Consider the following 137,344-nt stretch of genomic DNA (forward strand, 5'->3'; position numbering starts at 1 on the left):
GCCTGAATCTACACCAAGCCTAGCATGCCTGCCCGTTACTTGATCTAGGCAATGAACAAGGAGCCAAATTGGGTCTATATCCGGGCCTGCTACGGATCTGCCACTCCTGTTGTGCTAGCATGGATAGACCTGGTAGTAGTACGAAGTAAGTTGATGGGGTGACCGGGTATTCGTGCCTTGACGATACTAACTTGCAGGCCTTGTCCAGCATGTGCGCGTGCCTGGGACGATGCAAACTGCTGACTCTGGAGTCATAGGAAGTTTGGCGGGTAATCGGAGGCATGGCTTAGCGGCCGAGAGGCTTCTCTCGTGGCTCCATGACACGCTTGAGAGTGTGAAGAGCATTGACGCGACAGAATGTCACTTCCAAGCCAGGTTTGACGGAGCACTCTTGTCAGTCTACGGCACGTCAAGGTGCGCTCTATGAATGTTGACACAAATAAGCTGCATACCCCTCGACCCCTGCTACGATCACGCTAGAATCTCTATAGACTGACCTCGAATTTGTGTCACCTGCTGCCCGCCTTGCCTGGCCATCATCGACAAGAAACATGCAAGTTGTTTCTTTCAGCTTGCCCGCACATCCAGTCCCGGTGGACGTCTGACAAGAGCCGATGGAGCTTGGAACCCGACGCACGGCATTTACGGTGGGACAAGCCCGTTTGCTTTCTATCTATAATCGACACTCTTGGACATGACTTGATGGGCCATTTCACGAAGGGCGGGATTGGGAGATGAAGAAAAGAAACACAATGTGGTGACGGTGTTTGCTCGGCATCTGCTACATCCTCCTATTTGCATCCTTCGCAAGCAAAACCCGCATTAGAAAAGCCCAGGATTCCCTTGTCTTGACCCCGAGAGAGGGAACCTAGCAAGAAGCTTTTCTCTTTCATCTTGGTGCGCTTGTATTGGATGAAGAAGAATCCCTCCCCTCTCTTATTCTCCCGCCAGTTCCACCCCCACCCCCCCCCCCCCCCCTTTGGCTTGAAAAGACCCCCTCCTGGCTCGAAATCCGGCGCTTGACCCTTTGCAGCGTGTTTGGGATGCCATTGCAGCAGGATCCCCTGTAACCTTTCTCTACTGCTGCTCTACACGATAGTCAATGTATTCACACTGGGTAACACGAGGACTGATGGAGAGAGGTATACTTGTACGGACGACACTCTCATCTCACTTCTGGCTGGTCTGGGGGTGGGGAAGAGGTGACAAAATGCACGTAGATTTGCGCCAGGTCAGTGCTCAGTACTATCTTTCGAATCTATCATGTGCATATGCAGACATGCCTCCTCCTCTACACCAATTGTCGGGCTGAATTTGAATCATGCTGACTTGGTTTAGATGCCCTGTACTTCGTATTTTAAAGAAGGAATCGGTGTGCATTGGTAGTCAACGCAGGTGAGCTATCAGTCTCAACGAGCAAGCTGGAATACCTGTTTGTCCCTACAGAGATGGCCCTTTATGGTGTGGTGGTGACGCGAAGGGCCAGGGGGTGTGTGTAACAAGTCTGCTCTCACTGTATTGGCTGCGAATAGCCGACAAACGCCAGGCGCTGGGGATACGATGACAAGGAACGGTGCCTGGCCAGGGATGAATGATGGAAGGATTGCTCTCGGTATTATAATGAGATTGTTTTTGTTAGGCGTTGGTATTATACTACAGACATGATCTGTGAGACTGTGTCATGGATACTAGATAGCCTGACTTGGTAGGTACCTGTTTCGGGGACCCGGACAAGCGTGGGTATTGTAAGTTGTGAAGCACCGGTGAGATGGGGGGGTAACCTTGGGCAAACGAGATTGTGGAACATGAGGACTAATATCTCCTTGGGAGTTTTGGAGTTCAGCTCCGACCAGATACTCGAGAATGAAGCAAGGAAGAAGAAAAAGCCACTTGGATTTACCCCACGATGCAAAACCTGTAGGTAGGGTAAGTCATGCAAGGAGACTCCCAGGAAAAGTCTCCGTGTAAGTTTCCGTGGTGCGGCGCATGTCTCAACCATCGCATCACGGGTACCAGCAGCAGCATCAAAAGCACCAAAAACAGCAAAGCAAGCAAAGCAAGCAAGCAAGTAGCAAAGAAAGGGGGGGGGAATTGGGGGTTAGGGAAGCAGACCCTCGATTTTGCCGCTTTAGGAGAAATAGAAACAGAAACAGAAACAAGGCATGCTATTTTTTTTTCGACAATTTGGGGGTCAAGAGGGATGGCATGGGCATGGGCATGGGCATGTTCTGCGTTTGCATTTTGTCCAGTGATGGTGTTTTGATTGGTTGTTTTACGAACGCCACATCCTGGTGTTTTTGCGCGAACCAACATGAAGAAAAGAAGGCTACAAGTACATACACCCTCAAAAAAGGGGGGGAGGGAGTTCGCACGGTGATGGGGTTTGAGCATTCTTGGCGGGTTTGTTGTCTAGATGGTGAGGAGAGGGGGGCATGATGCTGTTGGGGGAGGAGATGAAGATGACGATGATGATGATGACGATGATGATGTTGATGATGATGATGATGATGTTGATGATGGAGAGGACGCATGGGGCAGGGGAAGAGGGGCGGTGGCACGAATGGGGGTTGTTCCTGGGGAAACAGAGAGAGAGGGGGGGGATTGCGTAGGGGAGGGAAGGGGAGGCAAGGCAAGGCAAGGCACCGAGATGTGTGGTTGAACAGGTTTTGGGGGCTTTTTCTGCTGCCTTTGTGACAGGTGGTTCCTGGATATAGGCACTACAGCATGTTCCTATGATGCTATTCCTAGTCTTTCTACGCTCATCTGTGCTACATCGTATGCTTCATGCTGATAACTCTCGTTTGTCGGTCTGTACTGTACTAGCCATTATTATGCCTACGAATAAGATACATACATCCCGATGACACGCACGATTGCCTCACACCTCACACCCCTTTTTCTTTTTAGCCGAGCCGAACAAAAGACACGGAGAGCGGCAGTTCTCAAAAACTCAATCAAGGCAAGCACTCTGTTGATCCATCATTCAGGACGACGGAGCCACGAGGCAGACGGCAGAGGATGAGGGTGTGAAAGCCACGAGGGCCCCCTTCCCTCCTTTTGCAATTTGCGATTGCCGAAGCGTTGTTGTCGTCCTGTTACTTTTTTTGCTGTTGGCCGTTGGGAGAGGGCAGGTCAGAAAACCTTTAGCAGACGGCAGCGGTTCCCACAGGGCTGAGTGAGATTTAGGGGGGGCGGGGAGAGGGCTTGGCTGGTTTTGAGGGGATGTAATGTTACATGTTTCTCTTGTTGATTGTGATGCTTTACCTATGGAGAAAGTGTGATGGATGTATCTAGGCTGTAACGGCTCGGACGATATGATGTGTTTCTTGAGAGGAGTGTGTCCAGCAAGCGGCTTGTTCTTTCTGATGGGGATTGACAAAAGGGCAATGGTCCGGATGGGACTGGGAGTCAGGGACGGGGGGTCGTCAAAAACCGTCGTAGATCATGGGCCGAGAGAACATTGGGATCATTGTCCGGCGGATTTGAATGTGTCCCTGTATGCCCAGGCACTGATGAAGGGGGGGGGGGGGGGGGGGGGGGGGAGGTCCTCAGAAAGGCATCAGAAGCAAGTTCTAGCAGCACAGAGAAAGAGAGAGAGAGACAGGTTCGCTCTCACCAGCTGAGGATCTTCTTCCGAGTCCTCCGCCTCTTTGCGTGAAAAGCACTTGGCTTCCCATAGCGTAACGCGTAGTTACGAAGCCATCGATGGCGCTCTAGCGGGAGAGTTCCGTCGTCACTGCGCTAAAAGGGGGGGCGTGGTCAAAACAGCTAGTTCTGGCGGGTTTGATGGCTTAATGGCTCCTATGAATGGAGGAATGAATGAGATTGAGATGATCATGAGATGAGAATGGCCCAAAGGCAACAGCCACCGTCGCGGATGGGGGGGAGGAGAAGAAGAAGAAGCCCTCGGTGACTTTGCTGGCTTGGAGCTGAGTCGTTCTACTCGGAGCTGTTGCGTTGTGGCGGCTTCGTTTTTTTTTTCCTCTCACAAAGAGGCCACGTGGGGTTAAAGGGAGAGGGAGAGAGAGCCGAAAGGCTGAGGGTGGCTATACTAGTATCCGGACACATGAATTGCTTCTTTGTCCCCCCCCCCCCCCCACGCGAGAAAGACGCAATCTTCAATAACCTGAGACAAAGGAGGAGGCCGATCACCCACGAACTTTGTCAAGATGGCTGGGCAAATACGATCTTCTCTTCACCGGTTTCCCCTCTTCTCCCCCCCCTTTTTTTTTGGAGGTGAGAAAAATTCGCAAGGGGCGTGAGACATGTCTTAGCGTCTCTGTTTCTCCGTTGCCTTCTCTGAGTCGATCTCGATTGTCTTGTCAAAATTTTGGGGATGCTCTATGACGCCTTGAGCAGCGCTGATGAGACACTTCCAAGACACAAAATCAATGACATTGGCTCTTGTATTTTTTTTCTCTTCCCCTCCTTTGTCTCTCGATTCTCCGAGACTTATTTTGACGTCAAGAATGCAAGGGTTCTCGGTCTAGATGATCTTCTTCCCAACGTACTACAGACATGTAAAACTTGCGAGAAAGGCCCAACAACCTGAGATATCTACGGCATGCTTTCGATCTCAGTCTCACTGTCAGGAGAAGCAGCAGCAGCAACTAACAAAGACATTGGTGATTCTGTAAAAACAAATATCGGGCATTGGGCCAACAGTCCAACGGGTCTGAAGCCGCCGTCGAGCCCCCTTCTCGCGCTGGTCTTTTCATTTAGCGCCTACTATACAGCCATACGGGCCCTGCCTTGAGCCGCCGGGCTAGGTATTGTCCATCACCCGCGCGTCAAGGCCGTCTCTACAACGGCGTCGGCCAAGGGGGGGCTTTCTAGTCGGTCATTGTTGGTGAGTTCTTGTGTTATTCATACTACTAGTAGGTAGGTAGGTAGGTAGGGTGGGCGTCTGGCCAAGTGGTTCGCTTGACGGAGTTCCTTTCATGTTCGTCGTGCGTAAAGCCACTCAATACCTGCAGAGCTGCGGCGCCTTCTCTTCGGCCTTGTGCCTAGTATTTCCCTGGTGGGCTTGCAGTAGCTCGGTTCCTTTCAAGGCGCAGCTCGGTCGTCGGACTCGGTGTAATTAATTAAAAGGCACGCGGGAGTTGCTGCTGCTTTGCATGCGGCCATGTTGCTCGATGGGCGATTCGCATGGCCAGGGACCAGATGCCGCTCATGACTCAATGCCGCTTTCATCAGACCTGTGGCTTCGGGAAGACGAGCATCCGCTCGAGCCCTAAAGCAAGCGAGGAACATCATTAAATGGAAGGGGAGGGGTGTGTGTATGTGTGTGGAAGTCGAGAAGCTCATCGCTCAAGAACGGGTTTCGCTCAACCATGAACAGAGAAGGCGACCAAGGCTAAGCGGAAGCCCTTCCGGCTCTGCTACCATGCCCCCCCCCCCCTAACTTACTGCTATCTCCACAAAGATGATCACCGAAATCACCCCCATAGAAACCAGGGCCTTCTTCTCCCCCCATCTGTCAAGGGGCTTTTGTCCGTGATCTGCTGCTAATAGAGCCTAGGCCCTTGTCTGTCACCGGCCGAGCTTGATTTGCACGGGGATAAAGCCTCCACGAACGCGGGTGGACAGACTCCGTTTGCGCCTGGAATTTGTCATTGGAACCGGTGCCTCTGTATGTCCGTTATCATTTCGACTCTTTTGATTCATCCACCAATGTCATTGGGTTCCTGGAGCAGGCGGGCGGCTCCGATCGAGAATAAGTCCCCTTGCTCGGCGCGGCAATTCAGGACTTGGGCTGCGGTGCTGCATGACAATAGCAACACAATACAGGACACGAGTTCCATCCATGTATGTACTACGAGTACTGTATGCAGTTCTGTGTGCATTTCACGGCCCTTTTCGTCATCCACTTTGCGGGTCATGGGCGATACATGTACTATGCCCTTGCAGTCCATACGGGGTATGGAAGCTCATCTTGCAGTCCAATACATGTAGTACTAGATTCTGGACCACCAGTTATTACAGGACACGAACCCTCACATCCCCTACTCAGTAGTTGTATGTCTGTGTATGTCTGTGTATGTCTGAATGTATGTACGCGTAGTTAGGAAGTGAGGAGGGTAAGACAGGGCGTGTGATGGGAAGAGGGTTCCATTCAGCCTTGACAGGCTTCCAGGGCGTGGGCGCTACGATGATCCGGGATTTTTTGAATGTGGCCTCCATCACACAATCTTCTCGTTGCGTTTTCCTCTCAACCCATGTCTTCTCCACCACCCCCTTTGAGACGGCTACATGGCCTATCAGCCATGTGATCTGGAGCCGCCCCCCGAACGTCGGTCCCTGTCGGCTTTCCTCTGCCAGATCCACAGCCCAGGACAGACGCATCGGCGATTGCCAAAGAGGGAGGGAGGTCCATGTATGTAGTATGTATGTATGTGTGTATAGTATACGATATGCATGTGTATAGCGTTCATGTTCTTTGTTCAATTGTGCCACATACAATGGACGGGCGTGTCGTTACCGGTGCAGGCGAGGGAAGCGAATGAAGTTGCGAGAGTGGAAGGGGGTGGTTAGCGACAACAACAACTGACCTTGTCTCTTTGATATCACCCGGCCGAAAGCAGGCCAAGAGGAAGCGCATGTTCACGGAGTATCGGTAATACCACTCCCTGGTCGACCACGAGAAGAGATGGGGAGAGAACCGATATGTAACGAGGAGGGAAGAGAAGGGTACAAACAGAGTGCTGATGAGTGAGATGATGCGAGCTGGCAGGGGGAGTGGAAGCAACGGGGACGTTGTCCGTGGCAGGCGGGCTCTCCTCGATCGGTCGACGTACAGATTACAGATCCATTCCAAGGCAGGCATCCCATCGCTTGTGCGAATGATGGAAGCTCAGTCGCGGAACAAGGCCTGAATACGAACATGGGAACAGCGCCTCTGCGAGGAGGGGACAAGGGGAGAGAGGTGCCTAGCCTCCTCGCCTTGATGAATGCCATGCCATGCCTTCATTCTCATTGATTTAGCCTCGGAAGGGAACAGCTAGGAGATGCGCCGTTCGAGTACTACTACTAGCCATACGCCTCGCTGCTTGCTTGAATGGAACCCGGAGTAGCACAGCAAGGGGCCCCGTACGAGGACGATCAGCCTTTTGACGCTGGAGCACATACAAGGCCTGTACTGTACACACACGCCCCCCTCCCCTTCCCCTGCTGGTGAGATGAGACTTGCATCCCCTGACAGCAATCAACCAGCTAGCCCAAAGAGAGACCATCAAGACAACCCATGCCTCTCATGTACTCACAGTACGGATCGCAAGCCCCGTGGACTGTAGCGCTAATCTCATTCTTCCTTGTCGCGCCGGGCACAAAAGAATGGAACGAGAGGAGAGAGTGAGAGAGAGAGAGAGAGAGAAGATTGGAGGTGAGGGGAGAAGCGATGGCGCGACGATTTGCGACAGGCTGGCTGTTAGCAGTTGTTTAGTGCGAGATTGAGATGCTAGCCAGCGAGATTAATCTCCTAGCCACCCTGTCTAACAAAAGCTGGAGTTTGCTGCTAGTAGTAGTACTATGTAGTAGAGGAGATCAATGGATGCGTGGAAGCTCTTGTGAAGGGGACCGGCTGGGAACTATCTGGTAGGGCGGACGGGGAGGCTTTCCGGTCTTTGTTAGCTTCAATGTTGGAGAGGCGGCATCGTGCAAGCTGCTGCGGATCCTCCTCTCATGCTGGTTTCAAGTCTTCCTTGGGCAAGCTAACTCGTCTGTGTTTCTCTGTAGTACGTACTAATAACCATGACGATACGCAAGTCACAGAACACTGGAGAAGAATCCTGTCAGCCGTCGACTTACATGCTGCGCCATCGTGCCCGTGCTTCAGCCTGACGATGGATCTCGATGGCAGTGTAATCGCATCGCCAGGCCCGTTCCTGCGACCCTTTGATCCGCACCCAACTGTTACCAGGGACACACATGTACTAGTATCACCAGTTGCAAGAATCCTTTACGGCCCTTGACAGGTTCCAGAAGCCGCTTGCTGACAGCACCAGCTTCGGCCGCCGCTTAGGCCCGTATATGCGGTCTTACACGGGAGAAGCTTCTCAACGAAGATGCTCCTCCTTCGCACTTCGGATCAACTACGATGCCTCGTAGGGGCCATTAGTAAACAGGCCGAAGTCCGCGTGGCCACCGCGTGTTCTGCCTCCTGTGCGACTGGGTTTGCTTCCTCTATTACTGATTACCCATTCTTCTGGCGCAAGTGGAGAAGCTTGATGCCGGGGACGAGGAATACTACTACTAGTAGTAGCGGATTTGCCCATGGCTGGAGTCTACGAACCAGGGTTATCAGATTAGACTGGGAGAGTAGGAAACTGAGGATCGAGGCACGGACAAAGATGCCGCTGCCACGCCCATCTGACAGGGCATCAGAATGGATCCAGAAACGGCAGCCGTCCCAAGAGCCGTTCGGCTACAGCTGGACTTAACGCTGAGCCTCAGCAACTAAGCGACAGACAAGAGATGTCGCAAAACCCCGGCGACGTCCCCGGTCTTGGAGAGTTTCTGGGGCTTGCTTCGAGGGCCAGAGGCGGGCAAACGTGCCATGACGGAAGATGAGGACATCGCCCCGAAATGCAGGCGCTGCTCGGTACAGTCCACTTGCGGCGGATGTGCCTTGCTTTCAGACAAGGTCTTTGTTCCCAGCCTCGGCTTCAGGCCGAGTTGAAGGCTATGGACACGCCCGTGATGCCTGTCATACTTCATTTCGTTGTAGCCAGGCTTCTGGATACCTACCCGGACTGACGAGCGACTCCTGGAGATCCCCGTACCAGGTTGCTCCTCTGCTGCCTCTCCTTGGAAGTCTAGTACCAAGTCGCGGACTCGACACACAAAGTCTCAAAGGTCCACGCAACTCCCGGACAAGTTGTCAGTTACTTGCTGGGATAAAGTCGTCTATCAAGCCGCTTCCTGCGGATGTACCACAGATGCCTGCCATTGTTTGAAGCTGTCAACCCGGGTCTTGAGCGGCTACACGGCATGCTCTCAGACTCATCTCAATGTCGATGGAGCGGGCATGTTCCGAGTTATCGTCGGATATAGACCCCCAAAGGTGGATTCCTGCTGAACGCGGCTATCATAGCGAGGGCCGATCGTTCAGCCTCTCGTCTACCCCATGATGTGAGGGCGAGCGGTTGAGATAGACGCCCGTGGATGGCTGGCTTAGCCGCTCGTGTTACACGCTCTGCATCCCACAAACTCCAGCGCCAAATCCACAACTCCACCCCAAGCATCAACCAAAAACTGGCTGTGGGATAGGAAGCGCCGACTTCACACCCTTCCGTCCCTGCGGTTTGTACAACACAGACCCAGCCTCGCCACGAAGCCCAAGCGATAAGCGCGCTGAGGGCGTGCGGAACACAAGTCGAGAAACGATGCCCATCCCCATGCAACGAGGCGAGCCCTGCCAGGGCCCTTCGTTCCTGGAACGCCTTGGTGACTCAGTGCTTCATGCTCTCCCATGAGTATCGATATCCTGTAACCTGTTCAAGACAGAGTCGTATTCCGCACGCTTCTCGCCTAAACCCTGCTCGATATGCCCTTATCGCCGGTCGGCTGATATGCCGGGGAAGCGTGCCGGTGACCTGAAGCTCGCATGGGATAGATTTTGGCAATAAGACGGAGACGAAACATCTTCAGCCAAAAAAAAAGGTCGAGAGAAGTTGGAATGAAAGAACTGGGATCGTTTGATTGGTAAGCAGAGAGCGGTCCGCACGAGGATTAGTGCGTTGGTCAGCAGCTTGCAGAAAGTGAAAGTCGCACCAGCCACAGCTCGATCGCGTCCTCAGCCACGCCTCTGCTCAACCCGGGTTCGACTTGTGGCGCTGCGCAAAGATGACAGACAAGCACGACGATGATGACTCTGGAAGCTGGTGATCGCAACGGCCAGCGTCGTTGACGGCTATCCGCCATACCGAAACAGCCTCACGCAAGCCAGACAAGGAGGCTCCTCTCCTTTGCAACCGCGGCTTCTATGCTGCTGGACTTCCTCGACCGTCTCGCTCCTCCAATGCCTCGCCTGGCACGTGCCAGCTCCTCCGAATGGTTCTGCAGCAGCCGCGTCAACGCCCTTCGAAGCGCTCCGACACGACGATGGTGATGCTGGTGGCGATCGCGCTCGCATGGCTGGGATGCTCGCTGCTGCGGCCGGTAGATGCCATGCGCGCAGACTATCTGGCCCAGCTGCGGCAGGAGACGGTGGACATGTTCTATCACGGATATAGCAACTACATGGAGCATGCGTTTCCCGAAGACGAGGTGGGTTCCGCTGCGATAGAAGATTGTTGTTGGGGCTGCTGCTATGTTCCAGCTCCCGGGGGGTCGGATTCTCTCATATAGAACTAGACAGCTAACGACTTGTGCCTTTTCCATATGCTTAGCTGCGTCCCATATCGTGCACTCCCCTGACGCGAGATCGAGACAATCCGGGGCGCATCAGCCTCAACGATGCCCTCGGCAACTACTCTCTGACCCTCATAGACAGCCTGTCTACCCTTGCCATCCTGGCCGGCGGCCCGCAGAACGGCCCTTACACGGGACCGCAGGCTCTGAGCGACTTCCAGGATGGCGTGGCCGAGTTTGTGCGACACTACGGAGACGGGCGATCGGGGCCCTCCGGCGCTGGGATACGTGCCAGAGGCTTTGATCTCGACAGCAAAGTTCAGGTCTTTGAGACCGTCATCCGGGGCGTGGGCGGTCTCCTTAGCGCGCACCTGTTCGCCATTGGGGAGCTGCCGATTACCGGATACGTGCCCAGGCCGGAGGGAGTCGCAGGCGATGATCCTCTGGAGCTGGCCCCTATTCCGTGGCCCAATGGGTTCAGGTACGATGGCCAGCTGCTGAGGCTCGCGCTCGACCTCTCCGAGAGGCTGCTTCCCGCCTTCTACACGCCGACGGGCATTCCGTATCCTCGTGTCAATCTCCGCAGCGGCATCCCCTTTTACGTCAACTCGCCTCTCCACCAAAACCTGGGCGAGGCAGTGGAGGAGCAGAGTGGCCGTCCTGAAATTACCGAGACCTGCAGCGCCGGGGCGGGAAGCCTGGTTCTCGAATTTACCGTCTTGAGCAGGCTCACGGGAGACGCCAGGTTTGAACAAGCCGCCAAGCGAGCATTCTGGGAGGTCTGGCATCGCAGGAGCGAAATTGGCTTGATCGGGAACGGCATCGACGCCGAGCGCGGGCTGTGGATCGGCCCTCACGCGGGCATTGGCGCGGGCATGGACAGCTTCTTTGAATATGCGCTCAAGAGCCATATCCTCCTCTCGGGCCTCGGTATGCCCAACGCCTCCACGTCGCGCCGACAGAGCACAACCAGCTGGCTGGATCCAAACTCCCTGCACCCGCCGCTGCCACCAGAGATGCACACGTCAGATGCCTTCCTCCAGGCATGGCATCAGGCGCACGCCTCGGTCAAGCGGTACCTGTACACCGACCGGAGCCACTTCCCTTATTACTCCAACAACCACCGTGCCACGGGCCAGCCCTATGCCATGTGGATCGACAGCCTGGGCGCCTTCTATCCGGGGCTCCTCGCCCTGGCCGGTGAGGTGGAAGAGGCCATTGAGGCGAACCTCGTCTACACAGCCTTGTGGACGCGGTACTCTGCGCTGCCCGAACGCTGGTCCGTCCGCGAAGGCAACGTCGAGGCAGGCATCGGCTGGTGGCCCGGGAGGCCCGAGTTCATCGAGTCGACGTACCACATCTACCGTGCAACCCGCGACCCGTGGTATCTGCACGTTGGCGAGATGGTCCTCCGCGACATTCGGCGTCGGTGCTATGCGGAGTGCGGCTGGGCCGGGCTTCAGGACGTGCAGACGGGCGAGAAGCAGGACCGCATGGAGAGCTTCTTCTTGGGAGAGACGGCAAAATACATGTACCTGCTGTTCGACCCAGACCATCCACTCAACAAGCTGGATGCCGCCTACGTCTTCACCACAGAAGGCCATCCGCTTATCATACCAAAGAGCAAAAGGGGTAGCGGCTCTCACAACAGACAGGACCGCGCTCGCAAAGCCAAGAAGAGCCGAGACGTCGCAGTCTACACCTACTACGATGAAAGCTTCACAAACTCTTGTCCGGCCCCTCGGCCGCCTTCAGAGCATCACCTGATAGGCTCGGCCACGGCGGCCAGGCCAGACTTGTTCTCCGTCTCTCGCTTCACAGACCTGTACAGAACGCCCAACGTACACGGGCCCCTGGAGAAGGTGGAGATGCGAGACAAGAAGAAGGGCCGGGTGGTTCGATACAGGGCCACCTCAAACCACACCATCTTCCCCTGGACTCTTCCCCCAGCCATGCTGCCGGAGAATGGCACCTGCGCTGCTCCCCCGGAACGCATCATATCCTTGATTGAGTTCCCGGCCAACGACATCACCAGTGGAATCACGTCGCGGTTCGGCAACCATCTATCGTGGCAGACGCATCTGGGGCCAACGGTCAACATTCTAGAGGGACTGAGGCTCCAGCTCGAGCAGGTGTCGGACCCTGCCACGGGAGAAGACAAGTGGAGGATCACACACATTGGCAACACGCAGCTGGGGCGCCACGAGACAGTCTTCTTCCACGCGGAACACGTAAGGCATCTCAAGGACGAGGTGTTTTCCTGCCGCAGAAGGAGGGACGCCGTGGAAATCGAGCTCCTGGTCGACAAGCCGAGCGATACCAACAACAACAACACGCTTGCCTCGTCCGATGACGATGTAGTGGTAGATGCAAAAGCAGAAGAGCAAGACGGCATGCTAGCCGACGACGACGGCGACACACTCAACGCAGAAACACTCTCCTCCAACTCCCTCTTCCAGTCCCTCCTCCGCGCCGTCTCCTCCGTCTTCGAGCCCGTCTACACCGCCATCCCCGAGTCCGACCCCAGCGCCGGCACCGCCAAGGTCTACAGTTTCGACGCCTACACGTCCACCGGCCCCGGCGCGTACCCCATGCCGTCCATCTCGGACACGCCCATCCCCGGCAACCCCTTTTACAACTTCCGCAACCCGGCCTCCAACTTCCCCTGGTCGACCGTCTTCCTCGCCGGCCAGGCCTGCGAGGGCCCGCTCCCCGCGTCCGCGCCGCGCGAGCACCAGGTCATTGTCATGCTCCGCGGCGGCTGCTCCTTCAGCCGCAAGCTGGACAACATCCCCAGCTTCTCGCCCCACGACAGGGCGCTGCAGCTCGTCGTTGTCCTCGACGAACCGCCGCCGCCGCCGCCGCCGCCGCCAGCCAGTCAGAACAGCGGCGGCGATGACGACGATGAAGATGACGAAGACGACCACGACGCCGTCAACGACAACGAAGACGACAGGCGCGACGTGACGCGGCCACTGCTCGACACGGAGCAGACCACGCCCAAGGGCATGAAGCGCCTGCACGGCATCCCAATGGTCCTCGTCCGAGCCGCGCGGGGCGACTACGAGCTTTTCGGGCATGCCATTGGCGTGGGCATGAGGCGCAAGTATCGGGTTGAAAGCCAGGGGCTTGTCGTGGAGAATGCGGTTGTGCTGTGAGATGAAAAGCAAAACAACCAGTATAACGGGTCCCTAAATATATATATATATATATATATTTTTTTTTTTTTTTAATCAAGTATGTACTATATCCTATAGCATTTTTACATATCGCGCTTGCATATGAACATATAGCCTCTGTAACGTCTGCATCGATTGGGGTTGGAGGAAATTGGATATCCCTGGAGATTGCATAGATAGATTTTGTTTCCTGGTTGGAAGAGAGGAATGGAGCATACTCGTACTGCGTGTGGTGTCTAGGTAATTCAAGGTGTTGAGCATTGAATCAGACATGTGAGAGAGCAACTTTGGACCTAGAAACGAGCTAGATAGAGACAAATCCTCAATTGTAAGAGCAAGCCGTGAATCATCAAGGACTGAGCTCCAGCCTCCCTGAGCTATTGGTGCGAAAAGCCTGCCAATCGGGAATTGGTCCTTGTTGGCGAGGGAGAACATCATGTTACGCTCGCCCATACCGAGTGTTGTTTCGAACGTCTGTAACATCGAAATCACAGGTCGGAATCTGAGAGATTGAGATAAATATTCAATTGTAAGAAGACCAAGCCCCTAGCTGTATCATTAAATATCCATCCCTAACCCAACACTTTTCCATCCCAACATGTTTTGTTTTTGATCCCCAAACCCATGGCGCGCTCCCGTTATTTTCGACATCTTGCTCCATTTTGTGTTATCGCCTGCTCCGCCCGATCCTCTAGCAACAAGGGCGGGGGGCAATCTATATGAGTGTATATGTAACGTGTAAAGAGAAAAGCAGGGATGAGAGCTGTCGTGAAACAGACAAGACAAAGGCACTGCAACCCCCCTCCCCAGTTCCCGGTGAGAAGAACGCTTCTTTCCATAGTCTATTGGTTATTTGATTGTAAAATTGCACAAGAAGCCCCCATGATGAAGTTGAATAGGAAATCGAAACCAGACATGTGAGATGAGTTTTGGAATCCAAAAGGAAAAGCCCCAACAAACAACTTTTGATGTGTATGAAGCGTGCCGAGCAAGGCAGAGCAGAGAACTCTAGGATTCACGGCGCCAGCTGAGAAGTCGTCCGTCTTGGCGCCTCGAGTCTATTCGAGCATCTAGGAATAGCAATGCTGTCGTCCGAGTTGTAGGCGCTTGTAATGAGATAAGGCCAGCGGCCCGTGAGAGAATTGATATCCAATCGTGCCGTCTCTGTGCTGAATGGCGCCGCTTATCGAGAGAATGGGAACATGAGGCCCGCTTCTCCGTCCCTGGGAGAACTTAGGGGTTCTCAAGGAGGATAGTAGTAGGGGCGCCTCCGAGCTTCTCACGGCCATTGAGGCCGGGAATCTCGAGAATGAAAAGGTAACCAACGACCTGACCCTTGAGCTGGTGAACAAGATCTGCTGCCGCCGCCGCCGAACCACCTGTAGAGTTTTATAGTCAGCCCCCTTAAGTCCGTTCAAAACTGTGATACGGCATAGCCGTGGGCCACGGAAAGAGACTCACCCGTCGCAATGATATCGTCAACAATCAGGACCTTCTGCCCCTCGCGGATGGCATCCTGCTGCATCTGGAACAGGTCCTTGCCGTACTCCTTGATGTACTCGGCAGTGACGCACGGGCCCGGCAGCTTGCCCTTCTTGCGGACGGCAGCAAAGCCGACGCCGAGGCGCAGGGCCAGGCCGGGGCCGAAGAGGAAGCCGCGGGCGTCGAGGCCGACAATGATATCGGGCTTGTTGGCGCCGAAGGACTCAGAGATTTGCAGCTCGAGAGCGGACAGCAGCGTGGCGTGGGCGTCCGGGTTGGCGAAGAGGGGCATGATGTCGACGAAGTCAATCCCCGGGATGGGGAAGTCGGGGAACTGGCGCAGCGTCTTGCGCAGGCTTATCTGTGCACTGGCGAGTTGGGCGGCGGAGGAGGAGGCGGCGGAGGGCTGTCGTCCCGAGGCATCTTGGCTGGTGGTGGTGGTTGAGGAAGAGGGATTGTCCTGGGGCTCTGTGGAGGAGGACATTGTGAGGAGAGGAAAAGGGGAAAAAGAAGAGAAGGAGAGAAGAAGGAAGAAGGAAGAAAAGAGGAGGTGAGCGAGCGAGCGCGAGAGTCAGAGGAGGTTAGGCAGACAGGATGCAGAGAGCAATAGGAGCAAGACTTTCTGTCTGGGGTGGTGTGAATTTTTTGTTTTGGGGTGGCGGGATAAGCCGAGATAGCACGAAGCGGGAATTGGCCCTTTTTTTTTCTAGGTCTCTTTTTTTTTTTTAGGTATCATTATTTTTCTCGGTTTTATTTTGGCGGGCAGTAACGACCACCGCGCGAGCGGAAGGTGTGTTACTGCCTACAGATTATACTTTTTTTCATTGTATGGGTCTTTCTTTCCTTCATGGGTAGATCTACCGTATACCTCTGTCTGTAACGTATACTAAGTACCTCTTGCTCTTTACCTTGATGCGCTCGTCTTCCAGCCTGTGTCTCTCCTTCCACAAGCCTCATCAATGGTGGGGGGAAAGCCGAAAAGTTCACAAGCTGGCAGTCGCAGCCCAGCGCAAACGGAGGGGGTGCACACAGCACAGCACAGCACAGCACACCGGAGCGCAGAGGGGGAAGGCACGATGCGATACGATACGATGGTCACTGCAGCTTGTGTATCAGAAACATTAGCCCAGCCTGCCCGATTACCCCGGCGGTACCTGGCCAGCGCTCCGGGGTCCTCGCTCCAGACAGACATCAGCGGATGGCCATCAAGTCGCGGACTGGTATCCAAGCGCTGGGCGCTGCTCTCGAACCCCGGCCGAAACCAGAAATATGGAGTATCGAGTACAGGTACGTCGTACATGGACAAGCACGAGCCCTGTCACTTGCAAGTTCTGGTCTTGAAGTAGGTACAAATTGCACCAAGCACAGGGCAAGGAAGGCGCAACGTGGCCATCACAAGCAAAATGGCCAGCGACTCGCACATGCCGCGATGCTGCCGCTGCAGCCAAGCATGAGGTACCTGTACTGTCATTCCGGGGCAGTGGAGGTGGCGATACGGCGTACAGGTACTCCGGACGTACCTGCCTAGGGAACAGGGAACAAACACCGAGCAGAGCAGAGCCCAACAATTGAACCCGAGCATGAACCTGCTTCAGATGTGTCTGCTCCTGTCTGACAGCTCAATCTCACTTCCAAGGTTGTGTCTCCAAATATCAAGGTATGTACCTTTTAACTGTCGGTGAGTCAGTACGAGTACTTAGTACGAGTATATCGTCTGTTGCTTGCTGTTGACATCAAATTATCTGCTCCGTCCTCGCTTTGGCTCCCCTTTGGCTCAATGCTAGTAGTAGTAGTAGCAACGAATAACCTGGGCTCAGCCGCCCGGATAAAATCACTCAAGGTTCCATCTGGTAACCAAGCATCGGGACTACTGTGCGCACTCCTCCCCAAGCCGGCAAAGGGTGCGTGCGCGATAATCACCCTCGTACCTGGTGGTATCAGCAGCAGCAGCAGCAGCAGCAGCAGCAGCAAACCGAGGGCCAGCCTGGCTTGTTTTCTTTGGCTTGGTCTGTCGTCTCGCTCTTCTCGTAGTACCTGCTCTCCTGGCTTTAGCACTCCTCTCATTACTCGTAGCGATGCATTGGGGCGAGACACTGACACATCTTAGCACCAGCGTCCTTGTCCCTGTGGGGGAAGAAGCACGCAAGCAAGCAAACGGCTCCAGGTCTAGTTGGCGACAGCATGAAAGCTGGTCCTTGCCGAGCCGGGCCGTTTCTCTGTTGCAGCCCGATCGATAATGGGTAGGATGAGCATCAATGCCCGGGTGCTCCGTGTGCCCAGAGCAACCAGCAGCTGTTCATGCTACTACCAACTGAACCATGCTGTTATTGTTGTTGCTTCCTACTAGGTAGGTATCAGACGAGCTACCTATGCTAGCAAAGCTACGACTCACGAAGAACAAATGGATAGGCTCATTCGTACCGGACCGGCCTTTGGGGGGTGAACTCATGGTGATTTAACGACTCGCCCCGTCGACAAACACGTCGGGTCCGTATCTGCCCTCGTCCCATCGGACCAGGTTCAGACGGCCGCTACGATCCATCGGCCTCGCAGGCAGCAAATGGATGGCCAAGTCGCTGCCCAGGCGTGAGATCCATTGGCCGCAGAGGCACGGAGCGAAATAATATGCATGTGCGCTCTTGAGGGGCCTCCTCTTGCCCCCTCTATCGGCCTGCCTTTTGATCGATAGCTGGGCCGTCCTGGAGGAGCCAGACAAGTCTCCAGTCGCTCTCTTTTCTCACGCTCTCACCTCGCTTCGCCCTTCTGGTGTCGACCCTGGGTGCGTCCAATCACCGATTTCTCGCCGGTGCGCCGCAGGTAAAGGGTTGCATTGGACCATCTTTCTCGGCTTGAGAGGGCTGAGCACCCAACCCACATGTCGTGGGATCCACGAAGCATCAAGTACGAGTAGCTTGCAGCTGCAGTGGTGATGGATGGGTGAGGTGTGTGCGTGCCTCGTACGCGATACCGTCATTTCTCATTCAGACTCGCATGCATTCATTCAGCCACAGCAAAGGCCACTGCTACCGTGTCGGTCTGCAACTGGGCATGAAGCTTGTCCTGCATCTCGCACTCACGCACTCACGCACCCCTTCGCCGCTGATACCCTCCATACCGACAGTAGCATGTATACATACATACATACATACATACATACATACATACGTGCGCGGAGGAGCTGCTCCAATATCAAGATAAGGCTGGATGGCTGGCACATCTGTGTGAAAAGCTTACCCACCTCCACAAACGCAAAGCAATCCGTGTCACCACAAGCCTTCCGTCTTCCCGTCCTCCCCGATCACAGACCAAGACCAAAGATGGCTGGCCACTGGCCAAAAAGCTTGATACAGAGAGCCCACAGAGAACAAGAGGATTGAAACACACCCACAACGCCTTCTTGTCTTCCCGTCATCCGTTTCCCCTTCCCCTCCCCCCTGTGGCACGTTCCTGTCGTAACCGCCGTGCGCCTATTACACAATCGATGGCGTGAGGGCCCCATGCCGTGGCCTATACTGCCGGTCTGGCTGGCTGGACCACCCACGACCAGCGATCACGATCCATGCTTGAGGTAGACCACTGTATGGACAACTACCTTATAATGATACAGGTACAGGCATGGTAGGCTCAACAAGACCAGCTGCATTCGTTCAGGATGTAACAAGCCACGCCAAGCCCATACTCTTTACCCTGTATCGACCGCTCATTCGTCCTTCTGCTCATTAGCCATCCATCTTATGCCTCGTCAATGGTGTGTCTTCATTGCCAAGGTGGTCGACACCCACAGAAGCAGCACGCTCCCACTCCAGCCTATTGTGTGTTACCGACCCATCTGAGGGAATCTTATGTATCTCCCCTATTATCTACACGAATGTTCTTCGGTTTTTCGTCCCTTTTTTATTGTGACTGCCTGTTGCTTAATGTATAGCATATCTTAAGGTAGGCAGAATTTGTTCGAGTCCGCCTGAGCGCCTTTTCAGACTACCTGAGCAACGAAATCGATGATACCTATCTGGACAGCTTTCGCACGCCCCCACCAGATGTATTAGCTGGTCAGCGCAACGGATAAGCCTCCTGTCAGCTCATTGCCTGGAGTACCCATCTGCGGCCAAATTATCCATACAAATTTGATATCATGATGAACTTTAGCACAGGCAAGGGAGAGCCATCCGCCCGGTAATCATTAAGCACGGTAATACTGCGTCAAACCACGCCTGTGTAAAGAGAAGGATGGGATGCGCACGCATCTCAGCCATAGCCTTATCGATAGCACATTATGTAATCTCGAGTCCTGCCGGCCAAGGGAAATTTTGCCTCCTCTTACCAAACCTCAAATTGCAATCTCCCAAAAAAAGCTGTGACGACATCAACCTCTAATTCAAAAGAGAAAATCAATTCTTCAAGAACACGCCCCTCGACACCGCTCACCTCAAATCTCTCATTCTTAACAAAAAAAGCAAAAACACACACACACAAACTCATACATATACGTCAATCATGTCTTTCCTGGGAATCGGTCGTCCTCAGCCCACCTCGGAGCAAAAGATTGCTGCCGTCGAGGGCGAGATGCGCATGATGGCTGATACATACAACCGGTATGGAAAATAAAAAAACCCTCGCAGAGCCCCTCACTTCAAGATAAGAGATAGTCATATATACTGACCTTTCCCCCCGCGGAACAGCCTGCAAAAGACGTGCCAGAAGAAGTGCGTCCCGACCGACTACCGCGAGGGCGAGCTCAACAAGGGCGAGTCCGTCTGCCTCGACCGATGCACGGCAAAGTTCCTCGACACTTCCATGAAGATTAGCGAGATCATGCAGCAGCAGGGTCAGGCCATGGGCGGAGGCCCTCAGGCCGGTGGCATGTTCTAGGTGGTCTTTTTCTTCTCTTGTTGTTGTTGTTGTTGGGGTACTTGCGACGATGCGGAGTTGGAGATTTCCCACATTGGCGTGTTCTCTCGTTTGATTATGATCACCGCCTTCGAGGGCTTGTGTGAATGGGACGTCATACGGAGGTCGGTTGTACGATTATATGGGGTGGGGATAGGAGGGAGGAGGAGTATGCAGAATGCATGCGGTTTAAACGGGCTTTGATATTATGGGATCACGGATATACACGATACCATGTCAAAGATGTATAAAGCTACCAAACAGATAATCGCCCGTTATGATGACGAGGCTGCAATCAAACATCCTCTCTGCCAATTGGTATCTATCCTCTTGCAAGAAAGACAAAAAAGTATGACAGAGAAGACTAGGTATAAAACGCCGGTTCCCGTGTATCCCCATATGTATGAATCAGGTGTTTTTCCAACTCCAGCCCAGTTTTTTCTCAGAAGATGACGATTAAAGTTGATAGAGCAACAGAGGAAGCATCGACAGACGGGGGTTAAAGCATACAGACTTCTCACGCGCGTCATCGTGATTCAGCGGACCGGGTGATGTGAGGGCCGGTGCCCACGCCAGTCAGAGTCCTCACAAACCAATGCAGCCAACTCTCCGTTTCAAGCTGCTTTTTCAATTCCTCTGCTCGCCTCTCGACGTCTTCGACCTGCCTTTCAAAGTTCTGGATGCCGTCTTCCACGTCGTTGATTTTCTGGACCAGCGCATTGATCTCGTAATCGAGGCGTGCCACGAGGATTTCAATCTCCTTGACGCTTTCAGTCAGGCTGGCACGCTCCTCGGCTAGCATCTCGTCTGAGCTGTACTTGACTCGGTGATATATCTCGCTGAATTGATGATGCAGGTTTTGTATTTCTGCCTTGTCTCTGCCGTATTTGTCGTCAAGAAGCTGCAGAAGCTTAATCTTTTCCTTGACCCAGGGCTCGATGCCTTGCACGATGCCTTCGATGTATTGTGCGAGGCGGCGAGCGCTCACCGCTCGAGCTTCAGCCTCGTCTTCATCCTCTGTTTCGTCCATAAGGTCGACGAGTTCGTCCCATGACAGCACGGCTTCTTCGGCGTCGCCAAATGACATACGGCGCGCCCACCGGTTTTCGTTGAGCTCCCGCTTCGTGCACACCTCTGCTACGTCACAGCTGTGACGTCTTGATAGCGCCAGCTGCCGCGGATCGGACCTTTCCCTGATCTGGGGGCAGATCGCTTCCACGTCGCTCTCAGCAATGGACGGCACGGCCGAAGTCGTTCTCTGGTGGGACAGTTTGTGCACGTCGGGGCCGAGAACATCCAGAGATCTGTCCGAATCTCTCGGCCGCCTCTCGTATGCACCTTTGAGGTCCGCTGTAGACGAAGGCGAGGACACCGCTGCAAACCCAGGTAGAGCGTCAGGATCTCCCCGTCTGATAGCCGATAAATACTCCTCCGGCTTCGTTTTCCAGGTAAACGCCCGGCTGACCGCGGCAGCGGGGCTTGGCGGGATGCTCAAGTTCTGATATCCGTTGGCGTTCCCGTTCTCCAGAACATCCTCCTTGGTCGAAATGGACAGGCGCGTGCCATGGCCTCTTCCTCTGGCCCCAACTGCCTCTTTGAAGCGTCCAAAGCCTGATCGAGCGTCGCTCATTTTTCCGGCAACGCTCTTGAAGACAGTCTTGTGCAAAGCATCTCTCTCTACCGGGCCCTCCATCATGCTCATGGTAGGGCGTATAGCGTTTCCAGCATCTGGGGAGAGCAGTTCGTCCTTCCGCTTCATCTCCAAGTCGTCCTCTACTGGTAAGGAATGGGTCCGCTTTCCAGGCTGGTTGGCTGCCTCCGCCTTTGATGGTGGTGAAGCCGCGTCTTGATCTTCCTGCTCAGGCTGGCCTACCGGAGTCCGGCGCGGCTTGCCATGCCAAAGCCACCTTGGCCGCTCGCCGTATACCAAGCTGGCAAACTTGTCAATGTCGACGGTTTCGATGTCAGCAAGGCCAGCCTTGTCTTTTCCAGACACCATGTCGATGACAATCTCTCCGCGTTTGCCTCCAATTTCCGTGACTGTCGACTTGATGGCCTTTTGTACACCCCAGTCCTCCTTGACCGCCGCCTTGGTGGTTGCTGTGTGCAGCTTGAAAAGCGTCTGCTGGTCTAGCCGTCGTGTTCTTTCCAGCTTCAGGGCCTTCTGAAAGTAGGAAATGCCGCGCTTGGTACCCTCGAGGTCGAAGACATCCTTTGGAACGGGAGCGCCTTGCCAGTGCAGTCGGTTTCGCGCCCCCATCAGCATTCCCAGCAGGGCTGCGACGGTCGATGGCCCGAGAATCCCATCTGTCGGCTCGTAGTTGTAGTGCTCGGCCCCGACCTCGGTCCACCAGTTACTAATCGCCCTTTCGGTAACATCGCAGAGCAGGCCGTCGATATAGGCGTGGTCCAGCTTGTCGAACATGTACAGGGCGACCTGGCAAAGCTTGACAAGCTCCACCACCGCCTCTTTCAAGGGCACGCGATCGTTAATTCGGTAAAGCTGCTGAAACTTGGACTGAGTCGCTTCAGTGGGTTCCGTAAGCGTGAGGCCAGATCGCCCAGAGCATCCTAGACGCTTCAAGTCTTCGTTCACGATGAACAGGTTCCGGTATTGTCGGAGATCGCCCTCGGGCACTGCAATGACGGTGAGCGAAGACGGGAAACTGCTGAGATTCGTGACCATGAGCTCGCCGAGCTCGGTATTCTTCGGTCGCGCATGGTTCTGCTCCGTCTTTTTCAGATACAGTCGGACCTCCTCGGACAATAAGCTCTCGTCTGCCGGCACCGCCAGCACCCCGACGACGATGGAGTCCTTTTCGTTGCCGGTGTAGGTAGCAATGACCAAAGTCGGGGGCCGCCGCGAGCAGGCCCACTGTTCGACGAGATACAGGTCATAGCCGCGGAGGACGCTTCGTCGGTGTACCACTTCCACGCATGGGTCGTTCTCGAGAAACCTGTTGTCAGAAGAGGGTCAGTGTTTGGCGCTGCTGTCTGCAATGCTGATCTCTAGCCGATGTAAACCTACTTGAAGGCGATGGGATCCGGGAAGACGAGGTGCCGCTGCGGCAGTTTGGCGCTGGACTCCGCGCGATGTGCCGTGTCGACCATGTGCATCTCGGGGAGGTTCAAGGTCCCATCGGAGGGAAGAGGTCGAGAGGTTCGTCGGTCCAGCTTGGCCAGGCCAGAGTGGTCTTCGTCTCGATAGAGCCTCCCGTCCTGGGAGAAGGACGGCATGAAGGACATTGTGGAGATCGCCAGCCCCTGGAGGCGTTCAAGGCCGGGCCGGGCTAAACAAGGAGCATCTTCGAGGGCAGAAGCAGCCGGGATCTTGGCCTGGCGATGCTGGGATCCGGGGGTGCCTGCGCACTGCACTGCACACGGCCGCTGTCTGATGGCTGCTGCGCATGTGCTGCTGCAACGGCAGTCCTGAGATCAGTAGGCAGTCAAGGTATGTATTAGCGGCAGAGCAGCAGCCTCAGAGTCAATACCGGGTCGACGCCTCAAAGCTGGGAGAGAGCCCGCATGTGATGGATGCAATGTGGCAGCGCGCTATCAACCGCTACTCCAGACTCGTCGTCGGTGCCTTTTCTTTGGTTGATGCATCCACGCATCTTGGACCTGCAGCTAGACTTGCTTCCGGCTCCAGAGCGGGGCGGGCCTGCTGCTCCTTAACGGGGTTCACCGCTGATCCGAGGCTGCTAGTGAGGCCTCTCAATCACGGCAAGCAGGGAGTAAAAGTAGCTAAGTAAAACACATGGCATGGCATGGCATGCCCGTCATTTCGGGTTGATGCCGAGTTCCTAGGAGTTTTGTCTTGGTGATTCAGGCTGTCAGCGCATACTAGGTATACTGCAGAGGCGAGGTTGAGCGATGCACTGGATAGGATAAGGTAATACAGGTAAGTAGTTCCTACTGCCGAGAATGAAAGCTGCATGTTTCGCTTGATGCATCACAGGGGCGTGAGTTCAGGAGCGTTACGTAATGCAGGCATCCGACGCAACAAGGAGCGATTGACTCGGCCCATACTAGGCACAAGTACCTAAGTAAAGATTCTTACCTTATGCATACTAGGTAAGTAATGACACACTGTCATGCTTATCTGCATAATTCCTGCCAGGGCCGAGACTCCCCATTCTCGCCATCCGCGACGCCGGCAGCTGTCCTATCGATAAGCGGCTGCCCGTGGTACTTCGTCCGGTACCTCTGCTTGGATGACAACCTCCAGCCGCTGCCGGCAATCCTCCCACCTGAACCCAACAGACCTTCTTGGAGAACCCATTCGCAGGGCCGAGATTCCCCTCGTTCGCATCCAGATGCTCCATCTTACCAGCCTCATGCGCGGCTTCACTCGATAAACACCTTACATCGCTCCACAACCTCCACGCTCCACCTGCGACCATGGCTGGGCTGGGCCAGGACATTGTCTCGCCTTTTGGCCCGCTGCAGGCTGAACTCGCCCGCATGCGCAAGTCGAACCTCACGGCCGCCATCCAAGATGTCGACAAGATTATAGATTACCTTATGGCCGCCAGGGAGCAGGTTGCTGCCGGTATGCGATCTGCACAGCCCTTGGACCTTTGGAGTATTGACTAACATATGTTCCCCGTGTAGCTGATGCCGACTCCCATCGTATCAGCATGGCCATGACAACTCTTCAGAATCCGGTCAAGGACCGCCTCGACGCCATCACAAATGACCTCAAAGACGTGACCAAGGCGCAACGGAGCTACGGGAAGGCTCTGGACAAGGTACGCCTTCAGATTCCGCCTCTCCGCCTTTCCGCCTCTTCAAGGCCTGCTTGTTAGACAACTTGCTGACCTTTTGGTTCCTTTTCAGGCTCTACCGCAAAAGGAACTACCGATGGAAACAGACGCGATGGCCGACCACACCGCTCTCATAAATCGCGCCATCGCGATGCACCTCGTCCGCGAGGGCCAATTCTCCGTTGCATCGACTTTTGTACGCGAGTCACGAGACCCGCCCCTCAGTTCATCAGACGCCCTGTCGCCTCGAACGGCGCGGACGGACGAAGACGGCGATGACGACATGATACAAGAGTACGAAGAGGACGAGAGGGACTATGGTCACGGAGCAAATGATTATCCCGAGGACCTGCAAGGGCAATTCGCAGAAATGTACAATCTCCTCTCGGAGCTGAAGAACAGGAACCTTGGCCCAGCTATCAGGTGGGCGCGCCAAAACAACAGCAGATTGGAGGCGGCAGGAAGCAACCTCGAGTTTGAGTTGTGTAAGCTGCAGTTCATCTGGCTGTTCAAGGGTCCGAAAGTCAACAAACTTCCGGACGACGAGAGAAATGGCCAGATGGGCGCGCTGAGATATGCCAGAGACCACTTTGCACGCTTCCAGACGAGGCATCTCAGAGACATCCAACAGCTGTGCGGCGCGATGGTCTTCGCACCCAACATTGAGGCGTCCCCCTACCGGCACATCTTCCAGATTGATTCGGCTTTTGAGGACGTGGCAACCTCCTTCACCCGGGAGTTTTGCTCTCTGCTGGGCCTTTCGGCGGAGTCACCGCTGTACGTGGCTGTGACGGCGGGCTCCATTGCGCTGCCCCGGCTCATCAAGTACACCACGTATATGAAGGAGAAGAAGACGGAGTGGACGACGGAGAATGAGCTGGCCTTTGAGACCCCGCTGCCGCCGTCCATGATTTACCACTCCATCTTTGTGTGCCCCGTGAGCAAGGAACAAACTACGGAGCAGAATCCCGCAATGATGCTGCCGTGCGGCCATGTCATTTGCAGAGAGAGCTTGCACAACATGGCCAAGGGATCCAGGTACAAGTGTCCCTACTGCCCGACAGAGGGCCATTTGAAGGATGCCATCAAGATTACTCTTTGAATAATGAACAGTATATGTGAGGCGTCTATTATCTCTTTTCCTCCAGTTTCCCCTTTTGCATCTCCACCCTTCTCATCTCCTCCCTTCTTATTCTGCCGGGACATTATTACAGGTTTTGCAACAGTCATGTCGCGCAACGAACTGGGCTTCGGAGGGTGCTTAGCAAAGACATTTCCCGCAAATTCGTTATTGCACAATCGGCTTCCTTCGAATTCCCTTCCATCTCTTTTTATTTTTCTTGGTCTACGAAAGCGCAGGGTTATACGTTCTTTGGGAGTAAATCGGGCTTCTCTTCTTTATCTTTTTTTTTTCCTTTCTTTTTCTCGCGATGAGTTGGTGTTATATCATTTCTCTCTCTTTCGTTGGCTGTGAATAGCATGTCCACAAGTTGGATCAGCAGCATAGGAATATTAACCCCCCCATATATTCTCAATATGACTCTATAGTGTATCAACCCTATCTGGACAGTGAAAGAAAAGAAAAATGAATAAAAAAAAAAAGTCAAGGCGAGCAAAAGAGGCAATCGAAAGAAGAAGAAAAAAGACCTATGGGAACAGAATGACAACGTACTAACATCACAGTAGCACCCCGAAAGCCTTCATCTCGCAACCCTCACTTTCCGCGACGCAAGTATTTCCTCATGACAGTTTCAAGTCAATTTTTTTTTTTTTTTTTTTTTTTTTTTTTTTTGGCTTCGTGTTCTGTTTGAGGGCGTCAGTTTTGAATCACACACACCCATAGAAGAGAGTCAGGAGAAGGAGAAAGAGACAGAGAAAGAAGTGAGAGAAAAAAAAAGCAGGCGTGAGAAAGCTATAGAGGAAGACTCGGGACTTCATCGATTCAATGTCTGTGAAAATGCAAAAGTTATGTTGTTTTCTGGTAAAAAAAAAAAAAGAGTGACATAGGGAAAAAGAGAGAAGAAATAAAACGCAGGCAAGAATACTGATAGTACTCAGAAAAAGAGTGACAACAGGTCATCTATGAAGTCACCCTTTATTTCCAATATCCTTCGATATCAAACAAATCACGGGTATCCAGACACAAAACTCCCGGCTGTCGTCCAGGGAGGGAATGCGAAGCACAAGATCCAACGCCCCTTCATTGCTGAGCCTACTTGATGAATAGAACAGAGACAAAAGAAAATGGTGTAAAAGAGACAAAAGTTCCGACAAAGCAAATAATGATGAAAAAAAAAATTGGTATCCATTTAGTTTACGGGATGTTATTAATATCCCCTCTTCCAGCATAGCCCTTCCGAGTTTTGCCTTTGGTGCTGAGCCTGTATGAGGCGGCTCATGTGTGTATAAAAAGGGGCCAACCCATTCCCTTTCGTAAATTCGTTTCTTTGTACATTCCCATCTCTCCGCAACCCTGATACATTTTTTTGTTTTCACTCTCCAATATGGGGTGGAGGCGGCTCCCTTAGTCGATCGTCATGCGGTTCTGCATGGGGGACTTGACGTCGGTCATGCCGAATGAATTGGCGTCCGTCTTCTCCTCATCCCTGCGAGGCGCCATCAGGTGAGCCTTGAGACCTGCGCCAAAGTTGTGCATGCAGATGATGGCGTTGATAATGGTCATGATGATGAGCAGAATGGTGATGACGGCGAAGGCAGTGAGGGATCTGCGAACAGCCATGTAGAACTGGGCGTGGCTGGGTTCGTAGATGCGGAAGAGCTTGAAGATGAAGTATGACAGGCCGCCAAAGTAGAGAATGATGACGACGACCATGCCGGGCTTGTTTTCCCGCTGAGTGAAGAAAGCGGCGGCAATCAGAATGGCAATCGTGATCGGAATGGTTGCAATGGTGAGGGCGAATTCGGGATCGGTCTTTTGGGCGACAACGACGACAAACTGAATGATGAAGCCGAGGAAGAAGAAGAAATCGAACTTGAGCAAGGCGATGTAGATCTAGCAAACATGTCAGTTGGATCCGTGTCGATGCGAGCCGCAGGCATGCATCCGTACCTGATAGTGAAGGAATCGCTTCTTCATGCGATAATCAGCACCGATATTCTTGAGAATGTCCCAGGCAAACTGCTGGTACAGCTTCCAGGCAACGTAGACCATGGCGATGGTAGTGACGGCAATGATGACGGGACTGGCAATCAGGTAGGCCTTGATGTCACTCCAGAGCATAGCTGAGGTGGTGCCCGGTTCCAGCGCGCCATTGACCTCAAGGATTCCCAAGGCGACCTGAATCTGCTCAATCTGGAGGGCCGCATAGACCAAGAGCGCCAGGTTGGCGATGCAGACACCAATAATTTGAATGGTGTTCTTCATGCGCAGGGCATCCAAGACGATGATGAGCTCGTAAAGAAAGCCGAAAATGAAGAGCGTCAAAAAGGTAGGGATCGTTTTGTACTGAGATTGAACCTGGGGGTCCGTGATGTAGGCGCCCAAGCTCAGCTGGAACTTCCCAAACACATAGCTGCAACAAATCTTAGCACCCGCCACATTACCCTAGGATGTAAAATGAAGAGGTTCAAGAAAAGGGGGTTACCCGATGTTGGTTGACATACGCTTCAAACGCCAGGTTGATGAGAGCCTGAATACCGGTAATGGCCAAGAATGCCGTAGGCCATCTGCCCTTGAGGAAAGCGAGCTTGCGTCCGCTAGTGCCGCCAGCAGCACCAGCTGTTTCTGCCTCTTGGTTCAGGCTCGCGTGCTCGGCGTAGGTAGGCTGAGCATAAGCTGTCTGAGTGAGAGATGCCTGGGGATAGGCCTGGCCGTATTCCGTGCCGTAGTCGCCGCTCTGGCTGACGGAGCGGTGGTGGTACTGCGCGCCATTCTGGTCGAAAGCCGGGTCGCCTCGAAGCAGGGAGTTTTGCGCGTCGATTGTGGCCGCCACGATGGGCAACTGGTCGACCCCTACCGGGAGTCTGCGGGAAGCGATGGAACGGATGGGCGAAGCGTGTGCTGGGTGCTCCAAGAACCGGAGCCGACTAAATCATTCCCAGCCTCGGAGACGGTTTGCGCGCGCGCTGCCTCGGTAGCGATGGATGGCCGGGCGATGAAAGGGTGATGGAGCGACGACGGTCGGTGGACGGAGACGGAGACGGAGACGAAGAAAATGTCGACAAGAGACAGAGAGAGAGAGAGTCGAGAAGGGGTCAAGATGAATAGACGAAGTAGTACTGAGTAAGATGCGAGAAGGCGGAAGGAAAAGACACTCTATCTTTCTGATAGGAATCACTGTAGTCGTTTGACAAGAGAGCCAACAAAGGGCCAAACGGAAACTTGGGACAAACGAGAGACGGGAACAAAGACGCAGGCAAGGCAAAGGCAAGATTTGATGGAAAATGAAAAAGGGAAAAAGGCGCGGAAAGCGGAGGCAGCGAGTCGAAGAACCGGGCTGGCCAGGTACAAGTGAAAAGGTAAGGAAAGGTACGGAATACGGTACGAAATACTTGTTGATTACGGCGGGAAGAACCCCGAAAAGTGGCTGTCGAGGATTTCTGGGTTTCTGGGAAGCCGCAGCCAGGGGGCGCCTTCTGTCTTGGTTGGGAGCGAGGGTTTGGATGGGTCAAGGTGAAACGCACTTTCGCGAGGCAGGGGCGACTTGGCCGCGATACTTGTACTTTGCGCTTGGCGGGGGGCTTTACTTGTACTTTTGGAAGGTTTCGGCGACGGCAAGAGGCTGTTTGCTCAGCAGCCTCGACTTTAGCCTCGTGCATTGTGTGCCTCGCTACTATCAAGCCACCACCTTATGATTCGACGTCGAGATGCAGACCAGGACGACGCACGAGGCCACTCTGGGTACCTAACCATGAAAGTCCCGTCCTGCTAATGCATGTACACACATACGCTACAGATACGACAGGCAGGTGCTGTACTGTACTGTACTGCGAGCAGAGACAGGGGCACCTCAAGGGACCATCATTTCGAATGGAGAGCAAAGCAAAACACAGCACCAGCACCGGCACAGCAACGCACGCAAGCAGGCAATCAAGCAGCAGCCAAGGGAGCAAGGGAGCAAAGATGCAAGGGGGGGGGCTGCCTCTTCTCCCGGGGGGGCTTGCATGCCTAGGCTGGGCTGACTGGGCGGAGCATGCGAGCTGCCTTAGCTGTTGGGTGCAATTGGGTGCCCTCTGCCGTGATCAGCGCTGGAGCCAGGTGATTAGCATGGTGAGACATTGTTTAATACGGGAGTACGAAGAGCCGTCAAATTTTACGCGTGTGAGAGTGCTCTGCGCCGAGGAGACAGACATGCGTTGAAGGTACGGAGAAGGTACTTGAATGTTGACTGGACGCTGACTGAGGGTTTAATCGCAACGAATACCTAGAGTCGTCACAAACGAGAGGGCCATCGACAGCGACGATGCGATGGAGCAACCCTCCTCTTTCTCGATCAGCAGAGTGGGCCCCGTGAGCACGATGCATCTTGTTTGCATCGCATCCGCCTCCATGTCCTTCCTGTGGGAGCCGGACTGGAGCGCAGAGTGCCATTCGTGGACGCGAGGCTGTGCTTGTTGGTAGGGAGCAACCGCCACAGCGCGGAACACTCCGTGCTGCGGCATCGTATTTTAAATGATGATGATCGCTTCGAATATAAAAAGCGCGCCAACGGAAAGGGGAGGAAAACAAAATAAGGACGTAACCGTGCAAGACCATTTGCTGTTTCTCCTCAGTCCATCAGCACGGGTAGCAATCGTGGCGTCAGCCGACCGCCGCCACTTGGGCGATGATATTTTTGGCATCTACTACTACCTGCAGTCAGCTAGTATCGAGCACTGACTTGACGTTCTCCATACTAGTAGACGCATGTCTAGTGTGTCAAAAGGCTATTTTAATCCGAAGAACTCGGGGGCATTTCCTTGGCTTGAGGCTCTGCAGGTCCATAGGTACGATGTGCTACATTTCCTCTGACCGCGGCCACAAGCTCAAGAGCTCAAACGCAAGATCCTGCGCACTACTACAGAGTCGAGCAACGACCCAAGAGATTGCGCCAGTCCGCCTACGAAGTATTACGTGCAGCCTCGTTCGGATAAAGAGGCCGATTGGAACACTGTTCATATCATCGTATGTTTGAAAGTGCCGTCCTTGCCTGGGGTGACTTGTATCTCCCGAGTCCGACCGCAGCACCACCAGATACTTGTATTACGAGGACCGCCAGCTTTATGAATCGGGTCGTTGTTAGTGGTCTGGTATCTTGCCGTACTGCTCGTCCTTGCACCCGCGGACGCGGTACGGTGGGGCACAACGGCAGCATCGGGGGGGCCCATCGCGAGATGACGAGTGCCGCAATCCTGCCTTTGTTCCCCCGTTTTCTCTCTTTGTTGAGAAGGGAACCCTTGCCCGGCTCGGCGAGACGAGCTTTTTCTAGCGACTTGCCGATTCGGGGTGTATCTTGCAAGTTCTCTCATGTCTACCTACGGCTATGAACCGGCTTGAGCGCCCCCGTATTCCGTACGTCGAGATGTGCAAGTACTATCTAATATGCCGAGGTTTGGACACGGGGCTTAGTACAGTACGCACACGAAGAGGCCTGGCCCGACACCAAAAGCTTCTTGGGGAATCAAAGCAAATCTGAAGATGACTGAGCCTGATAAGGGAAGGGAAAATGTGAAGACACGTCCGGACAAGGGCGACCAGACTGGCCGCCTCTGGTTCGTCTCAGCGCCACCCCGAAACACGCGCAGAACCCCAAACTGCAGTGTGCAGCATGAGTTTCCCCGGAAGGGTTGCATCCAGCTGCGCGTTTGCAGAAGCGATCAGAGGCAAGAAACAGGCTGGGTATTGCCCACACATACAAGTGGTTGGCTGGTCTTGGCTGTCTCGGCATTCTTTCTGGGTGGTGTTAAGGTGGCCATTCCCGTCTCAAGCCGCCCAATGGAATGCTTACAAGTCATTCAAAGGGTCTCTTGTTTTCAAGCCTTGATTCGGAGGGGGGCGCCTGGAGGAGGGTTGATTTGCCCGTGCACATGCTGGATGTTGTGCGAATAGCATTGGGACTGATTTGATCTTCATTCTTGGATAGAGGCAAGGCATAGATAGTTGTGACAGCGGTTTCAAGCTGTGCAGATTGGTGGCTGGCTGCTGGGTGAGTGAAGCCAGTTGAGGATGCGAATAAGGGGGGGAGGGAATCTGGTTGGTGTCGCAGAAGTGAGTGAGACTGCGTTTCAAAGGCGAGAGAGAGGATAAGCTTTCGTTCGTCTCTTGGCCTTGGTTGATCAATTGGAAGACGTACATACTACGGGTAGATGCATCCTGAGTCAACACTGCAAAGGATTTGTTCGCATGCATAGCTGCACGCATGCAAGTCTAGCATCAGGTTTGAAGATACTACTAACACGGAGTGCCTCAGCCCGAGGGACTCATGAATTGATCATCTCGCTCGCAGCCGAGTTCCCAGACCATAATCAAGAGCCTCCACCGAAAACGTGGCTGTACAGGGCTAGAAGCACTGAGAAATGGAAATAAAGGCCGCCAAGCTTTTTCCATGGCTTGTTCAAAGACCCTCCCCAGCCGCACACCGGGACATTGCGATCTTAGTAGGTTGGTGCTAAGTCATGGTTCATGGGTTCATGGTCCAGGGTAGTTGAGTAGTAGTAATAAGGTAGGTAGGTAGGTAGATACCTAAGGTAGGCTACAATTTGGGCAGACCAGGTGGTACCAAGTAATAAGTCGGATTGTCTGCATGAATCTGCGTTTAATGAAGTTGCGTGGTGAGAGGGATTGGATCGGGCTGAGCTTGGTTCATACTTGTAGGTTCCCTAACGAGGTACGAAGGTACTACTACGTACTACTACTATTCGTATACATGCACCATGTCGGTGATTGCACGCATCAATGTTACGCGTCACCCTCTCTGGATCGCTGTGGGTAACAAGACCCGGGAGCAGCACGGAGTCTCCGTATGTACTGTGCAGTACTGTAGGTACGAGAGACGACATGGGAAGACGGCTCTCCTGAAGGGGGTCTGATGACATAATCTCAAGGCTGCTGCTGTTGGCTCAGGGCTCATGGAAGCTCAGGACAGCTGAGAAGCTCCCATCCAATGCCTCTCTCTACGAGATGCAGTTGATAGACACTCAAAGTCTCAAACCGCTCACACAGACAATGGTCTTCACGCTGTCTACATGTACCTACCTCTATGAGCAAGCATGCACACCCCGCAGTCGAAAGGGGGCCATTGGACCCCTCTCGCTGCGGCACCGTCCGCACAGTAATAGCGCTTCTAATAGCTCAGTCGTTCAGCTGTACCAGGTCCTCTGCATTTGATGCATCCAGCTGTCTGTGGTCGCGCAGCTTATACGGCGGGGTAGCTTCGTCGGCTTGCAGAGGGGGGGTCTCTTACGTAGTGCCGTAATAGCCCATCTGTATATATTGAACTCAATCGATTCCACCACCATCATCGTCGTCGTCCCACTCAACCGTCAACCAGCGTCTTTCTGTGCCTCAATTCCCCTCTTGTTGCAGCACATATTCTCCCATTCCTCGAGCTTATAGACAGCATCGCAACATGGACAACTTTGTCAAGATTGGCAAGGAGTTCCTCGAGCAGCAGGTCTCCGGCTCTGGCTCCGGCTCCGGCTCCGGCTACAACTCCCAAGGTATGTGCCGCATCCCTCCTATTTCCCGTCCCCCATCATCTTCAACCAGCCGTATCTGTCAAGCGCGCGGAAGCAATTACGCTGCCCTATATATAACAACAGCCTGATCCAATGCTGACTTGTCAACCAACAAACAGAAAACAGCCACCTCCCTCCCGGAAACAGTCAGTCCCGTCCCCTCTCCCCTCCCCGCATCGCGCAACCCTTCCTCCCCCTTTCTCCTTTACTCTAAGCCCACGAACCTAGGTATATCTGACTCGTGAGAAACCGCTCCGCGATTTGAACAGAGGCATACGGAGGCAATTATCCCGCCGGCGGCGACTTCCACCACGAAGACGAGGAGCTCCGCACCGCCCACCAGCAGGCCCAGCAGTACGCCGGCTCGTCTGGCAGCAGCGAGCTCTTTTCCCAAATCATCAACACCATCAGCCAGAAGAAGAACCGGCTGGCCGAGGACGACATTGACGAGCAGGGTGAGAGCCTATCTCTATCGAAACACATAAAACATCTCCTCTTGGGAGACACGATGGTCAGGACGGACGTGCTGACAATGGGTGGATTTTTTCCTTAGATGCCATCCGCAAGCACAAGCAGACCTACGAACAAGACGCCGACAACCTAGACTCGGGCAGCCTCGGCTCCGCCGCCGCTCTGCAGGCGCTCAAGAAGTTTACACAGGGCGAGACGGGCGGGAACCAGAGCCAGGGCGCCTTCTTGGGCCTGGCCATGTCTGAAGCCAGCAAGGTAAGAAAGAAGAGATGGCCTTTTTTTTTTCCCCCAATGTGAAAGCATATTGAACCGAAAATCCATTTGGTATTAAACCCGGGAGGAATATATATAATGTGATGCTGACAATTTTGTCGTGAATAACAGCTCTTCGACTCAAAGGCCGCCAACGGCAAAGTTTCCTCCGAGGCGAGCAAGGAGTCTGCGATTCAGCAGGCGGGCGAGTTGGCGTTGAAGATGTACTTCAAGAGTCAGGGCGGAGGTCAGCAGGGTCCTTCTGGGTTGATGGGGCTTGCTTCCAAATTTCTCTGAATGAGATTGGGTGGGTTGCGGTTTTCATGGTTGTGTACGTGTACAACGTGATATGCTAGTCGTTTGGTTCTCCTATTCAGAGGAGGGCTTTATCAATGAGCTTACGACAATTTTGATGCCCAACGCTGACAACCAGTCTCAACGTCTGGTGTGTTGCTGTTCTGTTCCTCTACGTGAATATAGACAGACAAGCTGCATCGATTCATGCGAACCCCGTTCAATTATCCCCCCCGAGCCAACGCAAACACGTCCGCCCACGCCTCAGGCCGTCTCCGTCCCTCGGGATACGTCTCGTGAAGATACTCCTCCGCCTCTCTCGCCCACGCCAGCAGCTGCTCCTCGCTCCCCCACTCCCCCGTCGCGAGCAGGCTGACGGGCAGCTTCCCCTCGCCCTGCTCGGGATCGACATACCCGACCGGCGCCGAGACGGAGGGGTTGCCGGCCATGTTGGCGAGAAAGACGTACGACATGTTGCGCAGGGTGACGTTTGCGTCGCTCATGCCGTGGGCGTCGTCCCCCGCAGCCCGCGGCCACCCGACGATGGGCGTCGCGGGCGTCATGATGAGCAGGCCCGGGTGCTGCTGGAAGAGGTGGGCGAGGTGGCGCATGAGGACGGTGCGCAGGGCGTTGATCTTGAGATAGTCGCCCGCGGACACCTGGGCGCCCACGGAGAGGAGGATCTTGTTGGCGCTGCCGACGAGGGAGAGGTGGTCTGCTGCGTTGTCGGGGGTCCTGCGGCGGGCCTTTTCGGCCATTTCGGCGATGCAGAGGCCCGCGTGGGCGACTTGCGCCTCGGGCAGGAAGGGGATGCTGATGTCGACGATCTGGTAGCCGCGCTCCGAAGCGAAGTAGTCGAGGGCCTTGTCGCACAGGTCTCGCACGGGAGGGTCGGCCCTGTTGTACCAGTCCCGGAAGACGCCCATGACGCGGCTCCCCCCCGCGGACGGCGGCGGCAGGGAGAGGGCGAAGCGGGCCTGCGTGGGACACGAGGCGTCGGGCTGGGCCATGACGCGGTAGGCAATGGTCAGGTCGGCGGCGGTGGCGGCGAGGGGCCCCGTGACGCAGACGGTGCCCTCCATGGCCATGGTGCGGTGGTGGCTCGGCTTGAGGCCGTAGATGCCGTTGAAGTTGGCCGGGATGCGGATGCTGCCGCCGGCGTCGGTGCCGACGCAGATGGGCACGATGCCGGCCGAGATGGAGGATCCGGCGCCGTTGGAGGAGCCGCCGGGGTAGTAGGCGTTGTTGAGGTGGTTTGTGGGCGTTCCTTGGACGACCTGTTTGCGTTTTCATCGGGTCAGTTGTGATTTGATATCCAAAGGTAGGTATGTGTCGTGAGGAGAGAAACCCACGTTGAGGCCGCTCGTATCTGTATAGGCATGATTGTCAGCTCACGATCCATATAACGAACATATTCAATATGGGAGGGCTTCTTCTTCAACTGTACCTGATCCCAGCTCATGCATCTTATTCTTCCCCAGCACAATCGCCCCAGCCTCCTGCAGCTTCCTCACCGGCCACGCCGTCTCCTCGCGCGCCGCAAACGCCGGCAGCGCGCCATTGTACTTCATGCCGTAGTGGTTCACGTACCCCTTGACGTCCGTGTCGTCCTTGACGCCCACCGGCACGCCGTCCAGCACGCCCAGGGGCGTCCCCGCGGCCCAGCGCTCCGTCGACGCCCTGGCCGCCTCGACGGCGAGCTTCTCGGCGCCGTGGGCGTCCGCCCAGGCGTCGCTGTACTTGCTGCCTCCGCCCGTGGTCAGGCCCAGCAGCGTCTCGATCACCTGGAGCGGGGTGAGGGCGCCGCTCTTGTACATGGCGTGGTAGTCGCTGGCGGAGTAGTAGCGGGACTTGGAAGAGGAGGAGGCGTGCTTGGGGGTGAGAAGCTCTGGCTCGAAGGCGAGCATGGGGCCTGTTGGGCCGAGAGGCGTCACCGTGGGCTGTGCCAGAGACTCGTCAGCCAGGTATTTCTCATTTCATAATCTGATGTGCTATCAATTTTGTCACACAATCTTCCGTCTCTCATTTGTGACAAATTGAAGATTGGTGAGAAGGGATAAGCGGAGGCAGGCATTGATTACATGGAAAGTAGGCGTGACATGGTCCAGCTCTGGCATGTCCTTGATCTTGGTGATGCCAGAGTTGTTGAGAAAGAATCGTGAGATGATGCCGCTTCGGGAGATGCTGTAATAGTGAGATGACGAAGTTGTCAGTCAGCCACACACATCTCATTACAAGTTTTAAAACCCCCATCGAAGAGATCACATACATTTCAGCGCCCACGGCGAGAGGCAAGCCCCGAAGCACCGGGTTGTGGTCGACCCGCTGATCATATCCAGTGTCCGGGCCCTGGACGACATCAGGATAGTTGGCAAAGTTGTCCGGAGGAGCCATGGCTGCTCAAGGGAACGACGACTGGGAGGGAGTGACGGGTTGAATTGGAATTGTGAGTGTTGAAAAGTATGTGTCAGAATGTCTCGGAAAAGAAGATTGGGGGTGAGGTCTGGTGTGGTTCAGCCGAGGTCTCTTGGAGGAAGTGAGTGTCTAGCGTTTCGATTCCCTCGAATCAGTTCTGATTGTTTTGAATCCGATCCTGCACGAATCCGGGATCGATCCTAGTGTCATTTAGTAGGTATGTACATAGGCGGGGAGAAACATAGCAGCAAGCAAGCAACCTACCTCAACGATAGGACTGTCGGTCTCTGGTCAAGTATTTCGTCTTGGTGAGTCGAGATAGTCTTGCAATTGAAAAGTGAGATATGATAGTCTTTATTTGGGATTCAAGCTCGATTCAATTCGATTCGCCTAGACGTGCAGATGATGAGTTAATGTAGGTTAGGTAGCGGATAGACTACCTACCTAGTATGTATGTAGGTAGGTATGTCACTGAGATGAGGGGCTGAAGAGACACTTGGAACAAGATCTTACATGGCGGCTCGACTTGAACCAAGCCACGCAGGATTGAGAACCAAAACATTCCTACAAGGCGGGGCTTTTTCAAGTTTAGCTCATCCGCGGCATTGAACTCGAGAGAATTCGTATTACACGAGGCATCCAATTGAATGAGTGGCCATCTGCTTCATGTTGACTTGAATGTGTATTTGTCAGCGGGTGAGAGTCGGTCCCTTATTTCTCATCCACAAGGTTCCTCCTTCATGGGCATCTTTGCTCGCTGTCTGCTTGCCTACCAGGGGAGACATGCAAACATGGCAGCCAAGCATACATCACTTGTATTGTACCCAGAATTTCAGCAAAAGTCATGGAAAGCTCATAAACATATAATTCCTGATCTATTCGTGTGTTTCCAAAGCAGAAAAAAAAAACGTGGTACATTCGCCACGTACATCCGTGTCCGTCTAGTATTTCTGCTTCAAATGCTGCCTGCCGAAGGGGTATCATAATCGTGTACAGATGCCCGTGTCAAAGATTCGGAGAAGATGGATTTGAAAAAGGTGAAAAAGAAGATGAATAGATGTGACAAAGAAAAAAGAAAAAGTAATGATGAAAGAAGAGGTAGTGATAGTGATGAAAGAAGATGGAAGGGAAAGGAAGGATGAAGAAGAGAAGGGTCGCCAATCGTCCGTCCCCGAGCAAAAGAATCGACAGCAACAATGGTTTGAGAATAACTAGGCAAGTCCCTGTCGCCAGTGATGAATGCATCTTTAAAGCCAAACCCACAACTCCGTGTACCAGGATTCCGTCGTTAAATAAGCAGTTGAGCGCAAAGTTCCGGTCCGGCCGCGTTTACATGGCTAATTCCTGTCCCTTGTAGCCGTGTGGCCGAATTGCTTTCTTTCTCCGCCATGTCGTCAGCCCGCGACGGGCTTGGCCAGGGGCGTGCCGACGCTGTTGCGCTTCTTCTCCTTCTTGGCCCAGCGTAGTCCGCAGGCGTTGCAGAGCGTCTTTGGCCCGCTGGGCCCTTTTCGCCATTCCGGGGAATCGAGTGTGCCTGAGAGAGATCCGTCGTTAGCAGCTGATCCAAGGGTTCTGTCGGCTGGGTTGGGAGCGCCATTTCCCAATGAGGGGAGCTTGACACCCGAGGCAAACTAAGCCAATCCAGACGAGCAGATGGGGAAGAATTATAAGAGGGAGGGGGGAACTGTACCGCAGTCAGTGCAAACGTATTCTTCGGCCAACTTGAGCTTCTTCTTCTTCTCGCCCGACTTGGAGTCCCTGTCCATAGGCATGGCAATTCCTGCATCGCCCTTGATCAGGGTCGGGCTCCGGTTGCCGTTACTCATCCGCTCTCCGTTTTCTATGCCTGTCAAAAAGGCTATCGTATCCGCCGAGGACGCCTCGAATCGCGCCATCTTGTCGCGCAGCGAGTCCTGACGATTCCCCCCCGTGGCGCCCTCCAGGTTCTTCCTCGTCAATGCACCGTCGACGGCGGCGGCAGCGGCGGCGGCCGCTGCTGCTGCTGATGACATGGGCATCTCGGTGGGGACGCTGTGATATCCGTAAACCGTGGATGCTGCCGTACTGGCATTCTCTGAGGTACCGACGTCTGACCGGCCCTCCCGACTGTGCGCCCATTGCCTCTGCGCCTCCTCCGCCTCCGCCTCCTCCTCTCTCCGCAACTCAGCTATGCGTCGCCTCAGCCTTTCGTTCTCAATCTTGTGCTCCAGGAACGAGTCCAGCAGGGCTGCGTTCTTGGTGGGGTAGAGGCGCGCCATCATGAAGACGGCCTGGCAAAAGGGCGATTGGTTATTTGGATTCGGAGCAAATCTGGCCGCGGCAATGTGGGCGTGGCCGACGGCCTCGAAGATGGCATAGGTGCCGTCCTTCTTCCTCATGCGATAAAACATGCGCAGCGGGTTGCCGGTTGCAATGGACTCGTGGAGCTCGGAGACGAGGACGCCCTGGTCGTCGGGATGGATCAGGTGCTTCAGAAAGGTGTCCTGGACCTCCTCGGTGGTGTACCCCGCCAGGGCCGTGATGCTGGGCGACACATACTTGATGCGCCCGTTGGAGTCGAGGATCTGCAGCAGGTCCCTGAGCTCCTCCACCACCTTGGCCGGCCAGTTGCGCCGCTTGGTGAACTCGGTCAGCGGGTTGTTGCTGCCGCTGGTGCCGCTGCCGCCGCCGTTGTTAGCCATGCTGGTGGGCGTAAAGGCAGCCGCGGGCATGGGCCCTGCACCCGGGACGTCGTTGGCAACGTTGTTGAACTGGTCCTGGGGCTTGAGCATGTTGTCGGGGGAGATGAGGCGGCCGTCCATGTCGCCGCCGTCGTCGTCCAGCACGGCGGCCATGGGGTCAATGTTGAGGGCCATGTCGCCGCCAAAGTGAGCCATCAGCGTGCTCTCGAGAAGTGCCATGGCGTCGCCGTTGGAGTCGTCGAGATGGAGCGCATCGGCGCTGGACGTGGGCACGGAAATGCCCTGGCTGTGGGCGGCTCCCTGGAACATGGGCAAGACGTCGATGTTGCCGAAGCCAAACAAGTCGCCGTGCAGAGGAGGTGGGCCGGACATGGTCGCGGTAGTATTGCTATACCGCCAGCTGTTGGATTTTCCACATCAGGAGGGCGTCAGATTAGCGGGCTACCGAGCAAGCCCTCTGGGTGAGGTGCGTTCAGTGGCGTCTCTTTGGGGGGGCTTTTCTGTTAGGTTAGGTGAGGGGCCTGCGGCTGTTGTTCTTCTGGCGTGAAGGTTCGTGGGGAGCAGCGCCTGGGGGGGGGGGGCGCTGTTTGTGCTGCCGGGCGTTGCCTTGCCGTGTCCGAGGCTCGGGACAGTTGGGTCGGACGAGCAGCCTGGCTGTCTGTCTGTCGGTCGTGCAGCGCGTCTGCGAGGTGCTCTGTACGGTGTCTCTGTAAGAATGGATGTCTCTGTAAGGGGCAGAGAGGTTGGGAGCAGCCGAGGCCAGAGCTGGGAATCGTGGCTGTTGTCGCAGCAAGCGGTGGTATCCGAGTTTATATGTAAGGTATCGATAATAATGGCCAGGGCATCTGGAAGGCAAATGCGATGGTGCTAGCACCTGGGATTTCAGCTAGGCTGGGGCCGGGCCAGGACCTGGCCTGCAGCACAGCGGGCTGAGCGCTGTCTTGTCGCTGAGCAGGCCGGAGAATTGCCCCCGTGAAAAGCGGGCTGGGCATGTGCCTGGTTGGGGTCGGGTCCGGGTTTGTTTCATTGTGTGGGCGACAGGTTGAGTGACGGCCGCGCTGCTAAGGCATGCACTTTGGTGGGAGCGGCTTAGCGGTTCTGGCACTCGTACGGGGAGGAGGGTTAGGTAGGTGCTACGCTGTGCATTAACAGATGCAAGTACATGTACAACTCAGGTACTGCCTGAGGTAAAGTACCTTACCTTATTGCCCTCAGCCAAGGGATGAGACATGGGAGATGCAGTACAGGATTGGGCACAGCCAAAAAGGCGAAATGTATGAAGCAATCGGGTCTCACACACACACACACACACACACAAGCACCAGCAGAATGTCTGGCAGCAACAAGTGGCCGCTATGTACTAGCACCCCCGAGCCCCAGCCCAGCGAATGGCGGGGGGGGGCGGACAGCTGAGCAACGAGCAGCGCGGATCCATCCAGGGATGGTGTTAACTGTAGGTACTTGTATGTACATACATACTCTCCCATGGACCCCAACCCGTCCAAACCCATCGGATGGGCAGAGCCAAAAAACAAGACCCGAGACCCAAAAACCAAGAATCTCAGAGATTTCAGGCATGACGCAACCCTCTCCTGCGGCGCTGGCGTTAGCGGCTGCTGCGGGAAGACGTCGCGACAGCGCTAAGGAAAAGCGGTCCTCGGCTTTGTATCTGAATCTGATGATGGACAAGTATCATTGCCCATGTGGTAAAAATTACCTAGGGCTTTCAGGACGGCAATTTTGATGTCATACTAGGTACCTATCTTGCGGTATTATGTATACTAGGTAGGAAGTACCTTGTACGAATGGAGGCGACTGTCGTCCTGAGCAAACGCCCGTTGCTCTCGATGCGTATTACAAACTCGATGCTTCTACCTAGTAGTAGGGAGGAGAGCCGAAATAGGTGCTGGAGAGCAACGCAACAAGTCTACCTACCTAGGCATTGAACCGACAAGTCAGATCATCACACAGCCATTAATCAAAAGCTGGTGACAAGCCACCGTTCCTTCCCATCAACCTGCGACAAGCTTCAACCTTGCTTGGTGCAGGAAAAAGCAAGGCCTGCTGACCGGCGGCGTGCCGGTTGTGCAGCCTCTCACGGCTAACAGGCCTCGGGGCCTCTCACAGCTGCATCCGATTCGACCACTTGGCCTGGCTAAGCAGCGCGCCTTTCTGGGGAGGGGAAAAGAAAAGGCCATCCATGAATGCAAGGGAAATCGTTGCCTGATACATCCCTTCGGGCTGTTCCTGGAGCTCCAAGCCAGCAACGCACAAAACGGCGCCAAGCAAGCGGCTGTCTGTGCTGTAGACCAGTACTTGTATACTATCTTAGGTGCTGTGCTACCTAACCCTGAATGTGAGGAGGATACCTTACGAGCAGATATGGGCCCCACGGTGCGTTGGTGGTATTTGAGGCGTCTCACTCGCGGGCGGCATGATGCTCGGATGCCGTTTGCATCACGTACGCGATGTAATCATAATCGTTCACACTCCGACGGTCAGGTAGGTATTATGTGTCAAATGCGGAGAGAGCACGGCGGTAGGTCAGGTCAGGTCAGGTCAGGTCAGGTAGGTAGGTAGATAGTATGGGGCGCCATCTGTCCTGCATCATCGTCATTTGATATCTGACTGATATGTATCGTATCCATGGATATCCCTCCTCTCTTTCTGCAGTACCTGGCGGATACCTGCCAGAGACTCGCACATCCCCCGAGCCAGCACTAGGCCAAAGCGACAAGAGCCCCGAGTCGCCGTGCCCACCCTGACTTTCGCATCGCAATGCCCAATCCCGCCTATCCGCGATGCGACATTTCGACCTGTGGGACGCCCGATTCCAGCCCGAGGCGTCGGTGGCTGTGCGTGACTAAAAGTGCCGGCGAGTACACGCAAAGTACTGCACCGCACATCCCACCTGCAAGCGCAGCAATTGGCTTGGATGGATGGAACCTTGAAGCCTTTGGAGTGGTGCGGATCCGTCGCTCCTTGATGATGGTGAGGGGTCCTGATGGACAAAAGTGCAACAAGCTGTATCTAATGGTATCTGGTGCCCCGTTTTTGCCCATCTGGCCCATCAAATCTGTGTTAGCATCTTGCTACTAGTGCTGCAACCTTGCACAGGCTCAGGCTCAGGCTCGGGCTCTTGAAGGAGGGGTTAAAGTGCCCTTTGAGTGCCTTCTCTCATGGGCTATCTTATCGCACGTGAGCACGCATCAGTCAAGCGCATGGCGCTCAAACGCGTGACTGGCGGCGCTGCCTGGAGCGCGTTTGGACTATGTAGTAGTATCGCAAAGGTATAGACGAGAGACGATACCTAGACACGGCATTATCAACTTGGTAGTATCAAGGCACCTCGTCTGCATACACGCAGCGGCTACACAGCAGTTGCTCGCCAGTCGAGGCTCAGCCACCAGACACAACAGGGAGATGCCGCAGCCTTGATCGATAGTCATTGCTCCTCTCAAGCAGCAGTTCGGTTGAAAACCGCCACCTTCAGCAGCAGCATCTCTTCGCCCCCAGTCGCCCTCCACCATGTCGAGAATCGACAAGCTCTCCATCTCCGGCGTGCGGTCCTTCAGCCCGGCTGTTCGCGAGGCCATCCAGTTCAACACTCCGCTGACTCTCATTGTCGGCTACAATGGCTCCGGAAAGACGACAATCATCGAGTGCCTAAAGTACGCAACCACAGGCCAGCTGCCTCCCAACAGCAAGGGCGGCGCCTTCATTCACGACCCAAAGGCAAGCCAAATCCGTGCCTGGACCGTCACCGTCACCGTCTGCGCTCTCCGCTAACGACAATTGCTTCGTGTCCAGCTCGTCGGAGAAAAAGAAGTCCTGGCCCAGGTCAAGCTGCAATTTCGCTCCATCAACGATCGACAACATGTGGCGACTCGAAGCATGCAGCTCACCGTGGGAAAGAAGGCGAGGTCGCAAAAGACTCTCGACTGCTCCCTGGTGGTCGTCAACAACGGAGAACGAACTACGACATCGACAAGACAGGCGCAGCTGGATGAGATGATCCCCGAACGCCTCGGCGTCTCTCCCGCTATTCTCGATGCTGTCATATTCTGTCACCAGGATGAGTCTCTCTGGCCGCTGAGCGAGCCTGCGGCCTTGAAGAAGCGCTTCGATGAGATTTTCGAGGCCATGAAGTACGCAAAGGCCATTGAGAATATCAAGGTGCTCCGGAAAAACCAGCTGGCAGAGCTCATCAAACTCGAAAGCGACGAGGCACATAACAAGGTCAACAAGGATAGGGGCGAGCGGGCCGAAAAGCGCATGAGTGCGCTGCAGGCCGAGATCGAAGCGGCCCGCGACAAGTGTGAAAAGCTGACGGAGGACATGCAGCAGACGCAGGAAAGGATACGCCAGAAGCACGAGCAAGCCAACAGCTTTCTTCAAATCGTGCAGAACCTCAACAACAAACGAGAGCAGCTCGAATACAGGCAGGACGCTGTTGACGAGCTCAGACAGACAATTGAGGAATTGCCCGACAGCGATAAGGCGCTCGAGCGCTCCTTGTCCCAATACGAAGACAGCATGGCTCGCTATCAACAAGAGGCTGAGCAGAACAAGGCACAGTACGCCGAGCTCCAAAGGGAGCTGGCGAATCATCGTCAAGCCTTGTCCGCGAAACTGGCTGAGCAGGGAAAACATCAGTCGGACAAGGACAAATACGAGCGCCAACTCAGAGCGAGGGTGGAGCTGATACAAGAGGCCGCACGACAGTACAACCTCAGAGGATTTGACGGGGACCTGAACGATCAGCAGATTCGAGCGTTCCATGACAAGGTCCGGAAGCTCCTGTCAGAGAAAAAGCGTGACCTGGAGCGACTGCAAAAGGAGAACGCTGCGGAGCTCGACAAGGCTACGGGGATAATCACGGAACTCGAGGGTCGCAAAGCCGCCCGGACGCAAGATCGCGTCTCTGCAAAACAGCGCATGGGGGCCGTTGAAAAGCGCACAAGCGTCCTTCAGAACGAAGCCGGAAGCATCGACGTTGACGAGGGAGCCAAGGCCATCCTGGACGCGCAGCTTGCCGAACTTGAATCAAGGTTCAGGCAGGTCCAGCAAGACTTGGACAAGTCCAACTGGGACCAGCAATTGAGTGAAGCCAACGACAAGCAGTGGCAGCTGGAAAACGAGAACGAGAAGCTGGGCCGGGAGCTCATCGAGTGCACAAGGCTGGCCTCGGAGCGGGCGCAGCTCGAACTTCGCAAGAAGGAAATGGCAGACCGCAAACGAAAGCTAGAGACATTGACCGAAACGTGGAAACCCAAGCTAAACGGCGTCCTGGGGAGCAACTGGGAGCCGGAGTCGCTTGATTCCCTGTTTCAGTCCGCCCAAGGCCGTCAAAGCAAAGCTGTTCAAGAGGCCCAGAAACGTCGAGACCAGACGAGGCAGAAGCAGCAAAAGGTCGAGTACAAGCTGAAGAATGCAAAAGAAACGCACGGGAAAAAGTCCCAACAGATGGATCGGAGCAAGCAAGAAGTCGTCGCCGCGCTGGCAAACGTGCGCGATGGTGCCGTCGTGGAAGACTACGTGGAAGAGGTTGCTGCTGTGGAGCAGCAAGTCGAGGAGCTTCGCACTGATCTCAGTCTCTTTGATGCTCTCTTTGATTACTATAACAAGTGCAAGCGTATGCTGGATACGTCCAAGAAGTGCAGACTTTGTGAGCGCCACTTTGATGACAGCCAGGCGGCAACTCTCGATCGCCTGCGCAAGAAGATTGACAAGCATCTGGATCCGAAGGGCAAAGTGGACACGGAAAAGGACCTGAAAGAGGCAGTGGACAATCTGGAGTCATTGCGGGCGGTGCGCTCGGCCTTTGACACCTTTCAGCGCCTTTCGACAGAGCTGCCTCCGCTCCTGGACGAGTGGAAGACAGCGGAAGCCGAGTACGAGTCTCTGGAAAAGCAGCTCGAAGAGGAAGACGCCCTTGTTGTCGCAGAGGAGGAGAAACTGAGAGACCTTGGCGACCTGGCCAAAACAGTCGCAAACATCTGCCAGACGGTCAAAGACATCAAAGACGCCGAGGCCCAGGTGGATCGCATTGTGTCGCAGCAGTCTTCCAGCGGGGTCACCCGCAGCGTTGAGGAGATCCACGAGCTCCAGTCCAGCGTGTCTGAGCAGCTCAGAAGCCTCAAGAACAAGATTTCCAAGCTCACGACGGATCGGCAACGGATGAAGGATCAGCTCAACTCGCTCGAGCTGGAGAAGAGCGAGCTGAGAAACAAGATTGGGCGGACCGCGGGGCAACTCGAGAAGAAGAAGGATCTCCAGAAGCAGATCCAAACCCTCAAGGAAGATTACAACCACCAGCGTGAAATCATCCAGCGGACCGACGAAGAATTGGAAAAGATTGAGCCGAGCATTGCAGAGGCAAGGTCGGCCCGCGACCAGATTCTTCGCCAGGGCCGTGCCAAGGAGCAAGTCATTACCGAGGAGAGAGACGCCATCCTCAACTCGATGAGCGAAATCAAGATGATGGATCATGATATTCAGGACTACGTGGATCGTGGGGGGCTCAATAACCTGGCGTCCAACCAGCGGGCAATCGCCTCTCTCGAGACAGCCATCAGCACCACGGAAAAGGAGATTGCCGATCTGACGGTGCGGACGAACAAGCTCAAGCAGGACATTGACAGCGGAGACCGCAAGAAGAAGAACATTAGCGACAACCTCAACTATCGCAAGCACCTGCGAACGCTCGACGTGTTGCGGCTAGACATCTCGGAGCTGGAGGATCGCAACGCCCACGAGGACTACGAGCGCCTGCTGGCCGAGGCCCGCTCGCTGGAGAACACGGCCAACCGGCTGCTGGCCGAGCGCGGATCCGTCATGGGCTCGATGAAGACCAAGGACGAGGAGCTGGGCCGGCTGCTGCAGGAATGGGAGCTGGACTACAAGGACGCCAAGCAAAGGTACCGCGAGTCGCACATCCGGGTCGAGACGACCAAGGCGGCGGTGCAGGACCTGGTGCAGTGCGGGCTGGCCGTCGATGCGGCCGTGATGCAGTACCACACCATGAAGATGGCCGAGGTGAACCGCATCGCGGGCGAGCTGTGGCAGACGACGTACCAGGGCACCGACATCGACACCATCCTCATCCGCTCCGACAACGAGCCCAACACGGGCAAGCGCAGCTACAACTACCGCCTGGTCATGGTCAAGCAGGACGCCGAGATGGACATGCGCGGCCGCTGCTCCGCCGGCCAAAAGGTGCTGGCCAGCATCGTCATCCGCCTCGCCCTCGCCGAGAGCTTCGGCGTCAACTGCGGCCTCATTGCCCTCGACGAGCCCACGACCAACCTCGACCGCGACAACATCAAGTCCCTCGCCGAGAGCCTGCACCGCATCATCCAGGCCAGGCAGCAGCAGAGCAACTTTCAGCTGATTGTCATTACGCACGACGAGGAGTTTTTGAGGCACATGCGGTGCAGCGACTTTTGCGATAGCTTTTTCAGGGTCAAGAGGGATGAGAAGCAGAATAGTGTCATTTCGAGGGAGAGCATCACCAAGATTTTCTGAGGAAAAGCATTAGTTACTAGCGACTTACCTCCCCTTTCTTCCCAACTTGTTTCCTTTGAGGTTGCTGATGGGATTTGCTGTTCGTTTTTGGAGTTGGCTCTAATGGGGGTTTCTTTCATGAAGGCGACAAAGGGCACAAAAAAAATGGGATAATAAGGGGGATGTGCGTAAGAATGTGCATGGTCATGTATATAAGGACTTTTTATCAAAGAGAAACCACACAGTCGGTATATAAAGAGAGAGCGTCTTGAACCACATCTTTTGCCGTGTTAACATCTGCATTCAACACTATGGAACCAAAACAAGGAGAGAAGCAAACAGCATCGGGTATCAAACTGCTCAATAACCCTATCCATGACCACGAAAGCAAAAATTCAACCCGTCCTCCAGCTCCTACCCAAGTCCTTCTGATCCCATCCAAAAAAACAAGAAGGGGGAAATAAAAGAAAGAAAAGAGAAGAAAAGAAAAAGGAGAAGCCTCCCATAAGTATCACGCAGGCCCCCAAGTTGTCACCCTCTCTCCCTCAGAACGGTAAATCCAACCTTGGGCTCTGTATTTGTATCGTATAGTCGACGAAACAAAAGGTGAAGAAGAAGAAAATGGAAAAAGACAGTTGCGCTCTGCATCGCTCATGACCAACCCAAACTCCGTGATTTAGTTCCCGCCCAGCAAATCCTTCCCTCTGGAACAGACAAAAGGAAAGTGAAAAAAAAAGGCGCAAACAATGCCAATGAAGGGCATTGATACATGTGCACCCTTTGAAAATGTAGGCAAAAGAGATCCTTTTCTCCCATATAGATAAACAACAAAGACCACATTTCTCCTCTGTTAGACCAAGGTCAATCAGACGAAGCCTCATCAGTTGATCCGCGGGCTCTTTCTCCTCGCCATGCTCTCCGCCAGAGCCGTCATAGGCAAATTCTCACGGCCCTCGGGAAGCAGACTATGCTTCCGCAAGCTCGCCCGCGTGGAACGAGCGCTGCGCTTATACAGCGGCATGGAGTCCCCCGACGCGGCGGACATGGTGCTCGAGCCGGACTCGAAGGAGATGACGCTGGAGGCGAGACTGGAGATGTTGGGATTGACTTCGCGCAGGCTTGCGCTCTTATCCGAGATGCTCTCAATCGAGGGACGTGGGGGTGAGCTTGTGGTCTTGGAAGAGGTGTCGAGGTCGGTAAAGACAAGGGTGTCGTTGTCCTCGTCGGCATCTCCTTCACCGGCCTCATTGGGGTTAGGAGAGTTGCCGCCGCTCTTGAAGTTGAGGGCGGCGTGCGTCTCAGTACGAGGCAAGCTTGTAGGGAAATGGTATTGCGCTTTCTGGGGAGTCTCCCCGGTCGGCCGGTAATCCTGAAGCGCCGTCTTGCCAATCTGTTCGCGCAGGGCTGAAAGAGGTTGGCATATTTGCGCCGTCAGAGGCTCAAGGCTGTCATGCAGATCGCCGGCGTCAAGATCCATGGCCTCGCCGAGGTTCTTGACGCGATCAAAGGTGGTCTTGAAGTGAGCTGAGATGTTGCCAAACGATTGATCCACTGTGTTCGACAGCGCCTGAATAGACTGCATGTGTGTCTCGTGGTGGGTGTTGCTCTCAGACTTGGCACGAGTCACAAAGTCGTCCATAGCTTCCATCTGCAGGTCCAGGTCGTCGATCTGAGCGCCCACGACGCGCACGGTCTCGGCGTGGACTTGGTTCGCCGTGCTCCGAATCGAGTTGCTGCGGCCTTCGGCTGAGTTCCAGTCGTCCTTCAGCTTCGTCTTGAGCTGATCGCGCGACTTCTTCACCTCCTCCAGCAGCTCGCCCTCCTTTCCGTCCCACACGTCCATGCCTTGACCGTACTGAGTGATGGCACCCTCGAGGGATGCGTTGTAGTCAGCCATGTTCTTCTGGATCTGCGAGGTCCTCTCTGCGAAGCGGCTCTCCTGTGCTTCGGCCTGCGAGTTGATCAAGGCTGAGATTTGACCGAGAAGCTTTTGGCGCTCCTCGGCCGCTTGTCGCCTCTCTTCTTCCAACGCCTCCTGCATGCGGGTCGAAATGTTGGCATTCTGTAGCATAATGGTGTTTGTGGCGCTCTGCAGCTGTCTCCTCAGGTTGTCGGACTCGCAGCGCTGAGCGGTAATGTGCCGGACGAGCTCTTCAAAGATGGACTTGAAATCCTTGCCCAGGGAGCTGTACGAGGTGTGAAGCTGGTCGTGGAACTCTGTCATCTCATTCAACACGTCGCCAGCAATCTTCTCTGCGGCCTGTGCAATAGCTTGCAGACTTTCGCCGACTCGTTCTTTAACGTTGTCGCGAACCTCCTTGATCTCCTCCAGCACCTCGTCCATGTCGTCCTTGGATTTCTGCTTCTGCTCGAGGAGCTGTCTCTTGGACTCTGCAAAGGCGTCAAAGTTCTCCTCCAGAAAGGCCTGGGTGGCGGAAAGCTTCTGTAATTCTTCCTGCACAAACGTCTCCATTCTTCTCGATACGCTCAGGATTTGTTCCTGCTGCTCCTCCTGGAACACACGAACCCGTCGCTCCACCATTGACGTTACCTCTGCCACCTGAGACTGGGATGAGCTCCAGGCCGTCCGGTTGAGTAAGTGCAGATCCGATTTGCGCTTATTCTTTGCGTGCAGACCATTGACATCCTTGACCGTCTTCTGCAGCTTGTCAATCAGCACGCTGCCAATCTCCGTCAGCTTCTCCTCCGTCTCCTCGTGAGCCTTGCGCCGCTCCGTCTCCTCTTCCAACGTCTTTCGGGTCGCGGCGAGAACAATGTCTGTCTGGTCGAGAAGACCTTGTGTCTCGTCCAGCTGCGCCTTGGTCGCCTCGTGGTCTTTCTTCATACCCATAAAGGAGATGTTGAGGGAAAAGAGCTCTTGGACCTTGTTCCGCAGATTTGCCTCCAATGTCTCGAGACGCGCGCTCTTCTCCTCCAGCACTATCCTCCTCGACTCGCTCTGTGCGGTCATTTCCTCGAACATTTCGTTGGATAGGTACACGCCGTTGCGCTGCCTTGTGGATATCAGCTCACTCTTTAGCTTCTCAATCTCGACAGTAAAGTCCCTCAGGAGCATCTTTTTGGACATCATATGCATCTGAGGCTTGTTTCGTATGTTTTTGGCGCGAAAGGCATATTCGAGTGTTGAGATCGTTTCTTCGAGGTTGCTCTTTGAGGGAGAAATGGTGGCAATGATGCATGTCTTGGTTCGCCCCCCTAACGAGTCTTGCAGCAGACGGGTCAGTTTCGACTCCCGGTAGGGGATGTGAGGGCTGTGGTCCACCAGCGCATTGATGACTCGGCCCAGGGTGAGCAGCGATTTGTTGATCAAGCCGGCCTCGGTAGCTCGCTTGTTCTCCGCGCCCGATCTCTGAATGTTTTCGCTGCCAGCCAGGTCCACCAGGTTCAGCTTGCCGGCGCTCACGAGTTCCTCCACCCCCTGATCGTTTGAGCTCTTGACGTAGGCCGTAATGGTGAAGACGGTGTGACTTCGAGAACTCAAGTCGTTGCACTTGGTGGCGGCAACCTGGCGCTTCAGGCTGCCCTCCTGGAGCACCTTGATTCCCTCGGCCGCATTTTTGATGTGCTTTTCCTCCATGCCCTGAACAAGCGTAGTCGCATGGCCTCGTCTTGAGGCGTCGTCGTAGATCTTGAGCTTTGCGCTCTCGTCGGTGGAGAGCAAATCCCGGAGCTCTTCGTTGTATAGTTCGATGAAGGAGCACTTGACGCAGTTGTCGGTGTTTTCGTTCTCGAGCTTGTCAAACAGCTGCTGCAGGACGCGGGGGATGATGCCGGCCTCGTCAGACAGCATGCCCAGTGTGTCGGACATGTCCCCCGACATGGTGTACGTCTTGCCCGTCCCCGTCTGGCCGTAGGCAAATATCGTGCAGTTGTAGCCAGCGAGCATCTGTGACAGACCTCCTCGTTAGCATGTGCCTTAAACACCACTTCCTGAAGCAATATCTCGCACAGCCAAGTGTCAGAGGAGAGATCCAGGAAGGGAACAAAAAAGACCAACCTCCTCCAAGATGGGCTTCACCACATCGTCAAACACCATTGACTGATCCGCCGCCGGCGAAAACACGCGGTCAAAGCTATACGTCTTGTTGCTCAGCGCGTTTGCGCCCATGGACAGCTCAATCACCTGCCCCTTGACGCCGTCCGCATTCACCACCACGGTGCTGTTCTCCTTGACCTCCCTCTGGCTGCGCCCGCGACACCGCACCACGACGTTGATGTTGGTCTCCTCCCCGCCGCCCACCATGACGTCCGCCGCCTCAAAGTCGCGCTCCTTGCGCTTCGTCCCAATCGCCGTCGACGGCTCCGCGGGGGACATGGCGCTCGTCCGGTCGCCGCCTCGGGACGCGGTCGCCAGGTGTCGGTTCGTCGGGACCGCCGACGAGGATCGTGTGCCGTTGAGACGCGTGCTGCTGCTGCGCATGCCGGCGCCCGGTCGGATGCCCGACGACGAGCTCATTGTCGGCCGCGTGGGCTCTCGATCGGCGCGTGTTCGAGGGTGAGCCATGCTGACAGCGGTATGAGGCCACCAGCTGCCGATACTGGCCTTTGGGGTTCGTTCAAATTCTGCCGTAAGGTATGTGTACAGAGGTATGTGTGTGTGCACCTAGGTAAGAGTGCTGGGTGCTGTTGTTGTTGATTGTAATTCCCTTGGCGGGGATAAAGCGGTGGAGCATTGGGCGATTAGGAGGTACCGATACAATACTTTTCTTGCCGGTGTGGAGTGCAGGGAAATGCAGGTGCTTCGTACTGATGCTGTCAACCGTACCTATTACTAGTCAGAGGCTTGGGGCTGACAATAACAGATCAGAGAGATAGCATAGATATTGGACAAAGTGTATTGAAAGGATATTGGACAAAGTGTATTGAAAGGTTGACGATTGGGAGAGATTGTGTACTCGATCTGGACCTCGTATGCGACACCAAGTGCTGTGTTGAAGGACTGCTCTCTAGATCGGACACAAGAGGGTACCGCGGAAGTAACTGACAGGCGGCTTAGGTGCAGGTACTTGTCGACGCTAATGAATATGCCCGCACCGCAAGTACCGTAAGCCTAACGCAATTTGGCTCAATCAATGGGTCACAAAATCCAGTCGCCACAGCAACGACATTTTGCTAGTGAAGTATTATTGGACTTCGTCGAGCCCATCTTGAAGTGACTTCACGGACGGTGGTTCTCAATAATGAGCGAAAATCAGTAGTGATATAGTTGTTATTAAAGTAGTGAGTACTAGATCAACGTATATATGCAAGACTCTAAACCATATGCAAAATGCAGGGGCAGGAGGAGGCACTCTCCACAGCTCCTCTGCCAGTACGTATCTAAGCTGGATATCTTCGCGATGCCTCGTCCCTTTTCAACCCATATCAACGCCAATACCCAAAGAAAAAAAAATTGAACTTTTGTATCAAAGACGAGCATGCTTATTCAGCAACGTCGACGGCCTTTTCGACATCGACTGGCTTCTTCTTAGTCTCTTGCTTGAGGGAGTTGAGGCCCGTCTTGTGCTCCGTGTGCTGCTTGCTGAGCGTCTTCTGCTTCACAAAGAAGCTGATGAGAAGACCGACGAAGACGAAACATGTGTAAGCGATAAACATCTTTTGCATGGCGTTCCAGTAAGCAGTCTGGGCCACCTCACGCTGATGGCCCTTGAGGCTGGCCACCAGGAACACGCTTGACGCAGCCTCAGAGCCGGAGAGCTTGCTGGCCAAATCAGGCCCAAGCTCGCGAATGAGCTGGGCTTGCTGCTTCTGCATCTCATTGTCGAAGATGACGCCGCCGATGACAACAGAGGTAGATGTTCCGAGCTGGCGGAGAAACTGGAAGCTGGCGGTTGCGGCTCCAATATCGCGGGGCTCGACGTTGGTCTGCAGAGCAATCAGGGGAGACTGGAAGTTGGGACCGACACCGATACCGGCAATGATCTGGAAGATGATGATCTTGGCCCAGTTCGCCTTGGCGCCCAGATCGATGAACAGACCAAAGCCCAGAGTCATAATGGTCAGTCCTGACACGATGGGGATCTTGTAGTTGCCAGTCTTCTTGATAAAGACACCCGTCAGGGCAGACGTGATGGACAGGGCCAGGACATACGGCAGAATGTAGACGCCGGAGAGGAGGGACGTGGCGCCCAAGACGGCCTGGAAGTAGAGGGGAAGCCAGTAGCTGCCGGACATGAAGGTCATGGCGTGCATGATAGACAGGCCATAGGCGGCAATGCTGGTCCTGCCACGGAAAAGGCGAGTGGGCATGACGGGGAACTTGGCGACTCGGTTCTCGTACAAGCCAAAGAGGGCAATGGTGATGAAGCCAAAAACGATGAGGCAGATGACGGTCGCGGACTTCCAGGGAAACTGAACGCCGCCAAACTCAAGCCCAAAGAGCAGCATGAGCGTGCCGCCGATGATGAGGACGTTGCCGGCCCAGTCGATGGCAGCCAGTCCCTGCTTGACAGGCGTGCGAGGGTTGTGCAGCTTGAGGACGAAGATGAGGATGAGCAGCCCAATGCCACCCAGAGGCAGGTTGATGTAGAAGCACCATCTCCACGAAACCTTGCTGGTGAAGACACCGCCGAGAATGGGCCCAATGGCCGAAGCGAGGGCCCAAACCATGCCGAGGATGCCAAAGTACATGCCTCGCTTGCGCATGGAAAAGAGGTCAGAGATGCAGATGTTCGGGAGAACAATGGTGCCGCCTCCGCCAACGCCCTGGATGGCACGGGCAGCGATGAGCATGCCCATGCTGGTGCTGACGGCGCATAGCAGCGAACCGATCCAGAAGATGGTGACGGTAGCGATGAGCGTGGGCTTGCGGCCGAAGATGTCGGATATCTTGCCCCATGTGGGCACGAACGCGGCGTTGCCAAGCAGATAGGCACTTCCGATCCAGACGTAGCCGGCGCTTGAGCCAAAGTGATTGGAGATGGTCGGGATGGCAGTGGTGATGATGGTCATGTCGAGCGCCGCCAAGAACAGCGCCAGGCACAGGGCAAAGATGATGAGGAACGTCTCAATGTTTGTCCGGCTGGCTTCGGGCTCGTCTGCCGGTGATTGCTGTGCTGGGGGACCTCCAGCTTCCGCTGCCTTTGGTGATGTTGATGCCGGTGCCTCATCACCGTGACCTACTGGTGAGACGCCAATGTCGCCCTCCCCCAACTCTTTACCAATGCCATCGCCAGCCTCAATGGCCTTGATCTCGCCATCGGTGCTGCGTGCAGGGTTGACCGTTTCATCTGAGCTGGTGCGCCTATCTGGCGTTGTGGCTTGGTCGACAGCCATAATGAGGCGTCAACGGTTTTCTGAGACAGGAACAGGAACTCGATGGGTTAGGGTTCGGCGGCCGAGACTTTTTGGTGGAGCCTTCGCGTGGCAAGATGAAGGCCGGTCCTCGTGGCGACTCCTCCTGGATCTCTTTTTTCTTGGCCCGTCTTGGCTTCGAGGCAACTGAGGCAGGGAGACTCGCGACTTGTCGAGCGCAGGTCGGACAAGGGAAGCCCAAGGAAAGGGGGCAGAAAAGAAGTAGTAAGATGGAAAAGTTTGAGGATGGGCAAAACAAGATGGTTGTGTCGAAGGGGGGGATGCTATTACTATATAGAATGGTAGCGCATAAGTTGGTCGCCTCGCCTCCCCAGCAGAGAAGGTAAAAAAGGAACGGTAAGATGCGTCAAGCATTTGCGTTTGTCATCACAAGAAGACGACGAAGAAATACCAAATCTCATCGGCCGGCCCACTAAACACCGGGCTTTTCGTACTTCGTATGTACGAAGGTGGACTGCGTGGGTTCGGCATGGGCCTTGGCCGAAGCCCGGAAACCGGCACGGGACAAGCGCGAGTCTTGGAGCCCTCGAGAAGCGCATCAGCAACGATGATTCATCAAAGACTGGCGCTGCACTGATCATCTGCCTCGAGACGCAAGAGCAGCCTCGTGCGAACTCTGCACCCGTCTATCGCCGTCCACCGCGCCCGCTGTCGTCGGTGCTGCTTGGCGCGTGGCTCTGCGATGGGCGTGGATGCTGACCATTGGTGTTTGCCCTCTTGCTTGCCTGCAAGGAGTCACTGAATGACCCGTCCAATTCTCTGAACAGCTGGCAGCTCCATCCCTCACCGCAAAAGACGCCTTCCGGGCTGGAGTTGGCACCACTCAGCCCAAAGTTGGATCTTTTTCTCAGCCAGTGGGGGCCAAGTGAGCACTGGCCCTCCTACCCGGTCCCATTGCATCGGCCGAGAGCGGGTGCCAGCATTGGGTTTGTGAGATGGGCCAATGGAGGCGGCTGGCTCTCGCTCGCAGTTCCGCTTGTAGGAGGCTTCCAGTAGCTCGAGCATTAGGCCGTGGGTTTAAGGAGCCGGCAATAATTGATTGGGCTGCTGGTTTGGGAGGGTCCCCTTTGCCTATGTGAAGAAGAGTAGCGTTTGCCGATGCCAGCATCCAAACCGTCTCGTCTCTGCGCACCGGTCATTGCAAAGTCCGAACAGCGAACCGAGTCGACGCAGAATCTCGCACCCCTGTGGTGTTGATTCTATGGTGGCACGGCTGTAAGACGTCGAAAGCAGTGACTCGTGCCAGCGTTGCTTGTCTCTATTCGTGTATTCGATCCGCAGCGGTCCGGCGACAGCAGAGAACAGAAGAGCTGGGTCAGGCACTGGTAAGTACTGTAGATGCCATCCTCTGGATCCAATAAACGCACCGCTTCATATCGAATCACATCTCATCACACCTCTGCACTGAATGGGATAGACGTTGGTCAGACTTGCAGCCCCGCGCGCGGCAATCCTGTAGACTCCCCTGTAACAGTCCGTTAGAAATTTCTCTTTTGCTGAGGCTCATCCCGCTCTTGTCAGGTTGCACGAGAGGGGACCATGCATTCGCACTGCAAAGAATGATCTTGGCAAGGTCGCATCCGATAAGCTGCGGCTGCACGCGATTTGGAAGGCAGCTGCTTGTTTTCCTGCCCCTGCCGCAGCTAATCAAGGCAGTTACAGCCAGCCAGCCAGTTCCTGCCCTGGGTTGCTGATCGGAAGCAAATCCCGAATACGGAGACTTCCGGCAGGCACGATGGCCAACCCGTGACATTGTTCTCACTTAGGCATTCACTAACAGCCTCACTTTTATGTTCACAACAAGCTCAGATTCAGCGCCTTTGCAGTGCTTCGTACTACCACAGGCATTACAATGACTTCCGTTAAGGGTTGCAAGTTGCCTCAGCAGCATGTCTCACAATCAGAGGGCAACTTGGGAGGCCGACTACCAGATTCGGTCCAGATTCATCCGCACAATTCCGTCCCAGCGACTGTCACCAGCACTTCTACGGATGGAGAGTGTGTGAATGGCTTCAAGCTGTCTGGATTTGGGTGCGGTACCTAAGCTGGACTACGCCATACCAAGCAGTGTCTTTGAAAACCCTGAACGTCGAGAGATAATCAGCGATGATCGGACGCTTCGCTCAGCGGCGCAGGGGGCGCACCGAGATTGTATGTATCGAGCACTGGATTCCCGGTCGAGGTGGCTGTCTAACCCATAGAAAACAGGCAAACTTCCAAGTATATCCCAGGCGACCATCTTTCAGCACAGTGACAGAGGTTCTGAACCACCATTCGTTGTTGATAACCACCAAACGCTGTGCGAGCAATACGATCTTCCCCTCGGCATCTCTCCCGATTCAGTGCCCTTCAAGTCGCAGTTTCTGCACTCAGACGGACATTGAATCTAAGACCTCGTCAGCAGAGAGCAATTCTCAACCAACAAGAGTGCGGCTAAGTGATAGCGCACAAGTCAGAGACGAGGCCCTCAAGCTTGAAGCCGAGTCCTACGTCAAGTCCCTCATAGACAACAAGGCAAATGGTGGCTTCCTTTCGAAGAGAGCCAAGCTCAATGTTAACCGCAAACTCGGCTTCCGCGGCAAGATCTTCATAGACCTCACGGACAACGCTACTGAGAGGGCAACGACTGTCTTCAAAGAGAACACCGACAAACGTCACCTCATATTCTTTGTAGATGGCTCTCGCTTCATCATAACAGAAGCAGAGTCGGGATCTGTGGTCACTTATTCTGGCGCAGCCGTCGTTTACAAGCCTCTAGAACCGAACCAGCCGTGGGTAGAGAGATACTTTGCTCCGTCAGAGTGTGAGCAGAATATTGTCCGGGTCGAGCTCGTTGCTATTCTGGATGGCTTAAAGGTTGCCGCGGTTGACACGGATCTTTTCGAGAGATGTGATCGACGAGATTCTGATGACGCCGGGGCAAAGATCAGAGTGAAAATACTTTCAGATTGTACAAGTGCTCTGCGAATCTTAAAGAAGCTTCAAGGTGCTATCGCTGCTGACTCCCCATTGCTTGGGGATAGGATTGTCAGGGAGCTCATTGCCATGTCTCAATATCTGCACCGAAAGGGAGTGGAGGTCGAGCTACACTGGGTTCGGGGACACGCAAACGTCCAAGGCAATTCTATCGCCAATTATGCAGCTCGATACGCAGCAAAGCATCCAGAGATCAGTGCCATTCTCGAAAAAGAGCTACAAGTGAAGTTGGAGCCTTTGCCGAGAGCTAAAAAAGCTCGTACTTCACCGCAAAACAAGCCTTCCGCAAAAGAAGAGAAGAAGAAGAAGACGAAGAAGAAGAGTACTCACTGTGAGGCTGCGATGCCAACTATTATACCCGAAGTACAGGATCATATTCTCTAAAGCACACATACTTCCGGCCTTTCAGATTGATGTCCGATGATGGGCGGGTGGACTTTGACGGATGAAAGAGGATTTTGAGTCTACTATCTGACCCTCAATGTCAAGGAAACATCAATCGACATGGCTATGTATTCTGTCTACCGGGATGGACGGAAGTATCGTTGACTTACGTAGCATATCAACACAAACTACCTATGTCCAGATATGCCAATGATTCATGTGCCATCAATACCAGGATGTAGTCAGTTCTGCTTAGAGAGATTTAGCAAGCTGCTTCCCATCATATGCATGAACAGTTGGTAGGCAACATAAGTATGCTCGTCAGGTCATCTGGAGACGATTAAAGCTCTACAACCAAGCCACCTCAGCTATACGTTGAAGAAAGAAACAAGATATATACACAAGGTAGAGTAACGACATTACCTTCTACCAAGTCACTTGGGAACGCTAGAAAGAACACAAAGGCAGCATAGAACCAGAGTTCAATGTAGGTTCACAGCCTCGGGTAATCTGTATCGTATCCTATAATCCACCCAACACCAAACGAGATAGAAACAAGACCTCATATAACTAACGTACCTACTCGCTCCCAAAAGTACCCAAGCATACAAATGCACAAACGCCCCTCAGACCCCGTATTCCAGGCCTCTTTCAAAACACCGTGACGGTATTGACATAATCATTCCTCAAAACCTCAAACACCATCCCCGGAAAGCCATACAGCGTCGTCGTCGAATCCCCGTTATTCGCCTCGGGCCTCCTCGCCCCGCTCTCCTCCCAGCCGCCCAAAAACTCGCAGCTGCTGCCCGGGCTGTCCCCCCAGCCGCGGTTCAGGACCATACCCCCTTGCCGCGGCTGCTGCTGCTGCTGCTGCTGCTGCTGCTGCGCCTTGTCGCCCGCCGCCGCCGAGGGATACGCGCCCTCCCACTTCCTCCGCATCAGGCTCTCAATCGCCTTAAACTCCATCTCCGAGTCGACGTGCCCGCCGTCCCCGACCAAGTCGTCCAGGTAGCTAATCTCCCAGCGGCAGCGCCGGTGCCGGTTGAACTCGTACGAGCCGGGGATGTTGCCGTGGAGCACCAGCTTCGTCGCCACCAGCCGGTCGGGCGCGTGGTTCTTGATGCCGTTGCCCACGTCGTCCGGCACCTGCGTCTCGCCCGGCGGCAGCATCGACGGCGGCGCGGGCGTGGACATGAGGATGTCGAAGCCAAAGTAAAAGTAGTTGTAGAAGCACTCCCCCGACGCATTCTCCCCGCCCTCGTCTTCCACCGCGGCCTCGTTGTCCGACTCGTCAGACCCGGTGTGCATGGAGGACTGGTCCGTGTCCGTCGACTCGTCCGGCCGACCTGCCAGGTCCTTGACGGTCGGACGCCCATGCGCGTTGCTGCTGGCGGCGCGCATCTTGTGAATCACCATCTTCTGGTCGTTCTTGCGGTAAATCGCATTCGGCGGGCCCAGCTCCGCCACAATGTCCTGCGGCGTCGTCTCGCCCAGGATGATCCAGAAGGAGTTGGGCGTCCATTTCCGAAACAGCTGAATCTTGCCTCCGCCGTGCAGCCGCACCAGGGACACCTCGTCGGGGTACACGTCCTTGCCGCGAGGCGTCGTCGACGTCACCTTGACGCTCGGCAGCACCTCCGTCCACAGCGTCGGCCGGACTTCTGCCCAAGAGTTGCCGCTGAAGACGGCCATGGAGGTCGCCACCTGTGACGACGACGCGGAGAGCAGCGAGACGACGTCCTTGTCCGCGGAGTACGCCGACGTGGGCACGGAAAAGTTGAACGCCACGCCGGGATACGACAGCACATACGTCCCGTTGCCCTGCGACGATGATCCCGCGGGGGGGATGAACTCGCCCGCGTACGTCGGCCCTAGTAGTCGATGGTAGATGTGCCGAAAGGTAGGCCCCGCCGACGACTCCCCGGGCACCTCAGCAGCGGCGGCGGCGCCGGTGCCGGCCGGCCGTACCAGATCGCGGTCCTTGAAGGTGATGTGGCTCTTTGTAAAGTCGATGACCTCGATGAGGCGCAGGCGCTGCTCGGGCCCGTCGAAGCGCAGCCTGATGCCGTTCTGCGGCAGCACGACGCATACGGGCTCGGTGACGGGCTGGTCGCGGGAGTAGAGGACCTCGAGCTTCGGGAACGCTTGCGGTTCGGCCTTGACGCGGGTCAGGACATCGTGGAGGGACGCGCCGAGGGCTGGAAAGACACGGCGGGGTTAGCTTCGCACAGACAGTTGACTGGCAGTAGAGTTTCGCTGACTGAAGAACCCCAGAGCCCGTCCGGGATGAAGCTGTGCGGTAAAGAGCGACATGGAGAGAGAGAGAGAGATGGTGAGGGACGCGACAGACCCAAGGGGGGTCGGCGGGGTTTGGTAAACGCAGTGACAAACAGTCTTGCTTTGGCTGTATGGCGGGACGGTTGATAGGACGGTTCGCCTTATTTTGTTGCCGTTCAGGAGATGAAAGCTTCTGTAGAGTCGTTCGGCGAGGAGGGAAATGGTTGCTCAAGGTCAGTTCATGCGGCAGTTGTGGACTAAGAAGAGACCGAAAAGACGCTGGAATGCCGGGGTCGGGAGGCTTGTTTGGCAGCTGGCCAGTGTCACGAGCTTGGAGTTGGCGCAGGGACCAGCTCAAGGGGTGCCGGATGACGGCATGGCGTTTGGGTCCGGGGACTGATTAGATAAGCAGCAGCGTTGACTTGGAAGAGACATGGAGACGAGAGAGACATGAGAGAGGTGAGAGATGAACAAAAGGTTTGTAGAGACGCTTGAGAGGTTGACAGAGCAGACAGACAGCTTTGATCGTAAACAAGGTAGTAGTATTGCATCTCGTCTAACAAATCCATCATGTTGTTGCAGCAACACTCACCGCATGTAATAGTACAGATTCTCTCACAATGTCGGCTTGACGCCAACAACACACAACCCCCCTCACCACTCCTTGACCTCGCCGCTCTTGGGCTTTTGCGCGCGAATCACCTTGTCGCAGTTCAACAGGCACAACGGATCAAATGCCTTTTTGATCTGCATCATCGCCATGTCAACAACAGCTCGCATTTAGCTTCAGGAGGTGTGATTCTTCATCGACTTACCTGGCGCATCGCATCCACCGTCGTCTCGCCCAGTTCGTGAGGCAGGTAATCCCTCTTACCCAAGCCAACGCCATGTTCGCCCTATTGCCCATGTCAGCACCAGGAGGCTTGTATTCTCCTGCCCAGGAAATTGGGGTTGATGAATGCATCTTCGACTTACCGTGACCGTGCCCTCGAGCTCAACAGCCCGCTTGACCATTCGTGAAACAACCGTCTCAGCCTTCTTCCGCTGCGCATCGTTATACAACAGAATAGCTATTCCCGCAGTCAGCAAACCTCCGCATAACCAAAGCCCCCTCCCAGCAGCAGCAGCAGCAGCAGCAGCTCAACTCACTGTGAAAGTTGCCATCCCCCACATGCCCAACAATCGAGGCAAACAGCCCGCTCCTCTGAATGTCCGCCTTGGTCTCCTCAATGAGCTGCGGCAGCCTGCTCATCGGCACGGCCACGTCGCCCGTCCACACGTGGTCGCCCTCCTTCTTCATGGCCATTGTGCTCCAGAGGGCCTCCTTTCTCGCGCTCCACAGCTCCTCGCGCTCGGCCTCGCTGCGGGCAAACTCAAACGTCCTGCTGCCCGCCTGCGCCGCCAGCGCCTGGACCTGCGCGACCTGCTCCTTGACGCCCAGCGGCGTGCCCGCGAACTTGAAGAAGAGCGTCGGGGCCTCGGCCCACGTGCGCGACGTCGCCTGGGAGGCGTTGATGCACTTCATCTGCACGTCGTCGAGTATCTCCACGGCGGCCACGGGGATGCCCTTGCCGACGACCTTGCTCACGCAGGTGGCCGCGTGGTGGATGCTGGGGAACGAGCAGATGGCGACGCTCGTCGACTCGGGCTTGACCGTGAGCTTGAGCGTGGCCTCCGTCACCAGGCCGAGGGTGCCCTCGGACCCGATGAACAGCTTGGTGAGGTCGTAGCCGGCGGAGCTCTTGCGCGGCCGCTGCCTGGTCTTGACAACGGTGCCGTCCGCCATGACGACCGTCAGGCTCAGAACCCACTCCCGCATCGTGCCATACCTGTACGCGTTCGTCCCGCTGCATCCCGTCCCGACCATGCCCCCAATCATGGCGCCCGGGCCCGGGTCGGGAGGGAAGAACAGGCCCTTGTCGGAGAGCGCATTGTTCAGCTCCTCCCAGCCGACGGCCGGCTGGACCACCACGTCCAGGTCGTCCTCGTGCAGCGCGAGGATCTTGTCCATCCGCCCAAAGTCAATCGAGATGCCCTTCTTCGTCGGCGTGAAATGGCCCTCCAGGCTCGTGCCCCCGCTGTACGCCGTGACCGGGATCCTCCGCCGATGGCACACCTTCATGATCTCGGCCACCTCCTCCGTCGACCCCGGATACACGACGCAAAACGGCCGCTCGTCCGGCCCGGCCACGTGCGTCGACCAGTCCGACGTCGCGTGCGCCCTCACCTGGTCCTCGTCCGTCGAGACGTTGTCCTTGCCCACAATCTTGACAAAGTCGGCCCACGCCGCCTGCATGTTCTCCAGCTTGACGTTGTGCGTCAGCGGCCGCACCTTGGACAGCGGCAGCGTCGACGTCGGCTCCGGGTCGCGCGGCCAGTACGTGCCCAGCCAGTAGGCTATACCGACGCTCGACAAGAAGACTATTATTGAGAAAAGCAAATGGTCAGTTGCCGTGCTCACAGCCACGTATATATACCTACTCCAAGCAGCAACACGGCCCCCCCATTGAAAACGTACAGAAAGTAATCATCCAGTTCCTCGCCGGGTCATTCATGTCCCGCCACTTCTCGTACTGCTCCCTCTGCTCCCGCTCGCGCCTCAGCCGCGCGCCGATGCTGCCCATGACCTGCCCCTGGAACGACCGCCCCAGCTTCTGCTCGTTGCCGCCCTGCCGCGTCGCCGGCTTGGGCCTCTCGGGCTCAATCTCTGTCGCATAGTGTCGCGCTGCTGCCGCCGCTCCGGGACGAGGCACCGCGGCCAGGCGCCGGAGAGCCTGTGCGCGCAGCGGTTGCGCCGCCGAGCCGCACCTGAGCATTGGGTCTCGTGTCTCGGTTCTGTCGATTCGAGGGCCGTATATCGAGGCTACAGACGCATGCGAGAGGGGGGACAATTTCGGAGATCGGGGGCGCTCAGGCTGTTCGGCCTTGCATTTGAGGGTTGTCGCAAGTTGGTGAAGATGCGAAAGCTTAGCTTTTGCGTTGGCCATGGTGGGGGTGGGACAAGGAACCGTTAGCGGCGGGTCGGTCAAGTTCGGATATCAAATGCCTGCATTGCCTCGACATTCGCAACTCTTTGGGGCCTTCTTCTGTTATTACTGAATCGACGTGCCATCAGAAGCATGGCAGTAGTAGGTGATATGGAATTTGGGCTTAGAGAATGCTTATCGCATCTATCCACCTGGTGTCTAGAACGCATCTCCTGTCTATCCCGGTATAAAGTCCAACCATGACTCCCAGTGACCATCCAAGCGTCAGGTGCTCGATTCTACCTAGTTGACTCATGTTGCAGTTCACAAGTAACAAGCTGTGGTTCTCATTGTCGTTGACTCGTAGACTGAACCTCTTGTATCATATCAAACTCCCGATCCTTCCATATCCAAACCCACATAGATAAAAACAGAGTAAACAGTGCCCCGGGAATAGAACAGGGTGGGTATCGATCAGACACATGGTCAACTCATCGATCAAACAAAATGGGTATTGAGGCAAAAACATCAAACATGTCCAAGCCAATCAGATAAAATCTACATCGACCCAAAAAAAAAAAAAAAACGAATCATCAATCATCAAGAGGGCACCAACACGCCATGCATAACACTCAGAAAGACGGCAACGGCTCATCATGGCAGTTCATGCACCAGCTGAACGCTGAGCATGGGTGGCTTGACCGACGAGAGGTACCCGGTTAGATCGTAGTCGTCGTTCAACGGAATGGACTCTCCGCCGTTGTGCGTAAACACGCCGTAGACATTCAAGCAGGCCGCGCCGGGGAACCTGTTCGCTACAGCCTGCTGAACCCCTTCCATCGTCTGTGAGCCAATCATGTCCACCCAAAACGGCGTCTCAACTCCGTAGATAGAAGAGGGATGTGAAGCAAAATAGACTGTGACCTCCCCTGGGGCGGGCGTCGAGGCCCCATGAGGCAGCATCGGCGCAGACGGCGGCTGGGTGGCGTAGGGCTCGGTTAGCAACCCTGCGTGTACGTCTGCTGGGAAGAGTAACGGTTGCTCAGCCGCCGGGGGTGAAGGGACGTTGGACGTCACCGCAGGAGTGTAGATTGGCTGGGGAGGGACGGACGGATGCTGTGGTCGATGCCAGGTGAAGCCATGAGGCTCCAGAGGAGCAGCAGGCAGGTAGTGCGACATGGCGCCGCTGTCCGGACGAAGCATGCCGGCAGTGTAGGAAGAAGTAAACTGAGCCTCAGGCGTTTCGTGATATGTGGTTGCCGGTAAGTGAAGCCCCGGATCCAGTGAAGTGCCTACCAGCGGGTTGACGTCGTCGTCCCGCGCCGGCAAGCCATCGGTGTAAGGCTGGGATGTGGCTGTTGACAAGCCATGCCCCAGGTCCGTCGGACCAGCAGACGAATGAGGATCGGGATGCGAATCGATCCCCTGCAGAGGACTCGCGTGCGATTGGCGCGCCTCCGTGGAAGCCCGGTCGGTCTGCTGCTGCTTCCTGGAGTGCCTGTCCGGGCGGTTATCGCGCAGCCTCTTCAAGATGTCTCGGGCCAAGGAATCCAGGGCCTTTGCCTTCTTTGAGCCTTCGCCCTGGCCAGAGCGTATCTCGCTCAAGATCCTGCGAACCGGCCCCGAGCGTTGACCCCACAGGCCCTTGAGTTCATCCCATTGCTGAGGCGTAGGCGTAGGCGCAAGCGTGCCGTCGGGCTTGTTGGCAAAGCCGAATGCCTCCAGCAGCTCCGTCAGGACGAGGCGCATTTCCCTAGCCTCCTGAGGGTTGATGCGCAGTGCCATCTTGGCTTCCATCTGTGTCATTTTGGATTCCGTGTATCGCTTCGACTTTGCGACGTCTTTGCAGATGGCGTCGAGGGCGACCTGCTTCATCTCCAGCTCGTCACGAGGCGTGCACAGCTTCTCGTAGAGCATGGGCAGGTCATGCATCAGCCGCGTCTTTGCAGACTCCCACTTCTCGGGCTCGTCCATCTTCCTGCTGATGTTGAGGGTGGCGCAGACTCTAGTAAAGACGTCACGGAGCGAACGATAGGCGGCCTTGTCCAGGCCCAGCTTTCTTCGGGCGTCGTCGAGCGTCATCTCGGAAGGGTATCGGGCGGTGGTCCCAGGGGTGTCCTTCCTGCCTGTCCTGCGCTTCTTCGCGTCCCTGTGTTCGAGAGGCTCTGGATCACGATGAAAGAGCGACGAGGAGGAAGATGACTGCGTCGAGATGGTCCGCGACATGGGCACGCCCCCCTCGGGACGCAGAGGGAAAGGGACGTCTATCGAGCCGCCGGAATCCTCAGTCTCCAGCTGTTGAGACTCACCCTGAAACTCGAACTTGGGCTTTTCTACGTTGGGCCCGCGCATCTGCAGCCCGATCCTGCCGCGCAGCTTGGCCACGTCCGCCGAAGTCACCAGGAAGCCTTCCTGTCGAAGCATCTGGGTCATGCCTCTCTGCGTCAGGTTCATCTCCCACAGCTCCCTGACGCGGGCCACCAAGCTGCCGTCCTGATCATGGCTCTTTACCTTGGGAGGAAAGTCCCAGCGCCGGAACTGGTCCTGGAAGGCCCGTCGACTGCCACAGTGTTAGCTGCATCACCGGCTGGTTGCGTTTCCAACAATGGCACTATAGACACCATCGTATCGACATCATCGTTCCTTGTACTTCCAGCTGGCTTCCACAGCTTGACGATACACGAGCATATACCTGGCACGGACGAAGAGGAAGAGGAAGAGGAAGAGGAAGAGAAGGAGATGCATTAGCCGTCACAGTACCTTGGGGTGAAGCCGGCGCTGCTCTGCAGATACGCCATGATGCGCTCGAGGGGCCAGCCCTGCTCGATGTACAGGCGGTAGCACGTCTCCCGGTGCTCTTCCCAGCGATAGCCCATGGCTTCCGTCGCAGTGCCTGCCGGGCGGGTGTCGTGGGGGGGAGGTTCGGGGGGAGGATCACGGAGGCCGTTCCGGGTGGAAAAAGATGGGTTGCGGTTTTGAGGCTGCCCGGCCCCGCCATTATACGGGCAGTATGGAGTCGAAGGCTGGAGATGACATGGCACTGTGTCACGTGCTGGACGTTCGAGATTCGTTGAGCATCAGACGCGACAAGTTCGATTGTTGGGGACTTGTGGGAAAGTGTCAAACTGGAGGCTTCTTCATTGATGCCGTACAGTGAGTACTGAGCTTAACAAGGCACTTGTAGTGCGCAGGGGAAGACATCATTCCATGCTTCGTCTTTTGAGAGGAACAATGTCTTTTCATTGGCTGCCATTGAAGTCAGTCTAGCTCTGCTAATGGCCCGGGGAGCAGCTTGGACTTCGACAAGGGATCAAAAGGTCCACTGCTTCTTCTTCTTCTTCTTCTGCTCTTGGGCACTAACACAGCATGGGGCTCTTCTTTGTACAAGTAATCATCTTTGCTATAAGATGCCTTACGTGAACTCTCTCCTCAATGACACGTGAAGTCAGCTCAGACCATTGATTCCTGTAATCAAGTAGTAATACGATAAGTACCGAGTCCGCTCACGGGCTACGAAGCTGCAGGACTCCCGGGCCGCGGTGGGGCAGCCGAGGTCCAACGGCAACGGCTCCAGGACCCTAGACTGTCAGCAGTGACACGCTCCCGACTTGGAACACACACAACCTCACCCTCATCTCATGCATCGCCGACTCCATCTCAAGCCCCGCATGCCCAGACCCTCATTCTGGCCCTGCTCTGACCAGCATCTCATATGAATAGAATCTCTCGTCTCTACAAACTCATCCCGGCCTCACTTCATCCGCGCAAACCCATCCGCCCAAGCCTCCTCAACAACACCCATCTCAACATCCCCCATCCCATCACGACAACAACAACAACAACAACAACAACCTCCTCCTCCTCCCCCTCCAACCTCCGACAACCAAGCTCAGCCGCAGCAATGGCAGCCAGCCTCCCCCAGAGCTACAACACCCTCGCCCTCCCAACCCTCCAGCTCTCCCACCACCCATCGTCCTCCCCCTCCGTCACCCCCGTCATCATCATCAAGCTCCACCGCCCGCAGGCCCGCAACGCCTTCACAGCCGAAATGGCCACCTCGCTCATCTCCGCCTTCGACCTCCTGTCCGCCGACCCGCGCGTCAAGGCCATCGTCCTCACCTCCTCCGACCCGTCCAACAAGTTCTTCTGCGCGGGCATGGACTTCAACGCCGGCGGCGGCGGACCGTCCGGCACGTCCCCCGACACGCACCGCGACGAGGGCGGCCAGGTCAGCCTCGCCATGTACCGCTGCGCGAAGCCCGTCATCGCCGCCATCAACGGCTCCGCCGTCGGCGTCGGCATCACAATGACGCTCCCCGCCAGCATCCGCATCGCCTCCAGGGACGCCAAGGTCGGCTTCGTCTTCGCCCGCCGCGGCTTCTGCCTCGAGGCCTGCTCCAGCTTCTTCCTGCCGCGCCTCGTCGGCGCCGCCCGCGCCCTGCACCTCGCCACCACGGGTGCCGTCTACCCGGCCGGCCACGGGCTCCTCGACGGGCTCTTCAGCGACGTCGTCGACGACGCCGCCAAGGTGCTCCCCACGGCGCTCGGCATCGCAGAGGACATTGCCGCCAACGTGAGCATGGTGTCGGCCGCGGTGATGAAGAATCAAATCTTCCGCACGCCGGCGTCGCCCGAGGAGGCCCATCTCGTGGAGAGCAAGATGTTCTACTCCCTCGTCAGGAGCAAGGACGCCAAGGAGGGCATCGAGAGCTTTTTGCAAAAGAGGAAGCCCGAGTTTAAGGATACCATTGACGACGATGCGCCGCCGGGGTATCCCTGGTGGACGCCCGTGGACGTGAGGCCAAAGGCGAAGATTTGAGGGAGCAATGCTTGAGTGATCAAATATGAGGATCTACATACAAGTTGAGATTGATTGATACCATTCGCCAGACAGTTTCCAGTTCATGTTGACAGTGAAGCGGTTGTGTTATAAGACAAGGCCATCACTCATATCGGCACTTACTGTATCAACCCTTCACCGAGCCTCACCGATCCCACCCCCCAAACCTCACTCACTGCAACCCTCACCACCCCCCCAAACCAACAAATCAGGAAACAAATCATATCTCCAGGACCAATCCAATCCACGCGCCCCGATCATCCCTGCGCCCCTGATGATCATCCCACACAACATCAATCTCATTCGCGCGCGCGCGCGCTCTCCAATCCAAATATAACACCAACCGGAACCGAGCTGTAATGATATAAAACTCCACCACTTACTAGAACGGCAACCAGATCAACCAAAAACAAGACACAGAGCCGGACACAAAAAAAAATAAAAAAGAGAAGAAACAAAGCGAACGTCCATCGCGCTCAGCTGTGAATTGCCTACATAGTTTGTTGATGAGGCTTCGACAATCGGTCCAATGGCGGCGTCTGGATTTCGGCAGAGTTACATGGCTTTGCATGGCGTATAAGCCACACGCAAATCTCCAACGTGTAAAGTAAACAAAAGAATTGTAAACAAGCAAAACACTGAAGAGAGGGGAAAAAAAAAAGTCGTCGAAATACTGCATGCACGAATATCAAAAAGACGGAATTGATTGGCAACTTGTTCGTATTTCTTTTCACACACCACTCAGAATCGCCTACAGACAGATGATGCTAATGCTTCCGAGTTCCTCAACCCTCCCTCCCCATGCAAGCCATCCCATCTCCCCCAGATGCTCATCATCATCGTCATCATCGCCATCCAAACGGCACCTGTTTCCAAAGAAAAGCGGTCCGTAAAAGAAAGTCCCGAACAAGAAGCCCAATCTTCCAATATGGCACCAAGACATGGGGTATTCGTCGCCTTTCCCCCACCAAAAGATCAATGGTCTGTCCATACGGGCTTGTGTCCAACTGCATGTCGCCTATGTTGAATCTCTCCTCCTGGCCTTGGCCAAGGAAATGTCAAAAAGTCTTCTAATGTTCCTCCCCCCCCTCCAAAAAAAGCACATGTGCCCTTTCAAAAATGTGTATTTCCTCCTGTATGCAATTCGTAAACGACCCCAACGGATATGATGGGCGTCAGATGTAGAGAAAAAGAAAATTCGTAAGACTCGATGGAAGTACCAGAGTCAAGAACAGAAAAGAAAAAAAAAAAAAAAAAAAAGAATAAAAGTTCAAACATGCCCCTCCCGATGCTTGTACTCTTCCGGATCCGTAACGCCTCGCAATTGTGATTCGCGTGAATGGAAAATCAAAATGGTAATTAGAGAGGAAAATGAAACGGCAATTCCCAGATGATGCTGCGCGCGCGCCCTGGGGCCTGTTGCTCCCCATCTGGGTCAATGGGCCGTGAAAAAGGTGAGATATGAGTTCGTTATTATGCAAGTTGTCGGCTCGACCCAGCGCAATGCTCTCGGTAATGGTAGTTGTGTGATTCGATGAGAAGAGAGAATTGAAGGGGGGGGATGAGCGGATGGTGAGAGAGCTATGCAGATATATCTGATGTTGGGTGATGGTTTGGTGAAACGTGCACTCATCGCTGTCGTCTCGCCAGCTTGAGCAGACGGGTTCTCAGCCAGAGCATGAATGCGGTCCAAAGGCTGTTTGTCCTGCGCTTGGCCGACTTGCTCCGGGAGGGGGCCTCTTGGGGCTGGCTGCCGTTGAGAGGATCAGACTCGGTCTTCTCGCGGACGCTGGACGAGTTCCTGGCGCTGGAGATGGGCGTGGTGTAGCCAAAGCTCGTCTTGCGCTTCTGGGCCTGGGCGCGCTCAATCTTGTGAGCCTCCTTGGCGTCGGCGCGCTCGCGCTTCTTGATCTGCTCGCGGGCGTACTTTTCCTCCTTCTCCTTCTCCTTGGCCTCGAACTTGCGGCGGGCCTCGCGGACCTGCTCCTGGCGGGTGGACGAGTCCATCTCGCTCCGGGAGCGCAGGCGGAAGCCGTTCATGTCCAGCGACGTGCGAAAGGGGGAGATGGGCGAGGTTGAGCAGACCGGGTTGGAGGCCGTCTTCTGCTGGGTGGTGGAGATGAGCAAGGGAACGGAGGCGGCATTGGAAGATGAGGAGTCGTTTGCCAACGCGGACTGGTGATTCACAGCGGCCTGGGTGAGACGTTGTACAGAAGGGCCCGAGTTGGAGCGAGTGGTGGCGGCCCTGACCGACGGCCCATCTGAGCTGGTGCGCTGGCTGCCGGACAGCGAGGGTCGCCCGGAGAGCGAGTGGCGGCCAGGAGGCGCCGCGGGCTTGGAGGCGGGCGAGTTTGAGCGCAGGCTGGAGGAGTAGGACAGCTTCTTGGAGTTTGTGGCGGCGGAAGCGGCCCGGTTGGAAGCCTCCTCGCCAGACTGCGAGGCCAGCGGCGGCTCGTCGAGGTTCGGCCTGTTGTCGTCGTCGTCGTCGCTGCTGCTGCTGCTGCTGCTGCTGTTGCTGCTGCTGTTTCTGCTGTCGCTGCTCTCGGCAATGGCCGAGGTCAGGTCGCGCTGCTGCTGGGCGGTGAGGCCGCCGTCGAGCGAGGAGAGGGAGTTTGCGTACGAGTGCAGCGGCGGCGTCGAGGTCCGGGGCATCTGCTGGAAGGGGTGGACGAAGGAGCCGGCGCGGGTGGTGGCGGCGGCGGCGGCCGAGACTGAGTTGCCGCTGGTCGAGCGGGCGTGCGAGGCTGGGGAGAAGGAGAAGGTGTTTGCGCGGGCGAGGCCAGGCGGCGCGGCGCCCAGGTCCGGCTTGGTCTTGGACAGGCTGGTGAAGCTGACGTCGCGCGCGAGCTTTGCGCCGGCGGCTGGCGCAGCTGCGTAGGTGGAATACAGGCGGCGGTCGGCGCTCAGGTCGTCGAGGTCGCGCGCGCCAAAGTCGAAGGAGCCGTACTCGAGCTCGGGCGTCGTGGCCACGGGCTGGTCGTCCCAGCCGCGGTTGAGGTCGAGCGAGTTGCGCTCCGAGTGCGAGTGGACGTGGTGCAGCCGCTTGAGGATGGGCTTGACGACGATGCGGCTGCGCGACTTGGTGAGCTTGCCGGCGCCGCTCAGGCCCGACGGCTGCGTCTGTAATGAAGCCATGGCTGCCGCGGGCAGATTAGGTAGATGTGTGTGTGTGTGTCTGCGTGTATGTGTGTGTCTGTATGTGTGTCCTCGTGTTGGTGTGTATGGCGTGTGATGAGCTGGTGAGGATGGACCGAGAGACAAGATGATTGAAGGATTGATTATACAGAAACTGCCAGCCAGCCAGCCAAGACGGAGAGCAGAATGGGAAGCTTCTCTTCTCAAGGCAGAGCTGGGTACATGGGACAAGGTAGTAGTAGTAGTAGTAGTAAAAGGAAGAGGAAGAGGCAAGGTAACGTGAGGTCAGGTATTGAAGCTGTACGACAAGAGGGACGATGGATGCGGCTTCGACGATGCTTCTTCTTCCTCCTGGCTCTCTTGTTTTAAGTTTCGGATTGCAATCCCAAGCAGCACCCCCTGTCGGATGCCCGCAAAGTCGTTTCGTCCGGACACGCAGTGGCTAGCATGCTAATATTACCTACACCGACTGCAAGCCATCGTTGCCGTGGTTCCTGGGAGCTGCAGCTGGGAGCGAACGAGTTACACGGTGACCGACTGCGAAGCTCCACCAAAGCGTCTGCACTGGGCTCCCGGAAACGCACCCCAAAGGACCCAAACGATGCAAGAGAACGAAAGAACAAGGCCTGGCGTGGTCCGGGGGGGGGAGGGCAAAGAGGGAAAAAGGAGGAAAACGGGGCGTGGACAAGGGAGGGGATAGGTATGGTTATGAGAGGAGCCGGTGACTAGTTGGGGTTGGAGATGGCGATGGGCCACGAAGAGGTGAGGCCGAGGATACCTAGTAGTAGTAGTACCAGGCAATATGGCGGTGGTCCGGGGGACTGGGGGGGGGAGGAGGGGCCTCTAAATGGCGCTGGAACAGGCACCGGCGCAGGCTGGATGCGGCGCTGCTGAGAGGCGCTGGAGGGCGGTTTGGCGGTATGGCCCGGGAGCCGGTAGGGGGTCAGCCAGTAGCGCTGGGCCGGGGTCTGATTGCGCTGCTCCAGTTGCAGCTGCGTTCAGGTTATGTATGTTCGGATCCATTGCGGCCAAGGCGGTGTTATGGAGACTGGAGGATGGATGTTGGCTTGGTTGCATCTGGATCAGACGGCGGCCTTTGGTGGCGAACGGGCACAAAAAACTGAACTGGCGCAGAGGAAAGAGTCGGATGTTAGTATTCAAAAGACAACATGGACTCGAGCGAAGCGAGGCGCGGAAGCGATGGGAGTCGCAAACGGACGTGGCTTGTTCGAGGTTCGTCCTGCTCTGTTGAATCCAGCTTGAAGTCGGCCAGATTCCTGCTGCAGCCGCCAAAACGGTTGCGCCGGCTGCCGTTTCCTGGCTGGCGACTAAGAATACTTGGTTCATGTTGTTCTCTTCTCCTGTCTTCCATCTCACAGACTGTTTGAATGGACTCGTCATTAATTAACCCACGATCCTTCGCCCGGCTCCAAGCCTCCAGCATCAAAGCGTCATCCCCCTCCTTTTCCTCGCGTCACTGTCAGTGTATCGATCAATCCATCAATCGAGCCATCGATCATACATAGGTACATAGTAGTCACCGAAGCGATCGACGCTGTCAGTAATCAAAACCGCTGCCTCTTCATCTCTCTCTCTCCCTCTCTCTCCCTCTCTCTGCCTCTCTCTCCTGCTTATTAGCCCCCCTCGGGCATTGCGAGGCACGTGGACGCGACACCAAGCGGCGACGGAGCCTTCGACAGCCTTTCCAGACGTTCCGCCCGCCCATCACAACCCTTGCCAACGTCAATGGGCTGTGGGGAGCAGGCAGGGGGGGGGGAACCCAGGCAGAACCCATGGACCGACCCATGGAGCACTATTTCCATCCAGCGAAATTGATGGCTCCTCCCGCCGCATGTACCTCCCGCAGCATGTTTGCGCTGCTGGTGTACTTGTGCAATATCAACCCCCCCCAGCCACTCCCTGTGAAATTGCTCGTACTCTCGTCTACCATTGGCGCGGCCGGCCGTGCGAGTACATTCTGTAACGAAAGGCGGCCAACAGCGACATTATTACGAGCTTGCTGCTCCTTTTTACCTGTCTGTCAGGTAGTTGTATTACGAGACACGAACAAGTACAAGTAGAGCCAAGAAGAAGCACAGCACCCACGCGGGCAGCTGTTTGCGGCCGAGAGAGCAGGTCGAAAATTACCGCAGCCTGAGGTAATGGCTGAGACAACGTGTGCCCATGCCCTGCCCTGCACGCCCAAACGCAACAGGCGACTTTGAGGTCAGAGTTGTCTTACACGAGGGCCCGAGATCACATGTATAATTGTCTTCACCGCAAGCTCCGATGGCGCCCCGTGAGGAGTTCAATGGCGGGATGGCTTCCCAGGAAGTTGCTTCGCATGCTGTCTTCATGTTGTATCATTACCGCCTTTCCTACATACCTTGGCTCTGTCCTTGCGCGCGCACGCACACACACACACACTCTCTCTCTCTCTCTCTCTCTCTCTCTCTCTCTCTTTGTCTCTCTCTTTGTCTTTGCTTCGCTCCGCCTTCGTTGCTTTTTCTCTACAGTACAGTACAGACTAATACTGCCCCTCCCCCTCTCTGCCAGTTAAATTGCAACAGCGCAAAAGAGCGCGGGTCAGGAAAGGCGGTATCATGAAATCCCCCCCTTGCTCTGCTGTGGCGGATTTGATGCAGCTGCGGAGCCCCCCGAACCATGTACTTGGTACCCTCGCAGACGCAACCGGGGCGGCGCGGAAATACGTGGCTCGCCAGATCCCGGACCCCGTACTCGGTACTTCTTGGGTGCTGTGTACCTTAGGTAAGAAGGTAAGTAGATTGTCAGCGACTTGAAGTCGAGGTAAAATTACTAACCTACTGTTGCTCCGTAATAATACCGTTTGTTGACGGATTATTGATTCTCAATTGATTGCTGTGATGATAGTAATCGATCCGATGCGACCCCGTTGTGCTGCGCCTCAGGTACCTAGTTGGGCCAAGCAGGCAATAGTGGTTGGTGCATACAGTAGTAGTAGTAGTAGTAGTCAGGATCAATTACGGAGTCGAGAGATGAAGCTGGAGGCAGAGGAAATGAATTCATCCCGCTTCCCCGTTGCCACTATCCGAGCTACTATTTAATGAGAGGGACTCGACGCCCACTCGCCGCTCATGTGAAGGGGACTTTGCAACAGATGCAGCGTGAGACCGTTTCGACCTCTCTCCGTACCTACCTACATACTCGTACAAACAAGTATTACACCACCTTTTATTACTGTTGGGCACTGCTGTTAGGTATAACAAAAGGTACCTATTACGGGGGCAACTGTAGTTGAGTCAGTCCGCAGCACTCGGTACATGTACCCTCTCCTGCTGCTCCATATCAAAAAGCGCGCAAACGCTGCAGGCAAAACACCGCCCAGATGCAACGCACGGCAATGACGCGACAGACGAGATGCAAGCGGTGTTACGGAGTATGTAGGAGGAGGAGCATGTATGTATGTACGTACAGTATGTATGTATGCCCTGTACATATGACATTGCGGTAAGGCATGCATGAAGGCATGTAGGTACTTTTACAGGTGATTCCCATATACTAGCCCTGGAGGTAGTAATCCTGCTGCTTGCTGCTGTAATTGATGAGGGGAGGTTTTCCAAAGCTCGACTTTGCGCCGTGCTTTGCTTCTCTGGAATCCACAGACAAAAAGCGACCCCGGGAGAGACCAAGACGAAGCAGCCCCCTGGCCCTGGCCCCGTCCGTGTCTTGTCTTGTCGTCTTCTCCGCTCCGGCGACAAAAAAGAGAGAGCTGGTCCCGTCGTCCCGTCCTGCGTGACTTTCTGGCGTCTTTCCCGCCTCCCGCCTCCCTTTATTTTTTCTTTTTACTACGAGTACCTATCCTTACAGGGTCCCCGTCGGTGGCTCCCGCATGAGTTGCCGGCAGTAGTAGTAATAGTACATATGTATGTAGCAGCTGGAGCAGCAGCTCCCGGGGCTCAGGCATGACCGATCGCCTGTTACGCGCTGATATCGGAGGGCTTGGCGGACTTGGATGAGACGAAAGCTGGAGACGAGATACTGATACCATCACAATCACTCATTGCACGTCTTCCATTGATTGCTTTATTAATCACTCACTTCATCTCAAGGTCATACATATACAAGTATATGCTATGTAGTTTGTATGCCGCCTCGAGTAGCAAAGCTGGGATATACATTAACCTCCAAGACATGCACCGCCAGTAACAATTTACATACTAACATAACGATGCCCTGTCTCAGTTGAAAACGTCCCCGTCTCATGCCAGCGCAACAAGACTCTCTCTCTCTCTCTCTCTCTCTCTCTGCCAAACTGCCCCCCCCCCCCCCCCCCCCCCCCCCCCGGAAGCGCGGGACGCATTTCGCCAGAAAGCCTCAACTCACCTTCTTCTTTCTTCTCTCTCCGTCTCCGTCTCAGTGTTTTTGTCTGGGCGGTAAATGATCTGCATAGGGCAAATATTAAGGTAAGGGGACCCAGCAGGACGCGCGCCGTTGATGAGCTGTTCCCTCTTTGCTCGTGCAGTTGTCCCTGCTCCTGTCCCTGTTCCTGTTCCTCAAAAAGAGAGAGAAACAAGCAGGCGACTGGTGGGCGGGCAATGCATGGGACGAAAAGAGGCGCATGCGATATGTATGCAGCCCCCCAGCAATCTGCCACCGCCTTTCCATCCCTTGCCTGCTGCAGTTGCAGGTTCGTCTGTGGAGTTGGGCTGCTTTCGTACCTATGCATGCGTGCATGTACTACAAGGATTGTGTACCTCCATACCTTACCGCCATACCATAGTCGCCATAGTATCGTGGACATATCATACCTATCGTATCGTATCGCATCGTATGTCTGTCTGTTGTCGTCTGTACCTATGTACGGGCAATATGGAGCTGTGATAAGAGAGGGGGGCGGCAAGGGCAAAATCAAGGCAGAGAGAACTTCAACTACTACTACTAGTAGTACCTACTGTGTGTCTGAACGAAAAGGGCAATCCCCTTTCTGGCCGCCACCGCCATATAATACCCAGGTAGTCGAGCTGCATGTGTGTGTGTAAGTGTGTGTGTGTGTGTGTGTTCCGTGAAAGGCGGTGGAAGGAAAACAAATCCTGATCCTGTCACAGACAGACAGACAGACAGATAGACAGAAGGATGAAGACGCATGATACATGTACCTAGGTAGGCAGCGCAACTGGGTGTGTTGAACCATGCATGTGCTTTTTGTTTTCGTACGAGTCCAACGCAACGTCCACAATCGTACGAACGACAAAAAAAAAAAAAAAAAAAGCCCTTCGTATCACTCGCCAATTACGCGGATGCAAGAAAAACGCCCGAGTGACATTCCGCTGCAACGGCAGAGACTCGATTTTGCGTCGAGCAATGCGCCTGACATGTGGTTTGTCCTCGTTCCTAGTAGTATTACATACTATGTATGTAGAGTCAGTTCTTCCGTCTTCTACGGGGGCCCCTGTCGCATCGTGATCGTTGTAGAAGAAGCCAATAGTTCAGTTTACAAACGAGGTTCGTTGGTTGGTAGTAGTAGTAGTAGTATCATCATATATGTGCCGCAACAATGAATACTGAGAGACAGAAAACGGCAGCTGGGAAAAGGGCACATTCGCAATCCCTCCCCTCCCCGCTCTGTTCACCCATCCCCCAACCTCCCCGTCATCTCGTCTGTGTGTTTTTCTCTCTCCGTTCATGTGTTTTAGCCCTTGCCGCCATGCTATCACGACATCCTATGTATTATCTTCCCTCAACTTCCAAGACTCGAGTCTCACGCTTGCCTCGCTTCGCCATCTCCGCCCCCATCTATCTATCTATCAACTCCCAACCACCTTCATACTACCTCGGTCCCCCATATAATAGTACTAATATCATAGCACCACCACCACCATCAAGAAATCACGCTATCCCGCGCTATGCCTCCGGGGAACTCACAATAGCGTCCCCTAATACCAACTACTGGGGAAATCTCGCAACAACAACGCAAACCTGTGCTTGTGCTTGTGCCACCGGTTGGTTGCCGTCCGTTACAGACAGACGAGACAGCAGCTCCAGACTAACCGACCCGCTTCCGCCGTCAATCAAAATCATAATATCAAGACAAGCAGACAAGCTGAACAAACAGGGCAAAAAAAAAAAAAAAAGACCTCATCACAACAGAAAAGCAACAATCCTTCTTGTGGCTTGCGACAAGCTTCCATCTGGTGGCGCAACTCAACTCACGCCGCCCCCCCTTTGATGCGGGCGGGAGCAACGGCGTCTTCGGCATTTCTCTCCAACAGCTCCCAAGAATCAAAGCTGCGCAAAGCTCCCGAAGCTCCGAGAGTTGGCGCCTCATTTTTTTTTTTTTTTTTTTTTTTTTGTTCTATCTCAGCTTTCAGCTCTCAGCTCCTTTGTGATGGATGTTGTTGGTGATTACTTTAGCCCATTGTTGCTTGAACTGACACACACAGACTCCCGATAACAACCCCTCACTTCCGTAAGATGGCTGCCACCCCTCCTCCTCCTCCTCTTCTCTTTGTTCCATCCACGTGTCTCGCGGTGGCTGCCCTCTTCACGCAAATGGCCTGTTACCATCGCGAGTCCATGTTTTTTTCTCTACAATGTGTTTGTACCATCATTGAATTATCCCGTTTTGGAAATGGCCCGTCTCTCTCTACTCGGGCGCGGCTCAACTCGACCAAGCTCAGAAACTTGTCAGCTGTCTCAAACAAGAGCCTCATCTCGTGGCGCGAATCTTCCGGCCACCTGTGCGAGCCGATTCACTTGCTCCAGGGCGCTGACCACCCTCGCTCGGCTGCGGATGAACATTGGGCGACGTTTTGTTCTTCTGCGCCACTGTCGTGAGAAGTAATCAACCAAGTAGATGTGCCCCAGCCCCAGCCTCAGCCTCGGTCGTTCAACCGCATAATGGCAGCTTTGTGGGCTTACACATGAGCTCCGCCACCTTGAGTTATATGACTATTCCTATGGCTTGATGCCGCAACGATCCTGAGTTGAGCCACGTGAAGCCTGCCGGGGATTTCCATATCGAGGACATGATGTCGAATCCTTTGCGTTCACTTCCTTGCACTATATGTTTTCGCTGCACACTGGGCTCTCCCCCCCTCTTATCTTCAATTACAGCTGGAGCATGTCATCATCGACTACCTCCTCGCATGTCCGCAGCTCCGTCCAGCTTCACTTCCTTTCATCCATTTCCTCTCTGTGAAACATGCCAACAAGCACGCATTAAAACAACTTCTACTCCACCACCGAGTGAATCGTCATCACACGATCAAGTCAGCTGGCCAGGGAACATCTATCATGTCTCCATAGTAAAACCATGGTGGTAGCTATCTTGCAGGCATGGTCCTTGCTATGAACCCTCCGTGCGATCAGATCTTGGATAATTGACGCGATCAAACCCCTCATTCACTCCTCGGCGCTTATCATGATCGTCAGTGTCTGTTGCGGGGATGCATCACTTACATCCAACGACTCTAGACTTGGCGAGATGATGATGTTAAAGGTGCATTAGAGAGCAGAGATCCTCACGGTGTTCAATCTCGTGCTGCTGTCTCGTTGACCAAGCGCATCTTTAGCTTCAAAGCCCCGCGAAACACGGCTTTGACATGAGAAGCTGCGGGCGATCATGCGCGATACGGAGTGAATGTTCGTCGTGTGAAACAGCTCGCTCACACACATACAGGGAGAGAAGAGAAGAATCGCATGAAATTGCCCTTAAGGCCATGCCTCATCATCGAAAGCATGGTATCTTTGTGGCTGGAATTAACAGTAGTTACATTCAGTTTCTCTGGGATTGGCCATTGGCTTTCCTTGTCATATTTTGGAACAATCGATGAAAACAGGAGCCGATGCTCTGGTAGAAGCAGGTTGGAGTACCCAATCTGAGAGTGAACGATAGAATTTCCAAGAAACCCACTGAGATATTCTTTGATGAACTGGCTTGGTCAGATGGGCTCTCGAAATAAAGTGTCTCTGGCATGACAACGTCTGGACCTGGATGATCACTGCTCTGATGGAAATACTTTCATTAAGATGTCAAGGTTAAAGCTGAAACTTTTTGGATATATGACCCTGATAGCAATTCACAAACAGACCGTGGCATGTTGTTGATGCTATCTATCACAACACGACTCTCCAAAGTTCTATCTGTAGTCAGACGTAAGAGTAGGCTTTTGAAGGGTGGCGTCGTCCGTCATCTCAATATATAGTTCCAACCACGCTTGTAGCGAATCATCAACCAGATGTCGATTGTCTGTTTATTTCTATACAGCTCACCCATCTTTCTTGTCCAAGCTCGTTTCCGCTTGATATAGACTCGAGAAACCTGGGAAAGCCTGGGAATGTTTGCCAATTCTTGTCGACTAGGTATAGATTGCTCCGCCCTCAGAGTCTAATAGAAAAGGTCCTCCGACATATCAGCGTCGTCCTGCCAAGAGTGACCGATGCCTGCAACAAGGTCAAGTATACGTTCCAATCGTTAGGTCTGCTCCTCAATTTGGATGTTTAATGGAGTGGCTTTTTTACCACATGCCGACCACATGGTGGCCCACCTCACTCCCGTCTGGACGAGACTTGCGTTCGTGACCACAGGCGACTTTTGACTTGTCATCGTGTCCAGGGGCTCCTCGTGTCAATGTTAACTTGCGTGATAAGCGGTTGAGACGTGATGGTGTCCAGTATGTGTCATCGACATGGCAGGTAGCAGGAGACCTCCGTCTAAATCTCCTCGGGGTATACAGACCGCGATCGTGGACAATGCGAGATGATTTGATTAGACAACGATGGGGTAACGCGTTGGAATACTTCAAAGCACACAAGTTCTCTTTTCACGGGACTCACTCTCTCAACTGATTTGCTGAGGCAAAGTTTGCTGCAGCAAAAATGTTCAATGGGCCAGTTATTGACCTTCGATCAAGGTTCGATGGCTATGCTGTCACGAGCTGTGTGTAAGTAAGTACCCAGCGGCATCCAGCTACCCTTCACACGATCACCTCTTCTCTCACCGAAAGAGCCATCCAATCGAAGACTCGGATTGTCATTCATCAACGGAGAGGCATAGCTATATACTACCCTGAGCTCGATACAGTGGACGAGACTGACTCAACAAGATAGAGCGACAGAATGAAACGAGAGATATGGGACTCCAGCAAGTGAGCTTTTCTCTCATCTGTATCTGCGTATATCCAGATCCTTTCACAAAGGAGTCAGAACTCCTACTGTCCGAACTCGTGCTTGCACTCTTGCTCTTTACAATTATACAAACAGTGCATCGAGAGAAGTTTCTGTAATTAGATAGGTTCAGAACCATAGAATTAATAGAGCATATAGTCTATCACGGACGTTTACGTGGCACAAATCAAGATATTTCATCGATGAAGGAATCTTTGGTGCGGATCGTCCCTTGTCCTCCAGAAGTATGACAAGTGCTATACAGATTCTTCACATACTCTGTGACAGGAAAACTGTCTGTTTACAGCGTAACTTCAAAATCCAGGCCTTTCTTCGAGTTTCAATGCTTTTTCCAGTGGAATCTATGTTGTTCTTTACCTAAGGACCAGTCATCCTGGCCTTCCCATCATATTTCTCAACTATACCAGCAACATCATAAACACACACGGTCGGAGAAGCATACCATGCTGTCTGTATCCCTCGTTGGTCTCACAAATTCCTGGAAAGATAGCTCCCTATATTCGTAAAAGGGCGTTTGCTGCTGCTACTAGTAAGCCTCGAGATGATATTGGAGACCTCTCTGATACCAATATCTCAGGACGACTATCATCCTCCTCATCAGTCAGACGTCATCCTGTATCTAAGGCAAAATCTTGCACGTGTGACATCAAGCAGGTGAGTCCAAATTAGTCCTTTGGAGAGGCAAAAAGTCTATGGCTGACCCTTCGAACATGATTCAGCACACAATGAAAAGCTTCAAGCACTCTGATCTAGAACAGTAAGCTTCAGCTCTCTAAAATCGTAACGAAACAAGCATGTTATCAGATACATCTTGCTCATGGCAGATCCACAACACCACATTAACCACGGAACCTGCTATTGGTGTTCAAGGTTCCGTTGCTTCGTTCGGTAGTACTGACTTCGAGAACCAGGTCGTCCAGCTACTGGACCGCCGTAAAAAGAAGCTTGAACTATCAAGCTCTCGATCATGTAAGGGGCGGCCCCTGCTAGAGATAAACAGCCCGACTTTCTGATGTCTGTAGGTAGGACCCTTGACTCTCAACGTGCCCGGCCTCTAAACCCATCCCCTCCCCCGCTAAGTAGCATTCACATCAGGCAGTACTCGCCGTCCATGTTCCATAACGCATAGTCATGTCTCCCCCTTTCATTCAGTATACGACCAGATGCACTCATACAGTCCTCAACATGGTGCTACAGCGGATTTCCCGAGCAGATGGCATGACATCCCAACCTACGATCTGATACCAACGGACGATCGATGAACACCACCTCCAAGGACAAACTAATCCCATCCGTTCCGACAAATAGGCAAAGCAACCATCAAAATACAACCAGCAGGCATACACCGCAAGCATTCGAGACGGACATGCCGTGCGTGCCCCTCAATAAGCCGCGTATCACCACACCTCCCAACCAAAATGCCCATCCACACGCACCTCCCACACGCACCAAACCTGTCACGGCATACAGCATCGTGCCGAGCCGTCTTCCACCAAACGTGGGATGGCTCTGTCAAGCGCAATGACATCAACGCCCGGCAAGAGTGAAAATGGCCATGGCAACTGACAGCTATGAGGCTCGCCCATTCCCCAGATCGTTGATGGCTGTATCGTTCTTCTCCGCCTCCTTTTTTTCACTGATGACTTTTACAGCACCCGTTGGCCAAAGGAGATGCAGCTACGACATACAGAACAAAGAGGTTACGCACAATGTACGGATGGGAAGAACGAAGAATGAGACATTGCACATAAATGGGGAAAAAAAGCCAATTCGCCGTGACATCAGGCTATTCTCAGTAAAATCTGCAGCGCCGGGAGTTTTTATTTCTGTGTGCCATGTCATCAATACCAACCCACACGAATCTCTCACACACACACACACACACACACAGATATCTTCCTCTACTACCTCGCAAGCTTCCCCCCCCCCCCCCCCCCCCCCTTCCCTTCCCTTCCCTCCCCTCCCTCCCCTTGCCTTGCCCCCAAAGCTCCCCCAACCCAACAAGCCAATCTTTATCCTCGTCCGTGACGCCATCAGCAGCAGTCAACCAAGAACGATCGCCTGTGCATTTGCGTCTGTTCGGACAAACCGCAGAATCTCTTCCGATCCCTGATCCGTCCAGGAATCAGTACAGCCAAATCAAGGTCTCCCGTTCTTCTCCATGAAGCGTTGCAACCTCTTCCACAGGCAGACTAGATATATGCACCTTCCTACAGCAGCGGGAAATCCTTTCCTTTTGGGTCCATGCACGGCGACGTCAGATCTTGCTGTATATGTGTTCTGTTTCAAGAGAAACCTAGGGATACCTTGTAGTATTTACTTCTTCTTTTTTTTAATTTTTCTTTCGATTTTATCCTTGGATCGTCGCGCAATGAGTTCTCTGCATAGGTACGTGTCGTTGATAATGACTCGCAGACCATACCGTAGGCAACCCACCCCCCCTCCCCCTCGAGGCCCTCATCATAGAGAAGACGGAAAACGCAGCGTTTGCATCTATGCAGATATCAATCGGAGTCATCAAGTACCATATACGCCTTAAAAGTACGCACACATGCGTAATAACCATGTTTCTGCAAGCGTCGTTCGTCTTCGTTCATCTCTATCTCACCCACCTCCCGGTTTGCGCTCTTCCCCCTACCCACGTTTGCGCTTATTCCCCCTACCACGCAACCCTACCCTGTTCTGCAACCCTGTTCTAGATCACACACTCCCTCTTCAATCTGAAAGGTATAGAAAGCACAGGGGTAAAGACTAGCTCTTCCCGGCTGTCAGCGTCTTAGTGGTGGTGTACAATCAATGTACAATGGCGGCATGTACTTGGCTTCCAAGCTTCACCCTCGTCTACCTATTCATACGTCAAATTTGTTTTCTCCTAGTCAATCTTCTTCTTGTTCTTGGACTAGATCCGAGGACTGCATACAGATGTCTTCCTGTACCTCCCTGGAAAAGAGGAGTATTGTACAAGTCGGTAGGACATGTTCAGAATTGCCTACATAGCAAGTCTCTCTGTATCTTTCTTTGTAAGCACCCTGCTGTAATTCATCAGTGTCCATATCCTCCTCACACGAGAGTTTTTTGAGAAATCATGGAGAGCCATCATCTTGTCGTCCAAGGATACATATTCTGCGTAGGGCTAGGCAGACTAAAATCAGCTACAGAGACTTGTCGATGCTAAAAGGGGTGATACAGGAGGCAGGGCTGCCTCATGTGCCAACAACCCGTGTATCCCGTAGGTATACGTGGCTACCTATAGCTGAATACCTCTTGCAATTGCATAGGTACACTCACTTACACGACACAAGGTTACAACATCTCTTTAACCACAGGTGCTGTGTAACCGACATCGGCGTCCAGTCCAGATATTGCAAGGCGAACTATGACATGGCTTTGAATTGCATCTTGCCTCAGCTTTCAAGCTCTCATCCTTCCCCCATACATACCCTCACCTCTAGCCTTCATCACTCCGATCAAACAGTAATCCACAGTAACACTAACAATATCCTAAAGAGAGGCATCTTTTTCTTCATCATCTCAAGCATGACTTCCACGCACCCATCCACTCCCGTCCTACGAAACGCTCATTCACGTAAGCCAATACAGCGAATAATGACACCAGTGCCCCTCGCGAATGATATTATCTTGGACAGCGCAAGCGTCAATGATACGGCGTCATATGTAAGTGATCAAAACCCAGCTCAATGACATACAGTCGTACAACCTTCATACACTATTGCAAGGCCATTCTCGCTTCCATCACATCCATCAGCGAGATGATACATGTATCTCTATTGATTATACCGCCAAAACCATCTATACAAACCATTGACCCAGCAGACAACTATAAGCCGGTATGTTCTCGACGCAAGAGTACATAGATACGCCGAGATAATACCCGGGATCTCCCTCCTTCAACATTCAACCTCAGGTCATAGAAAGGAATCCAGCCGAAATGCCAGCGCATCGCGTCCTCAGCAGTCTCTACCCATTCTGGACAGGGGACTTTGCCAAACCTCGCCCATCCATGGACAGAGACCGCTGCTGACTCGAGACTTGATGAGGTTCTGCATACAAGAGTGGGATGATCACTAGCGACACGGTCTTCCTGCAGCCAGCAAAAAGGGGCTGTCACATGTAGCTGAATTCTTACCACAGGGAGGCACGAGACCTTTTTTTCAACTGTCGGGCATCAAGTCGAGCTGGTCATAGGGTAGGCATTCAGCAGATTGCCAGCCACAGATGCCAATATTCAAACAGCTCCTCTTCTCCTTCGCCTCGAATATAATACCTACCCTATGGGGACATCTTCCACTTGCCAACATGACATTGCAGGTAATGTACTATCAAGAAGTCTCAAAAGACACGAAAGTGAGAGACACTTGCAGATCCTAGCTATGGAGGAATCGAAGCCAGCCAACGTCTATGTCTGCCGAGATACGACGCCCAACTGCTTGGGGGGATTTGCTATGGTTCAAGCATTCCATGTTGATCAAGATCTCATGAGAAAAATCGACCAAGTACCAGAGTCCAGATCGAGTTCCAAGGAATGTGATATCTGCCGTCTACTCGACTGGCGAACTACTGCTGCCACGGTGGTTGTAGATTAGTTGATCGTCTCCCGTGCATGGACAACCTAGCTCGCCCAGCTTGTAGTCTTCTTCGCTACTCCAGAATAGGGACTACCGGACTACCTTGGAGGTGGGCAAGCAAGCGACCCGACGCGGACTCCATCTTGCCGCATTCTTCATCGACTTGGCCGTGGCCTGTGCCCGCAGGCTTCAACGTCTGGTTTGGCCGAAGAAGATTGGCATGTGGGCCGGGACCTTTCCATCTCCGTACACTGCAGTGCGGATCAAGGGGCCAAGACTGGTTTTTCTCTCGACACAACCAATGCCATATTGCCGGGTCAGTCAAGCACATCGAGGAGTTTGCCTTTTGGGTTGCGGAATGCCCGAGTCGATACACCGTCAAGCCCGGGCCTCGTAGGGCTCCGTCCGAGAGCACCCCCCCGTGCTGGGCCGATCTGCGCAGCGGAGGAGGTCGACCACCACCTCCGGTCACGCCACTCAGGCGTACGACCAACAGTCTCCCGTGTAGAATCATGCAACGACAGTCGGCAGCGTGTGTTGTTTCTCCTGTCGCATTGCGGCTAGGCTAGATAACGACGCCCGCGTCACGGATGGAGCGAGCCGGATCGCAAAGCGGCCACGGTCGTCAAGCGTCAGGTACCCTCGGCACCCTTGGTCGCTCCGCACAGCAAGAGGCAGAGGCCCCCTTTCCCGTCTCTCACCCAGTCATTCACTTCCAGATCGATCGACAAGCAGATTAGGGTAGACCTTGGGCAGTTCAAACAACGGCCGTGTTCCGGCGTAATCTCGCCCTCGGCCGGCATTATTGCAACTGCGACTGTACGTGCAGCTCCGAAGACAGCTTCTCCATTGGCGGCACACAACACACGTCGAGACCGTCGAGGCCTCGAAGCATTCGACGCTGGAATTTGTCCGTCTCGCTCGCCTGAAGGAGCGAAGCCGAATGGAGACCGAATGGACTGCAATCCCGGCCGAAGCGTTCTTTGTGGACACGGGCTTTGGGGTGAGGAGCCTGTAAGATCGTGCCAGGTGCCTCTCGATGCTACAAGTAGTAATATGCGCATGTACGAGCATGTAGGTGGTAGGCCCTGCTCCATGCGTCTCCCACGCTCGTACAACTCGGGTATTAGCCTGCACATACACACACAAAAAGAATGCTGCTTTGTGTCCTCCGTACAGATACAGGTAGTCTTGTAAGCCGCCTCCACAGCGGGACACGCAACGGCCCAGTCAGAGCAACAGAGAAGGGCCGGGGATCCGCTATCAGTCGGGCTCGCGATGGCTTAAACGATGGCGTTGCATGCACAATGACTTTTGCCGCCTGCAGAGTGAAAAGGCCAGAATTATGCCAGACAAGGTGGTGGTCTGGAAGACGAGACCTGATGGAACAATGGAGTTGACTTGCTAGTGGGAAAAGAAAGGAGCCTATTAGCCGTCATGCGGTTGGTTGCACGTTGCATGGCATGGGCTCTGCTTTGTTTTTTCTTTGCACATACCCCTTTGACGTGGGTCGGCAACATGTGTGAGTGGTATATCCAGGATCCCCTCTGCTGCGGTGCGACAGGAATTCCGTGTAGGACAGAGTGTGCTGTACGGCTGTATTCCGCACTTGTTGGCAATGCAGCTTGGATATGTCGAAAAAGAGCCAAAAATATGTGTGGCAGGGCTTTTGTTCAAGAGACAGTACAGACAGGCCCCTGGAGAACTCGTTGGTCGCCACTTTATGCCGCGATGGCCAAAGTTGCATCGTTAGCAGTTGCGCTTTCTAGTCCTCACTAAACGAGCATGAGTTCATACACGTATCATGCACCCGTCAGCGGTACATATGTACGTAGTACAGAGCAAGAGATGTGCTTCTCATCGAGGAATGCCGGGACTGCCCAAAAGGTCGACGTGCGTCACGGCTAGGGTTTGGGGAGAGCAGCCTGCGCTTCCGAGGCGCTCGAGCTGGCTCAACGGGGGGTGCTCAGGAGCAGAATATGACTTGCCCCGTCCCGCCAGACTACCCCGTATCTGGATGGCCGGCCATCAGATATGGAGGCAGATCATCGTGGTGCGGAGCATTCGTGTCCCGCCATGGAGCCATGGAGCCGGATGGCGTCGCCCGTGGTCCTGGACAAGGCAGAGCAACACTTGCGCTACCGGCAGGATCAAGTACAGTATCGTACTACAAGCAGCATATGCGAAGAAGCATCAGCAAGTAGCGAGCCGACACGACAAAGGGAGCGCAGGTGAACGCCCAGAATAGAGACGAGCGCTGATTGCAGGTTGACTTGCAGTCGGCGCGTTCCAGTCGGGTTGGTCCAGATACATCCGTGCAGCGTATACTAGCCATTTGTCCACGAGGAGTATTGCCAGAGTATGGCGAGGCGAAGGGAGCACAACATTTGGCGAGGGACTGCGCTGCAAGAATGCACCAAAGCATTCGGTCAATTAAGCGGCCGCGATCCAAGGCAATGAAGGCACCGGGACTGGCCCGGCCCCTTTGTTCCTTTTCGTCCCCTTTCATGTCCCACTGCTCCCTAAACAGAACCCCCCTTGGTGACGCTGCAGCTCGGGACAAGATTCTCCAGCACTGGCTTCGTTGGCGCCTGTGGATGTCAGCATCGAGCTGGTTGTGCGAGTCCCTAAGCTAGGTGTTGCCTTGGACCAAATGGCGTATCGGACGCTGTATTGCCCTCGACATATGTCAAACTTGACGAGACAGTCGGCGGGGTGGCGGTGAGCTTCATAACGGCCTGACGGAATGCAAGATGCTGCGCGCCTGGCCTGAGAGATACAGCAGAGGACGGCGAAAAGGTGACGAGACGACTTGACAGATCAGAGTGGATTAACGACTGGATCTTGACGGCTCAAGGCGGTTAGTGGCCGGCGGCTGGTGCTGTCTTGTGGACCGAGTCGACAACTGTGAACAGGGCTTCGACGGGGCTTCAATGGGGGCTGTTCATGAGCTGTTGTTGCGGCCCTCTCCTAGGCTGGTGTCACCCACGGCAGCGCTTCACGGTCGACCACTTGAGTTCCCAAGCCAAGCCTCAGATCTAGTGATACTAGGCATTGGTACGAAGCACAGAGCAGCCAAGTCCAAAGCTGAGCTGAAAACGTATTGATGAATTGCCTGAGGTGTTAGCAAAGCCACAGGTTGCTCATAGGAACATCAACATTGGCCCCGTCTTCTCACGACTCACTAGTCGTCGTACCTGACAGTTGGACAACGGCTATCGTCAAAAGGCTCCATTGCACAGTGGTTCCCTGTGAGCCAAGCTGGTGATTCCCCCACTGACCTGCGCGGATGGAGAGGCAAAGCGGTTCTTAATCTTCGTTCCCCTTGGCGCTGCCAACCATCGTGAGGGTCTGGATGAGGCCGGGGGCCTTGCAGAAGCACAAGAAGGGGTCATGGCAGACGCCAGAGACGTATCTGACGAAGGTTATACACGTACATACAGTGGGCATGGTATACCACGATTCTCGAGATGAAAGAGAGGCATCAGTGGTGACATCAATCTTGCAACCGTGGGAATCGTGGGCACAAACTGCGGAGAATAAACCGGCGACTTGCCTCGTGTTTCGATTACGATAATTCGGGGCCAATACCTGGGCAACGTGGTGGCACTGCGTTGCGTGTTGCCATGGGATCGCGGTGCAATGCTTGAACAAGTCGCACACAAGGTGAAGGGGCTTCCTGACAGAGCACGCTGCTGGGGTAAGTATCCATTAGTTTACCGCGCAGGGGCAGGATGGAGCCACCGTCGACATGGAGAGCTGAGCTTACTCGTAGCAATAGTAGGTAGGTACTTACATGTTCTGGCACTCCAGGTACGAGGTATGAGGACCAGTGCTGTGTTGTACGCCTCCTCCACCGGCCAGCTCGGCGGCCATGTATCCTTGTTCGAGATCCTTGTTTGAGGTGATTGATCTCGACACTAGACAATTGGTTTAACACGCCTGACTCCCGTGGCAAAGCAGTGTCAGTACTTGGTACTCCATTGCCGTAGTTGTGTCACTTGACCGTTTTCTTTGACGGATGCATACAGCAGCACACATGGGGGCTGAAGAACGTCTCTGTGCCGGCCAGCTCCGCCCTTTAAGTTCGGAGTAGGAACCTGTGAACCGAAGGGAGACAATGGGCCACGAATGAAGAGGAGGGGGGGGATAGAGGAAACTGGCTAGGGCCCGGCCACGCGACGCCAGGCAGGGGAAGTGCGAGACAGGAGACGTGCGAGACAAGCATCGGAACAAGGCCAGAGACTCGATAGACGAGAAGGACCCTGAGATTTCGCTTCGTCCAAGTGCGTGCGCATGCTGGAAGCAGGCAAAGAATTCATCCGTCATCTCGAAGTGGTACTTTGTAGGTACTAGGCAGGTATCTTGAACTCATCTGACTGAGCGATGCGTTCATTGTGTCGTCTTGACCTCCCACACAATGCTACACCAGATACCGATGAAGTACTCGTCGCACACGACACGGCACAGGGCGGCATGTACCTCCCTAGGCCTTCGCAAGGAATAGTCGCCCTTCTAGCCATGGGACATTCCGAGTCCCCATGTCTCTTTGAGCTGTCCAAGAGAGTGCATGAACGTCTTTGGCGGAGTCTCTTCGAATGAGATTGGGGCCGTGCCTCAGTTTTGCGTCTCGCTTGTCTTATGTCTGGCCTGCGATGTTGTCCAAGAAACCCCAAGGACGCCTCAGTTCTCTCGCGAGCGCACAAGTCCAGAGTAGTAGTCGGAATAATTCATGCCAATTCAAGCGAATGGACGAGGCATAAGGTAAAGGGACTTTAGGAAGGCTGGTGCATTCCGTTGCTTGTGCAGGTGCAAGGGCCAGTCAGATACCATTCAGGCTTCTTCTCCCCTGCTCCTTGTGTCTGTCGTACGGGCAAACGTACCTGAAGCTACAAGCATCTTACAAGGCCTGCACCTCGAGAGTTCGAGCCCCGATGTCTCAATTGACTGTTGGCTTCGTGGAAGCAGCTGTTTGGACCACGAAAATTCTCGGCCACATTTCCTCATCAATGTCCTTTGCCAGCACAACACAAAGAGAGTATGAAATGACACGGAAAGCATCCGCCTTTGGTTTGTGCCAGTTCCGCAATGAGAATAAGCTGTTAGTCGTGCTCGTTGCGGCTCTTTGAGCCAGGAATGGCAGCGTACAGAGGGCAGATATGCAGGGCGTCCCACAGAGCGCGGGGATGTGTCTGCTCTTGTGCACGTCCTCGCCTTATCAGAGTTAGTTCATGTAGTTGTCAGGTGAATTGTTGCACCACATGCCTCACCTCGACTCCCGCACTCGTACATATACGACTGTCGTGCAACGGTATGTACAGCTCCTACACAAAGACGCTGAGACCGGACCGTTGGCCGCCACGATCTGCCGCCGTCGTCCGTGGCGCGGAGTGCCCATCACCCGAGTCCAAATTAGCCAGGGCGCATGCCTTGGGCAAATCATCTTGGGTCCTCGCTGGTGTGCTTTGCTTTTGCTTGGTAGACCAACTGGCCATTCGTCATGCCGGAGACAATTTTGCATGCATGCTCAAAACGCTTCCCATGCTCGTGCTGCAACGACGTGTTTCGTACATGTCTGTGATACGCAAACGCAAGTCAAATGGCGTGGAGGCAACTGATGGCCAAACTCTGCAGGCGGCTGGCTTCAAGGAGATGATCGAACCAAGTCGTATCAGATTTGCCGCCTCTGTATGGCGAAACAGCAAAGAGCCTGGATTAGACGGAGCAGATGCGACAAGGCGCGATGAGGCCACCCGTACGGAGCACTCAATTATTTGTACCTGCATCCCAAGGCCGGCTGCCAGACAGACACGGTGTCTGCGGTTGGGCAGGGCAAGAGTCGAGAAGTTGAGCCTGCAATGCTGCTTCTTTGTTGTCTCGCAATCTTGCTTCTAGTCTGGTGCGTGAGACGTCGGGACAGCCATGCAAGGCATCTCAAACTCAGCAGACGACACAGGCACGTAAAGCACAGGGATCCCGGGCAGATACGCAAGCCTGCTGAGCATCGTCTGGCTCTTGCTGCATCTAGAGTAGTACAGACTCTCAAGGGAGAGCACTGCGTCCTAGCCACCCTTTTCGACCTACCTTGGAACACAACTTGCAGTATGTGAGCATGTAGTACGAAGTATTCGGGTGTAAGGCGTCGGTAGAGAACGAGAGGCAGCCTGGCCGGCGGAATACCTGGTAGACGGTGCTCAAGGTGGTACATGTAACCAACTGTCAAATGCTATTCAAAATTAGCAGAGTTGTCTTGACAGGGCCCAGTTGCAGCTTCAATGTTCCACGAGGTTGACCAAGTAAGTATCTTGGCCAAAGAGGCACTTTGCTGGGCCAACTCTCAAATGAAGTCACAGCTCGGAGTAAACGTCGTCGATGTAGAAACTTACTCGGCTTGGCTGTTATCGAGTAGGCCTCTTCGACATGGACACATACTCTTCACAACTGTAGCTCTCGCTTTCTCATCTAAAGCATCTTCCCCGGTAGATACGCAGGCACATACAGTAAGCGACCAGCGTTGTACGTTGAAGCTGCATGTATGGTGTCGCGGCTGTTTGGATCAATGATAACAATGTCGTAGCGCAGAGTGCAGACCAGGGCAATACAACGCAACGCAACGCAACACCAAGACAGATGCAGCAGTAGCAGCATCCAACGACACAGAACGCGATGCAGCGCAGCATCTTGGAAAGCTACACGCAAAGCAACCCACCAATCGCCCGGTGGGCTTTGCAGCCGAGCTCTTCGTACGACTGCGTCTGCCCTGCTGGCCGTTCTCAATGCTGTTGGCGAGCGCCCGGGAGTCATACGAGGCTTGACGCCGCACCCTGCCTTTTCAGTTTATCCGCTATTGCGCTCTCTTTCTTCTCCAATCTCCAGTTAATATCGAAAATCGCTGCTGCGTTTGCTGCCCTTGTCCTCGCCTCCCGCATTCACTAGTGAATCGCCCCACGGCGATGATTTGACTGCTCGCAAACGCTCGCTTGGCCGAAGGACCCTAGCCCAGTCCATCGATGGTTCTCGAGCGTCTTGGGCGAATGGACATGGCGCCTGTGAGTGGTCAGCCAGGTGCTGAAGGCGAAAAATCGAAGTGAGGAGGCCCTGGCACAGGATACTCTGCATCCACTACCCACCTGAGAGTCACAAGCCGACCTCAACAGAGGAGGCCTGAGTTGGACATTGTCTTGGATACCAAAAAAAGCTCACGCCACCATTGGCGCATGTGCTCTGCTCCGTGGGTGCCTCACCTTTTGGACGCTGTCTTCCGTATCACTCTGTGCTCTGGACCATCTCCACGGCGCAGTTCTGGAACCGATATCACCAGGGTCCTGCGCTTCGTAATACTTGTACGCACTCCGTACATGTGCCAGGCCTGCTCGTCTATTCGGCCATATTGGCGAGGGGAGGGTCGGGCGTTGCGAGCACAAAGAACCGCGAGACCATGGGCATCGATGTGCCTCAACGTCTGCACAAGACGGATCATCATCACCACCTTACCTTAGAGCGCCATCTGGGTCCTCTTTTAGCGCTCTGTGCGGGCGAGCCATGCAAATGGTCGGCAAGCGCAGGTTTTGGCGGCTCCTGCTGCTTGTGGACTTGGTACAAGAGATACTAAGGTAGGTAATACCTTACTTGTAGGTAAGGTATGTGCCCGTACATCGCACCTCACTTGGCTCGATTCCCCATTATATGTACAGTAGTGCCTGCCATTCTTGCAACAGCCAGGGCGGCATCGGTGCTGTTCGGGAAGGCATCGACAAGAGCGAGCCATGGCAGGTGCGAGCAATCAAGGAAGCAAATCGCACCTCATGTCTCGTCCAAATTGCAACTGTCCTTTGTGCAACGTAAGGTAAGGTACCTAGATACCTACTCGCCGCCAGATATCAGATGTGCATCATCACTTTCAAGTCCAGGACCAGTAACAGGCCCGGCATGGTGGAGCGCAAAAGCACAAGTGCAAGCACAAGCACAAGCTGCTCGTCGCATTCTCTTGAGGTCGAGGACGGAGTCGTTGTACCTTTGGTACGGATTAAAATGAGCTTCCCAACTCCAAACCTGCCCGGCGCTAGCCCCAGAGCAGCGCGGTACAAGTCGCGACATGGCTGGGAATCTCCCCAATAGCGCCACGCCCCATGCTGCTCCCCTCCTTCTGCAGCACGGCGCACCCCTTCGAGAGGCACCTCGTACCGCCTACGGAGTACCCCCTCCCACCTTGTACCTTCGATGTTGCCTGGCCCGTACAGGTACAGGTGGCCCCCCCCTCCGCCCATCTCTCCGCTACGAGAAACAGCCATCCACCCTGCTGCTTCTTTGGCGCCATCCAGATTCGCTCAGCAAATGCTACCCTCCGTGGCTCGTTTCTATCGGGACCAACTGCTAGGGCGACAAGTCGACGACCTGCTGCATCTAAAATGAATGGATGCCAATAATACCTGGCCTTACCTCAACCCGCACATCCTGCTGCACGGCCGTGTACGAGTACCTGTGGAGGTACTTGCACTGGTATTCCCGCCGAGTACCACCACTTGTACATTCCTCCAGGGCACGCATCTGGCTCGACAACGTACCTACCTAGGTACTAACAGAGACCCTCTTTGTCTCCATGCTCATGCATGGCATTGGCCTTAGGTAGTACCAGGACCATATCGGAAGCATCCTTGATGGCGCCGGCTAGTCGACGCTGGCCGTATCGTAAGGTTAAGCTACCTGACCATCGTCTGGGTATGGGCCTTTTGGTATATAACTCCCCTCGACTCGATTGATCGTGGCTGCCATACTCCTCTCTTCTACTCCACGACCTCTTCCTCCTTCTCTCCTCTCCTCATCGAACTAATATCTCTTCTCCGTCTTCCCCGTTCTACCCCAGAGGCAGCCAAGGTGGTTCAGATCCTGCAATGACAGAGTCTGCCTCCTAGAGCCTCTTCAGCTTCTCTTTCCCGTTCGTTATACTGGGGTTTTTCTTTACTTCTTCATTATTTTTATCTTTGCTTTACTGCTCTGTTTTTTCAAAGTGTTCTCGGCCCTCTTCGACACGGCATCTCGGATCTCGACCCGTCAGGCCTCTTTCCTCGTCTCTTCCAAGCCTTGCCCTGCATAGGTACCTAGACGGCAGTCCCGACATCTCTCCAGGCTTGTTTTGCATCGCTCCTCCTTCGTTCGCAGCGCGTTGGCGGTCTGGACAGTCTAGACTCCAGCAACTGGCTTCTCGTGAGCCTGGTCATTGGAAAAGACGCCCCCGTTTGGGTTAGAACACTCGCTTGTCACAGAAATTCGCCTCACGCGCGGTGGGAGCGGGCAGAACTCGAGAATCCGGGGATCGGCTACAAGTAGAGGCCCTTGCTTCCAGCTTGCCTGCATCTCCCCCTCTTGTCAATCCCTCATACTTTCGATCCTCTTGCGTGCGAAGAGACGGCAGCGTCTCCTCTGGCCTGTGTCGTCGAAATACCACACAGTCCTCGCACCTCCGCGCAGTCTCCACGCCTTTTCCAGCAGCAGCAGCAGACTTCTTCTGCCTCCCGGAACAGGACAAAACACCGAGTCCTCCATGAGAAATTGACGAGGCCCTGGCATACACGACAAGAGAAATCTTATCCCAGCCTTGGCCCCACATCATGGATTGGTTTATTGGTGAGCTGCCGGCCAAGCTGATGCCCCTGGTCACCTCCAAATTGCATCTGGTCAAGTCCGATGTCTGGCACTCAGCAACATTCTGGGCATGCGTCTTCTGGATTCTATGGTCAGTTCAGCTACGGTTTCTTGTTTCCTCTTCTCAATTGAGCGCCCCCCAGCTAACAGTTGTTCTCCCTAGGCTGCACCGCTACGTTCGGCTGCTGGTGCACTGCGTCAGCCATTGGACCTACAAATCGAAGCCCATCCCCAGCAAGCCAACGTTCACCAACGAGGACGTGACGGTCATCATTCCTACAATTCATAATGCGTTTGAGGAGCTGCGCCCGTCACTCCAGAGCATCCTGGCCTGCAAGCCTGCCGAGCTGATCCTCGTTACGACATATGACAAGCGCAAGGCACTCGACAAGCTGGCCAAGACGCTCAACTACCCCAAGGTCCGCGTCATGCACTCGCCCATTGCCAACAAGCGCCTCCAGGTCTGCGAGGCCCTGCCCACGGTTGAGACTCCCATCACCATCATGGCTGACGACGACGTGACCTGGCCGTCTACGCTGATGCCCTGGATCCTGGCTCCCTTTGAGGACCCCAGGATGGGCGGCGTCGGCACCTGCCAGCGAGTCAAGCGCGTGTGGACTGGTCCGTGGTCCGTCCGCATCTGGAACTGGCTCGGAGCCGCGTATATTGAGCGCCGCAACTTTGAGATCTCGGCCACGCACAACATCGACGGCGGCACCTCGTGCATGTCTGGCCGCACTGGAGCGTACCGATCCGAAATCCTCAAGAGCCATACCTTCCTCGAGGGCTTCAAGACGGAGAAGTGGAGAAAGTGGATCCTGAATGCTGACGACGACAACTTTGTCACGCGCTGGTTGGTGAGCCATCAGTGGAAGACCTGGATCCAGTACGAGCGCGAGTGCGAGATTGAGACGACGCTGGAGAACGGCCCCAAGTTCCTCTATCAGTGCTCCCGCTGGGCGCGCAGCAACTGGCGAAGCAACTGGACCAGCCTGGTCCAGGAGCGGCACGTGTGGAGGTGAGTTGTGCCTCGAAACCCTTGTCGCCGTGGTGTCTAAAATAGCGCGAGTGTACTAACGAAAGATGACCTGCAACATAGACAACAGCCCTGGTGCACCTACGCCCTCCACTTCGCTACCTTCACCTCCCTTGCCTTTGTCGTCGACCCGCTTTTGCTTGCCTCGTGCTGGTTGGCGACGAGCGAGTGGGATCTTCGCTACCGACTCTACGCCTTCTGGGCCCAGTTCATCTTCATGTTCGCCTTCACCAAGTTTGTCAAGCTCATGGGACTTTTGTTGCGAAACCCCAGCGACATCGTCTTTGTTCCCGTCTCCATTGTCTTTGGATATTTCCACGGGCTCATCAAGCTCTATGCCCTCTTTACTCTTAACATGGTTCGTACCTCCCGATGCTCCTGAAGACTCCTCCCGAGCAAGCCACAGCCAGAGGCGATATGCTGACAAGTTGATTACAGACGTCATGGGGCAGTCGAGCCGATGGTGATGCAAATGATGCGGAGCGGCTCGCGCCGGCGCCAACACCACACAAGGTATTGACGATCCCTCCTGGTCCTAGCTCGCTCATCCGCTACAACAACGTCCGTCACAAGGAACGACCGACGCAGACGCGGACCGAGCAGGACTCGGTGTGGGAGAAGCGTGGCTGCGCCGCCTACGACTCGGGCACTTCGTACCATTCGAATAGAATCATGTCCGAGAAGCATGAGGGCTCTGAGATGCAGAATCACCACGACCAGCCACACTCGATGCGATTCAGCAACGCCTCGGACTAATGAGACCATGACCAACCCCTTATGTTATGCTTTTTTCTTCAATTTCCTGGGCGTCTTCTCGGTCCTTCTCTTGATGATTGAAACGAGAGCCCATCCCCGTCTCTCCAGTCGGGGATTTGATTTCACACGAGCTACGAGAAATGACATGTTTCATGGGATCTGGGGTTTGGCTCTTTTTTATCATGAATATCAGGCATGGTAAAAATAAGGTATGCCTTGTTCTGTTTTCTTCTTTTATGGGCTGTTCAGGGCGGGGTGGAAACCACAAATTGCGTTACGGCGGGATCAATACTACAGCATATAATGGGCCTGCTGAAAAGGGTACACATGGGACGGAATTGGGCCGGACGGGACGGAATGGACGGAATGGATGGAAACTAGGTTGATTTTCTTGGGGCTGCCGGGTGGTGTGGCAGGGACAGCAAGTCCCCTTGCTCACCGAGGCATGCCAGGGACTCTTGGCTGTTAACAAGAGGTGGCGTTATGTCGTTGACCCCATCAGGCGTTGATTGCTTTAGATCGCCCTTTTTATTTTCTCCTTTTATTTTCCATGAATTTCAATGGAACGGATTTGGGGGCACAGGATGGGAATCACAAGAAAATGAGAACAAATTCAAAAAAGAGAAGCAAGTCGCTGGGATCATATCACACAGAATGGCAATAACCGCGACGCATTTCGTCGTTGGGCAATCTCCTCTTACAGACAACCTACTACTTAGGTAATACAATTGATCTTTTGAACCATGATTGCTAGTGGAAGATGCACCCTGAAAGAAAGAAAAAAGATTGAAGACTGGAGAGAAACCGCCTATGCGTCATATGGGCTAATGAGAGGGACATATAGGTAGGCGGCTGGTGCGGTGGCAAAGAAGGACGGGAACTTTTTTTCTTTTTTCCCTTTTTCCCCTTCCCTGCCAAGGGTCCGTGTCTCATGGCTTGCTTTTCCAGCTTCACTCCAACTTGACACATGGGCTACACGTTTTGACCTTGCGCATGGGGATTTTTAGGCTTTTTTTCCTTTTTTTTTGGCCTTGTCTCATATTCTGTGCGGTCATTGGTCTGAGGTTTGGTGAAGGCTGTGTGCCAGGTGAAGACGGTGTACTGCGATTGGCCGCCACCGTCTGATGTTCCGATGACAAATGGCAGGCAAGGCAGCATACCGGGAAAAAAGGGCAATATTAACAGGTCAGAATCGATGCATCAATGGGCATGGGAATCAGAAACTTGGCGTTCAATGAGACGATACACGTCTTCTGGGTTATTTTCCTGCACGTTCAGCGCAGCCTATGAAATTGCGCGAGGCAAGGCGAGGTGAGCTGGACAAGCTGCGGAGCTGCTGCGCGTATACGAGCTGAGCCATGGATCAGCAATAAGAGAGAGCCAGCCTTGCGTGGCGCACGTACATGTACGTAAGGTACGTACGCACCATGTATGAATCAGACAAGCAGTTGATACATGACATTTGAAAAAAGACGAGCAAAAGACACGAAAAGCAATGAAACATGGAGAAATGACAACTGAGGGACGGGAAGAGCTAAGACGAAAGTGTTGCACAATACAGCAAAGCCACTTCAGACGTCCAGTCGGAACAGTCGAGGTGCAGTTGCGGCGCGACGCAGATCAAATGAGGTGCTACTACGTATGCGATTGTGGCTGCAGTGCTGAGTTGCACGACATATAATTGTATATGACGGGGAAGGAGAAGAAGGGGAAAGGGACCCCCCCAATGCCAGGCGGCGGATCTGATAGGCAGGCCGGTAAGAAGGCATGTGTGCGAGTGTTAGCCACAACGGGCATGGAGGGGGAGGGGGGAAGCATGTCAGGCAAGGCAAGGCAATGTAATTCTTGCATGTGCGGAGATCTCGATGGTATGCATGGGGGAAGTACACGACAGCAGCCGAGGAAGAATCCGCTTGGCTGGAGAGAACGGAGACGGGGAGAGAGGGCGTCAGGGCTGTGCGTCTTGGGGCCATGGGAAGCAAGAGGGTGGGCGCCGAGCGGGCGACGAGAGAGACGGAGATGAGATGAGATGAGATGATGCACAACACGTGAGGCAAGGTGACAAAGCGACAAGGCATCGGGGTGACATGGCGTCGCTGTGTGGCGCTGCTGGTGTCCGGTGAGCTCGTGATGGACCATGCCGGGCATCATGTAGGATGAGGAAAGAGGAAACCCCTACTCCGCTATCAGAGCACAAAAGCAGGTCAAAGCAGTCCGAGCGAAAGCTCCCATCGGCTACGCGAGGCTATAGCGTCGATGAGCAACGACTACTCCGTTCCTAGCGGAGGTGCTAGCACCAAGCGAAGCCCGTTTTGAGTGCTGGACGGGGCCTCAGATGGAGGTGATGTGCAAATGGCCTGCTGGGCTAAAATCGCTCTTGATCGGCGGCCCCCGTCAAGGGCTGGAATAGCCCGGCGTCGGTCGTCGGAGCTGGAGCTGGAAGCTGGGGCCGGATCACGATTCAGGACGATGGCCGGGCTCGCAGCCCAGCTTCGCGGGCAGAGGAATCGAGTAGAGGACTAAGAGCGTCATGCATTGCGCGGTAGCTGGTAAATGTCCATTCATTGTTGTTTGGAGCTCTTCCTCCTCCCTCCCGAGCCATGTCTCCTTCTTCTGCCATTCAGTTGTCGAGTCGTTGACATTGGAGATGATGGTGGGGAAGCAGAGGGGGAGACGATAGCAGTACAAGAGAATACCTGCACAAGCCAAAGCGGGAGGGGCGTGCAGCCAACGGCTGAGGCTTGTGGGGGTGCGGCCAGGCTTGATCAAGTGCCAGTTGTACATGCAAGTCACTGGCCCCAAGTGGGCTACTCCTCTGCAAATTGCCCATTTAACCTCTTCCAACAACTGGCCGGACGAGGACGTGTACCTTGCATTGCATGGTTTTGGGTCCCGGACGGGCTGCCATTGGCCTCGGCGGCCGAGGGCATTGCGGTGGTTTGATGTATGTAATAGGGGAGAGGCAACGCTGCTGCGTGTGCTGGACCGCATCGCCGCGAGCTGGGGCCGAGACAGCACAGCGGACGAGACGTGGATATCATGCGAGGCGATGCGATGCGATGCGCGATACGATGCGATGGATGCGATGCGACCACCCCGTGTGCCAGTCCTGCTACTAGTAGGCCTGGCTCCAGCATGGAGCAGGCGTGCGAGTAGTAGTATCGTCCGGTTGCTGCCACACGCCAAACCGAATCCCGTCAACCATGCAGATGCAGACGCAGGTCCAAGCTAACGCGGTGGAGAAGACGAGCGGCCTGTGTGCCAATTGCTGAGCCCCATGGCCGTATCCTGCATCGTCCAATGAGCACCGTTGCTTCACTCTCGTCAGAAATCGTAGCCAGCAGCCTCGTCAATTACGACGAGATGCTCTTGGTGGATGCTGGTGACAGCTGATGCATTGTGTACTCCGTATCGAGCATGAGGACGCGGTACCAAGCAGAGAACCGCCTACACGCGCATCCTTCTCAATTCCACCTCTCTCTCGATGGGCGGCTCCAACATAGGGCAAACGGCCGTCCAAAGCAAGCATCCCTCTCAACTGGGGTTGGAGATTCAAGCCTGAGCGTGGAGATGCACAAGTCATCTTGCCCGCGCGTTGTCAGCAGCAGGACGCACCAGCCCGGCCATCTGGAAGCCTTGGCCGAACAAGCGCGCGAGGCAGAGCCAGCACATGGCCCAAAGGGGAATCAATACAACAAGCGCCCCTCCCCCAGCGGCCTCGTGGCGGCTAGCCACATGGACTTTTGGTCACTGGACTTGAAAGTGAAGGGGTTGAGGCGTGAGCTGATTGCGTGGTGCTGAGCCGAATCGAACAAACTTGAGGCGACTCTGGTATTGGCTTGAGGCCATCTCCAAGGCATGAAAGGCATGGAGAGATTGGAGGGCGGCTATGCGATCCAGCGTCATGATGCTTGCCTGCTTGACCCATCTGCCGCCCAAGGGTCCCCAAACGGGGCTGATCTGAGGCCTATGTCGAGCTATTTCGTGCCGAAGGCAAGACCCATTGATGTGCCCGCCGGGGCCGAGTTCGCGCGCGTTGCTGATGATCCTGATATGACGAGTACCGGCCTCAGCCTACCACCGCGGTATGTGTACAAAGGACATGGCCCAAATATGGAGTGAACAAAGCGTTTGTGATGGAGTAGGTACATACATAGGGCAGAGGATGGAGACGACGGTGAGACACGACGTGGATGAAGCGGCTCCGCACCCCATACTGGCTTGTGCGCTGCTGGCGGCCGCTCATATTGCGCCGTCTTCTCGGAGCTGAACCGCCTTGTGCTTGTGATGAGGGGATTCTCTGGGGCCCGAGTCCTAGGAAATCTTACATTAGCGACCATTTTCTTCTATCGGCGGCAGATCATCAGGGATCATCCATGTTGGACGGAGTGCCAAGTACTCGATTGGACGGTAGGCAAGTGCGATTTTTCCTGTTTTTTTACCTTTCCTCTTGATTCTCGTCTGCACGTCTTCGTCTTTCTTTGCGGCTAGGGCATGCAGGCCCGAGTCAATCCGTCAAGGACGAGCGTCATCTGGCGATTTGCAACCCGTCCGATGAGGCTGTAAGCCTACAAGTACACGATTCCATGTTACCTAGCAGCCGATTAGCACTCCCCTCTCTCGAAGATCCACAGGGCCGGGCAGACGCGGGACACTGCGGCCACTTGCCTGTCGTGAAGCAATACTAGCAGATTGGTAGAGAAGAGAAGAGAAGAGAATTGCCGTTGGCAGCAATTGTCAAGGGCGGCGACAATTCGGAGCAATTGGGGCACAGAGTTGCATTCGAGCTGCAATGCTCCAAGCCCCGAACCAACTCTGCAAGGGAATGCCTACCTACATACCCATCACCAAGGTCGCGCGCTTGTCGTATCATGTTCGCTCGGAGCGTATGTCCGGAGTGGTTGTGCAAAGCAGAACAAGCACGAACAGCGCAGTGCTCCGTAGTGTCGTCCCCAGTCCCCATTCGCAGCCGCCGTGGCTGCGTCGCTGGATGCTGAAGCCCGGCAAGGGTGGGCAGAGATTGGCCACTTCGATATGCAGGGCCCAGCCCTTTCGGCCATCCACAGCGAGGCCATCCCAGCGGCAACAGACGTGGGTATCGAGATATGCAGCTCCATGACTGGGGTTCCAGTCGCCATTTGCTTGTACCATTGCATCGTACGACGGCTGGATGAAGTATCCCTACCTAGGTAGGTACTTGGCTTTGGGTCTTTGCGCCCCTTGCTGGCGCCACCGGGCTTTGGGGTTGTTTGGCTTCGTGGCATGACGAGAAAAGAATAATACACGTCAAGTCAATCCATCGTGAGGTGAAGCGGGATTCAGTCAATTCCGTTGGTTTAATCGTGCATCAGGCACGGATTTGCTTTTTGCGGCTGGGCGGGAGGCTGGCGGGCGGATCCCTTTAAGCGAGAAGCAATAAAAAGCAACAACAGCCCAGGATACCTTGAACGTCTGGAGAAATAATAATACATGGGTACCAACATATAGTAGTAGCAAGAACATCGGAGAAAATGGGTACTATGAATACCTATACAAGGGCAAGGACGGACATGACTACTAACCCCATCCATATCCCGTGCGGAGAGGCAAGTGCAAGCTACTAGCTCGCTGTGGCTGGCCTCCTTCTGTGCTTAGCGGCGCTCTTTTCACCATTTCGAGCCCGGGCGTACCTACTCGTTTCGTTCTTGTCGACTGCGTGAGAAAGAGCGAAAATTGAATGGCGACTCGATGGGCAGGCAAGACCCACGATGAAGCGAAATTATTGCGGAGGCTCGGCTTGGACGATTCTGGTACTACTACCTTCTGTACCTAGGTAGCTACATGAGGAGGAAGGAGGATGAGGCTGCTGGTGATGTCTTGTCTGTCACACATACACACGCACGAGTGACAGGTTTGATGTGTGGTGCAGTGTTACAGTAGCAATGGATGAACCGCCGTCGGCTTTGCTTGTCATCGAATGGCTCCTCTCTGTTAGACTCTAGTAGTTCCTGGCTTACGATAAGGCAGGTGGGTGCTGGACAGGTATTTCTCCATTGCCATTGAGCCTGAAGCTGTATTACTCCGTGTGTAGATGAAGTACCTACACCTTTCGAGACGTCTTGCTTGCTCTCCAGATGCACATTCTCGCTCGTCTATCTCTACGGTAATAAGGTAGGTAGTTGGCGAGCTCCGGCAGCTCTGCAGAGATCTCGGGCGACGGCTGACCCCCGGTCCCCGCCGCCCTTCCTTGTTCTCCCCCACGAAAGCCCGGAGATGGCTTGGCTCTAGCAAAAGGACAAAGTATCACGATGCGGCCGTTCATCGCTTGGAGTCTCGACCAAGGGAGGGGTGCAATAAGGCAGGCAGGGAGTCCAACAGAAGCCCAGAGAAGGACGTTGTGGAAACGTCTCGAGGCCGTCGATGAATGAATGGGCTGTTGGCTACGTGTACAAACAGTACCTCAGCAACCGTGCCTGGTGCTTGAGCATGCTTTGTTCGTTGCGCCTTGCGCTTTTTAGCCTCTGGTCCTCGCACTCATTGCCGCGACTGACTGAATGGCGCAGAAAGTATCCCCGGAGTGGCTGGATGTGGGCTGCGGGCGATGCGTGCTGTAGTTGACAGGTCAAAATATCTGCACGGCTTCTGGTTGTCGCCTAGCTTGCCATGATGGCTTGCCCTCTCCTCGAGACATGAGTCGTCCAGAGTACGTCCAGAGCGCCCACGGTTGCGCATAAGCGGTCTTTTCCCCCCTCTTTCGCGGGAGTTGTCATTCGTCTGGTCGATACCCGCCGACTTACCCTGCATAAATGTCCATCCAACCACGGGTTTTTCTTCATATTCATGGGGCTTTCTCCTTCTTTCACAAGTCGTCAGTTGCTGATGCGTTGTCCCCCTATCATCTGCTGCCCCGTTATTGCCCTTTTCAGTCATGGCGTCGTTGTCTCTTCTCTCATGCATCAGGATGGGCCTCATGGCTCAGAGTTGAAAACTGTCGTCTCTGGCCCTCTTCCCACACGGTTCATAGACTGTCCGCCATGGCGACAAGCTTTGGACCGTCTGACACGGTGGCCGACGAGCCGGTCCGTCCGGAAGGTTGTTCGGGCTTGACAGAAAGCCATTTTCAACGTCCAATGACTCGTCAAAAGACCCTGATTCGTCTGGGGGGGGGGAAACAAGGGTAAACAAGGGTTCGGTGTTGAAGAAATCGACAAGTCGTCTGCTAGTAGAACCAACAACAACAACGACAAAGGGAATTTGCATCAAACGCCACCACAACAACAGCAACCATCTCGGCATGCCCACAGTGTTTGTTGCAACTCCTTCCTACTTCGTGTTCGCTTTCCTCTAACTTGAAGTCGTGCTTTCGGGCCGCGACTGGCAATTCCACTCCGATATCTCGTATGTATCAAGTAGCAATTGAAACATCACCAACGACAAGTTCGGCCGCATATCGTACGCCCCCCCTTCTCCTCCGATATGTAGAGAGGACATTTATGTATCTATGGACGCATACCTCCAGCCAAACTCCTGAACCGAACAACGGCACCCGCTCTCCGGCTTGTTTTCGCGATAGCGGCATTTGGCGGCACTCCCCGGAGGTGTTGCAGGCAGCCGGGAGTTCACACAGGGGACGGGGACTGTCAATCCCGTGGGCAGTCGAGCGGGCTTTTTCGTCGGGCTCCGTAGTCGGCTCACCACGGGGGGGCCACGATCCAGTCTGTAAACGCGGGGGAAACCCGTGGGCTTGCAGCTGGCCTGGCACTAGTAATCCGTGATACTATTCTTCCGCCTACACGTACTACTTGTTGAACAAACACGCTGGCTATTTGGGCACTGCTTCTCCATGAACAGAAGCTTGTGCAGGTGAAAGAAAAATCGCTAACAATGAGCTGAGACTTGGTCGGCCAGCAAGAAGCCCGGGGACGGCAGCAGAGGCGCGGCAGTGTTGGCATTTGCCGGCTACGGATGGGCACCCTTCTGCCTTGCCTCATTAGCTGCTTGACATCTTTTTTAAATTGGTTGACAGGTATGTAGGCACAGGAGATGCGCACGATAGAGTGCCCCTGTAAGCTTTTTACTTGGCTTTTCATTGGCGCCGCATCTCTCAATCAAGCTCAACCGTTATACTAGTACCTCGCAGATGACTCTGGCAGACTGTACCTGTAGCCATCACCAGTCCCATGCTGGCTTCGCTTCGGCCAAACATGTATGTATGACACCCACCCGCTGCTCTCCATGCCAACCTCGTCTCTCGATCGAGATGTCCTGCATCCCATCCATCCCCCTGCATCCACCCGTTTCGGTGACCAGAGCTGCAAATATGCAGCCGCACCACGTCTCATTTACGCAATTTGGCCAGCCAGTGACGTGTGCCTGGTGACAGTCGCTCTGCTTGCGGTTGCGGTTGCACAACCTCCCATGGCCTAATCCTCGCGGTGCTTCCGTCAGATGTGTACCTACATACATGGATAGGTATCCTAAGGCCACCGGGGAACGATGGAGGCCCCAGCCTGCCGCAGCAAGCATGGCGTGCAGTGGGACAACGAGACACATAATAAGCAAGTGAGGTGAGCACAAGTTCTCTGCCTAAAATAGCCAGGTAGGATCAGGAGTAGTAATGCCCATAGGTAGTGATGGAAGCGAGGCAATCCAGATCTAGCAGCTGAGAGATGCATAGGCGAAGAAGGAACCACAACTGATACGTTCATCAATACTAGGTACCTTGCTATAGGTAGGTACGTCCACGGGTACTACTAAGACGAAAGCTCAAGGAAATAATCCCCACTACTCTCCTCCCCTCTCCTCTCTAACCCCCCCTCTCTCACCCCCCAGATTATTAGTGACAAAGATGCACGGCAGAAGCGAAAACGAGGTCGGGGCTTATCGCCTTTCAGGTGAGGCGTTCGCTTGCTGGCAGTGATGGATCGTGGCATCACGATGGAGAAGGAGGAGGAGGGGAGGGGGAGAGGGAGTGTGCGTTTTCTTGGCTTGGGGACGATTCTGTGCATATCCAGCGGAGCTGCCTTAGCCTCAACTTGGAGTCAGTGGAGGTGGGGGACGATGATGGGTAGGTATCGCAGGTATCTTCCAAGTACTACCACCAAGACGAGAGCGATCCTAAAAGGAGAGATGATGAAAAGGATGGGAGATGGAGGGGGGGGGGGGGGGGCGTGAGAAGACACATACAAGTACCTACCTACCATATAGCAGGGCCTGCAGTCGTGATGCCGAAAAGTTGGAATCCGGCATCAAGCATGCATGCCTAGTACTGCATGTATGCATGTAAGTATGTGGTGGCAGCGCCTTTTTGCTACCAAAACATCAGGTTTTTTCGGTTACACACACACACATACGCTCGCCCAGAATCTGCCAAAAACGATGTTTGCTGCTCCTGCAGCTGCATTTTTGGAAGGTGGGCATAATATTATCTATCTGCCCGTTCTGGGATTGAGCAACTTACGTGTCATGTATTTGCCTCCTCTTTTTTTTTTTTTTCCTTGCTTGCGATGATTTGTGTGTGACTTATGTAGCATGACTTGGCCCGTCTACGACTACTGTACCGTGCCTTACTCAGTGTAAAGTGTGCATGAGGACATTGGGTAGACCGTTTGACTCATGTTGTTCGTCGAGTGCCGCGCCGGTCGAGACTTGTCCCGAGGGCCAAATTCTGTAGCATAGGACGGAGGCTAGACAAAGATCCGGGTCGTCGTCGGCTCAGTGGCTATCCGATTTGCGGCCTCATGTGCCCAGACAAGTAGTTTGACAGATGACGGACGACCTACCAAGAAAAAAAAAACATGAAGAGAAAAGGTGTGTGTAAGGTAAGGTGTAAGGTGTGTATTTGTGAGGGTGTTCAGCCCTGTCACCGATATAGTAAAACGAGAACGGCTCAGCTCATGACGAGACCACCCTGCGTCTTGCTTCCCACCCGAGGGCTGAGCAACGGGCGATCCGGCTATCGAGGGGATCATCCGCCATACTATCTAGACCACCCCCCGTATTGCGTAGTAGTGCTTGGAGGGCGACGCTACATACGCAACGGCCGCAAATCGTTAGTCCTCCGTAGTAATAGCCCCCCCCCCCCCCTAGGCAGTTATGTAAGAGCTATTTGGGGAGGAGGGCTTTTTGCCACCTTGATCTTCGACGCTGACTGCCTCGTACCTACATGTATGACGAGTGTTGTATGTATGTACCATCCTAGGCAGCTCAAGCCGGAGGAGAGATCAGCTGAGAGCGGGCTGCTTCGTATTGGCTCGATGAGGTTAAGGGAGCGGAATGAGGGACGCCATTGGGGGGGCTGGGAGTACGTGTATCTGGACACTAAGAGTGAAGAATGGTTCCCTTTGTCATTCCGAGATTGGGCGATGTATGGGATGTTGTAAGTATACAATGTATCGACGAAGGAGATATTCGAAAAAGGCCATGTGTTGGAGTGTTGGACAGTATAGATTGCGTGTTATGACAGTGTTGGTGGCAGTGCAATGTGAATAGTCATACTATTGATAACAAGAACGAGAAGAGACGCTGGTGGCTTCAAATGGAGAGCATTCTTGTCCTGTTCTTTGAGTTTGCTCGTGATCTAGGGGGCCTAATTCCGGTATATCACATAGGCTCGAGAAAAAAAAACGTGATATGCTGCCGGAGGAGGAAGAGATGATGGACAATGATGATATACGAGTGTGTTAAAAGTGGACTTTTTACGACAGTTCTCAACGGAACTTGGTTAGACCGGTAAGGTTGCTAGATCTGGGAGAGTAATGAGTCGAGAGGAGATGAACTTAGCTGAATGAATAGTACCAGCTACGAGCGATGTGTGACGAAGAATGAGGAGGAAACCATTGTCGAAGGGTGAGCAACTGGTGATGCAACAACCGTAAACATGATATAAATGTGATTGTATCTGATGACGCAGCGTCATTTGCGGCACCTGGTCGTCTTTATATATACTTGCTTTGCTTTACTGTGGGTAATCCGACAAGAAGTCGAGTCTTGGAGCGGTAAATCAACATCGGAGATACCATTTTAAGACCTGTAGACTGGCTATAGAGTGGCAGACAAGAAAGAACATGCTGTCTATGCATATGAGCAGAGGACTGGGAGATATAGAAGACAGAGAAAGGGAAAAGGGGGAGAAGAAGAAGGAGAAGAAGGAGAAGAAGATATAATAATGATGAAGAATGAAAAGAAAATGATGATGATGATGATAATGATGATGATGAAGTAAAGGAAGCCGCCATAGTTCAGAAAAATGTACTCTGATAGTCGAAAAACTTTAACCCGTTCCTGGCGTATCTCCCCCGGCCAACCTTTCCACCGAGGTATATGACATTCTTTTCCGTTTCTGCATTAAGGAACTCAACCCTGCCCAGATAAATGTAGGCCACCGTCTCGGGCCACGCCTCCGGATGAGGCAGTGCCAAATCAATCGTGTCTCCTCGTTTGACCCGATCCGACATGATAATGGCCGCCAGCGCTGGCAAAGTCGCTCGTGCGTAATCAAGATCTACATTCCCATCTTTTGGTCAGAATCCGTTTACTGACAGGCCAGGAGCCTTCAAGAACAAGGGAGAAGGGAGAAATAACAAAAGATGTACTCACGTATGGGCACGCCCACAGACATTGATGAAAGCCCATGGGCTTGGACGGGAGCACTGGGCTTGACGATCTTTGCCGCCCTTCTCTCGCCCGCCACGTCGTCTTCTTCGATGCTGGAGGCGGATGCTGCTGCTGCTGCCGGCCAAGACGCCCGCCGTGAGCCGTTGAGCGGCCTCACCCAGGACAGGCATTCCCTCAGATCGAACTTGGCTGGAGAAATGTCATGCGGAGGCTCAGATATCGTTTCCCTCAGGGCATCCAGGTCAAACTCGCGCTTCAGGCCAAAGGGCTGGCCCGACTGTGGCCGGACGATTGCTCGGAGCGAGAGGCTTTTCGGGGTCATCGACGTGGGAGACGACAGCGACGAGGCTGGCACGTCCGGCGCCTCGGATGGCGAGGCGGTAGGGCTGCTAGCCCCTGCGAGCGGCAGCGCCCGGACGAGGACGTGTGCGTCGGCGAGGCGGCCAAGCCTATGGCGTCCGTCTGTCCAGAGCGTCCACAGATAGTCCTGCATGTCCTCTACCTGCCGATATCGGTACCATCTGACCAGTTCGGCTTCAGAAAGCCCTCGGGGAGGAGGCGTGGGGGGCCGGGAGACGAAAATGCCATCGCTCAGGCGCGTAAGAGGACGAGGAGGCCTGTTCGGGTAGATTGTATATATGGGCTGAACGCAACGGAAGCGGAACATGGTGCGTTTGAATGGCCTCTCCGGCCACTGACCTCGCGGACCTGCCCTCGAGTATCTCCGCCTCTTGCGTAGTCGTGCCGCGGCTGAGCGTTTGTCAACTTCGTAAAGCATGCTTTCCAATGGCTTGAGTCCTGCTGAAAGATCATCTCCCAGGGTGAGAGGGCCCCTCCGTGGCCAATTCTCTGGTGAAGAGGCATTCTCTGGTGAAGAGACATTCTCTGGTGAAGAGACATTTTCTGGTGAAGAGGACATGATGAAAGGCAAGGCGAATTAGGACCTGGGGAGGCGATGAAGGCAAAGCGTCCCGATGTGTGCTGCAGAGGATCTTGTTGAGTGAAGTGGTGTAAGTCGAGGCTTAGGAAAAGGCCGGCATCTGGGCTACGAGGGGACACGAGGAGAATATATCACAACATCTCTCTACCCTCTCCCCCCTTTTTCACGCGTGGCGTTCATGATATCACAACGGCTGATCGCGCCGCGTGTGTGTGGCCCAACTACAATAGCCAGGACTGCCATTCAGGACCCAAGCATGATCCTTGCTCTTGTTGTTATTGTCTACTACTTCCCTTAGGGTTTTGTCCTGCCCATCAAAAATTTCTAAGCCCTGCCTTACTTTCTTTTTTCCCTCTTTCTTTTTTTTTTCTTCCCCTTCCTCCCCGCATATCAAAGACCAAGGGGCTGTGACGTGGCGGGTCGAATTTCAGTCATGGTCAGACAAGAAAACCGGTTGGTGATGCTCGATAGTATCGCCGGTGTGACAAAGGGCGCCGCACGGGCTCACTTCATCCCGCCAACACGCAGGACAAAGGATGGCAAAAGCCTCACGCCAGATTCTGCAGCATGAAAGGGAGTCTAATGTGCTTCTTGTCTTTTCTTCTCTCGTCATTCCCGTGGAATCCAGCTGTTGGGCCTTGTTATATCAAGTCTCAAAAACTTATCACATATATAGGTAATTTGCCCTACGATATATGTCGGGTATGTAGGTATGTAATCGACAGAGTTGAAGCAAATGCATTGATCTTGATGCAAACCAGCCACTGACTGCAATTCACGTGACGACCCATTACGGGCGACAACTGTCCACGAAGCGGCAGATGATTGGCTCAATAAGGCCCCCCAAAAGCAAAAGCCGCGGCCATTTCCATCCCCATGGCCGTTGATGGCCTCTCTTGTTGAAATGAACAGCGCATCGATTTCACTCAAGCCGTCAAAGAAATAGAATACCAAGCGGGCAGATTGGAAGCGCTCGGGCATCGTTCTAGACCAGTTATCTTTCTTCTTCTCTTCTTCTTTTTTTTTTTTCCAGCCTCTTCGCTTTTTTTATTTTCTTCTACATTCCCCGAGCTGCCCGTCGCTCAGCAGCTACCATGCGATAAGGCCCGTTCTCTTTGGAGCTCCAGAGAAAACAACACCAAGATAGAACAAGTCATCCATCTCTAATGTCTAATATGGCGGCGAGCTACAAGCAGCGCAAGGAGGACTTTGTGTCCAACCTGTCGGGCGGCTCCGTCTCGGAAATCAGCTACGTGACTGCTGTTGCGCCCGTGAGTCCATGTCCTTTTCCCCCGCCGTTTCAGCCACTGCATCTGCATCTGCGTCTGCATCTGCCTTGTTGATTGTGACTGCATTTGTGGTTGTGGCTGTGGCTGTGGTTGTGATTCAAGCTCGTGATTGTGGTCATGATTGCTAACTCGCTGGTGAGCGTAGGCGGCCGTGCTGCTGTGGTCTGTTCTCCAGGCCCGGCAGTCCTTCTTCAAGCCGTACTCGCTGCTTGGGTTTGTCGTCGACTTCTCACTCACCGTCGGCACTTTCCTGCTGGCCACGACTCTCTACTCGGGCACGCCTGTACTGTTGAATCTGCTTCTGCTGGCGCCGGCTCTCCTGATATGGCTCCTCCCGCCATCCACCACGGCGTCGAGGAAGAGGGCGAGGATTCCACCAAATGCCCAGTCCAAAGCTGCCGCGGGGCCTCTTCCCACGCTGAGCATCAAGCCCTTTCTCACGACGTACCGCGGGTACATGATGATCACCACCTGCGTTGCGATCCTGGCCGTCGACTTCCGGCTCTTCCCCCGGCGCTTCGCCAAAGTAGAGACCTGGGGCACGTCCCTCATGGACATGGGCGTTGGCTCTTTTGTCTTCTCCGCCGGCATTGTGGCTGCTCGCCCGGTGCTCAAAGAACGGGCGCTGGGTCGCCGGACGCCCCTCGCCACCCGATTGTTGCAATCGATCCGCCATTCCATCCCGCTTCTCGTCCTGGGCTTCGTCCGGCTGCTCAGCGTCAAAGGCCTCGAGTACGCCGAGCACGTCTCCGAGTACGGCGTCCACTGGAACTTCTTCTTCACCCTGGGCTTTCTGCCCCCGTTTGTGGCCATTTTCCAGTCCATCTTCGACGTCATCCCGTCGCACGCCGCGCTGGCTCTGCTCCTCGTGGGCACGTACCAAGCTCTGCTCGAGTATACGAACCTCAAGGCATACATCCTCGCCGCCCCACGGGTTGACATCATCTCCATGAACCGCGAGGGCATCTTCAGCTTCATAGGCTATCTCGCCATCTTCCTGGCCGGGCAGGACCTCGGCAAGTTCATCATCCCGCGGAGCATCACGTCGAGCAGCAACTCCACGGCGGGCATGCAGAGGAACACGCTGCTCATGACGATAGCCGTCTGGGCCGGCATCTGGACCGTGCTGTACGCCTTTGCAACGAGCTACGACTTTGGGCTCGGCCTAACCGTCTCGCGCCGCCTGGCCAACCTGCCCTACGTCCTCTGGGTCGCGGCTTTCAACTGCTGGCAGATTCTGGCCTTTTGCGTCATTGATACAATCTTTTTTCCCGCGTTTTACAACGCCGCGGACGCGCGGTCCGAGAAGGAGGCCTATGACGTGGCCACGAGCTATGTCTTGAAGGCGTACAACCGCAACGGCCTGGCCGTGTTTCTCATTGCAAACTTGCTGACTGGCTTGGTCAATATGACGATCCCGACGCTGGATGCGACGCCGGTCATGGCCATGGGGATTCTCTTGGCTTACACGGCGACTGTGACGGGTGTTGCGGTGCTGCTTGACATCTACGACATTTCGATCAAGCTGTAAGGACTTGGCAGGACGGGGATGCTTTATCCTAAAAAACACTTCCACGGTTGAGAGATACGATTATTACTGATGCACCTGATCAAGGTGTGCGTAGTAAGCAAGGAACAATGGAATGATTCATTGGCAGACAACGGACATGTCTGGATGTGTACTCGGTTCCGGATCGGAATGCAACGCCTTTGCTGCCATTGTATTTCGTCAAGCGACATCCCCGATTCAGGGGCATGAATCACAGTACTACTACTAGTACAATCAAGCAATTCCGAGACACAACGAGGGACGCCCTCCCTTGGAAGGAGAAACAGGACCATTGTTGTTGTTGTTGTCCGCATCAAACACCAATCAATCGAAATCTGCTGACGGCCCTGATTGGACGGGCTGCCGCCCTTGACGAGGCGGCAAGCCATCATCTCATGCAAGACACGATATAGATGACGGCGAGGTCTGGCAAACTTGGCGCGCTAGAGAGGATCTGGAAAGGGAATCTAGTGCTTCGTTTACAGTACAGTAGCATCATCTGAGTATGTAATAAATCATAGGGCGATCATTTCTGTGTGCACAAGCTGTCAAATCAAGATTCGATACCATGGGGTTGTGCGTCTCTCGGGCTGCGGAATCGTGCTCGGCACCCCGGCTCCGAGCTACCCTACTACTAATGCTGCTGAGATTCATGATTCCTGTATTATGATGCATCAAGAACATGCCTGGCCACATAAGGGGGGCCCGCATCTGATGTCTCTTCGTTCGGTATCTCCTCCGGATTCCGTGACGAAAGGGAAAAAGATATGAGAGGCGGCGCATCTGGCGGGCCAAGATGAAGCTATTCTAAGTCTCCCGAGCCCGAGTTCGCTCATCTCCGGCTTCAATGCGATCAGCAGCGAAAAGCGCGCCCACAAAATATCTGCAGTGGAACTGACTGGAAATACATACATGCACGGCTAGGATCGATTGTGTTTGATGAAGCGTGGTCGTGATGCCTCCTCGCAAGATCAGGTGGTTATTGAGATCGTACATGTGCGAAGATGTCAGTTTTGCGTGGGTGCTTTTGTTAGTAGTGGTTGCTTGAACTTGCAGATACAACTACCTACTAGTAGATGCGAGAACAGCGAGTTGTCATGTTACGGCGGAGGCTTAAAGTTATGTAGAGACCTTGTGTTTCAAGCCCGTTGTTACACTGGAAGCATCTGTTGCCAAATCTGGTGGTGGAAATTGGGGGGGATGTGACACCAGGTTTCACGTTTGAGTGAGCTTGTCTCGGGTTGAGGCTCACAAAGGGGAAGAGCGTCATACTATTAGTATTTGACTTTTTACGCTTGCAATGACTTTGGAGCAACGATTCTTCGTGTATACGAGGCTCGTAGCATGAACGAAGGACCGGAAGCAAGAGAGGGAAAGGCATGAGCTTGAAATACAGCGGTGTGGAAATGGTGATTCCCACCTTACCTTGTGAAAGCATCCCGGGTAGGTTTGCAATGTGTGGTGTGCTTACCTAGGCAGGCTGAAGAATCTCGGATGATTCGAGACCAAGCTCGATTGTTTTCTCACCCTTTGCTTCAATTGGCAGTTTATGTTATTCTATTTGCCGAGACGGGATGTAAACAACACAGGAGGGTACTACCTAGAGGTAGGTAAGGCAGGGCGAGAGGCAAGGGTAGCATCGCTCATGCAGGTACAGAAAAGCATGTTAAATGGAAGGATTGGCCTCATTGGACGACATCGAATGCGCTTCCAAGACGAAGTGACGCGACATGTCGCTATTGGTCAGATGAGAGATGTTGCGACTTGTTCCTTGCGTCTTCCTTCCCGCTTCGTCTTTCTCTTTTCCACTCAAGTAACAAGATTAGGGATCCAACGGATGCTTATAGTAGTTGTGTAGGTAGGGTATATAATATGGAACCGGTTGTCATGGCTTTGACGTCCATCATATGATTTCCCCGTGGCGAGATTGGGCAGCGATTTCCTGTCAAAAGTTTGTAACATTACGAAAGAGACGGCATGGGTTGAATTCGACATGGTCCATTTGTAGGTACGAAAGAGGCGGCTTGGGTTGATTTCGGCATGGTTCAAAAGCGCGCAGCATCGCAATCTTGAAGCCGGGATCGAGATTAGTGCGCCTCGTACGAAAGGACTTAGTACTAGTAGCCGCCCGCGTTTCGCTTTATTTATATATCACTTGTATGAATATTGCCGGGGGTTTGCGCATTTCGTTCGTGTGTGTGTGTGTATCAGCCGGCGCAGCGAGGCCGCGGGACGGGCTTGCGGGCGAGGGAGAGTTGTTGGAGGGAGGCGCCTGTGTACACGGCTCGAGGCACTGGTGGTTGTTATGCGAACCTGCCTACCTTGAGGTACCTGGCTAGGTAGGTACACGATTCTGGCCAGTTATTGGCGATGCTACAGGTATGTGATCAATCGTGAGTTCATGTTGTTTGCCTGGCCTCACTGTCATTCCTTTCTGCTCCTATCGCAATGGCCTCTCTCTCTCTCTCTCTCTCTCTCTCTCTCTCTCTCTCTCTCTCTCTCTCTTGTGGCCTTTTCTGGTCAATGGGCGCAACCAAGCGAGCGACGAGAAGCTCCATTCGTTGGGGCTTGTTTGTCCCTTGCGACTTATTACGATATGATATGAGATGGCATGCGGGAACTGAAATAAATGGCCTTGCAAGGATTCCCACCTCACGGTTGCGCTACCGGGATGGGGGCCCCCTTCCCTCTTCCCTCTCCCCCCCTCTTGCGCCGAGGCCAAGCTGTGGTTTGCGGCGTCACCGAGGGGGAGCTGGGGATACTAGTAGTACTATTGGTGGCCGGCATTGGGAGGCTAGGGACGGGAAGGGGTGGTGGTGATGAGGGCAAGCTGATGCCGATGATGGCGACGCATGATGATGCTGCTGCTGCTGCTGCTGCTGACCGGGCCGGGCTTTCGATTTGCTTGGTTTTAGACAGCGGGCTGCGTCAGAGGGTATCGATACACATCTTGATGCACTGTGGGAAGCTCACGGTGGCGCATAGAATGAGACATGAACGAGAATAATTGCCCGACTGCTTCTTTTCGCTTTGAGGACCAGGTAGGCAAACCTCGCCATGAGATGCTCATACTCCATGGACCAAGTCCCCGTATCCGTATCCCTCTGATCAGCAGGGCACTTCTTGTTTCTAGAACTGCATACAATTGAAGTACAGAGACATGATACGATACGGTAATAAACCACCTTTCCCCCCCTTCGCACTTGGTCCCCAATGCCGGCTCCGACTTCAGCGCAGGGTTTGTTTCTGGCCTGCTCTGCCGGGTGAGAGCTAGTAATTTTGGCCGCCATCGTGACGCTCCGGTCCAGTCAGTCAGTCATGCATGCTGCTTGTAATCGCCCGTACCCAGTACCTGCATGCAGGAACCGACGAGGGGGGCCCCTGAAATCTGTTGACCTGCCTTGGGTCGGTAATAGCGCGTTTCGGCCGGGGGCGGGTTGATGATGATGATGATGATGATGTCTTGGATACCTCAAGGCTTGAGTGGCATCGTGCCATCAAGCGATGGGCAGCGCTTTGCATTGATGACTTGGTAGTAAGGTATTACTTGTAGTTGCGAAGCATAGGCGAATGAAAAGAGGCGATGGAATGGACCGGCGACGGGAGATGCAAGGTGAGGTCGGGAGGTCGTGCAAGATACTAAGGTACCTCAAGGCCAGGTACGGCTACCTCGAGGCAACATCCCTGGACGTCCACTGCAAACACCGAAAGAGGGCTCCACTGAGCGGCGCGGGTCCAGCGGCTGTAATAGTTCGTGTGAAGTGAGTCGCTCCAGCTTCAAGGCTCCAAGCTTCTTTCTCATTTGCATTCCCATCTCACACAACCTCCCAATCTCGTGCTGCGCGATCAATCTCGCGAAAAATAAAAAGGGCTGGGCCTTGGGGGCCTTTTACGCCTTGAGGTCTTGGCCCCGTCCGCCGTGTCGCGGCTTTTCTGACAGCTCCGTGTCGGCCGCCCTCTGCTGTGGCCGCGTCTAAAAGTTAGTACCTGGGTAAGGTACTGCAAGAGTACGAGTAGGTACATACATGCAATCTCCTTTCAAGGTTTGTCTGCCATGCCTCGCGCAGCAAGTGTAGATGTAGATGCCAAGTACCTTGACTGTGTAGGTAATATGCAAGGTACCTATATCTATGAGTTGAGGAAGAGAATGATTTCTCGCCTTGAATGCCTTAGGTTCTTGTGACACGACCGCAGATTGGATTGCAACTGCTCCTCTTGGCTGGCCCAGCTTCTGCTTGATATCAGCATTTTCTGCATCTGAAATTGCGGGATTGGATCGAACTGGATCAGTGTAAATGATCAATCTGCACGCCATCGTCTCTACTGAGTACCTAGGTACTTGACCTCCAAGGTACATGCACCTACAGTAATAGGTAGGTAGATACCTCTAGGTACCTAGCTGTCTGCCCTGTGAGCGAGGTGGTGCTTGCCTTGCTCGGCAGCTTGCAGTGGCAACAGCGTCAGCTCAGCTCAGCTCAGCGTGCAGTCATCGCTAAGGCTGCCCAGCTACAGCACCAGCAGCGCTCGAACTCGCCCTGGCTGTCCACACGGAAAACTCCACGACTCCCTTCTCACCATCTCCAGCCCCGACTCTCAACGGGCTGCGAGCAACGCCGGGCCGGGCAGATTCAAGGACCAAGCAAGGCACCCAATCCGCGCCTCGTCCTGCCCTACTTGCTGCTGCTGCTGCTGCTACACCACATCCAGCACGACTCCAGCTACTACTAGTAGCAGCTGCGGTACTGTAGCACCAAGCACGACCAGCCCGTACCGAGTACCTGCTCTGCGCAACCACATCCTGAACCCTGTCGGCTCCTCCCCCTTGGCCCTGCGCGCGTCCGGACGGCCTGCCCACTTGAGCAACTTCAGGGGACTCTCATCTGCCATCTGCTGAATCCGCTGGGCCACAACGTTCGTCTGTGAAACAACTCGCCAGAAGAAGGAACAAAGAAACCCCAAGCTGTGCTTCGCTCTGCTGTTCCGTGGCCGCCGCCGTCGTCCAAACGGGCTATGAAATCGTGGTGAATTGGCTCGTTGGCGCACCTCGAGAGACCCCGAGTTTGCCCTGTCTTGCCTCTGGCCGCCCTTTGTTTTTTTCTGCGTCTTCCTCTTCAGCTGATCAGCAGCCGCCGCTCCTCTGTCTGGGCTCTGGTCCTGTCCTGTCCTGGCCCTTGGCCCGTCCTCGCTCCCCCGATCCTCCTCCCTCTCGACACATACTAGTCCTACTAATACAACACAAACACCACGCCAACCAGCCACTACTGCTGCTGAGGCTCAAGCGTCTGCCGCGTTGCCAAGGTTGCGCGCCGCTGGACCGTTCTTTTTTTGTTTTCTTTCACCGCTGTGAGCGAGTCCCGAGCCAACGAAACGGTCCGTCGTTCCCTCTTGCAGCCTCTGCCACATACTACACGGGCTCAGCTGCTGCCCGTCCTCCTCTGGCTCCAAGCATTGACACAGCCGCCTTCAGAACGAAACCATCGCCGTGCTTGCTCTCTCTCTCCAACAGCTTGCGCTCACCGTCTCCGCAGCCGATCGTTTAGAACCTGACCCCTGGTGGGCCAGCCCGTCGCGCGTAGCAACGCGGGAAGAATGTCGTCGGCTGCTCTCCAAACGGCCCCTCCACACCAGCCAACCGCGTTGCCGTCCTCGCTGCCAACCTCCAACCGCCAGTACTCGCAGTCGCAGTCCTCCCCCAGTCGGGACATCCACAATGCCCAGAGCGCATCAACACCACCATCGTCAAGGCGCCCTCCCTCTCGCAAGTCCAGCGCCCAAGGCGCAGCCGCTGCATCCGACCCCAGCGCTCCTTTAAACTCCCGCATTCCCACCAGCGCGACCCGTGCTTCTGCTGCTGCTGCTGCCGCCGACCAGCACTCGAGGGCTGACCGCCTGGCGTCTGCGCCCGTCGCCCCTCCGCGAACCTCGTCCAACAATCCCGACGCTGGCCAGGGGCGCGGCTACTCGGGCGACAAGATGAACAATTCACCGCGCCGGGCCCAGGCCGACGGCTCGCGGATCGCCTCTCGTGGTGACACAAACGGCGCTGCTGACCATGCCAGGACCAAGAGGGCATCCAACTACCACACTCCGCAGGATTCCTCAGCCTCAGCTCAGCCCGCCAGTGCTCGTGGAAGCCATGCCGCCGAACCCCCTTCTTCCATCCCCATCCCCATCCGCACCCATCAGACGGCGACAAATTCAAAGTCCTCGCGCGAGGCAAGCGAGAGCCTGCACAGGGTCATTTCCAACGGCGAGGAACCAAACGGCCGAGGCGCTACTCACCACAGCTTAGCTCAGGACGTCGATCCCGCGGCGCCCCCTCCCGTCATCTCCATGACTGCCGGGTCCGAGGAGCGACGAGGCGGCCGAAGTCGCCAGGACCACAGCCGCAATAGCAAGGCAACCACCAAGTTTGGCGACTTTATCCTTGGAAACACCATTGGCGAGGGAGAGTTTGGCAAGGTCAAGCTTGGATGGAAGCAGGATAGCAACGTGCAGGTGAGTCTCTTTGCTTGTTGCCCCGTCGCCCGCAGCGACAATGAGAGGCAAGAGAGGGGTGTGATATCCAAAAGAGCCGGGCAGTGCTGACGGGATGTATGCAGGTTGCCATCAAGCTCATCAAGAGAGACACCGTTGGCCACAACCCGTCGCGGTTGGCCAAGATCAAGCGCGAAGTCACCATTCTCCGCGGCATCCACCACCCGAACATTGTGCGATTGATAGACATGGTTGAGACTGATAGATACATTGGCATTATCCTCGAATACGCATCGGGAGGCGAGCTTTTCGACTACATCTTGAACCATCGGTATCTGAAGGACAACTCGGCGCGCCGACTCTTTGCCCAGCTGGTCTCCGGAGTGGGCTACCTTCACAAGAAGGGCATCGTCCATCGCGATCTCAAGCTGGAAAACTTGCTCCTCGATCGAAACCGCAACATCATCATCACGGACTTTGGCTTTGCTAACACCTTTGACCCCCGTGACGAGTTGACGGAGGAAGAGGAGCTCAACCTGTCGGATCGCGAGTACGTGAAGCGGCTTGGCATCGACAAAGTCAAGCCCAATGGTATGCGCAAGGGTGACTTGATGCAGACCAGCTGCGGCAGCCCATGCTATGCTGCGCCAGAACTCGTGGTTAGCGACTCGCTGTATACTGGCAGAAAGGTTGATGTGTGGAGCTGTGGTGTCATTTTGGTGAGTCCAGAGAGGATCCTTTGCTTTTGCTTTACTTTCTTTGGCCAGACAGCTAACGACTCGGGAATTCAAACAGTACGCCATGCTGGCCGGCTATCTGCCCTTCGACGACGACCCTGCCAACCCGGAAGGCGATAATATCAACCTTCTGTACAAGTACATCGTCACCACGCCTCTGACCTTCCCCGAATACGTGACGCCGCATGCTCGAGATCTCCTACGACGAATCCTCGTGCCGAACCCGAGAAAGCGAGCGGACTTGTTCGAGGTTGCTCGCCACAGCTGGCTGAGCGAGTATGCCCACGTCGTCGAGTTCATCACGAGCTCGACGACATCACCCTCAGAGGTCCAGAGTGTCAGCGCGGCGGGCTCGGACTATGCCGAGGCTCCCATGGTTACGAGGAGCGCCTCCGTCCGCGAAGCGCCCAAGCAAAAATCTCCCCAACCCGCCGTCGTTGGTGGTCTGGCCAAGACGCACGGCAAGATCGATTCGCCTCCCGAAACTACCCAGCGCACGTCCAAGGACGCCAAGCGTCGTACTGTCCAGGTCGAATATGTCGCGCCCGTCACACAGACGCAACGCGGTGCCACCGAGCCAGAAGTGTCCAGACATCAGGCCCAGACAACGTCGCGGCATCATCACGAGTCGGCCCAGGAAGAATTGTCGCTGGACGACAGGCACATGGCACGACCGCAGTCAAAGAGAGGGCCGCCACCCGGGGCGCAAACGAGTGGAATCCCTCAGCCGCCGCTCTCCTCGCGGGACGCTCGCTCGGCTGCCGACAACACATACAACATGGGCGTTCCCGCAGCAAACGCTCGTCCACGCACCGGCAACTCTATGCAGTCTGCCACTTCTCTCGGCTTGCAGTCCGGAGGCAACTATGGTCAACCAGTGCCTCCTGCCATTGCTGACACCAATGTTCAGGGCCGTATTCAGCAGCCTGCCGGCGCTGGCAACGATGATGAGGAGCTAGGGCGAACCAGCACCAACGTGCCCCCCAAGTTTGCGCGGATGTCAGGCTTCCATGAGCCTAAGAGCAGTGATGGCAAGGGACACAAGAGGTCCAATACGATAGGAGACATTGGCTCCAAGCTCCTGGGCCGCAGCGGGTCCGTGTTCGGGCGCAAGGCAAAGAAGTCGGACCAGCCGGCCGAAAAGGCCAAGAAATACCCTCCCATCAGCATGGCCAACACTGGCATGGCTGCGGGAGAAGAGCCTCGGTCGCGGCCCTCGATAGACTCGAAGGCATCCCGCCGATCCTTTACTCTCGGCCTCGGAAAGAAGGCGAGCGGAAGCATCAATGGCTCTCAGGATTCCATCGACAAAAAGGAGCGCCGACGCTTCTCCCTTCTCCCCGCGTCCTTTTCCCTCAAGTCCTTTGGCAATTCCAAGGATCTCGGAAGCGCCCCCCCTTCTTCGCAAGACTTGCCCATCCAAAATCCTCGCACTGCTGACCTTGGACGGATCGTGACGACCCACGGAGGTAGCACACCCTTCTTCGACAACGCCTACGATGGCCAGCAGCCAGATACGGCCATGCCGCCCAATCAGAACCAAAATCCTAACCTAGCACCGGCAGACGCTGCCAGACGACCGAATGCAGTCCCCCAGTATCTTCAGCAGGGTACACACCTCAACAGTGGATCCGAGACGTCGGTTGACATGCGCCAGCCTTCCGCGGGAGCTCGACAGGGGCCCTATCAGTACGGATATACCCAATCCGAAGGCTTCGACGGGCGAGGAATTGGTACTGGCCGTGGAGTGTTACAAAAGAGCCACAAGCGGTTCACGGATGCTTACGACCAGGGAGACTACCGAGGCCACGAGGGAAGCAGTGGAGCTGCCAAGCGCGTCATGGACTTTTTCAGGAGACGAGGCAAAGCCAGGGGCGGCGATGAGCGATAACCTATGGCCTTGGAAAACAAGGACAAAGCATCATCTTTCTAAGAAATACTTGCGGATTTGCGCCGGAGCCAGCCGACAAGCTCCCCGTTGCGCCGTCTTCATCTCCTGATTCTGCGTCCTCGAGGTATTGACAAGGCGTGAAGTGGTTGCCTTGGTACATCTTTTTTCTTCATTTCCATACAGGAGGCATTGCCGAATTTTGCCAACATCAAGTTGTAATCATCAGAGCGCGCAAAGCAGATATCGTTCAGCCTGTTTAATATTTCCCCCAACTTACAAAAACTGGTCAAGAGTAGCTCGTGCCTATGTGGGCCTATACTACTACAGGGTGCGCTGGATGGGGAGGGGCATGCCTCATTTGGCACTGTTTTCACAGCTTTTTCATTGTCTTTCCTTTGTATTGTATTTCGACTAGCATGATCTTTGCCAATCGTATATTGCGCTCATGTGGAGGCTGTTATGAAGCAAATACACTCACGCACGACTACACATGCCTCGACTGGACTTGGTTGTGGGATTTTGTGATGCGGCATCAGAAAGTCTGTGGTACAATGCCCTTTTCTCTCTCTTTTCTCTTTCCCTCTTCTCCCTCTTTTCCCTTCAGTTCGGAAAGAGTCTGTTTGATTCAGTGTGTTGGGTTTTGTTGTTCTATATACCTGTATCGCTTGTTGTACTTGTCACTTCTTGTTATCAAATCTGTATTGTTGGGCATTGTTTTGGCAGGACATTTAGCGGAGTCTACCTATGATTTGACATTTTAGCTTGGGTTGAAGGGGGCAGGAGGGGGAAAAGAAACACAGAATGGAGAGGTAGTGCTTTTGCTTTTGCTTTTGCTGTTTATTGCTCCGTTTTTGTTCATCGTTCTTCAAGGGGGTTTGTAAGGAGGAGTCGAAATACTATGGGGGAAAGCATTGTTGTTTATGTGAGGGTGTGTGTATCGTGGAAATTTTGAGCTCTCTTGTTTCTTTGTCCTTTTATATAAAAGCACCAGGTACACCTGCATCTCGATTTTCTGTGATGGCTGCATTGTTTTTTTTTTTTTTTTTTTTTTTTTTGTGTAAGTTTAGGTGGGAGGGCTTATAAGTATCTAGATTTGTTTCTTTCGATTTGTATGTTTTTGCTCTCTGTGTTCTCGCGTGGAGGGATTTTGTGTTTAGGGGATATTGAGATTTGTGTGGTTGATGATATTTGCGGGTATGGAATTGTAATACTACCAGACTACTTACTTTCTTGGAAATGTCTTTCTTGACTCTTCTTGTGAAGCCCTCATGAATCTGTCTGATGAGATTCTCGTTTGATCTTTGTTGCAAAGTGCTCCAGCTGCCTACGATTATGACCTTACCTGACCATATGGGTTGGAGACCATCGCCTGTCTGCGCAAGGTAGGTACAAGATGACGGGCGGTGGTGTCTTCCTGCAAAAAACCCCCCCCTTGCGCCTTTCTTGGCGCTGTGAGAAAAGTGCAACATGCCGGATGATGAATGCCGAGTCGGTGTTTCACACGACTTTTGTTTTTCTTTTTTACTACACCGAGGGTAACACTGGCTTCCGTTGGTTTTTTTTGTTGGGGGGGGGGGGGATTCCCTACTTGACTTTATTTCTACGGGACGCGATGAATGCATCAACATCAGCTCATCTTTCTTTTCGGGGTTGCACGGTGTGCGTTGTGTTGTGCCCTCTTGAAGTACGTCATCAATGGGTTCTCTTGATTCAAAGGGAAGTTTTAGAGCGATGGCTAGGGGGGGACTACATTCATGTATTATGATGGATGCACTGAGAGATTTGCTCGTTGCCTCACCTGGAGCGACTGGATCGAAAAAAACGTCATGTTTGCTGCGGTTTGTTTTACAGGCTTCTTTTACGCGTACAACCGTTAGCTGGAGTTCATGGAGCGGTGTGGCTGATGCTTTGCCTTCTAGGTTCGTTACGGCGTAGAGTGTGGCGAAGCAAGGGGTCTAGGCTGATGTATGTGTGGGGGTGGTTTGAAGCATTTGGGGAGCTGTTATTGCCGGGGGGCACGTGGTTTTTGTTTTTGGCTTCGAATGGAATTTCCTGGCTTGGATTTCCCGTGTGTCTTTTCTTTATGCCGAGGCGGCGATTTCGGTGAATTTGGTCCGATGGATGTGGGAGGGAAATTGTCCGGGTGGACGAATTTGAGGTGGAAGGATGCATACCTATGGAGAAGGTACATATGGAGACGGGAACTTCTTCTGATGGTGGTGGTTGTCTTGGTTTGTCATTTCAGGGGACCAGCCTTGAAGGACCGCGCTTGAAAAGTGTGGGGATATGGGCTGATGCTGGTTGTTGAGAGGGCAAACATGAATTGGAAGGTTCCAATGGATTCGGGAAAGGTGTTATTTGGTCATGTTGTTATCCGATACTTTGATGATTGCAGAGGCTGAATGAGCCTGTTGGAAAAGAAATAAAAAAGTGATTATGCTGTGAATTCAATGGCATGCTGGCGGTGTTGCTCTAGACTGCCATGTCTCGGACCCTGTCTGGCCTTGGGGTTGGCGAGTCTCGGGAATCGGCTCGGTGGACTCGCACAAGGGAGGGGGGAGAAGGGAACGCGCAGAATGTGTGCATCAGTCATGATCTTGATTCTGCGACTCTTGAGTGATGAAAAGCCGTCAATTGAGAGGAAGAATGACGTTTTGTGAGAGCTGATTGACTGCTTGGTCAATCAGGGACAGACAAGAAAAGGCAGCTCAAAATGCCATCCAGATGCTCGGTTGGCCTTGACCGCAGCTAGCGCGCATTTCGGCGGGGCCCCTGGCGATGATGTCGTTGCAGCACCGAGGTGGGGGCTCTGATTGGGCGGTGCGAGGCCACCGCCTTGCTTCCCCCACGGTGAATCATGCGCTAGACTTTGAACGGGCTGGGTTTTCTTGGCGTGCTGCGCATGTACCTTGGTGGCCCAAGTGCCTGAGGGTGGGTAGGTACCTATGGTTTACTGACTTCGGAGCCGGGATTGAAAGGTAGTATGTGGCATAGCCATTGAGAGACAAATAAGGGTGAATTATTCTCTGATAATACTAGTACTAGTAGGTATCAAGTAAGGGCTGCCTCTTCTCGGACTTTGGCATTTGAGCGCGTGCTCGGTGCTCAAAAGATCAACTTCAAGTTGAGGACAAGTACACAAGGTACATGATCTAGCGCACAGCTTATCAAAGGCGTGGCGCCTCCCCCTGTCCGCTCAGCGTCATCCACATTCCCCATCAGCCACAGCCCGCCTCTTTCCAGCTTAAAAAGGGATTCTGCTTCCCGCCTTCTCTCGCCCGGCCTCCCCTATTTTGCCTATATAAATAATCTATAGTAACTGTGTGGATTACACTAAAGTCATTAGTTTATAATAGCACCGCGCTAACTAAAAGGTATATAGATTTATATAGGAATCGCTAGTAAATAGAGGTACCCCCATATAGCACTTTTTAGTAAAGGAACAGCATAAAAGCAGAGATACTATAAAAGGTATGTTAATTAATTAAATAAAGCTATTTAAAAAGCTAGAATTAGAGGCATTGCTTATATAGCTAAAGGCTGCCTATAGTAGGCAATTATAACTGCTGCTGCTGCTGCTAAGCTTGCCTTATTAATAGCCCTATACTATTTAGAATTTATATAGCATTTTACTGTTAAATTTAAATGCCTAGCTGCTCTTAAGGAGTTAAAATAAGCAGGCCTAAATAGCCTCCTTTTATAAAGTTAAGGCTAATTAAGATAGGCAGCCACAAGCCCAGCTGCTTAAAAAAACGCAGCCAATTAACATATCTAGACTAAGGGCCAGCCCTAGGTCCTATAAGAGGGTTAACCAGCTTAAATTATAAGGGAATCCTCCTTAAGGATAACTAATTAGCTGCAGAGCGCTAAATTATCTAATTTTAAATATTTATGCATAGAAATACAGCATCCTAAAGGATTATAGGCGCAGCCTATAGTATTAGCGTTATAGCCGGCTGTGCTGCTGCACTTATTAAGGCAGCCAAGGTCTTGCATAAAAGCATAGGCATATAGGCAGCTAGGGCATTTTAAAAAGCTTCCTTATGCCTCCAGGCTTATGCAGATGCTTATAAGTATAGCAGCAGTTATAATGCTATTAACAGTGCCTTAGGTTACTATGCTGCTAATAGTGCTGCTGTTATAGGTTGCTGTGCCTCTAATAGTACTGCTAACAGCGCCTTAGGCTGCTATACCTTTTAACTATCTTATAGATTAATTAAGAGCGGGATTCTAGTGTTTTAAGGTTACTGCTAGCAAGGCATTACTTAAGGGTCTTAGATTCTTTAAATCAGGTTAGTCTTAAGCTAGATTTTTATAAAAATTATACTTTAAATAAGGAGATTAATATATATACTAAATCCTTATAAAGCAGCCACTACTAGTCCTAAAAACTAAGCTTAAGTAGTCTCGCTACTTTTACCTAGCAGCAAGTCCCTTTAACTTAAAGCTTAAAATAGTTAGTAATAATATAATAATAAGGAAGTCTAAATTATAATAAAAATAAGCTAAAGCAGCTCCCTAATAGCTAATTAAATACTTAACTATATAACAGCGCTGCCTTTACTAAATTATACTAATCCTAGACTATTTATAAGCTTTTATATAAGACTTTCTTAATAGCTAAGTTATAAAGGCTAAATTAATAGGAATCTTAATTACAGTAAGTCTTACAGCTAACCTAGGCCTTATAGTTATTAACAGCAATCTTCCTCTACTAGATAAGGGATTTAATTAAATTATAAATAAAGCAATTTCTATTATAAAGGAATGTTTAAGAGCTTAAGTACTATGCCTTATAGGGTAATGTTATTATATACCTAAAATTACAGTATATCTTAGTCTATGCTAAAGCCTACTATTACTATATAGTAATATAGGTTTTTTTAATATAGGAAATAAGGTCTTCCTGCTACTAATAGTCAGCTTAAAGCTTATGCTAGTTAAGATTAAAAGCTTCCTATATTAAAGCGTAAAGGAGATCTTTCTAAGACTTTAGGAAGTTATTTTATTACTCTTAGCAGTAGCTTTCTTTATTAAAGGCTAAGAGCTTATTATTATTAGCTACCTATTACATTTTAACTCTTTTAATAATATTCTTTCTTATATGCTATATATAAAGCTGCTGCTACGCCTATAAGAAATATATTTAAAGACTGGCCTTTATTATAGCATTAAAATCTAAGATAATAATAAGAGGATTAAAGGCATTAGCTGTAAAGCTATATTAAGAAGCATACTAATAGAATATCTTATATAGCTTCTTTAAAGTCTACTTAAATAGCTTAGTATCCTCCTTTAGTAAAATAATAAACACTAAAAGGAAGATTATGCCTAGAGCTATAATACTATTAATCTCTAAAAGCTTTAGGTTATAGCGGTTAGTATTATATATAATATTAAGTATTATCAGGTTTAAATAATAATACTAAAGCTTAAGATTGCAATCTATAAGGACTAGCAGATATTATAAATAATCCTTAAGATTAAGCTTAAGTCTATAATAATATTCCTTAGCGTAAAAGGCAGTAATTACAGCCTAGGTTAATATTTAGCCCTAGTATATATTATTAATAAATTCCTAGCATATGTTAGAGATGTCCTTCTTTATAAGAAAGATATTAAGATATTAAAGCTTAACAGTCTTATTAATTACCCTAGCTATAAGATTTAAATAATTTAAAAAGGTTATAATAGTATTCTTCTAGTCTTTAATTAAGGCTGCGCATTAATGCTTAGGAAAACTAATTACTAGATTAAAGTTATAATTATAGCTGCTATAAAGGATCCTTAAAACCTAGAGATTATTTATATCCTTCCTCTAGACTATCTTTATCTTAAATAGACAGTTAGTGTATTTTATAGTTAATTTATACAGTCTAGCAGACTTAAACTAGTATATGCTATTTCTATAAACATAAGCAATATTATAATAACGCAGTTAGTTATTTTAATAGTTTAATAGTTATGTTTTAACTAGGGCATAACCCTTATCTTACGTATAAGATTAAAAAGCTTTAAAAGCTGCATTTACTAATATAAATAACTTTAAAATTAGAGGTGGCTGCAGTAATATTTTAGCGGATATAAATATTATTAATGTTAATAAACGTTTTGTGAACGCATGTTATAGTGTTTTACTATAGTGTTTTTGCCTATGCCTGGTTATCTTTATTATTGTCTGTTCCTCTACTAAAAAGTGCCACACAGGGGTACCTCTATTTACTAGCAATTCCTATATAAATCTATATACCTTTTAGTTAGCGCGGCGCTATCGCAAACTAACGACTTTAGTGTGATCCACACAGTTACTATAGATCATTTGCACAGGTAGAATAGGGGGGGCCCTCTCGCCCGACCTTTGGATACCCTCTTCCTCCCATTTCCATTCCGGGATCTTATTTCCCCCCTCTTTCTTCTCGACACCATCATTTCTGTGATATTCATCACTCGTCTGAATCTCAGCACACTTGTCTCTGCATTTGCTTATCTAGGTAGCTGCTGCTGTTGCTCGTACCGTCTCGCGCCCACTGCTCTCCAACACCTGTTCGATGAAGAAAGCCTCAACAGACCCCGATATAGCTGCCCGAGCGAATGGACTCTCCGATCGGCCGGATACTGAGCTTCGCGACCTGCCGCCCTTGAACAAGCACGAGCGCGCCGCCGCAACTACTTCTACCACCTCCACAACCACCACCACCACCACCACCACCACCGCCAAAGCCACTCCAAACGACCAGACCAACAGCCGCAATGGCGCTCGCAGCACCGATGCTCCCAGCGCCGACGAAAAGCCTGGCCGCCGCTCGCTCAAGTCCGCATTCGCCAAGAAGCGCGCGTCAGCGCCATCCGCGCAGGATGAGAGGCAGGGGCCTATCGTAGGGACGAAGGAGGCCCTCGCAAATACCTCTGCCCCCGAGACGGCGGGAACCGGCAACGGAACCGACAATGACAACGGCGACAAGAAGAAGAAGCGCACCTTTGTCCAGGAGTTTCGCAGGAGCTTCTGGCTGGTCCTCACCCACAGCTGGTTCAATGTCCTGTTGGTCTTTGTGCCCGTCGGCATCGTCGTCGCCAATGTTGGCAACGTCAACAGCGGCATCGTCTTCGCTATGAACTGCATTGCCGTGATCCCCCTCGCCGGCCTCCTCAGCTTCGCGACCGAGTCGGTGGCCCTCAAGATGGGCGACGCCCTTGGCGCCCTGCTCAACGTGACGTTTGGTAACGCCGTGGAATTGATCATCTTCATCATTGCCCTGGTCAAGAATGAGATTCGTATCGTCCAAGCGTCTCTGCTGGGTTCCATCCTGGCCAATCTGCTTCTCATTTTGGGAATGGGCTTCTTCCTCGGTGGTCTGCGCTTCCGGGAGCAGGTCTACAACAGCACCGTGACGCAGATGAGCGCCTGTCTTCTTAGTTTGAGTGTCATCAGTCTGGTTTTGCCCGTATGTCCATAATCCCGCTGCTTCTCTGCTTGTTTGAACTGTTCGGCTAACTGGGCTATCAGACGGCATTTCACGCCTCCTTCAGCGACCCCAATCTGGCTGACCACGAGTCGCTCAAGATCAGTCGCGGCACTAGCGTTGTAAGTTTTCTTGCCTGATCCATTGCATCCGTCACCGTCTAACAAATTGGTAGATTCTATTACTGGTATATGTCATATATCTCATGTTCCAGCTCAAGTCGCACGCATATCTGTACGAGTCCACTCCGCAAAATATCGTCGATGCCGAATCCGTTCCTGGCCCCGCCGCTGCCTGGCTGGAGACTTCCAGCTCCGATTCCAGCTCGTCTGAAAGCTCCGACTCTGACGACTCGAGTCATTCGCGGGATACAGTTCGCCGCGCGATGAGAAAGGTCCTTCGCCATGGGCGCAGGAGAAAGTCGTCCGTGGCGTCTGTCGAGACTGGTGACCTCCAGCCTACTAGGACATCGTCTTTTGGCACCACAACCACCAGTCCCCAGGAAGAGTCTTCTGAAGCTTCTACCTCGCGCCCGCAGTTTCCTAGGTTGTCGTCTGTGGAAACGAACGAAGAGGCTGTCGAGGACGAAGAGAGGTCGCATCACAAGCACAGGCGATCCAGCATCCGGCAGATGCGCAAGAAGTACAAGAAGCATCGCCGTCACCACCGCCATCGTGATGCCGACGGCGACGCTCAGCAGGCAATCAGCGAGCAGCCCGAGCAGTCTCAGACTCGCGACGGGGACGGAGAGCCTCGCCGCGTCGACTTTGCCATTCAGAACGCGCCAACTGCGGATAGCGGCAACGAAACGTCCAAGCGGCCATTCCCTGGCCTACGATCCATGTCTGTCAAGAACCTGGCGCCCCCAGTCTTTGCCCAGAAGCCCGATGTATTGGCTTCCATGGCCGCGGGTCCGGTTCCACGCGTCCGCTATGGCATTCGACGCACCAACTCTCTTCCCGACAGGTTGAACCATCAGATGCGACCCCCCGGTGCCCTCTTCCCGGCTCAGGTGCCACTGGTCGCCTTGACGGCGAGTGGCCTCGATGAGGAAGAGGAGGGCGAGCACCTGACGCAGTCGGCAGCCGTTATCCTCTTGCTTTTGACGACTGGCCTTGTCGCGGCATGTGCCGAGTTTCTGATTGGCTCTATCCAAGACGTCGTCGCCACGTCGAGCGTCGGCGAGATCTTCATCGGTCTCATTGTCCTGCCCATTGTGGGCAATGCGGCGGAGCACGTCACGGCCGTAACCGTGGCGATGAAGAACAAGATGGATCTCGCGATTGGCGTTGCTATTGGCAGCTCCATCCAGATTGCCATCTTTGTCACGCCGCTGGTTGTCATCCTGGGCTGGATCATGGACAAGGAGATGACGCTGTACTTTACGCTCTTTGAGACGGTGTGCCTGTTTGTGTCCACGTTCATGGTCAACTTTCTGGTCCTGGACGGCCGGAGCAACTACCTCGAGGGAGCTCTGCTGTGTGCAGTGTACTGCATCATTGGCGTGGTCGCCTTCTTTTATCCTGACGAAGCCGACGCCAGTTCGTGGGGTAGTTGATCGTTGCGCGCATGGGAGAGGGTGGAAAGTCAGTCTGTTTACGTTTTGGACTGGGATGAAGATGGTAATGAGATGGTAATGAATGGTTTGTTGGGAGGCTGATGGTAATATTGGCCGAGTCTAGCGCGACATTTAGGTATGGTATGTCTCTGCATGGTTTCTCACGGCACGAAGCGGCGTCGAGTGCTTTGGCCACTCCAATACAAATTGATATTCGCTGGTGTATGACGTGGTTTCTGTGTGCGTATTTGTAAAACAAGAACCTCTTGCGCCTCGTGAAGTCTTTGATAAATCTCGGGTGGACTTGGCGGGCTGTGCAAGCGCATTTGCATTGTCCGAGGCCTCAGTCCGGCGTCATCTGACGGACAGCCGAGCGTGTTTGTGCCTCCTTTTTCTGCTCTTTTTTTGCGTGTTGCGCCAAACTCCAGGACTTCTCCAACTGCGGCGAGATTCCCCGCCCGCAACGCCACCCACTTTCCACTCCAATCCAATTTGAATGCTCAAGCCCACTATTTAAGCAGCAGCATTAGCGCACTGCTAGTAGAAGCTGATGCTATTGAGCTGCTAACAAGATTTGGAAGGCAAAGAAAAAGGGACAAGACACGGGCTTTGCACAGCCACAAGGAGTGACAAAAACGTCACTGGCAACTTAAACGCAAAGCCTCTCCGCTTACTCTTGGAACCGTTTCCCTTCTTCATACCTTAGGTACTTAAGGTATTAACCTACCTAGATACCCTTACCGCGTCTCGATTTCTTTGTTCGGCTTGGTTCTGTTCTTATAGATAAACACACACAGACGGCTCTCTCTGTTCCTTTCACACTCAAATCCTCCTCTAACAAGTCCATTCTCTCCATTTCATCCTCTTACACGTTAGTTATTCTTTCCGCACCGCATAGTGAGATCAAGGAAAGCTGTGAACGAAAGTGCCCTTTTCTTGCCCTCTACTACTGCCATTGAGGACAACAAGAGATACGCCCGTACATTCACGCGCGCTCGCACACGCTCACACACTTTTGAACAGGCGCTTGAGCGGCCACACAACGGGGACTAGAACATTGGAAAGGCGCAATGTGTTTTGGCGGCCGGAACGAGAGGAGCGATGATCCCCCGCCGAGGCCGGCGCAGGGCGGCGATGGGAAGTCGTCGGGGCGGTATGGCACGCAGGGGAGTGCCGCCGTGGGAGGAGGGCCTTTGGGGTCGCAGGGCTTGAGTCAGGGACAGCAGCAGCAGCACCAGCAGCAGCAGCAGTCATACCACGGCCAGCAAGGGCAGCAGCACCAGCTGTATCAAGGCCAGGGACAGCAGCACCATCAGACCTACCAGGCACAGCAGCAGCAGCAGCAGCCGACGTTCGACGACTACGCGCCTCCTCCTGGCCCGCCTCCCGGCAAGCGACAGGAACAAGACTACGCGCCGCCTGCTGGACCGCCGCCGGGGCGTCAGCAGCACCAAGCTGATTATGCTCCTCCGCCGGGGCCGCCGCCGTCACACTTGCAGAATGACTATGCTCCTCCTCCTGGACCGCCTCCCTCTCATCAAAAGGGAGACTACGCGCCGCCGCCAGGACCGCCTCCCTCTCACCAAAAGGAAGACTATGCGCCGCCGCCAGGACCTCCGCCGTCTGCCGGCAAGGCTGACTGGACAGCCCCTCCGTCGAATGCCCATGCTTCTCAGTCTTCCGCGGCGCACGATTGGCAGTCTGCCGTGCCGGATACTTCTCTCTTCCCGCCGCCGCCTCTGATATTCAGTGGCTATGACAGGTCGCCAGCCAACAACGCGACCGAGGAAGAGGCAGAGGCCGGCGAGGCGTGGTGCCGGCAGTTTCCTCTCGTCCCGCCCATGGTTCTCGACGAGCCAGGCAGGGCGGCTCTCCAGTCCAACAACATCCGGCTCATGGAGCCAGCGGGCTTCAACGGAACCCTCAAGTGGCTTGGGCCTGGTCATTGGGAGGGCCAGACGGCCAAGAACAGCCCCGATCGATGCATCATCGGCTACCCTCCTCTCTACGTGGTCCGCGAGCACGACCCGACGGTGTCGAACCAGCCAAAGACCATCTACTACGAGGTCAAGATTCGCCGCGACAGCCGCACCATCAATCTGGCCTTGGGCTTCACGGCCCTTCCCTATCCGTCATTCCGCCTTCCAGGATGGCATCGCGGTAGCCTGGGTGTCCATGGAGACGACGGTCACAAGTACATCAACGACCGATGGGGAGGCAAAGACTTTACCGACGAGTACCGCAAGGGCGAGACGTACGGCATTGGCATGACCTTTGCCCCAACGGGCTCGCACAAGCCTCGCGTCGACATTTTCTTCACGAGGAACGGCAGGCGGGTTGGCGGCTGGCATCTCCACGAGGAGACGGACGCCGAGCAAGATTTGCCCGTGACGGGCCTGGAGGGCTTTCACGACTTGAGCTGCGCCATTGGCACGTTTGACGCGACGAGCTTTGAGGTGGTGTTTGACCCGGCCAAGTGGCTGTACAGCGAGGCCAGGTTTGATCTTTGAGAGAACGAGTTTGTAGGCTGGAGAGCGCTTGATGAGTGGTGCTAGGCTCGTTGGGATCTGTGCTATGCTTTATGGATCAGTTTGGTTGAGCGTTGGATGGTATTCGATGAAAGCTGAGGAGTATCAGCTCTTAATAGCGTGCTGACGTTGGTAATAAACTCCTTGTTTGACGAGGTTTTTACCCTCGAGTGTTTGTCTCAATAGGGGCTAGACGAGCATATGATTCCAGTGACTAGCTGTGATATGGTCTAAAGAAACAGAAGAAGGGTGGAATGCTCCTGTTACCTACGATGCGACGAGTCTCGAGCAGATACCTTGTATGTGAATGACTGCTTGGTTGTTTCCACGCTGGTTGAACATGTTCACATCATATATATGCACTTAGCCATCATTGTAGTCTCGCTTTGCTGCAAACCCCACCAAGTCAATACCTAAGGTAGTTTAACTGGGTAGGCGCCTCTCATCAGCTGCAGCCAAAACGCCTTCGACTGGTGTGGCATAGAACATCTCTTGATACCCATCACCACTCACGCACGAATTCCTTTTTTTCTTGCCCATGGAAGTGGACAGCGACAATGACTTGCTTGGCAGGACCGCCGCCGGAGAGCTCGTGGCTTCGTACGTGGGCTCATACTTTGATCCTCTTTCTGCCTTTTGTCTATCCTTAGCCGGAAAGCCTTGCTGACTTCTGATGATTGCTTCGTCTGCTTGCAGAGAGGCCTGGCCAGCCCTGCGCGACGAGATCCTTGCGCGCCTAGACAAGGTGCGTATCTGTCTGTCTGTTCTCCCAGCGCTGTCGCGGAAGCATCTACGGCGGCGGGAGAAGCTTCATGCAGCCAGTCGAAACGCGAGAGGAAGATTGCTGACGAGACATCGTCTCGGGGTACTTGCAGATCGTCCACAACGAGTTTCCCATCCCCAAGCTGCCGCCCCCCGTGCCGCGCTCGCGGTATCCGGACACACGACGACCCATCTCCCCGCCGTCTTCATCGCCAGCCGAGCAGTTCGCCGACGACGCCAACAAGGAGAATGCGCCCGCACAAGACCAGCCTGCGCCAGGCGCGACATCCCAGCCGCGGTCGTCACCGCCACATCAGCAGCAGCAAGCCTCCTCGTCGTCGCAGCAGCAGCAGCAGCAGACCAAAGAGCCCGGCGCGCTGCCGAAGCAGCTTGCGGAAATGGTCGACGAGATCAAGAGCCACATCGCCAGCTTCAAGTCGTACCCGCCACACACGATCCAGAGGATCGCCGAGCTGATCCTGCGCCCGCGCGCGCACTACAAGGCGCTGGCGTCGTACCTGCACGCCCTGGACCGGGTCGCGGCCGTGACGTCGGGCACGGATACCTATCCGCTGCCGCCGCCGATCCCGGACATGTCCTCGATCCAGCTCAACGGAGACGAGCCCAACGACCCCGCCATGGCCGTGTCGTGGAGCAACCCTGCCGCGGTGGCGGTGGGCTCGGACGAAGCCCTGGGAGGAGCGCTGCTGACGCCCATCCCCTGGCTGATCAGGAGGAGCACGCCGCCGGAGAGCGTCAGCGAGGCGGTGGCGCCGGCCGGTGCGCAGATCCACAGCGAAAGCACCGAGACGATTGACGGGCCCAATGGCGTGGGCAGCATCGAGACCGTCTCCGTCAGCATCAACGGCGTGCCGTCCATGGGGGCCTCCAGGGGCGTCACGCAAGGCGAGCTGCTTAGGCAGGAGCAGAGGGCCGGCATCGTCCCCGTCAGCCAGCTCACCAAGGGGCACGACATGATGGGCGAGGGCGGCCGTCCGGCTGCGGCCCCGTCAGAAGACCATCCGATGGGTGATGAGGAAGATGACGAAGAGGGAGAGGAGGAGGAAGAAGAAGAAGAAGAAGAGGAAGAAGAGGAGGCGCCGCATGTGAGGGGACCGGATGAGATTGGTATTGGTGACACGGGCCCTCAGTCGGAGACGACGAGCCTCGTGGGCGAAGATGGCATCGAGATGCAGGGGATCGACCTCGAGGCCGCGGTTGGCCGGAAACACGCCCACGAAAAGGCCGGAGCGGTCGAAACGTCTTCCACGCCCGGGGATCGGGGCGCGGACGGCAAGCCCCGGTTTGAGCGGTCCAAAAGTCCCAGCGCCGAGAGCGTTGCCTCAAAGCGCGAAGCGGAAGATGACCTCGAGGAGGATGTCGTGGCCAAGAAGGTCAAGGAGAATACGACTGACGACGGGGACACCAGGATGTCATCTGCAACACCGGATCCCGAAGAAGAAGAAGAAGAAGAAGAGGATGTAAAGGGCGAGGATGGCAAAGAGGCCGACGTCAAAGATGAAGATGCGGATAAAGATGCGTCGAAGATGGAGGAGGGTGCGTGAAGCCTCAGCGCTCGCCTAAGCTAGGCGTATAAAGGATGCAGCATTGCGTCCCCCCTCTTCAACGCAAAATTCCTCTCTACCTCTGGGGCTTCCACGAATCTTGTCACATGGGAGGGTCGAAGTTCCAGCCATTCTGAAAGACATGAGGCCTAAAGCATTAGATTCCCTTTCTTTTCGTTTTGTCTTCCAACAAACAAAGCGAAGAAACGGGACACCCCTCCCCAAAAGCTCGTGGCCCCCGCCCTTGAACCTGTCACGCTGTGGAAATCAAAGGAATCAGCAGCAGCAGCAGACCAAGCCGAATACCGCTCGTACCCCTACCCGTCCGCCTTGATTCCACATCTGTATATGTCGAGGTGAGCGGAAAGGCTCATCAGGGGCATTGATCGAGGGAGGAGAGTATGCATGCTATATACCCCCGTCCGCGAAGGAGGCGTTCCTTGTTTTTAAAGGAGAACCAGGTTTTTTCATCTTTCGCGCTTGTATAATTAGAACGAACAAGGCATTGAATCCTCAATCAAGAGTACGAGAGGTGGAATGGATGAATCAAAACACTTTTTTTCACTTTCCGCTCTTTTCCCCTCGGCAGTTGAGTTGCTCGTTCATGGATCAGGATTCAGACAGGCCAAGATGAAATTCCTGTCTTTTGTCTACTGCAACGTCCACAAAACCAAACTCACTCTCGCACTTGTCCCAAATATTCCTTGGCTTAAGACAGCGGCGTGGTCATCATCATAGTATTTTACTCTCTTCTGGAGTGAAAAAGGTACCCAAGACTGCACCGACACAGCCCTTGAACCTCGCATAAGTACATGACAAAACATCAAACCCGTCCGGATCTGCCCCAAAATGTGTCGCCTTTTTCCTTCCCGTTGTGCAAAGTGGTTAGCCATTGAGCCAACACGACACATTGAGACAGAAACATCCCTGATAGGAATACAGAAAGAATACGCCCGCCCCAAACGCCACCTATCCTTCCTGGGAGGGCCCCGCCATTACAAACATGGTAGTAGTCGTAGGTGCCCCAAGCCCTCTCTATATCGCTCGTTTTCTTCAAGCTGAAGAAATTTAGGTGAAGAGTGCGTAGCATCGTAAATCGGTAAGCGTCGCCCCGCCAGCCTATTGCTCGTAGAACAGTCGTATCATCCGTCTCCTCTTCACAATGGGGGGTCAATCGTCCAAGGCGACGAGGGAGCTTTGAGGGTCGTTGTCGTGAAGCGGAAACGCAGCGGGATCATCAACGTATGTTGTTCCAACACGCCCAAGAAAAAAAGAAAACAAGAAAGCCAGAAAGGGTGGCAGAAGCAAGCAACCATCCAAAGAGAAGCAGAACGCCGACGCCATGCTATATCTTAAAGCAGTCAAATAGTGTCATCAGGGAGAGGCAGCAAGCGAAGTACAGGTCATATGAATCCAGGAAACACGCTCGAGACAACACGTCGCCCTTGAGGATTAACGTTAGCCCAAGCTTAGGGAGGGAGAAAAAAAAAGAAGAATAACAAGGAAAAGGATAAGCAAACTCACATTTGGGACGTTTCAGGTCCGGATCGTCAAAAGGCGCGTTTTGGCTCGCAATTTCCCGCATACGCTCTCGGGCAAACGACGAAGGGCTATGGCCACCTGCAGGATGTGCCATTACCAATTCGACGCCCTCAGGAGCCGTGGGCAGCAACCTCAGAGCACGCGGTTGAGGCTTTCGAGTCTTGGCTCGTGTTGTCGGCGCCGGGGGTTGCGTTACCACGGCTGGCGTCTCTCCCATGGCATCCTCTTCCGATTCGGATACATCCATGAGCGTTGTTGTTCCGGACGGCGTCGTTGGCGATGCTTCTCTGATTTCTGTTTCCGCGACAGTCTGCTCAGAAGATGTCGTTGACGCCTTCTTCCCACTGGCATCTTTGCTTGGCTTGTTGACCTTGACTGGCGTCAATGGAACATCAGGCGAAGCTGCATGGCTTCCCGGATGGAAAATCTTCTTGCCCCAGCCTTTGAGCTTGCTCTCGCCAGACTCCAGAGAAGAAAAGTCCAAATCTACCCTGCCTCGGAGTTTCCGTAGAGCGCGTTCGCGACGGACCATTCCGTTGGTGATGGGGGGGCAGTAGCCACGGGGCAACATGCAATGTTTGCACATCGGACACAGCGAGCTGTTTTCGAGAAGAAACTCGTCTATACAGTCTGGATGGAAAATGTGGCCACAGGGCAGTTCCTTGATGACGGTGACGCGATGTTCGAAGCGATCGAGGCAGATGTGGCATCGAGGCTGGAAGTTGGTGGCGGTGGTGTCGGACCCTGTGATGCTTGACCTCTTACTCCGCACACTCCGTGTGCTGCGGATGCTGCGCTCACTAGGTGATATGATATCGCTCTGGGCACTTCGATCACGTCGATGGTGCCTCCTGGAGGATTTCCCACTTCGAGAGGCTCCACGCACTGTCGGAGAAGAGGGAGTCGACTGACCACTGAGCTGGTCCGGATCCTGGTTGTAGGTGAAGAGCGGGAATCCCTGAACAAATGTCGACGGTACGGTGAGTCTCTTGATGCCCATGGCCTCCAGATCGACCTCGCCGGACATGACGCGACGCCTGAGAGAGATGCGCCGCCGCCTCTGGACTAGATGCATGGTGATTGAGATTCCACCGATGATGAAGAGCAAGGCGCCAATGACGATGAGGAAGAATATCCACAGGGCCGGGATGTTGGTTGGATTCTTCATGTTCAACTCGGTCCATATTCGGACGTAGTCCTTCGGGTTGGGGCCGTAGAGTTGCGAAATCTCCTGGCCGTGAGGAATCTGCTCGACGGTTCCCGAATACAGGCTGAGCTGGGTCATCATCTTCTGGCCCTCGAGTCCCGAGACGGCGAAGACGGGATACTGGTTCTGGTCTTTCCAAGCGCCATCGTCGTCGAGGTTCCAGACGGGGGAGTTGACATCCTGG

General features: G+C 54.1%; 25 protein-coding genes across 26 annotated transcripts in view; 11 read left to right on the forward strand and 14 right to left on the reverse strand.

Annotated features, from left to right (window-relative positions):
* Positions 1–2,344: 2,344 nt before the first annotated feature.
* On the reverse strand, positions 2,345–2,827 carry TRIREDRAFT_108874 (uncharacterized protein; the record flags this gene model as incomplete). Its single annotated transcript, XM_006966613.1, has 2 exons — positions 2,345–2,704; positions 2,816–2,827. 2 exons carry the CDS (start codon positions 2,825–2,827, stop codon positions 2,345–2,347), a joined length of 372 nt encoding a protein of 123 aa, XP_006966675.1.
* Positions 2,828–10,101: 7,274 nt separating this feature from the next.
* On the forward strand, positions 10,102–13,508 carry TRIREDRAFT_64285 (glycoside hydrolase family 47, alpha-1,2-mannosidase; the record flags this gene model as incomplete). Its single annotated transcript, XM_006966513.1, has 3 exons — positions 10,102–10,266; positions 10,389–13,227; positions 13,300–13,508. 3 exons carry the CDS (start codon positions 10,102–10,104, stop codon positions 13,506–13,508), a joined length of 3,213 nt encoding a protein of 1,070 aa, XP_006966575.1.
* A 1,254-nt stretch (positions 13,509–14,762) lies between these two features.
* On the reverse strand, positions 14,763–15,500 carry TRIREDRAFT_79373 (uncharacterized protein; the record flags this gene model as incomplete). The annotated part of the gene is made up of 2 exons (XM_006966614.1): positions 14,991–15,500; positions 14,763–14,908 (listed from the first exon to the last, which is right to left on the reverse strand). The coding sequence occupies exons 1-2, from the start codon at positions 15,493–15,495 to the stop codon at positions 14,763–14,765; spliced, it is 651 nt and encodes a 216-aa protein (XP_006966676.1). The 5' UTR covers positions 15,496–15,500.
* A 3,865-nt stretch (positions 15,501–19,365) lies between these two features.
* Positions 19,366–20,109, forward strand: TRIREDRAFT_49594 (uncharacterized protein). The gene is made up of 2 exons (XM_006966514.1): positions 19,366–19,603; positions 19,691–20,109. The coding sequence occupies exons 1-2, from the start codon at positions 19,506–19,508 to the stop codon at positions 19,878–19,880; spliced, it is 288 nt and encodes a 95-aa protein (XP_006966576.1). The 5' UTR covers positions 19,366–19,505; the 3' UTR covers positions 19,881–20,109.
* A 14-nt stretch (positions 20,110–20,123) lies between these two features.
* Positions 20,124–23,009, reverse strand: stb2 (uncharacterized protein; the record flags this gene model as incomplete). The annotated part of the gene is made up of 2 exons (XM_006966615.1): positions 20,124–22,855; positions 22,927–23,009. The coding sequence occupies 2 exons, from the start codon at positions 23,007–23,009 to the stop codon at positions 20,425–20,427; spliced, it is 2,514 nt and encodes an 837-aa protein (XP_006966677.1). The 3' UTR covers positions 20,124–20,424.
* A 1,219-nt stretch (positions 23,010–24,228) lies between these two features.
* TRIREDRAFT_79381 (uncharacterized protein) lies at positions 24,229–25,766 on the forward strand (the record flags this gene model as incomplete). The annotated part of the gene is made up of 3 exons (XM_006966515.1): positions 24,229–24,450; positions 24,513–24,649; positions 24,738–25,766. Exons 1-3 carry the CDS (start codon positions 24,300–24,302, stop codon positions 25,764–25,766), a joined length of 1,317 nt encoding a protein of 438 aa, XP_006966577.1. The 5' UTR covers positions 24,229–24,299.
* Positions 25,767–27,188: 1,422 nt separating this feature from the next.
* TRIREDRAFT_64272 (uncharacterized protein) lies at positions 27,189–28,365 on the reverse strand (the record flags this gene model as incomplete). The annotated part of the gene is made up of 3 exons (XM_006966616.1): positions 27,189–27,677; positions 27,735–28,197; positions 28,289–28,365. Coding segments are annotated over 3 exons (1,029 nt in total), but the record flags the coding sequence as incomplete, so codon positions are not given.
* Positions 28,366–33,632: 5,267 nt separating this feature from the next.
* On the forward strand, positions 33,633–34,360 carry TRIREDRAFT_64271 (uncharacterized protein; the record flags this gene model as incomplete). The annotated part of the gene is made up of 3 exons (XM_006966516.1): positions 33,633–33,795; positions 33,894–34,066; positions 34,196–34,360. Coding segments are annotated over 3 exons (501 nt in total), but the record flags the coding sequence as incomplete, so codon positions are not given.
* Positions 34,361–34,581: 221 nt separating this feature from the next.
* TRIREDRAFT_108885 (amidase) lies at positions 34,582–36,751 on the reverse strand (the record flags this gene model as incomplete). The annotated part of the gene is made up of 5 exons (XM_006966617.1): positions 34,582–35,634; positions 35,710–35,726; positions 35,805–36,297; positions 36,439–36,529; positions 36,627–36,751. 5 exons carry the CDS (start codon positions 36,749–36,751, stop codon positions 34,582–34,584), a joined length of 1,779 nt encoding a protein of 592 aa, XP_006966679.1.
* Positions 36,752–38,166: 1,415 nt separating this feature from the next.
* blr2 (blue light regulator 2) lies at positions 38,167–39,825 on the reverse strand (the record flags this gene model as incomplete). The annotated part of the gene is made up of 3 exons (XM_006966618.2): positions 38,167–38,307; positions 38,455–38,889; positions 38,971–39,825. The coding sequence occupies 3 exons, from the start codon at positions 39,823–39,825 to the stop codon at positions 38,167–38,169; spliced, it is 1,431 nt and encodes a 476-aa protein (XP_006966680.1).
* An 8,014-nt stretch (positions 39,826–47,839) lies between these two features.
* On the reverse strand, positions 47,840–50,866 carry TRIREDRAFT_64298 (kinesin-like protein; the record flags this gene model as incomplete). The annotated part of the gene is made up of 1 exon (XM_006966619.1): positions 47,840–50,866. The coding sequence occupies one exon, from the start codon at positions 50,864–50,866 to the stop codon at positions 47,840–47,842; it is 3,027 nt and encodes a 1,008-aa protein (XP_006966681.1).
* Positions 50,867–52,401: 1,535 nt separating this feature from the next.
* Positions 52,402–54,255, reverse strand: TRIREDRAFT_108893 (uncharacterized protein; the record flags this gene model as incomplete). Its single annotated transcript, XM_006966620.1, has 1 exon — positions 52,402–54,255. One exon carries the CDS (start codon positions 54,253–54,255, stop codon positions 52,402–52,404), a length of 1,854 nt encoding a protein of 617 aa, XP_006966682.1.
* Positions 54,256–58,305: 4,050 nt separating this feature from the next.
* Positions 58,306–59,967, reverse strand: TRIREDRAFT_108894 (uncharacterized protein; the record flags this gene model as incomplete). The annotated part of the gene is made up of 2 exons (XM_006966621.1): positions 58,306–59,852; positions 59,916–59,967. 2 exons carry the CDS (start codon positions 59,965–59,967, stop codon positions 58,306–58,308), a joined length of 1,599 nt encoding a protein of 532 aa, XP_006966683.1.
* Positions 59,968–60,451: 484 nt separating this feature from the next.
* Positions 60,452–62,747, reverse strand: TRIREDRAFT_79395 (uncharacterized protein; the record flags this gene model as incomplete). The annotated part of the gene is made up of 5 exons (XM_006966622.1): positions 60,452–60,678; positions 60,747–60,827; positions 60,907–61,001; positions 61,081–62,352; positions 62,450–62,747. The coding sequence occupies 5 exons, from the start codon at positions 62,745–62,747 to the stop codon at positions 60,586–60,588; spliced, it is 1,839 nt and encodes a 612-aa protein (XP_006966684.1). The 3' UTR covers positions 60,452–60,585.
* Positions 62,748–63,551: 804 nt separating this feature from the next.
* On the reverse strand, positions 63,552–65,773 carry TRIREDRAFT_63955 (uncharacterized protein; the record flags this gene model as incomplete). The annotated part of the gene is made up of 3 exons (XM_006966623.1): positions 63,552–63,938; positions 64,194–65,457; positions 65,658–65,773. 3 exons carry the CDS (start codon positions 65,771–65,773, stop codon positions 63,552–63,554), a joined length of 1,767 nt encoding a protein of 588 aa, XP_006966685.1.
* A 1,025-nt stretch (positions 65,774–66,798) lies between these two features.
* Positions 66,799–67,716, forward strand: TRIREDRAFT_108898 (uncharacterized protein; the record flags this gene model as incomplete). Its single annotated transcript, XM_006966517.1, has 1 exon — positions 66,799–67,716. One exon carries the CDS (start codon positions 66,799–66,801, stop codon positions 67,714–67,716), a length of 918 nt encoding a protein of 305 aa, XP_006966579.1.
* Positions 67,717–69,366: 1,650 nt separating this feature from the next.
* Positions 69,367–70,872, reverse strand: TRIREDRAFT_108899 (uncharacterized protein; the record flags this gene model as incomplete). Its single annotated transcript, XM_006966624.1, has 1 exon — positions 69,367–70,872. The coding sequence occupies one exon, from the start codon at positions 70,870–70,872 to the stop codon at positions 69,367–69,369; it is 1,506 nt and encodes a 501-aa protein (XP_006966686.1).
* A 23,398-nt stretch (positions 70,873–94,270) lies between these two features.
* On the forward strand, positions 94,271–96,060 carry TRIREDRAFT_79396 (glycosyltransferase family 2, polysaccharide synthase; the record flags this gene model as incomplete). The annotated part of the gene is made up of 4 exons (XM_006966518.1): positions 94,271–94,359; positions 94,432–95,286; positions 95,368–95,662; positions 95,743–96,060. 4 exons carry the CDS (start codon positions 94,271–94,273, stop codon positions 96,058–96,060), a joined length of 1,557 nt encoding a protein of 518 aa, XP_006966580.1.
* Positions 96,061–107,112: 11,052 nt separating this feature from the next.
* TRIREDRAFT_122614 (uncharacterized protein) lies at positions 107,113–108,409 on the reverse strand (the record flags this gene model as incomplete). The annotated part of the gene is made up of 2 exons (XM_006966625.1): positions 107,638–108,409; positions 107,113–107,345 (listed from the first exon to the last, which is right to left on the reverse strand). The coding sequence occupies exons 1-2, from the start codon at positions 108,320–108,322 to the stop codon at positions 107,113–107,115; spliced, it is 918 nt and encodes a 305-aa protein (XP_006966687.1). The 5' UTR covers positions 108,323–108,409.
* A 1,361-nt stretch (positions 108,410–109,770) lies between these two features.
* Positions 109,771–111,415, forward strand: TRIREDRAFT_63967 (uncharacterized protein; the record flags this gene model as incomplete). Its single annotated transcript, XM_006966519.1, has 2 exons — positions 109,771–109,866; positions 110,030–111,415. The coding sequence occupies 2 exons, from the start codon at positions 109,771–109,773 to the stop codon at positions 111,413–111,415; spliced, it is 1,482 nt and encodes a 493-aa protein (XP_006966581.1).
* Positions 111,416–117,766: 6,351 nt separating this feature from the next.
* Positions 117,767–120,538, forward strand: TRIREDRAFT_64196 (serine/threonine protein kinase; the record flags this gene model as incomplete). The annotated part of the gene is made up of 3 exons (XM_006966520.1): positions 117,767–117,931; positions 118,036–118,629; positions 118,706–120,538. The coding sequence occupies 3 exons, from the start codon at positions 117,767–117,769 to the stop codon at positions 120,536–120,538; spliced, it is 2,592 nt and encodes an 863-aa protein (XP_006966582.1).
* Positions 120,539–126,971: 6,433 nt separating this feature from the next.
* Positions 126,972–129,556, forward strand: TRIREDRAFT_19432 (the record flags this gene model as incomplete). Of its 2 annotated transcripts, none has more annotated exons than XM_006966415.1 (4): positions 126,972–127,413; positions 127,501–127,980; positions 128,043–128,120; positions 128,213–129,556. In XM_006966415.1, the coding sequence occupies exons 1-4, from the start codon at positions 127,087–127,089 to the stop codon at positions 129,554–129,556; spliced, it is 2,229 nt and encodes a 742-aa protein (XP_006966477.1). In that variant the 5' UTR covers positions 126,972–127,086. The 2 variants fall into 2 exon arrangements, with proteins under 2 accessions (XP_006966477.1, XP_006966478.1); XM_006966416.1 differs by lacking the exon at positions 126,972–127,413 and having other exon boundaries at positions 127,549–127,980; positions 128,174–128,272; positions 129,050–129,556.
* Positions 129,557–131,244: 1,688 nt separating this feature from the next.
* TRIREDRAFT_31415 (uncharacterized protein) lies at positions 131,245–132,042 on the forward strand (the record flags this gene model as incomplete). The annotated part of the gene is made up of 1 exon (XM_006966431.1): positions 131,245–132,042. A coding segment is annotated over one exon (798 nt), but the record flags the coding sequence as incomplete, so codon positions are not given.
* Positions 132,043–132,622: 580 nt separating this feature from the next.
* On the forward strand, positions 132,623–134,411 carry TRIREDRAFT_108906 (uncharacterized protein; the record flags this gene model as incomplete). The annotated part of the gene is made up of 3 exons (XM_006966521.1): positions 132,623–132,684; positions 132,781–132,829; positions 132,960–134,411. 3 exons carry the CDS (start codon positions 132,623–132,625, stop codon positions 134,409–134,411), a joined length of 1,563 nt encoding a protein of 520 aa, XP_006966583.1.
* Positions 134,412–136,440: 2,029 nt separating this feature from the next.
* Positions 136,441–137,344, reverse strand: part of TRIREDRAFT_28655 (uncharacterized protein) — a gene marked incomplete at both ends in the record, with an annotated part of 1,388 nt that continues 484 nt past the window's right edge. The window contains 2 exons of the mRNA XM_006966429.1: positions 136,441–136,749; positions 136,840–137,344. The exon at positions 136,840–137,344 is cut by the window's right edge and continues 320 nt beyond it. Coding sequence (XP_006966491.1) covers positions 136,441–136,749; positions 136,840–137,344 — 814 coding nt within the window. The remainder of the gene's footprint in view (positions 136,750–136,839) is intronic.

The sequence above is a fragment of the Trichoderma reesei genome, assembly GCF_000167675.1.
Source record: "Trichoderma reesei QM6a unplaced genomic scaffold TRIREscaffold_13, whole genome shotgun sequence".
Lineage (NCBI taxonomy): Eukaryota > Fungi > Ascomycota > Sordariomycetes > Hypocreales > Hypocreaceae > Trichoderma > Trichoderma reesei.

Coding starts and splice junctions, on each gene's coding strand:
- TRIREDRAFT_49594 (XM_006966514.1), top strand. CDS start 19,506: ATGTCTTTCCTGGGAATCGGTCGTCCTCAGCCCACCTCGGAGCAAAAG. Junction 19,604..19,690: donor ATGGCTGATACATACAACCG/GTATGGAAAATA, acceptor CCCGCGGAACAG/CCTGCAAAAGACGTGCCAGA.